This window comes from Felis catus, chromosome D3 (assembly GCF_018350175.1).
Source record: "Felis catus isolate Fca126 chromosome D3, F.catus_Fca126_mat1.0, whole genome shotgun sequence".
In the NCBI taxonomy this organism is placed as follows: domain Eukaryota; kingdom Metazoa; phylum Chordata; class Mammalia; order Carnivora; family Felidae; genus Felis; species Felis catus.
The window spans coordinates 80081068-80224338 of record NC_058379.1 but is presented as its reverse complement, the minus strand read 5'-3'; the positions used below and the strand labels follow the sequence as shown (position 1 = coordinate 80224338).

The window sequence follows — 143271 nt, the reverse complement described above, 5'->3', positions numbered from 1 at the left end:
TAGTTGGTATAAAGAGGTATCTCACTGTGGTTTTGATTGGCATTTCGATTATAACTAATGATGTTTAGCATCTTTTCAAGTACGTTTCGACCATCTGTATATGTTCTTTGGACCGATGTCTATTCAAGTCTACAGCCCATTTTTAAGTTGGGTAGTTTGTCTTTTAGTTGTTAAATTGTAAGAGTTCTTGGGGGCACCTGGGTGGCTCAGTTGGTTGAGTGTCCGACCTTGGCTCAGGTCATGATCTTGAGGTTCATGGGTTCAAGCCCCGTGTTGGGCTTGGTGCTGACCGCTCAGAGCCTGGAGCCTAGTTCAGATTCTGTGTCTGCCTCTCTCTCTCTCTCTGCCCCTCCCCCTCTGTTTCTCTCTCTCTCTCTCTCTCTCTCTCTCTCTCTCTCTCTCTCTGTGTGTCTCAAAAATGAATAAACATTAAAAAAGTTTTTTAAAAATTATCAATTGGTGGTCTGTCTTGTTTCACCTTCTGCTCCAACACAGTTAACATTTTTTCAGAATTACAGAAAAAGGAATCTTAATGAAATTGAAAAAAAAAAAGGTCGGAATTGAATGGAAACAAAAGTATAAGATGTAGTCAAAGATGTACTTAGAAAGAAACTGATAGACTTAGATGCATGAATTAGAAAAAAGCTGAAAATCCAACGACGTAACTATCTCAAGAAGTTCAAAAAGAACAGCAAATTAAACCCTAGGAAAGTAGAAGAGAAGAAAAAAATAAAGAGTATGAATTAACAAAATGCAAAACAAATGTACAATACAGAAAACCAACAAAGCCAAAAGTTGGCTCTTTGGCAAGACTAATAAATGGGATAGATCTCTACCAAAACTGAAAAAGAAAAAAAGAATAGGCACAAATTATTTATATTAGGACTGAAAAGGGGACGTTGCTAAAGATCTTACAGACTTGGAAAAGGTAACATAAAAGATCATGAATACCTTTATAACAATAACTAAGAAAATTTAGATCAAGTGGATAAATTTCTAGGCAAATATACCTTACCCAAACTGATACAAGATGAAAGAGGAAATCTAAATCTAATATCTACCCAGGAAACTGAATTTAAACTTTGGTTCAAAGAAAAATCTAGGGTTACCTGGCATCACTGGTGAAGTCTTTCATATATTTAAGAAAGAAGTAATTAAATACACCTAATTGAAAAAGGACAATAAGGAGTGAATGAATATAAAAGGTAAAATAACAAAATTTCTAGAGGATAATATAGTAGAAAACCTGATGACCTTGGAGTAGACAAAAATTTCTTAAAAAAATTTTTTTTTTAATTTTACACACCCCACGCGGGGTTTGAACTCACAACGCTGAGGTCAAGAGTCGTATGCCCTACCAACCGAGCCAGCCAGGCACCCCAAGAGTAGACAAAGATTTCTTAAGTAGGAAACAAAAGGCACTAATACTAAAGAAAAGACCATATCATAGTTAAGAGCTTGTTCATCAGACAAGAAACCATGGAAAGAATGAAAAGGCAAACTTCGTGGCAAGAAACGATATTTGCAATACATATATTTTACAAAGTACATACTCTTTCCCAGAATATATAAAGAACTACAGATCAATTTTTTTTAAAGTACAGAAAACAATTTAAAAATGAGCAGGGCGCCTGGGTGGCGCAGTCGGTTAAGCGTCCGACTTCAGCCAGGTCACGATCTCGCGGTCCGGGAGTTCGAGCCCCGCGTTGGGCTCTGGGCTGATGGCTCAGAGCCTGGAGCCTGCTTCCGATTCTGTGTCTCCCTCTCTCTCTGCCCCTCCCCCGTTCATGCTCTGTCTCTCTCTGTCTCAAAAATAAAACAAAACAAAACAAAAAAAACGTTAAAAAAAATGAGCAAAGGATTGATAAGTATATGAATAATTGATTAACTTCATTAGCCATCATGGTAACACTATCAAAGCCACGACGTGATACCTCATCGTACCTATCAGAATGGCTAAATAGAAACAAAACTGAGTAACTGATGAGACTACAGATTGGTAAAGATGTCAAGCAACTGGAACTCTCATATGCTCTAAGAGTACAAATCAGTAAAACTACTTTGGAAAACCATTTGGTAATTTCTGCTAAAATTGAAAATATGCAGGGCACCTGGGTGGCTTGGTCGGTTAAGTGTCCAACTTCAGCTCAGGTCATGATCTCACCATTCGGGAATTCAAGCCGCACGTGGGGCCCAGCGCTCACAGCTCAGAGCCTGGAGCCTGCTTGGGATTCTGTGTCTCCCTCTCTCTCTGCCCCTCCCCCACTTGCACTCTGTCTTTCTCTCTCTCAAAAATAAACATTTAAAAAAATTAAGAAGGGGCGCCTGGGTGGCACAGTCAGTTAAGCGTCCGGCTTCAGCCAGGTCACGATCTCGCGGTCCGTGAGTTCGAGCCCCGCGTCGGGCTCTGGGCTGATGGCTCAGAGCCTGGAGCCTGTTTCCGATTCTGTGTCTCCCTCTCTCTCTGCCCCTCCCCCGTTCATGCTCTGTCTCTCTCTGTCGCAAAAATAAATAAACGTTGAAAAAAAAAATTAAGAAAAGGGGCTCCTGGGTGACTCAGTCGGTTAAGCTGCCGACTTCGGCTCAGGTCATGATCTCACAGCTTGTGGGTTTGAGCCCTGCATCAGGCTCTGTGCTTAGAGCCTACAGCCTGCTTCAGATTCTGTGTCTTCCTCTCTCTCTGCACCTCCCCCGCTCACACTGTATCTCTCTCTCAACAAATAAACACTAAAAAAAATTTTTTTTTAATTAAGAAAATATGCACACCGCACAATGCAGCATTTTCACATCTAGGTATGTTCCCAACAGAAATGCATAAGTGTGTGTACGAAAAAAGACATGTTTCAGAATGGTCATAGCAGCGTTCCTCATGATTGCCATAAATTGGAAACAACCCTAAATATCCACCAACAGTAAGAGTGACATACTCATGCAAAGGAAAATTGTGATAGCAATGAAAATGAACTATTGTTAACGAATGTCACAAGCATAATACTGAGCAAAAGAAGCCAGATCATCAAGAGTATATATGGTAAAATCTCATTTAATTTGCAAATATATATATATATAAAGGTCAGAACACATGGGCAAAACTAATCCATGATGTAGAAGTCAGGATAGTGGTTACCTGTGGAGAAGTCGTTCCTGGGAGGACAGGGAATGCACTGGAAGATTTTGGGGTGCTCAGAATGTCCTACTTCCTGCTCTGGGTAGTGGTTCCCTTAGTGGGTTTACTTTGGGGATTCAACAAGTTGTGCATTTGTAAGTTCTATACTTTTCCATATATTGTGTTTCCATTAAAAATATTTAAAAACATAAAAATAGAACTACCCCATGATCCAGCAATTGCACTATTGGGTATTTACTGAAAGGATACAAAAATACAGACTTGAAGGGTATTTATGGTAGCCCAATGTTTATATAAGCACCATTATCAACAATAGCCAAACTATGGAAAGAGTCCAAATGTCCATCAACTGATGAATGGGCAAAAAAGATGTAATACACACACACACACACACACACACACACACACACACACACACAGAGGAATATTACTCAGCCATCAAAAAGAATGAAATCTTGCCATTTGCCACTATATGGATGGAGCTAGAATGTATTATCCTAAGCGAAATAAGTCAATCAGAGAAAGACAAATACCATATGATTTCACTCATATAAGGAATTTAAGAAACAAAACAGACGAAATATGGGAAGGGGGATAGGAAGAGGAGAGAGGGGGATAAAGACTGGAAAAGACTTGTAATGACAGAGAACAAACTGAGGGTTGATGGAGAGAGGTGGGTGATGGGTACTAAGGAGGACACTTGTGATGAACACTGGGTATTGTATGAAAGTGATGAATCACTGAATTCTACTCCAGAAACCAATACTGCCCTGTATGTTGCTAACTAAAATTTAAATTAAAAAATATTTATGGGGCACGTGGGTAGCTCAACTGGTCGAGTGTCCTACTTCGGCTCAGGTCAGGATCTCACGGTTTGTGGGTTCAAGCCCCACGTAACTCTGCTGACGGCTCAGAGCCAGGAGCCTGCTTGCGATTCTGTGTCTCCCTCTCTGTCTGCCCCTCCCCTGCTCACACTCTGTCTCTCTCTCAAAAAATGTATAAATGTTGAAATTTTTTTTTCAAATATTTAAATACAAACAAACAAACACACAAACAAAACTTCCTTTTGGCCCTCTGTACCTTGGCTCCCAGGACTTGAGTTTGGCAAAGTTGCTGTTAGCAAATGTGAGTCTCTCTTCGTCTGTGGCCGTGTTGCTTTCCTTTCGCCCCAAGGCAGATTACAGACAAATAATCAAGCCCTCCCTTGAGAATGTATTCGAAGCTTCTCCTTCATCGTGTTTCTCCCCTGCTTATATTTTCTCCAATCCCTTTTTTTAAAAAAAATTTGGATGTTTATTTTTGAGAGAGAGACAGAGTATGAGTGGGGGAGGGGCAGAGAGAGAGGGAGACGCAGAATCCAAAGCAGGCTCCAGGCTCTGAGCTGTCAGCACAGACCCCCAGGCAGGGCTCGAACTCACAAACTGCGAGATCATGACCTGAGCCGAAGTGAGACTCCTAACTGACTGAGCCACCCCAGGTGCCCTTGTCCAAACTCTTGATGTACTTGCGCCTCCCTTCTGTGTCTTAGTCTTTTGGTCCCGCGCTACTCTCCCCTTCCTTTTTCTCTCCCTCTCCACCCCTGTCCCCCTTCCTCCTCTTCTCCTCTGTCATTGCTTCCCATTTCTTATTTTTACTCCCTTCCTGAAGGAAGTATGTACAGGGCAGGGGCGGGAAGTGTGTTGCTTTCATTGCATAAGATTTTACATTCTTCATTTTCCTGTTGAAAAGCAGGTAAATTGAAAATACTTACTTTCCATAAGAAGCATTGTCACGTTCAGGTTTTTCCCATTTTAGCTTTCCAAGTGGAAGGCTGCTAAAATACAAATAATTGGAAAATATTCCATTTTCCAATAAATGATTGCCTCTGGGTGTGGCAAGATAATAGGTGATTTTTATTTTCATGGGTCTTTTTTATAAGTAGTCTTTTTTAATTTTTTTCATGTTTATTTATTTTGAGAAAGAGAGAGAAAGCAAGCAGGGGAAGGACAGAGAGAGAGAGAGAGAGAGAGAAAAGGAGACAGAGAAGCCCAAGCAGGCCCCGCACAGTCAGCATCGACCGTGAGATCGTGACCTGAGCCCAAATTAAGAATTGTACACTTAACCAACAGCGCCACCCAGGTGCCTCTATTTTCGTTTTTTTTTAAATATGTATATTTTTAAAAATATGTATATTTAAATATATTTCTGTATTCCGTTACTAAAATGTTAGTAACAAATTCCCACATCAACTCTGTCAGGCTTCACATTTCGTGAGTTTTGGAGATTAAATGTAGAAACAACAGAAACTTGAACCCATTCTATTTCTCCTCTGGTGTTATGGAACATAATCGTGTTCTTTTGACTTTTTCTTGAGTTGTTGATCAGGGTTGCCAGGTGAAAAACAGGAGGCCCAGTTATACTTGAAGTTCAGATAAGCAATAAGTTTGGGGCATCCATGAAAAAAATACACATGTTTTGTATTTTTATTTGCTAAACCTAGCCGTCTTAACATTGATGGATCTCTTCCTGTGAGTCCCCATCCTCACTAGAAAAAGAGGTTCACTACCCCTGCTAAGTAGGAAATTGGTAGGTAGGCAGCGTGAGGTCATGTCAAGCTTTAGGAAGAATTGTTCTTTAGGTTTTTTTTTTTTTTTACATTTATTTATTTTTGAATTTTTTAAATTTTTTTTTTTTTTACATTTTATTTATTTTTGAGAGAGAGAGAGAGAGAGAGACAGAGCACAAGTGGGGGAGGGGCCGAGAGAGGGGGAGACACAGAATCCGAAGCAGGCTCCAGGCTCCAAGCTGTCAGCACAGAACCCGATGCAGGGCTTGAACCCACGAACCGTGAGGTCATGACCTGAGCCGAAGTCAGTTGCTTAACTGACTGAGCCACCCAGGCGCCCCACATTTATTTATTTTTGAGAGACAGAGGGAGACAGAGTGTGAGCGGGGGAGAGGCAGAAAGAGGGAGACACAGAATCCGAAGCAGGCTCCGGGTTCCGAGCTGTCAGCACAGAGCCCGATGCGGGGCTGGAACTCACGAACCGTGAGATCATGACCTGAGCTGAAGTCGGATGCTTAACCAACCGAGCCACCCTGGCAGCCCTTGTTCTTTAGGTGTTTCTAATGATTCTTTCTCTTATCGTGCTGCTCACCAACCAGAACTTACTGTAAGCGCTAAGCAGTGATGGAAACATCTACAGAGAGGAGAGGTCTTGGGAGTCAGGTACACTTGCGTTCAAATCATAGCGTCATCTTTTATTTGCTGGATAACATTGGGCAAGCAACTCAGTGTTCGTGTGTAAAATAGTAATGTGATTATCACAAGCCTTCCATGTTATTGTAAACACGAAAGAAAATAATATATGCAAATTACTTAGCACAGTGCCTGCCATCAAGTTCTCCACAGTTCTTGTTAATTAAAAAAAAAAATTTTTTTTTATGTTTAATCTTTTGAGAGAGAGACAGAGCATGGGTGGGGAAGGAGCAGAGAGAGAGAGGGAGACACAGAATCCGAAGCAGGCTCCAGGCTCTGAGCTGTCAGCACAGAGCCCGACGCGGGGCTCGAACCTCAAGATCATGACCTGAGCCGAAGTCGGACGCTTAACTGACGGAGCCACCCAGGCGCCCCAGTTCTTGTTAATTGTTAAAGAGACAATGTTTCTTTCCTTTGTACCATCAAGGAAAGGACAGAAGACAAGTGCACAAGGACTCCAATACAAGACGTACGTGATGTGGGTAGAAAGAGGGAAGGCACGGTGTTATGAAGTTGGAGGAGAGAGGGCTGCCTCTGTTCTTGACATCAGGAGCTCACCCAACACCTGAACACGCACTAGGATGTGGGGGGGCTACAGACGGAGTGGGCCTGGATTACAGAATTCACAGGAAGGCCATTCTAGATGGGGAAAACGGATTGAACCAAAGCATGAGGATTGGATAGAGGGTGTATACAGGGAATAGCAAATGACTTAGTCTGAAGAGAAGGAAGAGGAAGGAAAAATGTCAAGAGGTCTGGTGGCTCTAAAACAGGACCCAGGGGTCGGATCTTCATTACACATCCACGGCGGTGCTGGTAGAGGTGCCTGGGCAGAGACAGGATAAGACACTCAAAAGATCATTCTGCAACAGTGCATAGAAAGGATTGAAAGGGAGACTTCCTAGCTGCTGGGGGAAAGGGTGCTGAGTTCAGGAGCCATTGAAATAACGCTAATTTCATGATTCCCCTGTTTAAAACCCTTTAGTGGCTCCTCATGCAGGAACAAGTCCAAAATGCTTCAGGTGGAGTTTTAGGGGGTGCTTTGGGTAGCGCAAAAGCCCTGAACTTTCTGCCCTCTGCCTACGCCTCTTGCTGGTTTTGTGGTATCTCTGTGCTCGGGCCACGTGGATCCCCCCACAGCTCCACCGGGTGTCCGGGCTATCCTGTTTCAGCCATCACGTTGGCCGTTCCCTCTTCCTGACACTCTTCTCCCAGCACGTGGCCCAGGCATCCCCCGCTAGGCATTCAGACCTCAGTTTGGCTGGCCCTCCCGCCAAAGCTGTCCCTGAGCCTCCAGTCCAGTTAGGCCCACCAGGTACATGTTCCCCGAGCACCTACAGTTCTCCTGGGCACACCTGTCATCATTTACGTATTTATAATCTTACTGCGCCTAACCTTAGGAGGGCAGGGACGGAGGGCAGGGACGCGGTGGGCTCACAAACCACTCACCAGGTTCAAATGCATAGCAATAGACTTTCAGCAACTACTTGTTGACTGCTGAACACAGTGAACAGTAATGAGATCCTTCCACTAGGGTGATGGCAATGGACATGATGGAGAGGAGAGGGGAAACATGAATTTGTAAGTCCTTGCCTGTCCCTCTCCAAATTGAATGCTCTAGAATAGGCGGTCAGTAGAGTATGGATGAGACCCATTCAGGCCTGATGCCTATTTTCATAAATGCGGTTTTACGCTCATTCGTGTAGGTGTTGTGTGTGGCTGCTCCCTTGTTATGCCAGAGGTGGGTACTTGCAACAGATAAAGCCTACAAAGCTGAAAATATTTACTGCCTGGCCCTATGCCAACAAAGTTTGCCAGCCTCCGCCCTGGAAGAAAGACTGCATAGAGCTTCGCCGTATTAACAACAGTGGTTATCGTCACGTGGCAGGATTAAAGATGAGTTTTATATTCTTCTTAATATCCCGCATTATTTATACTTTCTACAAAGAACATATATTTTTATAATCAGAGAAACAATAAAGGTTATTAAAAATCAGAGTGCCCTGCTCATTCTTTTTGGTTTTTTATTTGTAAGGGTTTTATACTTTTTTTTTCTTTTCAGGAAAAAAATCTGTTTATCAGAGCAATTTGCTTTGCTAGCTTTGGGAAAACATAGTCAGACAGCCCTACAAGCTAGAGGAAATTCCTGTTCCCCCCATTTCCTACACCACCGGGACTATGCCTTTCTGCTCTTCTAGGAGTCTGGCCTTTGATTCAGAGGATCAAGCTGAACGTTTGCACAAAACTTGGCTTTTCCAACAAACATGCACCTGTCACACACTTCAAAGGTCTCTGCTCAGCATCTTTATGAGGGTACCAGTTAAGAGCTAACAGTATTCTGATTGAGAAACGTTTTCTATATTAATAACAATTATTAATATTAATGAAAACTGTAAGATATAGACACAACTCTGAAGACTTACTTTAAAGTCTTAGCAGATGACTTTAATTAAAACAGAAAAGGAGGGCGCCTGGGTGGCTCAGTCAGGTAAGCATCCAGCTTCGGCTCAGGTCATGATCTCACGGGTTGTGAGTTTGAGCCTCACATCCGGCTCTGGGCTATCAGTGCAGATCCTGCTTCGGATCCTCTGTCCTCTTTTCTCTCTGCCCCTCCCCGCTCTTTTGCTCTTTTTCTCAAAAATAAACAAACATTAAAAAAATTTTTTAAACAGAAAATGTATAGCCCAGATCTTTAAACATCTCATAAAGAAAAACGAGGTCAAATTTCCCATTTATTTATCTACCTATTTATGTTTTCTTTTTTTTTTTTTGAGAGAGAGAGAGAGAGAGAGAGAGAGAGAGAGAAAGCACACACATGTGCACACACCCGAGCCGGGGAGGGGCAGAGAGAGAGGAGAGAGAATCCCAAGCAGGCCAGCACTGTCAGCTCAGAGCTGGATGCGGGGCTCGATCTCAGGAACCATGAGGTCATGACATGAGCTGAAATCAAGAATTGGACGTTTAACCAACTGAGCCACCCAGGAGCCCCTCAACTTTCCCATTTAGACACCCCTCTCCTTCCTTTCCTTCCAAAAAGTCTCAAAGTGATTTAAATAGATAATTACTACAGAAATTTTCTGCTTCTAATTTTCCATTAGAATGAAAGCTCTGAGAACAAGAACATCATCCGCACCATTCGTGACTGCTTGTTGGCACATAGAACCATAAGATGCACACAGGAGATGCCTGATAATAAATATTTGTTGAATCTATGAGTATAAGAGAAATAGGTAAGAAAACACTGGTTCCTGGGCAGAGTGGCCTTTTGCAAAACATAAGATGAATGCATACTTTTAAAAACACTTAGAAAACTAAGAAAAGGAGAAAGAAGGAGAAAAAACTCCGCTTGACCTGAAAGCTGTCATGGTTATTTGGTTGCATTGTTTCCTCCTTGTTTCCATGTACATCATTTTTCAATGTCACGTTCACCGTGTGTATACACAGTTGTCTTCCTTTTAAGGTGAATCTTACCGTGTGAGGATTTTCCACGTAATTTCAAAGTCTTTAGAGACACTAATTGTAACGATTATATGATACAGTGATGGAACTGCATTGCTTTCTCAGTAATTCCCGGTTTCTCTTCCTTTGCAATTATAAATACTGCTGCAATAAATACCTTTGTGCATTTGGCCATTTTTGAAAGAAAGCACTTGACAAGTGATATGTCAGCTCAGAGAGCCTAGGTTATGCTACAGTAACGGCTAACCCCCAAATCTCTGTGCTTTCAACAACAATGGTTTATTTATTGCTCACGCTGGATGTCCACTACAGAAATGGAGAATCGGAATGAGGTCTTACAAAACTTAAGTTCCCCTCCATTCGGTTCAAGACGTGGTTGTTGAGTGCGTGTTATCAGGCTCATGGCTAGCCCTGAATGTGTTGAAAAGATTTTCTGATGAGTCACAGACAAATGAAAACTGGGAGCTACTTTTCATAACACACTGTACAAGCGGCAGGAAAAAAAAATCAATGAGGGCAAAAGATCATTTTTCTAGTCTAGTCATTTGTATGCCGTGTCTGTGTTGTTTTACTTGTAAGTCTCTTTTCCCTGTCTGCTCTTAAAAACCCTCCTTCGTGTATAAAGGTCAGCCTGGCACGTCTCTGTGCCAGGGATACTGCCCGGGCAGACTCAGTGCCGGGCACCGGGATCACCAGCCTTGGTTTTGCAACACCCTGGTGCTCCTATGACCTCAAAAGCTGTTGTGAAATTTTCCAAACAAAACACATTTCAATTTACCAAAAACAATAAGATAAAACAAAAATGCCCTTTCGACAAATCATCGTAACGCTAGGAATTTTCCTAGGGAAATATTCCACCTGAGGAAAAAATGATAGACACATGCAGATCTTTAGTGTAGATATTTGTAACAGCAAATGGTAGGCAAATTGTAGGATATTTATGAGACTGAATATCACGAAGGAGTAAACCTTAGTATGAAAGTTTCATAGATGCTGATGAGAATTTAAGGTCAAAGTGGGGCATTTATGGTTTCTGCTTATGACTTAAGGTAAACATGGGGGGGAGGGACAGTAAGTTTCCACCTATGTTGTGCAACTAAGTATAAAATGTGAATATACTTAAAAAAAAAAAACACCAGCAGGAAATGCAGCAAATGAAATGGTGATTTGTGAATGCATGGGAATTCTGCACTAGTTTTAAAGATTTAATACCTGTTCTTTTTGTTTTAATATTTGAAACAATAAACCATTTTTTAAAAGTACTGTAAAACCCATTCCTGAGAGGGACTCTATGTCAAACTCATGTTTTTTAAAGTTGGAAATAAAGCCTCAGGTAGATAACGAGTACTGTCCTGGGAAGCCAGCTCGTTAGCTCTCTTGGAAGCATCAATTCCTCCTTTGTCTGCTCTGTTCTTAGTCTCCGTTACTCAGGAACTGAATTATTTAGATAAAATGTTTTGAAAAAGGGCAGTTTGGAGAAAGAGCACCCCTTACCATCTGATCTCTGGTTGCCACTTGGCAAAACTTAGGACGTGAATGGATTCGAATACCGAGGCCCGCTTCTATACAAAAGATGTGCGTCTAGGTAACACAAGACATTTTCCAGAACTGACTGCACCCATCTTGCATTTGGCTACGGACTGGGCACAGAACAGACACCCAATACATTGCCGACAAACTGCAAAGGAGAAGAAATCATATATTGCTCACCGGAAACCCGAGGGAGGGAGGGGCTGTGTCCTCCGGAGCCACAGGCGTCACGCAGAGGGGGGCAGGAAGGACAAGGGGACCAGAGTCAGGAGCCCCTGCAGAGAGCATACCTCATCGCGGCCATCCCCGGGGAGATCTTCAGGATCCTTGAGCAAGGGCGGCCCCAGCGTGGATGGAGGCCAAGAGCTCTGCTCTGGGGTCTTCCTGCCGATTTTCACAGCCCTGTTGACGAAAGAGGGCAGGAGGTGGCTCACAAAGGCCACCGGCCGCTGGACTCAAGCAACTCATGTCAGTGTATCACATTCTTAATTGGAAGCTCTCTCCGGCCCCGCTGCCGAAGGCACAGACTCTTGGAACCGCTATTTATCCTCGCGTCAAAAACTCTTTGGAAACGTTCCTGTGCTTTGCCATTTGAATCCATGATCCGCCAACAAGGCCAGAGACTTTTTTTTTTTTTTTTTTTTGAGTTGTTTTAACAACTCCTCCTTTTGTTGGTGGTTTGTTCATTTTTGGTGTTTTCGGCTTGCCTGGAGCAGATCCAATGTCCTCGCTCAGTAGGCTGGACAGCCGGCACATCATGGCAACTGGAGCCTTCTAAATAATACTGATGGCTTCGGTCTGGGCAGCCAATGGCCGCATGTCACGATGTCACCCTGGCTGTGCTCCTGCAGGCAGGGCGGTGGCTGTCGATGGCGGCATCTGGTCGTCTGCTTCTCTGGGCTGAGCCGGAACAGCGAAAGGACCAGCGTGGGTTTGTCAGGGACCTGGACGAGCCTTACAGAGACAATTAGCATGTTCTCGGGCCAGGAAGACTTGATGTACATGCCTTGAGCGACTGCTGTGTGATTGCTCGGGTCGAGCGGGCTCGAGAAGGCTCTGGATCAGGAACCTGGCCAATCTGGGTGGCCCAGCTGTCTCCACTGGCCTTGTCTCCATGTGTTTTTTTACCTCAGTTTGTTGCAAATTGAGCTGAAATATGTCTATCCCTTGGGTGATTATACAGTTTCAACTCCCTTTGCAAAATATCTTGAAGTCCTCAGTAGAGATGAGCAAGCAATTGGTAATATGAGTAATGAGTTAGACTCGGCCTTTCCCTTTGGGTGGCCAGCAGGAAGCTTCTTCCCTTGTCACTCTGCGGTGACCTCCCCGAGTGCTGACGTCTTCAGAATGACAGCTTCACCTGCATGCCCAGGTTTCGCTTTGCCTCTTAGAATCTTCTTTAACAAAGAAGCTTTCAAAACCAGCAACAGCAACAACAACAACAAAACCCTTTATTTAAATTATCTGAGGTCTCCTTTGCCAAAGACTTAAAAGATGCCAAGATTTCAGAAAACTGTGGGAAATGGACCCTCCACTGCCAAGTTTCAGGCAGGAGAGAACACTCTTTTCTGAGTGGTTTTCATCATCTGCTGTAATAAATGATTAATTTCCCCATTATATTACATTAAAGGGATTAAAAATGATACTACCCTCCTTTTATATCCAATTTTATGACTCACTTGTGTGGTGGTGTATTGTAATAAAAATGGACCAGACAGTTAAATAAACTGCACCAGCAGAAGGCTTCTGTGTGATGGGCATTTCTTTTCACCCTTCCTGTTCACTGGTGGGGGTGGGGGGTTGGTGGCACGGGGTGGGGGTGGGGGGCGGGGAGGGAGGTTTTATTCTGAAACAGGGGCCCCCAGAGCTATGATGGGATCAGAAGCCAGTGCCTCTGGGGCCTCAGGCAGCTGGAGAAGCAATTCTACACCCCCCTAGGGCGTAGGGCTTGATATACCTTCCTCTGTCCTACAAGCTCACCATACTGGTTCCTTAGGGCTGCCTTAAGAAATCCCATAAACGAGGAGGTTCAGAACAACAGAATGTATTCCCTCACAGTTCTGGGGGCCAGAAGTCTGAAATCAAGATGTCTGCAGGGTCATGCTTCCTCTGAAGGTTCTAGGGAAGGAACTACTCAGCTCTCTCTTCTCGTTTCTGGTAGTTCCATGGTTTATGGTAGCATGACTCCTATCTTCACACGGTGTTCTCCCTCTGTGTCTGTCCCCCAATGTCCCCTTTCTATAAGGACATTAATCAGATTAGATTAGGGGTGCACCCTAATGCAGGACCCTATCATAACTAGTTGTATCCTCAATGACTCTATTTCCAAATAAGGGTACCGTTGTGAGGTTCCAGGGGCGAGGACTTTAACATAGGAGTTGGGAGAGACGAAATTCGATCCATGGCCCTCTCCCACGTGGGCTCTTCCCTGACACTTCTCTTGTAGCTTCAGATTCTCCCCCCCAAAGCTGCAGGTCAATCGGCATTTCAGTCAGGCTTTTCGATTCACATCCTGAGATCGATTCCCCTCCCCTGGCCCCACGCCCTTTGAAGAGGAGAAAAGTTAGCTTGTAGGAAAGCCCAGGTATAGCTGAGGAACCCCAAACTTCGTCTGTGTCCTCCCTGTTATTCCTACCTCCTCAGATTACAACTGTCTATCCAAATCCCCTTCAAGTACCAAGCTGGGATGTATTCACCCTGAAGGAACGAAGCGCAGGATTGTGGAATCTTAGTGTTAGATCTCACAGCTCACCTGGCCCAAATCCCCTCCCACAAATGACCTTGACATTTCTGCTACCAGAGCCTCAAGCCCAGTGAATGATGTTCACTGTGGAATTCTGGACCCTGGTGACCAAGAAGGACAGGCTTTGTGCAGGGGCAGGAAGGGCTGATTATGAGATTTCTGATGTTACACCCACGAGGCCAAAACCATGTGGGTTTTCATGCCTGACATTCAAACAGCATCTTCGTTGGAGGCCGAGATTCTGAAGAAGAGCGGTGGGTAGGTGGGGAATGGGTGAGAATCCCAGAATTACCTGAAGGCTGACAGAGGATGACCCCTGTACCACCATCACACTCTGATACGCTCTGCCTTAGAGGTCACAAGTATGTTTGAGCCCTCAGTCCTGTTGGAGGGGGGCGTACATTGAAATCCTGCTCCGGGAGCTCACGATGCTTTGATGTTTAGCCCCTCCTCCGCCTCGATCAGGAAAAGCTATTCAAAGTGATTACTGATATACTTAAATTCATATCTGCCATATCTGTGACTGTTTCCCATTGGTTACCCTTGTCCTTTGCTCCAATTTTTGTCTCCCGCTTTTTTTCTTCCTTTTGTGGTTTTCAACGTTTTTTATTTATTTTTGGGACAGAGAGAGACAGAGCATGAACGGGGGAGGGGCAGAGAGAGAGGGAGACACAGAATCGGAAACAGGCTCCAGGCTCTGAGCCATCAGCCCAGAGCCCGACGCGGGGCTCGAACTCACGGACCATGAGATCGTGACCTGGCTGAAGTCGGATGCTTAACCGACTGCGCCACCCAGGCACCCCCCTTTTGTGGTTTTAATTGAACATTCCATACGATCTCATTTTCTCTCTTTAGCAAATCAGTTGTTTCTTTTTTGAACTTTGTAGTGGTTGCCCTAGAATTTGCAATATATTTTTACACGAATCCAAGTTCACGTTCAAATAATACTATACCAATTCACAGGCAGTGTGAGTGCCTTGTAATAACAAAATAATCCTAATTCCTTCTGCCTGTCCCTTGCCTTCATTCGTTTCACTTATATGTAAGTATATATAGTTGAATACATTGTTGCCATCATTATCTTGAACAAAATGTTGTCTGTTTGATGGTTAAAAATAAAAAAATAGGGGCACCTGGGTGGCTCAGTCATTTAAGCAGTTGACTTCTGCTCAGGTCATGATCTCACGGTTTGTGAGTCCCAGCCCTGCATTGGGCTCTGTGCTGACCGCTCAGAGCCTGGAGCCTGCTTCGGATTCTGTGTCTCCCTCTCTCTCTGCCCCTCCCCCACTCGCTCACCCTCTCAAAATAAATAAACTTTTTTTTTTAATCTTAAAAAAAAAAAGTATGTTATCTTTGCTTGTTCCTTCTTCGATGTCCTTTCCTTATGTAGAACCAGTCCCAAGCAGGCTCCGCACTGTCAGCACAGAGCCCGACGCGGGGCTCCAACTCATGAACTGCGAGATCATTGACCTGAGCTGAGATCAAGAGTCAGATGCTTACCTGACTGAGCCACCCAGGCGCCCCCCCCGGTTAACAATGTTTTTTATTTCTAGCATTTCTTTTGGTTCTTTCTTAGGATGTCTGTCTTTCTGTGAACATTGCCCATTTTGTCTTACATTCTGTTAACTTTATCCATTAGCACACTTAGCACATTTCACCATAGTTATTTAAAATTCTCAGTCTGAGGGGCGCCTAGGTGGCTCAGTCGGTTAAGCGTCCGACTTCGGCTCAGGTCATGATCTTGTGCTTTGTGAGTTCAAGCCCTGCAGTGGGCTCTGTGCTGACAGCTCAGAGCCTGGAGCCTACTTAGGATTCTGTGTCTCCTTCTCTCTCTGTCCCTCCCCTGCTTGCGATCTGTTTCTGTCTCTTAAAAATAAATAAACATTGAAAAATTTTTTTAATTCTCAGTCTGATAATTCCAACATCCCTGCCGTGTCTGGTTCGGATACTTGTTCTGTCTCTTCTCACCTTGTGATACGCCTTATAATTTTTTCTAGGTAGCAGGTATGCATGGTGTCCTGGGTAAGAGGAACGGATATAAACAGGCCTTTAGCAATGTGGCGGGGTGGCGGGGAAAGGGAGGTATCCCGCAGTTCGGGGACAGATGTCAGTCTTCCAGGGAGCCTGTGCCTCTGGACTGTGAACTACACAAGTGTTTCCCCGCTTTTCTCTCCCCTTAGGTGGATCAGGCTGGTGTGAACAAGCCAGAGCCGGGTATTCCCTTCCCCAGGTCAGACAGGCCCTGATGAGACCCCAGCAGGTGAGGCTCTGGTTAACCAGTCTTCCCCTGGGGCAGGCCTTGTTAAGACCAGATTGCTCTGCTGTATTTCAAAATGGTTCCTCACTTCCCCCGCCTGCCTAAAGCAGGGGGGCATTTTCTCCGGTATTTAAGTTGGGAACCCGGTGGAGGTAAATCTCACTATGTTGTCCACAATCAGCCTACAACAATTGCTCAATTACATCTCGGGTTTTCCCAACCCCCAGGAGGGGACATTAACGTCTCTGCTCACACCCAAGCGACAAGGAGACCCAGGGGAGGATTGTGGAAGAACATTCTCTGTTCCATGTAGTGTACCTATTTCTCAACGCTGTGTGATTTTCTTTTAATAACCTTTCCCCTCATTCTTAAAGGAATACATAGTCATTGTAGAAAACTTCGGAAAACTCAGAAAAGTCTGTTTTTTAATTGCTATATATATAATCCCCCCCCTTTTTTTAACCCAGAGAGCATTACTGCTAATATTCCTATATATTTTATTTCTGATTAGACAGATAGATGGTGGTCAGTTCATAGAATAGAGTTGATATTGTAGATTACATTTTCATATTCTACTTCTTCCAATTAAAGTGCTATTATGATTGTCTCTTATACACATCACATTCAGTGGCTTCTTCATTGTACATTGTTAGGATTTTCTACAATTTTGTTAACTGTCCCTTGTTTGGGAACTTTAGGTTTGGTAATTTGGGGGCATAAATACTTGATAACATTTGATGATTTCCTTTGTGTAGTATTCAAAAAATGGGATTTTTTTTTTAAATCTTTGGCATTTGAGAGAGGGTCAATCTGCTCTTTTTTTTAAGTTTGTTTGTTTGTTTAAAGAGAGAGAGAGAGAGAGAGACCATGTGCACACAGGGGAGGGGTAGAGAGAGAACCCCAAGCAGGCTCTGTGTTGTATGCTGTGAGCTTGGAGCCTGACAGGGGGCTGGAACTCATGAATTGTGAGATCATGACCTGAGCTGAAACCAAGAGTCAGACGCTTAACTGACTGAGCCACCCAGGCGCCCCCCAAAAAATGGGATTTCTGAGTTAAAGGGCATGAGCATTTGAAAGGAACTTGATAAACACTGCCAATTTATTTCCAGGGCATTTGTACCCGTGTCCCTTGCACATCCTAGTGTTGTTTTCCATGATATTACAACTGCCCAACGTATTGGTGGACAGTTCTTTGTGGAGTAAAAGGCCGTTGTCCTGCTGTGGAGGGGATATGGAGAGGACATTCCTATCATTGTTGTTATGACACAAGGACGTTGATAAGCCCACAGTGGCAGCACCCTCCTCTTTTACTCAAATGCTTTGGTTATTTTTTTCCCCCACTGCTTCTGTAGAAGGCTAGTCAGCACAAGACCAAGAGGTCAGAGAGAAGAAAGCATTGGCAGAAATCAGTTACCTGTTGGTTTTCTCCCTAAATAAACCCATTCATAACAAGGAGATGGGAAAGGAGGAGATGAAGTGAACCAAGATGATTGTTAGTGGCTCACATTTCCCCTCAACAGATCATGTGACAAATGCTGCAAGAGGCAGATATTTAACATCAACAGAACCATTATTTCATGAACCAGGAAACCGGGTGATGCTGGAGGAAATGCTGGCCAAATCAGTGCTTAGATGGATCCCGACGCCACTTCTAGAAAAAAACCAGTGTTTGCAGGACCCACAGCTGTCCTCAAGGGACCTGGGAAAACCTCTCTGGCAAACCCTCTTTCCTAATCCCTCTGTTTCACGAAGCGTTTACTATGAAAGAGTTTAGCTACTTTAAGAAGGTACAACCACAACCCAGCTTATTACCTAAAACATAATGAACAGAGTGAGACTTTTGCTCATTACATTCTCCTCTTTCCACCTTTGTGCCCCTACACCCAGAAACAGCAATGATTCATGATTTAGTGTTTATCATTCCCATGCATTGCCTTAAACTTTGCTACACAGGCATGTATCCCTAAGCAAAATATAGCCTCCCTTCTCACATTGCTTTGAACTTTTATAAGGATACTGAATGCTTCTTGCTGCAATTTGCTTTTGTTCCACAAACTGTCCATGAAACTTACTCATGTTGAACATGAGTTCGGGTTCATTCATTTCTGTTGTTTAATACTCCTTCGTATGTAAATGCCACTTATTCATCCGATCTCTAATGGTGAAGGTTTAGGCGGTTTCTGGTTTTCCATTATTAAAAACGACGTTGCCGCATATAATCTTGTACACAACCTTGGGCATCTTCCTCTGGCTTTCTCTATAGCTGTGGCCAAAAGGTCTGCACAGCATTCACTTTTGTAGATATTGTTCATTTGCTCTTCAAGACAGCCGTGTCTTCAAGCGCCCGCTGTCTACAATCTCATCAGTTCAGTAGTACTGGTTTAAAGTCTTATTATTCTGGGGCGCCTGGGTGGCGAAGTCGGTTAAGCATCCGACTTCAGCCAGGTCACGATCTCGCGGTCCGTGAGTTCGAGCCCCGCGTCGGGCTCTGGGCTGATGGCTCAGAGCCTGGAGCCTGTTTCCGATTCTGTGTCTCCCTCTCTCTGCCCCTCCCCCGTTCATGCTCTGTCTCTCTCTGTCCCAAAAATAAATAAACGTTGAAAAAAAAAATTTAAAAAAAATAAAGTCTTGTTATTCTGATAGACTGTAACTCGCATGTCCTCAATTACTACTTTTAGCATTTTCGGTTGTGTTTATTGGCTGTTGGTGCTGCCTCTGTGAAGCCCTGCGTGTTCATATTGTTTGCTTATTTTGCTTTTTAGGTTGTTCACCTCATTTTTGAATGGACAAATTTGAACAGAATGACTATCAGGATGAACCCTGAAAGAGGGAAAGCCATGACCCAGGGGCAGCATTGGGAGAAGTGGCCGATGCATCTGGGTGGTGGTGATAGGCCATTGTTTAGCCATCAGCAGGTGGAATCACAACAACTCCCCCCGCCCGCGCACCCCCCAGCCTTCTCCCCTGGGTGAGGAGCCCAGGCAAACCTCCCAGATTGCTGTACTTTAGGAATGACTCTGGAGAACCGAATCAGTCTAGCTCCTCTGACGAACTGGTTCAGCAGTCTTTACTACAGGCATCAAAATCCAGCTCTTAGCTAATTTAAATTGAAGCGGAATTTATTGAAAGAGTGCCGTCAATGCTGAAAGAGTCAGAGAACCAGGCTTGGACAAGGGTTTCGGAAGCAGGGAGGCTATCCCCAAGCATTCCACAGAACTGGGCTGACGGGGACACCTTCCCCAACCCAGACACTGGACAGCACCACTGACTCTAACACTGGAAACCATGGTGGTGACTTGTGACTTGTCCAAAGACATTTCACTGTTGTAGTGAGAACAAAAGGCCAACCTGAGTGCATTCTGGAGAAAATGGAAGGAAAGGTGGTGGAAATAGCCCCATATAGAGAAGCTCCTGTAAAGGAAGGCAGAGTAATGAGGATATAGCTACAGGGCATGTGGGGTCCATGGTTTTTTGTTTTTTGTTTTTAAAGATGGGGAATATGACAGCAAATCCGTGTGCTCACAGGAGGGACCCAGGGCCAAAAAGAGAGCAAATAGTCATAGGAGCAGTTTTGAATAGTGGGAGGGGAGGGGATACTTTGTATTGGGATGAAGGACAGAATCCAGAGAAGATGAAGTAAATGGGACAGATGTAGGGAGACGAGAGATGGAGGGATGTGGTACCTTAGGAGTTCTTTGCTGAAGTCTTCTATTTTTTGGGTGAAATGAGATCAATTGTCATTAATTAAGAGGGGGGCAGGGTGTTGAAGGTTTGGGAACAGGAGAGAAACAGATACAACAATCAAATTTCAAAGGTTTTTGTTTTTATTCCTGATATTTTTATATCCCACGATAAAAATCAAATGAAAAAAAAATCTCTTAAAATGTTCACAAATGGGGCGCCTGGGTTGCTCAGTTGGTTAAGCATCTGACTTCGGTTCAGGTCACGATCTTGCAGTGCGTGAGTTCGAGCCCCGCGTCGGGCTCTGTGCTGACAGCTCAGAGCCCGGAGCCTGCTTTGGATTCTGTGTCTCCCTCTCTCTCTGCCCCTCCCCTGCTCACACTCGCTCTCTCAAAAATGAACAAACATTAAAAAATATTTTTAAATGTTCACAAATGAACAAAAGGGGGTAATGTTAATTACGTATATCGTTTTCTCTTTGGAATCGACTGCTAACCCCTAAGAACAGCTTCTCTATCAAACACCGTCAAACTTTGCAGAATTTCTACAAACCACAATCTGTTTGCCTTTCTCCAGAAACAAAAGTGACAGAACAGTTAATATCTGCTTGTCCTAAGCTTAAAGTCCAAATTGTAATATTTATTCTGACTAACCTTCAGAGAATGACAAAGGAATCTTTCAGCGCAAAGGGAAAAATTTAACCAATGACAACAGTCTGTGACAACAGGCTACATTTAAGAGAAAAAGAGATGAATCCAGAAACAGCTGGTTTTGCTCTTCTGGAACTGGAAATGGTCTTTTTATCCTAGTAGAATCAGAATAACCTTCCGTGGATGTGTAAACAGCACCAGTGTGACTCTGCCTACCACAGAACCCAGGATGCCAAGCACCGTGGGTGTTTCAAAACTGTTTTGAAACTTACCACCCACACTAGGCCACCTCCCTGCGCCCAGTCAATTTCAACAGAGGCCTGGTGGTGCAATGTTGATATTCCCCTGGCAGAAACTCCTTTCCAGAAGCTATAGGATGGGGCAGGCTTCTTAGGCGCAGATTCCCCACACCGCGATTTGATAGCGCGTGGCACACTTGTAAATAAATACATTCCATTCGAAAATTCACTTTCAGCACAACATTTTGCCAGGCCATACGTTTTCTCACGGGCTCCTTCCCCCCACATCATGCCTCTGATACTGCTTGCTACAAACGCCCATGGAAGTGTGGATTTGGCGGACCGGTGCTTTGTTCTGTTTCATTTAAAATGATCATTGGACCGTTTCCACCCCCAGCCTGATTTCTTTCAGGGCTGATCAGATGTCTGTAGAGATCTGCGCCTGTGGACTCATGTTAATCTGTTAATTGAGTTAGACCTTCACTTGGCTCTATCCTGTGTCTCACAGTGAAACGCTGGCTGCAGTGAGGTTTGTGCTGGTTGAAAACATGAGAGCTGATGAATTACAGCTAGAATGTGACATTGACCACAGTTAGTCATCAAAGGGGGAGGCACCGCTCACTCTCAGACCTGCAGAGCTCACAGAACAGGCCCCCGGGGGGCTTGGGAGCATTGGTGACCTGCAGCCAGCGTCCCCTTCTTCTGGAAGCCTTGACACACAGCATGTAATGCGGGGCTGAGGGGCATGACTCAGCACCCTGGCTCCACTCCTGGGAGGCACTCTCCATCCCCCAGGACTGCAGTTTCAATGCTATCCTCTGTGACTCAGCTGTCACCACCTCTTTGGGCAAGTTCCACTGCAGGTTTTGTGGGCCAGCGCTCTTGACCGAGATGCAAAGGCCTTATCAGCCAAGCAGATGGCTGGACCAGCTGCCACTTCCCAGGGAGACCAGGAGTTTCCCCCTGGGTCAGCAGGGAGGGGTTTCCTGCGAGGATCCCACGTGCCAAGTCCTCGGGGATGCAAGACATTCTGAGGATGTGACTTACACGGGGAAGCTCACCAGGACTTCTCCGATTCGATATAAATAACTCTGCACTGGCAGATGGGGCGCGAGCCAAGTAGTAATGAATACTAGGACAAACAAACAGGCCTCCGGGATGCCGGCCCAGCCGCTCCAAACCACAGTTGGCAACAGGTTTGGAGGTGGCAGTGGGCGAAAATCGTACCAGCAACACTGCAGTAATCCTCGGGAGCGAACGCAGGGAAGCTCTCTCCAGAACGTGAGTGTGGATCATTAGGAACGGCCTTACTGCGCGGAACTAGAGCATGCGCTTAAAGGGGGGTAGCTGTGAAGCATGTTAATTTGCCTGATTGGGTGCTTACCTATTTTTTTTTTAATTTTTTTTTTCAACGTTTATTTATTTTTGGGACAGAGAGAGACAGAGCATGAACGGGGGAGGGGCAGAGAGAGAGGGAGACACAGAATCGGAAACAGGCTCCAGGCTTTGAGCCATCAGCCCAGAGCCCGACGCGGGGCTCGAACTCGCGGACCGCGAGATCGTGACCTGGCTGAAGTCGGACGCTTAACCGACTGCACCACCCAGGCCCCCTGGGTGCTTACCTATTAACCGGCAAATCAGGACTTACAGAGGGGTCACTGTTTCCCAGGTGCCCTGCTTGAGAGACAGCAAGAGTCATGAGACCGCTCCGGCCCGCCTTTGGCAAACAAGAGTCTATAATTATGCAGACGTGCATGGGAGCAGAAGGAAATCCTGGATTGCGTCTAGCAGTATCGTATGCTGCACAACGAATCCTGTGTAAAACGGGCTCTTTATGGCATTGTTGGGATCCTGTTAAGTGAGGGGGGGAGGGGAAGCGAGAGGGATCTAGAGTAGGAACATTGGGGAACAAGGGAGTGCGGGAGGCGGGACTGCCTTGAGCTCCAAGGCCAGGGGTGGCGGTAATGATGGTAATGACGCAATGACGAGGGGAGGAACAGGCCAGCAGCCAAAGGTGATGGGGAGGAGAAATGGAGACTCCTGCATTACACTCAGACGGGGTCCCCGCCCTCAGTAGAAGCAGACTCACATCCTCTCGGGATCAAAGCAGCCCCATCTTGGGCCCTCAGGATTTCCCCCACGTTAGGATCAACCAATCAAAGATCCTGAAACCTACAAGCAAACAGGCCACCAGGAGTGAGAATCAGTAGAAATTATGAGTCACGGAACGCAACCTCCTTCCTTTAGGTAACGAAATGAGCAGATGCAAAAATATATAAAGTGACAATGTGTCCAGTATGTAAAGACTGAAAGAAAGAAAAACCATAAAGATAGGCAAGCCATAAGAAACTATAAAAAAAAAAAAAAAATGACCGGGGCACCTGGGTGGCTCAGTCGGTTAAGCGGACGACTTCGGCTCAGGTCATGATCTCGCGCTCCGTGAGTTCGAGCCCTGCGTCGGGCTCTGTGCTGACAGCTCAGAGCCTGGAGCCTGCTTCGGATTCTGTGTCTCCCTCTCTCTCTGCCCCTCCCCTGTTCATGCTCTGTCTCTCTCGGTCTCAAAAATAAATAAACGTTAAAAAAAAAAATTTTAAAAAAAATGACCAGGAGGATTGGGGGGGGAGAATTTTTTTTTTAAGTCAATGTGAAAAAATGAAAAATAGAAATGTGAAAGTTAAAAAAAAATGCACTGTGTTGAGTGGGTGAAACAGCAAATTAGAATATAGCTGAGGAGGTCACTTTATTCCTTGAACAAATATGTATTTAATATCTGCCACAAGTCAGCTACCATTCGAGGCTGGGGGACCACAGCAGCGGACAAAACAGACGAGAGTCGCTGCGCACACATAGGTTACAGAATAGATTATAACAAGTCAGTAAAATACAGAGCATGATATTTTGAGAACATAACTCAGGGAAGGAGAATAGAGAATACTGGGTGTGAGCAGAGCCGTATTTTAGACAGGAAGGACAGAAAAACACCTCGCCGAGACATGTGGGTAAAGATTTGAAAAGGAGGAAGGAGCAACCCATGAGAATATTGAAGGGGAAGACCACTGCGGACAAAGAGAACAGCAAATACCGCGGCTCAGAGGTAGGGTGCACCGGCTGTGTTTGACTTCCTTAGCAGAGGTCAGTGTGGGTGGAAAAGTGGGGGGCCGGCGGGGGGGCGTCTAAGAGGTAATGGGAGGCAGGTCCTGGGAAGTTTGCAGAATAAGAGCGCATATACCAGGCAGCAATCACACTTCAAAGGCCCATATGAAGTTAATGGTTATGAATTTATATTTGAATTTAGCTGTAAAATGTGGCTTGAGAGCAATCCCTAAAGCTCCTTCCGTGCTGGCTTATCTGACGGGTCTTCTCTCGTGTCCGGAGTCTGTTCCTCCCTTTGGCCCACCTTTGATCTTTTCCCTGATCCCTTCCACCAGATTTATTTGTACCCCCATCCTTGTTCCTACCTCTCACTCTGCCCTACATAGAACTGACATTGCATCATGGTAACTGTTTTCTGCCTTCAACCGGGAACCCCTCAAGCACAACGAGGCGCCGTCATCATTGAAGGCAATGCTCAATAAATTGAACTGCACCCTATACAATCCCACCAGATTATTGTAGGAAAGGGCTAAGTGGCAACCGTTTGCAAGAAGATTCTTTCGCTGCTGTCGCCAGATTTGGTTCGTCTTTAATTTCAGCACCCTGCCGAATGTGCAACCAATATTTCAGTAATTATGTACAAATAGTTCTCATTATAAATCAAAGTTGTTATTACTGCCTTAAGCTTTGGCCTTGGTCTCTTTTCTGGGAGACCGGGCTGTTTTCCCGGAGTCGGCGGCCTCAGCTGGCTCCCATGCCGTTCCCCTACAAAGCTGCACGCCGGGGTTAGCTAGTTAAGGGGGACAGAAACCAGTCTCCGGACACAGCTGGAGTAAATCTTAAGCACCACACTCACCAGCGAGAGGAGCGGGCCTCTGCTCCTAAATGCAGGATTGTGGCTAGAAGGCCCCCATGACCCCTAAGAGCACAAAACTCTCTGGGGAATTATTGAGACCTAAGGTCACTCGACCTGAAGAAAGCTCTGGAACACGAACTGCAAGGCAGAGTTGTCCCATGTTGATGTCCTCCTGTCATTGGCCCCTAGGGGCTCGTCAGTCACAGGGTGCTTCCTGCATGGGGCAGGGTGCTTGCGGGCGTAGGGGATACCCCCCAAGCAAGGCAGGCTCCGTGTGCCAGGCCAGCTCTCCAGAGAAACAGCTCCAGGCAGTTGGGGGACAGGTGCGCTGGCCAGGGAAGGGGCACCTAGAGTAGCACCCAGGCCAATCAGCACACACTCCCTGGAGACTCAAACTAGAACCAGATGGCTTAGCCAACAAAGATGAAGGGAAGCACAAACTCTGTAACTTTTTCTTCTTTCCCCGCAAGGAATTAGGCTTAGTTGCAAACCAAAAGGGTTCTTCAGGGAGTGGTGTCCTTAAGATGAGGAAATCCACAGGTAGCCCAACCTTTTCATGAAAGTTCTTGTCCCGTCACTAGCAAATGGCTCAGCTGTATCTGAACCTGTTCAAAGCACGAGCATACATAGTGTTCCATCTCGCCAGGGGGTCCTACCTCTGAATTCTCTGGCACCTCCCTCCAGTCTCCACAGCCCCCACCCCGCACTGGGTCAGGACAGAGCTCTACTGTTTAGCCCCAAGTCACCATAACCGCCCGCATTTCTGGCCATGGCAATTTCAACTCCCTAAATGTGCCCCGGGTGGGAAGAGAATCCAGATGTAACCGTGACCAAGAGTAGGAAACCTTACCTCAGAGGCCAGGGCCCCAGATGATGACCCATTCCTTCATTTCTCAGTCAGAGAGAGCCGTCCTCTGAATCGACGGCAGAGTCAATCAACACCAGCCATGCACATAAGCCTTGATTTGACTTCTTACGATCAAAAGGAAAAAGATTCCCATCTCTCCATTTTATCACAACACTGAATCTGCCATTATTGTCCATGGAGCCTTTGTTTCGAGCCCAGCACAGTTATTATAAGAGGGCTCACTAACTACTCTTTTTAAAAGACCAATCAGCGTGTCCAAACCTCTGCTGTATACCTCCCTTCTTGTTCGAAGCGACATTCACGCACCTCTCTGGGTCCTTGTGCACTGGACCCGTGGAGAACCCACCTGACTTGCCCTACCCACCCCCCACACCTGGTTCTCACATGGGTCACCTCAAGACACCTGCATATTCTATTCTCTTCTTGCCTTTGGTTCAAAATAAATTACAAACCCTAAAGATTCTAAGAAGAGATGAAAACAAAAACCCAATTTATCCGAAGAACTAGTCATTTACCCCCTGGAGGTTTGATTAGCTCATGTCTTACGCTGAACCAGGGTGCTGAATTAAAACAACAACCACCACCACCAAAACCCAAAAAACAAACCAAAAAAACACGTGTTAAATATATAGTTAAGCCTTGACCTCTAACAGATGACTAATGGGTGTTATGCTGTGTTTTGTTTCTTGTTAAATTCCCAGAGATAATTATTTACTCAATAAAGTTTAAACAGTTACCGTAGCATAATTGGAAGCTGACCGTACTAGTTTTCTCTCCCCGCCCCTTCCCAGCTGCAGTTGATGCAGTCAACGTAGTGGACAACACGATCATTAGTCTGCGTCTACAACTTTGTGACAACTTATGGGGAGGAAATCCACAGGCCTCATTTTCTCTAACAGCCCTCCTGAAGATGCCCCTGAGCTGTCGCCCTCTTATTTCTAACGGATTCATTTTCCCCACTCCTCAGGAAGGGGGGCTGTTCTGCAAGCTTGCTAGCTGGGAAGGGGAGACCAGCGAGCTACAAGTTCTCCGCTTTTTCATTTGCAAGCTTTTCAGGGCTGGGAGGAGTCCGAGCCATCCAAGAGGACCACTGGGCATCTGAGGGTAACCTGAGTGCTAAATGGGTTTCAAGATTAGGAAATATTAGGAAGAGATGGGACCTGGGTGATCACAGAGGACTCCCTGCCCATCCTGCCGGTGAGCTAACTAGAGCCCCAGGGAGGGATGACTTTGCAGCTGAGAGCCACTTAGGAATTAATAGTTTGTAGAAGATCTGGGTGTAGGTCAAGAGCAGGTCAGGATCACTTCGCCCATACACCCCAGAGGCTACTGACCCCTCTTCCCCACCCTGCAGTATGGCAGTTTTCCTGGGCCTCTTCCGACCTTTAAAAGGTACCATGCTTCTGCATCACTGAATTTCTACAGCATCCTGGGAAACGTGATGCCCGGGATGGGGTGTGGGGGTGGGGAGGAACTAACCTCTATTTGGAATACATCCCCCCAGATCACTCTAATTTATCAAGATATGGTTCAGGAATGGTGAAAACAAAGCATAGGTTTGGTGCACATCTAGAGAATACAAAATGGCCCTTCCTAGAACCCGTCTGAAGGCAGTAATGTTTCAGCCGTGTTCTGTGCTTCTGGGTAGCTCCTTCTGTCACGGGGCTAGGCAGGGGAGGCTACCAGGAAGGAGATGTGCGCAGTCCCAAGGTTTCTATCTATCTGGGCCAGCCAGCCCTTTGTGCGGCATGAAATAGCCGCTGCCTTTCTTGGAAACCCACAGCCAAAGGTCTCACTGCCTTTTCTCCTGGTGCACAAAGGCCTTCCTCTAGCTGCGTGTTATTGCTACAGACGTCCAATGGCTACCACGCCAGTCCGCAGAACTTCCCTGGCCCAGCAGTGCCTCCGAGTCATCCTTAGCGAGATAAGAGGAGTCAAGAGGCAGATGAGCAGGGCACAAGTGAGCTTTGTCCCGGGGAAGAAGGTAGAGGGAAAGGGCAACACACCGAAGGCCCAAGGGATGCAAAGACACTGCTGGCAGATGCTCTGTCCTCCTTTTCATTTGCTTCTGTTGATCCCTCCCTTCCTCAAGTTTTCAGGGATCAGCCCCCGCCAGCTGGGAGCCCGAGCTTAGAATCGAGCGGTTCTCGGGGGAGCCTGGGGGGCTCAGTCGGTTAAAGCATCCGACCTCAGCTCAGGTCATGATCTCACGGTTCATGGGTTCGAGCCCCGCGTCGGGCTCTGTGCTGACAGCTCGGAGCCTGGAGCCTGCTTCGGGTTCTCTATCTTCCTCTCTCTCTCTGCCCCTCCCCCCACTCATGCTCTGTCTCTCTCTGCCTCTCAAAAATACAGAAACGTAATAAAAAAAAAAAAGAAGAGCTGCATCTAGGAGCTCTCAAAGAACAGTGAATTGAAAAACATCAAACAAGAGAAAGAGAAATACTTTCGTATTCTCTTCTGAGCAGCTGATTGTTAAAGCCGTTTTCTCAGGCAGGGCGGCCCGATGGACGGTGTCTCCACAACCAGGGATCACGCGAGGAGGTCAGGTGTCTGGTGATAGAACCCGTTACAGACCTGTCCGGCCGAGGTCCCCACCCCCGCTCTTCCCACGGTCTGCAGCCATCGCTCACAGAGGGTCTCACGTTTTGCATTTTTAAGACCCTGTTTCTGACACCCAGTAGCCCACAGGGTTACCTCCGTTTGCTGGGCCGCTGAGCCCACGGGGCCGCTGTGGCCTCTCGGCTCGCGCACAACCACTGACCTCCTGCCAGCCACAAAGCCCATCGCTGCTTTGGGGGCAAGACTGTGCCTCAGGTTCCCCATTTGCGGTACAGGGAGATTTACACCCAAGGTGTGATATCTTGGCCTGTGTTTCCTTTCTCCTCAGAGCAGAGCCTAAGTAAAGAATTGGGAGCTGGGCACGTGGGTGGCTCCATCAGTTAAGCAGCTGACTTTGCCTCCGGTCACCGTCACGCAATTCCTGAGTTCGAGCCCCACCTCGGGCTCTGTGCTGACACCTCAGAGCCTGGAGCCTGCTTCGGATTCTGTGCCTCCCCCGCCCCTCCCCTGCTTGCTCTCTCTCTCTCAAAAATAAATAAACATTAAAAAATGTTTTTAAAGAATTGGGAGATTTATCATTTGGAAGGTGTATTCGTTTCCTAGGGCTGCCGTAACAAATTACCACAAACTGGCGCCTTAAAATAACAGAAATGGCGGGGGCACCCGGGTGGCTCAGTCAGTTAAGTGTCCGACTTTGGCTCAGGTTGTGATCTCACGGTTTGTGAGTTCGAGCCCCGCATCGGGCTCTCTGCTGTCAGCACATGAGCCTGCTTCAGATCCCCTGTCTCTGTCTCTCTAAATAAATAAACATTTTTTAAAAAGAAGTAACAGGAATGCATTTTCTCACAGTTTTAGAGGCCAGAAGTCCAAATCAAGCCGCTGGCAGGTCCACACTCCCTCTGAAGGTTCTAGGGGAGAATCCTTCCGTGCCTGTGCCTGGCTGCTGGTGGTTGCTCACTATCCGTGCCTTTTCCTGGCTTGTAACGCATTACCGCAATCGCCTTCTGTAGTCACATGGTCTTCTTCTGCGTGTCTCTCTTTTAAGGACACGCTCGTTGAATTCAGGGTCCATCCGAATCTTGTATGTTCTCACCTCAACCCTACCCTTCACGACATCCTGAAGTTCCGAGTGGACGTGAAATTTGGGGGAAACGTTATTCAACCCAGCACAGGGGTTGAGGCTCCTTATACGTTCCTAGTCCTGGAAGTCACTAATGTTGACAGTGGGGGAGTGGATGCCAGGCAAGGGGATAAAGAACACAGCTGGTGCTCAACATACCTCCCTCACCACGTATTCCTACGGCTGAGTTTCCCGGCAAACAATTTCCAAGCAATTTGACTCACTCTTCAATGAGACTCAATCCTCTGAGACATGGCAAATATCTCTGAAGGACAATTTCTCAAGCTCCAGTTCTTAGGGGGGTGGGGAACATTAGAATCATCTGGCTGGTGGGTGGGTGGGTGGGTGGGGGGTGGGGTCTTTTACAAAGAACACCTGTTCCAGGAAGTCTGCAAGGGGTGGGTGGGAAGGTGTGCCTTGCAAAGGAATCATTTACGTTGTAAACCGATGTCACTCGACAAACGTTTTACGTGTCTCAGGTGTGGAACTTCTTCTGTTTCGAACCATGGTTACCCAGCGCCTGGCCATCGGCTGCCCTGAGCACTTTGTCTGGGGGCTGGGGAAAGGTGTGGGGGGAGGGGTAGAAAAAAGAAAACATACCAAGCAGCAGCCCACTGGAAGGGCAGACCACCCAAATTTCACTCTTTTTACGTTTTCTAGAATAATGAGCCTCAGATGTGTAACAGGACAACAAATCCCAGGTTGGCCCACTGTTCGAAATCGTGTGTCAATTATGTAAGCAGCAGGCTGTGTTAGGAAGGATTCTGAGGCCGCATCTGTGCTAAGTGGGAAGAGAGCCATGATGGGGGGGGGGACCATCTACCACAAAGGTCCCCAGGGACTACGAGGGCACATGTCACACATTTGTCATCCCTGGTCTACAGCTTTCGGGGGGACCGTTTCCTAAATATGTTGTTGCCGGATAGAGGTAAGAGATTTTTATGCCCTGATAGAAAAACATATGAAGGCATAAAAATAAGCGATTGCTATATTCTCACTCCTCTTTTCTATTTCTACAGACATCTTCATGCTCACTGAGCAAATCTTGTGATTTTTGAAACATAAATTCTTAGAGGCAAGGCACGGGATCTGTTCATACTCTGCAGCCGAGTGCATGCTGGGTAGCGGTTGTATCGCTGGGATGACTGGGCGTGGGCCAAGCCTGAGCTCAGCTCTTTGGAGTGGGTTTGGAGGAGTAACGAAGACATCGGGGGTGGGAGTGTTTTAGTCCTCGTTCTGCTGCGTGCGCCACCATGGCGGTGCATTTCAAGCCTCAAGAACTCAAGGGCCCCATCTGTAAAATGGGAATAACCATTCCCTCCCTATCTTCCACCGCTGGTTGGTGCGTGGCATGTACAGGCTGGGTTGTCTTTTATTTTTTATTGTTTTTAAGTTTATTTATTTTGAGAGGGAGAGAGAGAGGAGGAGGAAGAGGAAGAGGAGGGGGAGGAGGGGGAGGAGGAAGAGGAGGAGGCGGAGAGGGAAGGGGAGGAGGGGGAGGGGAGGAGGAGGGGAAAAGAGAGGGGAGGAGGAGGAGGAGGGGGGAGGAGGGGGGAGAGGGAGGGGAGGAGGGGGAGAGAGAGGGGGAGGAGGAGGAGGAGGGGGGAGGAGGGGGGAGAGGGAGGGGGAGGAGGGGGAGGAGGGGGGGGGAGGAGGAGGGGGAGAGAGAGGGGGAGGAGGAGGAGGAGGGGGGAGGAGGGGGGAGAGGGAGGGGGAAGAGGGGGAGAGGGAGGGGGAAGAGGGGGAGGAGGAGGGGGAGGGGGGGAGGAGGAGGGGGAGGGGGAGGAGGAAGAAGAGGAAGAGGAGGGGGAGGAGGAGGAGGAGGAGGGGAGGAGGAAGAAGAGGAGGAGGAGGGGGAGGAGGAAGAGGAGGAGGGGAGAGGGAGGGGGAGGAGGGGAGGAGGGACAGGGGAGGAGGAGGGGGAGAGAGAGGGGGAGGAGGAGGAGGAGGGGAGGAGGAGGAAGGGGAGGAGGGGGAGAGGGAGAGGGAGGAGGGGAGGAGGGGGAGGGGAGGAGGAGGGGGAGAGAGAGGGGAGGAGGAGGAGGAGGGGAGGAGGAGGAGGGGGAGGAGGAAGAAGAGGAAGAGGAGGGGGAGGGGGAGGAGGAGGAGGAGGAGGGGAGGAGGAGGAAGGGGAGGGGGAGGGGGAGGGGGAGGAGGGGAGGAGGGGGAGGGGGAGGGGGAGGAGGGGGAGGAGGAGAGAATGAATCCCAAGCAGACTCTCCATTGTCAGCACAGAACTAGATGTGAGGCTTGAACTCACCGATCACGAGATCATGAGCTGAGCCAAAGCCAAGAGTCAGATGCTTAACTGACTGAGCCACCCAGGCGTCCCTGGAGTTGTCCTTTAGAAATCCTTCCTGCACATTCTGAGGGCAGTGCCACGACAAACAAGAATGTTTGCAGAGGAAACATTTTGCCCAGGAAATCCCGCTCTGACCGTTACAGAAAGACATCAGGAAGTCTCCAGAGCCCAACGGTTCAGAAAATGCCAAACAAGGAAACGTGACAGTCTGAAGGGTCCGCGGTGCCCCGGGGATGGGGCACAGGGAACAGTGTGAGAGAGGGGGCGCCAGGAGCTGACCTTTCACTGCACTGGCATCATGTGCAGGAGCCCTGGATGGGCGGCCAAAGTCAGCTGACCTCACAGCCAGCGCCTGGGGACATTAGAAGGAGGCTTACAAATGACTCAGTTGAAAGTCTGCTTGTGAGGAAGCAGGAAGAAAAGTCATTGTTCCAGGATCCCAAAGGTAATTCGTGGTTGGAAAGAGACAAGAACCCCACTTTGCAGATGCCAGGAAGAGGAGGATGTACAGGGAGCGGGAGGGAAGGCCCAGAAGGAACCCCGTATTCCCTGCGAACAGCTGGCCTTGACCCTAGAGGAGTGGGGGCTGGACTCTGATATCCTTGGGTCCCTTCCCAGGCAAGGGGTTGCAGCTTGAACGGGAGAAAAATCAACCTGTGGGATTTCGGTTTTTACATCTGTTTAGGGGCGCCTGGGTGGCTCAGTCAGTTAAGCATCCAGCTCTCGATTTCAGCTCAGGTTCCTGAATTCAAGCCCCGCATCGGGCTCCACGTTGACTGTGGAGCACCTGCTTGGGATTCCTTCTCTCCCTCCTTCTCTGCCCCTCCCGCACTCTCTGTCTCTCAAAATAAATAAACTGTATTTAAAAAAATAAGTACATCTGTTTAATCCTCTATAAGGAAACCAGTGTGACAGCAAGAAGTTGTGGGGTTGTGACAGCAGAAGGGGATGTGCCTGAGATCCGAACCCCAGCGCGGAGGCGGTGACTCTTCTACATAAAGGTTGTGGGTTAAAAGGTGGGCAGTGGGAGGGCTCTGCCTGGTGCAGGAATAAGACGAAGGGGTCATTGTCTGCAGAGAATTTAAAGCCGTTAGCAAAGCCATCTGAAAGTTGGTCTGTTTTTCACTATAACCTTGCACTGGCAAATCTTAAGTAACGTTACCGATCCAACATTCTGCCCTGAATAATCTTTCGTTGGTCCAGGTTCTAGACAACCGTGCTTACTGTTGAGTTTAGCACTATGTCCTTAAGCCTAAATTAGCACATTCTTATTCTTTATCCTTTTAAAAAACGCTGTATTCCACTTGGAAGTTCACTTGCCACGCCTTTGTTGCCAAATAGCTTTTGAGAAGGAAACAATGGGAGCCTTGAAGACCCAGACAAGAAGTTGATACAAAAATATTTGCAAACTGGCAGAATCCACCTTGAACAAGGCACACAACACTTTAAAATGATTCCTTGAGGTCAGTGCAAACAAACTGTGGCGAGGACAATTACTTCTGCAAAGCAACAACAACAACAAAGTGAGGAAATAGATAAAAGAATCAAATTTAGGGAAGAAACGTTAGGAGAAATGACCAAAGGTGCCAGTCTTAGATTGCCTGATGAAATTCAAAGGGCAGTGTTTGAAGCCCGAATCACTTTCTCTAGGAACTGGACAAGAACACAACGGCTCAGGCAAGTCCCTATTTGCCGTCTTTTGGATGCTTTCTCTGGGTTTTGCACGTGTAAAACTTGAGACCCAAATACAATAGAAATTTGTGATACATTTGCCGGCGTTTGGTGAAAGTTTGTCCACGGTGAAGACACTTGAGAGCTGCTAGAACTGGTCCTGAAGAAACGAAGAAACAAAGATGTGAACTGTATTGCCCTTTCTGGAATTTGCTGTGACATGGGATGGGTATCTGCCAAATTTATCTTTATGTTTAAGGCTTTCCTTCTCGACTTAGATGCCTCTTGTTATAGGGAAAACTTCAGCGTATGTCAGCTACACTTCAATTTTTAAAAGGAGAGAAAACTTTAGCAATTAAAAGGAGCGAAACATATTCCCCGATGAACTATGTGACACATTGGCAAATCTGGCTATGTGCCTATTGAAGGGGACAATTCAGGATCGATTTTGATGAAATCATTGTCAAATGCGTAGACACGTCTCAAAGACAAAAACTGTAATGTTCTATTTGTTACCGACATGTAGGCAAGAGATCTCCCTTTCCTTAAAAAAAAAAAAAAAGACGTCTTTACTCCCCTCCCCTTTTTTGGTAATGTCCTATTATTTATTTACTGATTATTCATTAATTTATTTAACTTCCATGATTATGTATGTGAAGTGCGATAAAAGAAAAATTTCGTTCCCTGCCGAATTTCTTTAAATTCGTGATATTATTCAACTTACTGTGTGAATGGTACAGGAGTTGTTAAAAAGAATCCACTCTAGGTTTGAAATACGGGAGGCCCAGTGCCGGAGCAGGCATAGCATTCTGGGAGTTTCTGTCCTGTAAAGGTAACACTCACTCTTTCAGAGGGAGTAACAATATATAGTTTTGTAATAACAAGGAGAAAACAACAATATGTAATTTTGTAACAACAGCACCAGCACAGATACTTAACATTTTTCCAGTGGCTTGATCACACAGCAGATATTTGCACCTGCTTCTGTTCGGCCCAAAGGGAGAGTTGCCCGAATCCTGTTGGATACGGGCATTGGATGATTCTGGGGGGAAATGTCAGCTTCTACTCACGTTCTCTTGTGTTAACCGAAGGCCAGCCCGAGGTAGGACAGGGAGGGAAATCTTTAGCCCTGCAGCCTTCCTTCTGTTCTCTTCTCCCTCAGGGATTAAATCCTCTGCCTCCCATGCTCCCCCTGGCTCCTTCTCAAACCCTACCCACCTGAGGCTGTGTGATACGTGCAGAAAGCAAAGGTCTTGCTTCCTGTAAACATAGCGCTTAGCACAGGGTCTGCCCTGTAGGCATTAAGGTTAAGGACTCTAGGGATGGATGGTCTAGTGACAGAATTTTAGGCATCACCCAACAGTGGAGTCGGGAGGAATTTTAGGGGCAACCCGTTGCCTCTTTTGAAACACCTACCCTGCAGTTGGTAGGTGGCTTAAAGGACTTCACAACTGGTAGATGGCTCTGACCTTCCCACGGGGCGCCCACGTTAAACTCTAACGAGACTTTTCAGCTCAGCGCCCACTCTCAAGCACTCGCATTGGGAAGGATTGTGAGGCTTTGTCCCTGCCCCATGGGAACAAAGGCTGAGATTGATTAACAGCTCCTTCTGCGGAAGAGGGAGCCCAGAATGCTGGCTAAGGGAGTTCCACGCTGGCCACCCCTGTTTTGGCCTCCCGGCTGTCAAAGCCAGGCATCTATCCCACATCCTAAGGCCACCCTTTCCTTACGCGTTTGACAAAGGAGTAGAACAAAATCAGGATGTTTTGGCAAACGCAAGTATACATTTGGCTTGCTTGAACTCACATCATGTTTTCCTTGAGCCAAGGTCACAATTTGAGAGGAGGGGGCCAGGCCAAGTTTTGCAGAGATACTTGGCAACTTTGACAATTGGCAAAGAGGCAAGACATTGGTAAACGCTGTTTTAAAAATATTGCCAAATGCCAAGCGTTTTGTATCTCATCTCTGATGTTTGTTTATGGATGTTTGCTGCCATTTTTCAGGAACTCCAGTAGCTGGTACCCAACGATTACAAACCTCCACCTGCTACCGAGGACGCCTTTGCAAATGCACCGTGCCTCCAGCAGCCTGGAGAGAGGGACGAGCAGAGGTGCCCTGGGGGGTGATCTCAGGGACCCCAGAAGATCCCTGCCTTCCAAAACATTTGCACCACCTTCTCGGTGGTGAATAAATGAGGAAAACTCCTGTCTAGGGAGAGAGAGAGAGCAGTCCACGAATGTCTGTTGACTTAAAGTTGCTGGTAATCAATTTTTTCCCTGAGGTGAAGTTTTGACGGAGGACAAAAAGGCAGAAAGACGGGGGACTGTAACTCTGATGGGCGAGGAAAGAAAGGCATATGGGAGAAGAAAGGGAAGGCACCCTAAATCCGATTCGTCTGTTGCACAATGTCCCGGGGACAGCTCAGAATGTGCAGCTGCTGCTGAGGCACCTGTGCCGATTATCTGGGGGAGGTCAGCACACCTGGCTTTGACTTTTTGGGTCCGTCCTTAGATCCGTTCAGCTGGCAAACTGGGAGACAGCAGGGAGCCCCGCCCTCGCCTCCCCACTGTCATAACCCAATAATCAGCACCGACGCTGGCGAGGTAGAGTGGAACTTGCTGTAGCTGCGCCTATGGTAAAAATCTGTGCCAAGGTATTCCGCAGCTTTGCTTTGGTGATTCATCCGTAATCATTACATCAACCTCTTGTGTTTCTAGGGCCCCTCTGCTCCTAAGTTCTGAGAAGTGCAGCAGGAAGAGAAGAGAAAGTTATTTATTGAGGACGCGCTATATGCCAGCCCCTTTGCTAGAAAGTTCCAGGTTTTATTTCCAAACCTTATCACGATACCACAAGGAAAGAACTATTCTTGCCAACTCACAGTGGGGGAAATTGAGGATGAGGAGGATGTCATGAAGCTGGTATTCAAAGGACGCTTTGTCACTTTGAAAAAGCAAAGTCTTACATGAAAAGATACTCAACATCTCTCATCATCAGGGAAATGCAAATCAAAACCACAATGAGGGACCACCTCCCACCTGTCAGAAGGGCTGACATGAACAACTCAGGCAACAACAGATGTTGGTGAGGATGCGGAGAAAGAGGGTCTCTTTTGCATTGTTGGTGGGAATGCAAGCTGGTTCAGCCACTCTGGAAGACGGTATGGAGGTTCCTCGAAAAACTAAAAATAGAACTACCCTAGGACCCAGCAATTGTACTACTAGGTACTAATCCAAAGGATAAAAAAATGCTGATTCAAAGGGGCACATGTACCCCAATGTTTATAGCAGCGCTATCAACAATAGTCAAATTATGAAAAGAGCCCAAATACCCATTGACTGATGAGTGGATAAAGAAGATGTGGTGTGTGTGTGTGTGTGTGTGTGTGTGTGTGTGTGTAATGAAATATTACTTGGTGATGAAAAAGAATGAAATCTTGCCATTTGCAACAGTGTGGATGGAAGTAGAAGGTATTATGCTAAGTGAAATAAGTCAGTCAGAGAAAGATAAACATATGATTTCGCTCACATGTGGAATTTTAAGAAAAAGAACAAATGAACATAAGGGAAGGGAAGGAAAAATAAGATAAAAAACAGAGAGGGAGGCAAACCATAAGAGACTCTTAAATCCAGAGAACAAACTGAGGGTTGCTATAGGAGGAGGTGGGTGGGGGGAATGGGTTAAATGGGTGACGGGCATTAAGGAGGGCACTTGTTGGTATGAGCCCTGGGTGTTGAATGTAAGTGATGAATCACTGATTCATTTTATATATATATATATATATATATATATATATATATATATATATATATATATATATGGAAGAAAAGTCTTCCATGGCTAATGCAAAGGGGAGGCCCCTTTCAAGGTACATGGTGGTGGCATCCAGAGAGCTCTTCTCAGAGCTTTACTACTCTTTATTTAGTCCCCTTTGTTTTTACCTGATGCCCAGCAGAACTGCCAATGTTAAAATACTTACAATGATCTTTATGGGAGAAGCCCGTTCAGGTCCTTTATCTTGTCCAACTAGAAATGCACTCAACCCTGTCCTGTCAATCCATCCCATCACTTAGAGTGTCCTGGAAGGTTGTTAACAGGCCCAGAGCGTCCCTTCAGTCCAGCAAGGGCCAGATGGCATCCACTGATGAGATGCTGGCGAAGCCTTCTCTGTCCACCCCACCCCTCCATGCCAGGCACCAGGCTAACCTGGCTGGGAGTTGCCTCCTGTATTAAGCCCCTGGGCCCCGAGAACCTCCTTTGACTTATTTCCATCTGACCTTGTGGTTTGCTTGTGTGTGGATCCTGAGCCCTTCCAGGGTGGGGAGGTAGAAGGAACCTGCTCACAGGTGAGACTATTAATGAGGGAAGCAGCCAGAATTCTGCCTAATCTGAAGGTTACGTCAAACGTTAAGGATGAGTAAAATCCTCTTCTAAGTTTGTCCCAGGTCGCAGGTAGTCCTGCTTGAGATCCTCTCATTCATTCTGGCATTGCTCCCATAACCGCCGATACTGAACACGAGGTCAAGGCTCAACCTTCGGTAGAGCTCCATCTAGCGGACTTGTTTTCCATTACAAGCTTTATGGTGCCAGGGGAGTCCCTTTTGCGTAAGGAGTCTGGCATTTGCTTCTTATTTTAGGCTCTGTGTCAATGGGATGATTGGGCATTTCCTCAGTCCAAATAAGCCGAGTTCACATATCATGGAGGTAAGCAGGGTGTATGTTAATCGAGCAAGGCTAGTTCAAAGCCTACCAACTTGAGTTCCATTTCCTCTTGACTGGGAGGGGGCAGAGTGGATCTCTTACACTGGGATGGAGTCCCTGGCTGCTGGAAAGTGGTGGGGAAGGAGAAGAGAGGACAACGCAAATGTCCTGGAAATTTCCGTGTAAGATCAGGCACGGGCAGATTAAATCAATGTTGTCCTCACGAAAACAGGCAGACCAGCTGGCATCCCAGGCTTCAGAAGCTGGCTCCCAGCCCTGGAGAGAGGAAGATCCCCGTCTGCCCCCCACCCCTCCAGTGGCTGACATTGTACGAGGTTCTGCATGTTCAATTTCTTTCTGCATCACCTGTTGCCCAATGTGTTCTGAACACAAACGATTTTAGTCCCCTCTTGCCCCCCTCCTTTAAAGGCAGCCTGCTATAATTTTATAGGGTTAGAATTTCAGGGAATTAAAAACTGCTCAGATAAACTCCCACCACCCAGCCACCCTAGACCTTCTGGGAGGAATAGTCTATTTGTGTCCTGGGGCTGCCTTAATGAAGTACCACAAACTGATAACTTAAAGCAACAGAAATGTATCCTCTCCCGGTCCTGGAGGCTGAAAGTCCAGGATCCAGGTGTCAGCAGGGCGATCCTCTCTCTGAAGGTACGAGGGAAGGCTCTGTGCCTCCCTTCCAGCTTCTGGTGTTTCCGGCCATCCCTGGCCTTCCTTAGCTTGTAGGCAAGACGCGTGAGCCTCTCCCTCCAGCATTACATGGTGTCCTCCCACCCTGTCCTCCCTGAGCGTGCCGGGGTCCTCACCTGCTACTCTGTGTGTGTTTCTTCTCTCTTCTTATAAAGACACCAGTCAATTGGATTAGGGGCTCAGCCTCCTTCGGAGTCAACTCCCATCTTGATTCTATCTTGCAAAGATGCTATTTCCTGAGAAGGTCACATTCACAGGTACTGGCGGTTAGGACTTTGACATATCTTTCTGGGGACACATTCAACCCATGAGAAATAGGAAGGGACAACAGCAGGCGGAAACCACAAGACCAACCCTGGCTTCAAGGGTGGGGAGGGAGCACGGAGGCAGGGAGTCCTCAGAGCGGCTGGGGGTTGTTTTCTCGAGTTCCCACGTTCCCACGCATCCAGACCTGTTACCGGAGGCTATGAATGCAACACCAGACAAGACCCTGACATCACATACTGTTAATTTGATAAGATTAGAAATCTATTTCATAAAAAGTTTTCATGTTTAGTCATTTTTGAGAGAGGGAGAGAGAGAGAGAGAGAGAGAGAGAGAGAGAGAGAGAGAGAGAGAGTGTATAGGCAGGGGAAGGGCAGAGAGAGAGGGAGACAGAGGATCTGAAGCGGGCTCTGTGCCGACAGCAGAGAGTCCGATGTGGGGCTCCAACTCACGAGCCGGGAGATCATGACCTGAGCCGAAGTCGGATGCTTAACCGATCGAGACACCCAGTCACCCTGGAAATATATTTTAAACATGTGCCATTTCCTTGAAAAGGCAGTAAGGGCCCATTATTTATTTGGAACATCTTCTATTTACATTTGTCATTAACTTACTGCCCTTTATTTTTGGTGGATGGATAGGAAAGAAATATGACCCATTTAACATTATTTGTGCATTTCCACTGAAATAGAGTCAAGCAGAAATATACAGAAAGTTTCAGTCATTTTATCTAGGATTCTCTCTTATTTACATTATGCATTTAAAAAAATTTTTTTAATGTTTATTTTTGAGAGAGAACGAGTGGGGGAGGGGCAGAGAGGAAAGGAAACACAGAATCCCAAACAGGCTCCAGGCTCTGAGCTGTCAGCACAGAGCCTGACGTGGGCCTGGAACTCAAGGACCATGAGATCATGAGTCATGACCTGAGCCGAAGTCGGATGCTTAATCCCTGAGCCACCCAGGCGCCCCCTATGTTATCTATTTGATAGATAATTCAATAGATCCTACTGCACCAAAGCATAGAACATTCTTATTCCTTACAATTTTTAGAATCCTGTTGGTTTGTTACTGGTAATGCATGCGTGTTTGCAACACATAAGTGCTGTCATCCCTCCTTTCAAACAGACATAACAATGCCTGTCACTTACTGACTGCTTCTATGTGCCAGGCTCTGTGCTAATTGATTCCTTTTTTTTTAATTTTTTTTTAACGTTTATTTATTTTTGAGAGACAGAGCATGAGTGGGGAAGGAGCAGAGAGAGAGGGAGACACAGACTCCGAAGCAGGCTCCAGGCTCTGAGCTGTCAGCACAGAGCCTGATGCGGGGCTCGAACTCACAAACCGCAAGATCATGCCCTGAGCCGAAGTCGGCGCTTAACCGATGGAGCCACCCACCCCGGCGCCCCCGTGCTAATTGATTTCTATGCATTTTATTTAATTCTTAAAATAGGCTTATGCTGTATCATTTCCACTTTACAGGTGAGAAAGCTGAGACTGGACAGCGGAGTGTCTTGTCCCAAATCACCTCGCTCTTTAGTGGTGAAGCTGGAATTCAGTTTCGAGTTTCTGAAAGCTTCTATTGGACTGCCTTCATATAATATCTTCCACAGCCATCCTGACAGATTTCCCTTGACCCATCTAGTTCCTTTTCCTCACCCCAACCTTTGCCTCACAAGAAGACCAGCTCACGTTTAGGTATAGAGACAAATACCTAACGGTCCAGACCCGTTTCAACGTTACCACATGTTGTTTTTGGCCACTAGGTGGAAATACGCCTATTTTCTCTCCTCCAAAAGATCTTGAGCTTTTTAACAAACACATTTTCAAATTCATTTCCCCTCTTTGGGCCCCCCAGGTCCAAATGCCTATAGGAGCCAGAACCACATTAATAGTGAGTTAACACACACAGAACTGGGCCAGTGGGCTACCCTGTTCATTACTTTATTAAAAGTGGGGGGGGGGGGGGAAGTCCCACAGTGATTCCAGATGGTGGTCGAATCAACAAGCTACTTATATACAATAGACACTCTCGGCTTGGAAACTACATGAATGTGTGCTTTTGATCCATAAAGAGCTGCCTCGGTGGGCCAATCATAATAAAAGTTATGTATCTAAAGTAGGTGAAGACGTGATGAGCAACTTTAAAACGGCCTGGCAGCTTTTATAAAATCACATCTAATCGTTGTGGGCTATGTCTCTGGAGTAGATGGTGGAGGGAGCGTAGAGTCTCTGTGAGTGTGGGCTTGACCTTACTGGACAATGTGCCAGGCGCTGCGTAAAGTATGGTGTGCACAGCGCTGAGCCGGACGTGATCCCTGGCTCCCATCATGCCTTGCCCTGGTAGTTACAACAGAGACAGATGAGATCTGCCTGGGAGTCATGTATGTGGATGTGTGTGTGTGTGTGTGTGTGTGTGTGTGTGTATGAGTGGATGTGTGTGCTTGTGTGTATATAGCTGATCTTCATCACTCATAGATTTCATATTTATGAACTCGCCTACTCGCTAAAATTTACTTATAGCCCCCAAATCGACACTTGTGCTTTTGTGGTCAGTTGCTGAGATGTGCAGAGCGGTCAAAACTTTGAACCACTTGATGTGACGCGTTCCCAGCTGAGGGTGAATGAGGCAATGCTGTATCTCCTTCTTTTAGCCACCACGCTGCAGACATGTGTCCTTTTCACCATCTATTTAGTGTCGTGTTTCTTGCATTTTGTGCTTTTTGTTGATTTCACCATTTAAAATGCCCCTACATACAAAGCTAAAGCACTGCCTGGTGAGTGCAGGAAGGCTGGGGTGTGCCTCCCGGGGAAAATACTTGTGCCGGAAAAGCCTCCTTTGGGCCTGAGTTATAATGCTACTGTTGGGACTTCAATGTAATTAATTAACAATCTATGTTAAATAAGGTGTCTTTAAAAAGAAACGCACACAGGGGCGCTTGGGTGGCTCAGTCGGTTAAACATCCGACTCTTGGTTTTGGCTCAGGTCGTGAGCTTGCAGTTTGTGGGATCGAGCCCCGCATCAGGATCTGTGCTGACAGCATGGAGCCCGCTCGGGATTCTCTCTCTGCTCCTCCCCCTGCTCGTGCTTGCTCTCTCTCCCTCAAAATAAACTGACTTTAAAAAAAAGAAAGAAACACACATAAAGCCAATTTATGTACTGACCAGTTGATGAAAGAAATGTGATCAAAACTGGAAGAAAACTAACCGTGTATTGTCCCTTGGAGCGGTGGTTCCTAATTCACCGATTCAGTGCTTGTGGTGACCTTATGGATCATAACCACTGTGAATAAGGGTTGGCCGTATACTTTATACACACACTGAGAGTTATATTGAGTATTAAGAGAGTTCCACGTGATCCCGATGAGGGGTCGTGTCTCTAAAAATCAGTACAGCTGCCCAGCAAGCTTTCAGATGCGTCCCATGCACAGAGATGGGAGGAGGAACGTGGATTCAGGTAACTACACTACGTGAAAAGAAAAGTTATTAGATTAAAAGTTATTAGATTTAGAGAGGACTCCCGATTTACGGATCAAATAGTCTAACCTTTGCATCTTTCATTTAAGGCAGGAAGGTAGAGAGAAGAAAAGGGAAGGGAGGGAAACCCAGGAGTGTCCCACACATGAACGAGGGGATAGAAGGGATGGGAAGGGCCAACGTCTGATCCCATGAGGGACTGAGAAGGAGCAAGACTAATCACGTCATGGTAGCCTCCAGGGATGACAATCACAGATGTCAAATTTTTCTTACCATTTTTCTGTTATTTTTAATCCTCTCCCCTGACTTTTCCTGCCTTTGTCAGCACTAAATTGCCTTGGATGATTTCAAAAATATTCCTCACCGTATTTAGAGTTGGAGGGGAGCAAGAAAGATGTCCAGAGGGGCCCTCCCTGCAATGCCTGAGTGAGAGAAGGAAGCCTGGCACAGAGCAGATGGGGCGGCTAGAAGAGCAGCCAGTCAATACGGGGACCCGTTGAAAATAGAAACAAGGGGTTGTCCCCAGCACAGAGAAATTGTTCTAAGACAGTGCCTACGGGCAAATGGTCCTTGGGTGACTTCCCTATGGCCATCCATCCAAGAGGAACCTGGCCCTTTCAAGAACCACGTCGGGAAGTTTCAGAGACTACAGCGATTGGGGCTTGTGAAAAATGCGTGGTCAACTCAGAGGGCTTTGTTGATCTATCTGAGCCACGGAACCAGGAAGACGACTCACGGCCTGAGGGAGCGGGTAGTGTAAATGCCTGCTGGAAGGACTACAGCGCTACTCAGAACTAGTCAATAACGCTTTTGTTTCCGTATCACAGAAAATGATCTTGCTGCTGGGAAGCGGAAAATAAAAATAAGCCCAGAGATGCGCAACCCAGAGAGGAAGGAGCCGACAGCCTCGCTGTCCTGAGAGCACGAGGGCAACAGCCAGCCGGCCTCCGAGCTCAGAAGAACAAGTTCCAGGGGACTGGGGGCCTTTGCAGGGGTGGACTGAAGAGCCAGATCCACGAGAGAGAAGTGACAACTCTCAGTGACAAACCTGATGTCATGACTTAAGAGAAAGGAGGAAAGTGGAATGTGAGATGGAGACAGCTGAATATTACTTCCTGACTTAAGATTGCAATCTGCCGTTACCGTTTTAGCCCTGAACGTGAACGCTAACAATCGGGGGTGACAAACTCACCACATTTCCCCATTTTACAGGATCACTATTATACTAGCCAATCACGGGCAATCCAGAGAGCTCACGTACGTGGATTTTGGCAAAGGCTCTCATGGCTGGAGAGAGGCTGGCGAAGCATGAATTGGAAATCATCACATCACGACCATCGCCCGGAAGTTCACCTGATCAAGGGCACAGGCCGGCCGGTGGCAAAGCTCCCACCCAATTTCAAAATGCAGGAAAAGTGGTGGGATGCCGACTTTTTTTGAGCGAGAAGTTGCTAACTTACTACATTGCTACTACGGCGTTTGATACCGGGAATACAAAGACGTGTTCTTTCCTTGAGTGAACTCGTGTCTCAAAAAATGAAAGCCAGTCATTCCACTAAGTTTTCACTCAAAAACTTCCAAAACGTGGAAAGAAGGTTCACCTGGTACAGGTAAGACAGCCTCCAGCATTTATGCTGGTTAGGTTCCATGTGAGCCTGCTTCAGCCATACAGAAATTGTTAGGTTCGCACAAGGTGTGACGTAGCTCAATTCTCTCAGACCAAACGTGCACACCTCTCCCCTATGAGGACTTTATGAATTAACTCTGGGCTGTGGCTGCTTACATTTAAATTATTTGGTGACAGATGGTGACTACACTGAGTAATGAATAGGATCGTTGAATCGTTATGTTGTACACCTGAAACTAAGATAGCACTGTATGTTCATTACATGTCAACTTAAAAACTGAAATTGTTGGGGCGCCTGGGTGGCGCAGTCGGTTAAGCGTCCGACTTCAGCCAGGTCACGATCTCGCGGTCCGTGAGTTCGAGCCCCGCATCAGGCTCTGGGCTGATGGCTCAGAGCCTGGAGCCTGTTTCCGTATCTGTGTCTCCCTCTCTCTCTGCCCCTCCCCCGTTCATGCTGTGTCTCTCTCTGTCCCAAAAATAAATAAATGTTGAAAAAAAAATTTTTTTAAAAAACTGAAATTGTTAGGGGCACCAGAGTGGCTCAGTTGGCCGACCGTCCAACTTCAGCTCAGGTCACGATCAGGTTCATGAGTTCGAGTCCCAGATCAGGCTTGCGGCTGTCCGCTTCCCTCTCTGTCCCCCCTCCGCTCACACTCTCTCTCAAAAATGAATAAATGTGTATTTAAAACATAAATATTCAAATTATTTACAATTAAAGAAAATTTAAAAATCGTTTGCTCAGTGGAACTAGCCACATTTCAAGTGCTCCATAGCCATAGGTGGCTGGGGGCTACCATATTGGACAGCACAGATTCAGAACATTGTCCATCATCTCAGAAAGTTCCGTAGGGACAGTTCTAATCTAGAAGGTTGTGCCTCCACCTTTGAAAGCACTGCCGATTTTTCACAGGTACCCCAGCTACGTTTACCTCCTGCTTGATCCTTTAGAACTGAAATCCTGTGATGTCCTACAGACCGTCTCTGCCTCTTGGCCCCGTCAGAAGTTGGAGCCTATGTTAACATTTGTCAGCACAAAGCAGAACCCCATGCTTCATTTCTTAAGTGGTGACTTCTCTGACGTTTTTGCCAATTTTATATTTTATGCATCACATTTCCTTTCGTAAGTCATAGTGATGAATGGAAAACTGTCAGAGTTTGGAGACAAATGTAGGAAAACTAACGAGAACAGTAAGAGAGACGCATGAGCTGGAGGAGTGGGTGCTGACTGGGCTGACTTCAGCAGGCTGGCCATTAGCAGACCTGGATCTGGGTTTGGTTACTAATGAGGGTGTCATTCGTGATCAAGGGGTTGTGACAGCAAGCGTTACAAGTAGTCATTACACCAGAGCTGACTTCACACGCCTTAATCGCCACAGCCGATATGATTGATTTCAAAGTCTTCATAGCTTGATATTCAAATAAATTGGGACTTTATGGAGCCACACCCACTTATGGTCTCAGTCTAGACTAGAAAATCCACGGTCCTAGCAGAGATTTTTTTTCTTGTTTCCACCTATGCCCGAGGACCTCTAGTAAAACATCACAGACTAGAAATCACCTTCCCCAAGTGATTTTCAGGAGAGTGAACCCTGCTCTCCTAAAAGTCTCAGGACTTTTTTTTTTTTAACGTTTTATTTATTTTGAGAGAGGGTGGGAGAGGGAGGAGCTGAGAGAGAGGGACAGAGAGCATCCTAACCAGGCTCCACACTCAGCCCGATGCGGGACTGGATCCCATGACTGTGAGATCGTGACCTGAACTGAAATCAAGAGTTGGACGCTTAACCGACTGAGCCACCCAGGCGCCCCTCCTAAGACAGAACTTTTGACTGTTTTGGTCAGTCAAACAGAGGCACTGTTACTGCCCAGGCAATTCCCAGAGGAGCCTCACTGAGGCTGTTTCTGGGAGATTTTTTCCTCAAAGAGGGGACTCTGTTTTGCTCAGACACTTAGAATCACCCTGAAAGATCACAGGAGAATATTCCTGGCACAGGTTTGACATCACAGCACGTGCTAGCCGGGGCTGAGAGTAACGTGTAACAACACACCATTTTGGCAGGAAGGTGCTAGCATGCTTTATGCATTTAAATTAATATCCAGAAACGTGACTGGTGGGGTAATGAACAGATTTTGGTGGAAGCAGTTGTGGGGCCCTTGACAATTACAGTTGAGAAAATAATACTGAGATGGCTGGAGCATAAATTAGGAAGTAACCTTCTAACTTGACATTTTTGGAATTTCATGGTTGCCAGCATACCAAAAGGGAAGACAGACTGCTCTTGTAGTCAAGCTCGTCTCTCACTATATTGAGAGGCCAAAGTCACGGCAGAAAGTTGGTACGTACCGGATGCAGGAGACATAAGCAAGCAGATGTGGGTGCTGGTTGATCTCTGCAGTAAAGGCAAATTCGTCAGACCAAAGTTTCCGGTGTTTTATGAGGTATGAGATAGGAGTGGGGGTGGGGGGTGGGGGGCTCCTGAGTGTCTCAGTTGGTTAAGTGTCCACTTCAACTCAGGTCATGATCTCGTGGTTGGTTGGTTCAAAACCCCCAACCAAGGGGGCCTGGAGCCTGCTTTGGATTCTGTGTCTCCCTCTCTCTCCCTGCCCCTCCCCAGCTCGCACTCTTGTCTCTCTGTATTAAAAATGAATAAACGTTAACAAAAAAAAGATAGGAGGGGGTTAAAGACATGGGATCAATCACTCATTCATGCATTCATTCATTCAATTATTTATTCAATTGTTTATTTGTTTGTGGGAGAATGAAACTGCCCCCCCTTAAAGCCTTCCTTCCTCTGCCCTACCCCTGTGGAGAGAGAGTCTTGGCAAGACAGATGAGCTAGGCAGACATATTCAATATGATAATACACATTAGTGGTCAATGTGAGAGCCCTGGTGAGAAGGGCTTGTCTTGTTCACGTCCTGCTCTGAGGAACCCGTAAGTTTTGTGACTTGTGCTGAGGAGGGCAGGAGGAGGGACCTAGCTCTGCCTTCCTGGATGGTGCAGGATGAATGTTCCTCATGATCCTGTACATTGCTGCCAGGATGGAGCCAGGATCCTGGGGAAGGGGTGGGGAAGGAAGGAAGGAAGGAAGGAAGGAAGGAAGGAAGGAAGGAAGGAAGAGAGGGAGGGAGGAAGGGAGAGAAAGCAGAGATCCTCTTAGGAGCACATGGAAGAAAGCTCTGAATGGGGTGGGGGGGGACACTGAGGGAGAAGTAAGGCAATGTCTGGCCCCATCTTCTGGAAGCATGTGTGTTTCTGATCAGCTAGAAATAAGAATGTTTTCTTTCTGGTAATGGGCCAATCAGCTGGCCCTCAGACCCTGGGGGAGGGAAGCTAGAGGCTAATCAAGAACTTGTTCATCCATAGGTCCTTGGAGGCCCTTTGTGAAGAGCCTTAGAAATTTCACAATGGGATCATCTCCAACAGCTGCTTCTAAGGACTGACTGTCTATTGGAAAGGAAGGACTCATGAGTGAACAAATGGACACAGACAGCTAGGAGAGAAAGAAGCAAATAGTCACTAGTATATGCCAGGCATCTGTGGACAGCACTAGGCTCCCTCAAGAAGATTCCACGAACAGGTGTTCTACAGCTAGGTTCTAAAATATCTTCGTAAATTGGCTTGCTAAGGTAGGCAGAATAATGGCCCCCAAAGATGCCCATGTCCTAACTCCTGCAACCTATGAATATGATCCTTCTCGTGGCAAAACTGACTGTGCAGACGTAATTAAGTTAAAGATCTGGAGATGGGGAGATCATCCTAGATCATCCAAGTGGGCTCAGCGTGATCACAAAGGTCCTTAGAAGTGAGAGAGGGAAGAAGGAGACTCAGAGTTAGGGCAGATGGGGCAACAAAAGCAGAGGTAGGAGGAAAGACCGCGAGCCAAGGAACCCGGACAGCCTCTAGAAACTGAAAAAGGGAAAGAAACAGATTCTCCCCAGCTCTCCAGAAGGCACGGTCAACACCTTGATTTTAGCCCCGTGACCCGTTTCAGATTTCTGATCTCCAGAACTGGAAGATAACACATCTGTGTTTTTCTGAACCGAGTTTGTGGTCGTTTGTTACAGCAGAAATGAGACACTGATACGCTTGCCTTTAACCAGACGACCTAAAGTTTTGATGAGAAAAGTAAAAAGGATTGGTTCCTTTCATGTGCATTAGAACTATGAAATTAAAAAAAAATTTTTAACATTTGTTCATTTTTGAGAGTGAGAGACACAGAGCATAAGCAGGGGAGGGGCAGAGAGAGAGGGAGACATAGAATCCGAAGCAGGCTCCAGGCTCCGAGCCGTCAGCACAGGGCCTGACGCGGGGCTAGAACTCATGGACTGCGAGATCGTGACCTGAGCTGAAGTCGGACGCTTAACTGACTGAGCCACCCAGGCGCCCCAGAAATAGGAAATATTATCTTAGGAAGGCAAAACAAAGCACGGTTAACCCATAGGCTGTAGGTTTCCCCCCAATAAGCGGGATTCTTACCTGTTAATGCCCTGTTTTTGCAGCCGTCCTGCCCAGACACCAGCCAAGGCAACGCCCCGCATGGACGGCCTGGACCTCATCCCGCCTTCCTGCTGTGCCCGCATTCAGCTGCACTGTGCCCAGACTCACCCTGCTGGTGGGTCTCCAATGAGCCCTGCCTCTCCCCAGGGAGCCCTTCTTAGGAGGCCATCATCGGAGCTCCTCTTAGGAAGAACTGGTCGGCAGACTTTCGGTAGTCCAGATGACAGAGGCTCACCCAGCCAAGGATGAGTTATTTAAGCATTGGTTTCACTTATCTTTTTTAAACATGTTTTTTAAAGGTTATTTATTTTGAGAGAGAGAAAGCCTGTGCACACGCAGGGGAAAGGCAGAGAGAGAGACAGAGAGAGAGAGAAAGAGATTCCCAAGCAGGCTCCAGGCTGTCAGCACAGGGCCCGACGTGGGGCTCCATCCCACGAACCAGGAGATCATGACCTGAGCTGAGATCAAGAGTCAGACGCTTAACCGACTGAGTCACTCAGGCACCCCTAAGCATTGGTTTTAGACCTGCGAGGCCCCAAGCTTTATGGAGGCACTGCAGAAACCTGCCAGTTCCAGGGGTCCTGGAGGAGAGCCCCATGACTAGGGCTTCAAATGTTCCCGAGTGACAGGAGCATGTGATTGAGAAATCAGCTGTGTCTTACATCCCACTGCGAGCTCGTGTGAAGGAGATGAAGATATTTTCCCATCCCCCTTCAAGGCAGGCCCGCAGCCTCGCCTCAGGGTCCTGGGGGGGTGCTGGGTCTCTCTAACCTTGCTAAAACTTTCATTTTCAAAAGTCTGGGCCACAGAGCTCAATTGTCCCCTGACGAAAGGGTCTGCATTTGTCACAAATGACCACGCACTTGAGGCTTCAAATGACACACATTTCCCCAAAGAAAACAAAACACTAATTTGAAGAGATACCTGCACCCCCATGTTTAGTGCAGCAGTATTTACAACAGCCAAGATATGGAAGCAGCCCAGTGTTTCCCAACAGACAGATAGATAAGGAAGATGTGTGTGTATACACACACACACACACACACACACACACACACACACACACCCTCACACACAATGGAATCTTACTCAGCCATTAAAAAAAATGAGATCTTGCCATTTGCGACCACATGGATGGACCTGGAAGGTTTTATGGTAAGTGAAATAAGTCAGACTGAGAAAGACAAATACCATATGATCTCATTATATGTGGAACCCCAAAACAGAAAAAACCCCAATGAATAAACAAACAAAAAGCAGAATGATACTTATAAATACAGGGAACAAGCTGATGATTACCAGGGAAAAGGAGAGGGGGGCACGAGTGGAGGGGAAAGTTACAGGCTTCCTTCCAGTTATGGAATGAATAAGTCACGGGAATGAAAGGCACAGCAATAAGGAATATAGTCAATTCCTTGTCAATTCCTGTGTCTCCCTCTCTCTCTGCCCCTCCCCCACTCACGCTCTGCCTCTCTCTCAAAAATAAATAAACATTAAAAAAAAAAGGAATCTAGTCAATGGTTTTGAGGTAGTGTTGGACAATGACAAGTGGGCCGGTGACCAGAGAAGTCACTATGTTGTATACCCGGAACTAATGTAACATTGTATGCCAGCTATAGGCAAATGAAGAAAAGAAAAAAGAAAGAAAAGAAAAGAAAGAAAAGAAAAGAAAAGAAAAGAAAAGAAAAGAAAAGAAAAGAAAAGAAAGAAAAGAAAAGAAAAGAAAAAAGAAAAGAGAAGAAATGACACAAACTGATTTCACAGTTCTGGGGGTCAAAAATCTGAAATGGGTCTCACTGGGCTAAAACCAAGGTGTCGACCCGGCAGTGTTTCTTTTGCAGCCTCCAGGAGAATGTTTCCTCCCCTTTTCCTGGTCCGGAGGCTGCCCGAGTGCCCTTGTTCATACCACTCCTGAATCTGTTTCCATCAATCGCCTTCTCTTCTGTAGTCCAATCTCCATTTGCCCAGCCTACCAAGAGGCCAAGGGGGCTGAGAAAGTGAGGAGTGGTCTGGCCCCTGAGACAAGGGTTAGATCTTGCAGGCCTGACTGGGTGGGTTTCTCCGCCCCCGACTTCCTTTGCAGCACCCCGATGGTGGCAGGACTTCTGATAGGGTGACCAGACAACCAGACCCAAAGCTGTGAGGCTAAAGATCTCTGTGTCCAAGTTGTGCTCAGGAAGAACATGGCCGTCCACCTTCCGACAGGCCCCAGCGGCTGGCACAGCTAGCTGGGGCTGGACCCCTGGATCATTCAGGATGGCCTAAAAACCAAAGGCCTTTCCCCACATTTTCTGGACAGACTCATAGCATCCTAGGCAAGCAGGGGGGCACCCCACAACCTGACTGATAGTGCATTTCTTGGTATTCTTGTCAAGTGGAGGCACAGACTGTGTTTAATTGGATTTGGATAAAAAATACGGTAAAGGGACATATTTTGCTTCTGAATGTTGTGGATCCCACACCACACCTGTTTGGAGATGAGGCATAATTGGCTTATGTTTTTTCAATTAAAAAAATATATTTATTCTTGAGAGAGAGAGAGAGAGACAGAGCACGTGGGGGAGGGAGACAGAGGGAGCAGAGAGCGAGAGGGAGACACAGAATCCAAAGCAGGTTCCAGGCTCTGAGCTGTCCGCACAGAGCCCAACGTGGGGCTCGAACCCACAAACTGTGAGATCACGACCTGAGCCGAAGTCGGATGCTTCACCGACTGAGCCACCCAGGTGCCTGGCTTAATTGGCTTCTAAAGTAAATACGCTTTCCCATCACGTTGTGACTATCTGCTCCAAGAGTCCTGCTTTTTACAAAGTGAATTTTCTTATCTCCAAGGCTTTAGGTGTCTTTCTCTTCTACTTTACTGGAGGGGGGGAGCCCCCCAAAACAACATGCAGCCAAGCCTCCAGTGGCTCTCAAGAGGGCCAGATCAGGGCTCCCAGGCACCTGTAATAAGAACTCTTTGCCCTTCCCCCCAGCTTGAATGTCCCTTCGGAGAAAGGATCACAGGGTGCCTTCGGGGTCAGGTATGAGGATTATGCGGATAGTTGGTTCTCCAACCTGATCAACCTTGGACTCCATAGACGGTGTCCATCCAGCGGCTGGTCAGGATGACAGCCCAGACGCAGAACCAGCGGGGAACACGGTGTCCCCGCCCTCCGTTCCGCTGGGAAGACGGCCGAGGCAAATCAAACAGGAAAAACGGCCGCATTTGCTCATAAGGGACAAGGAACATTTTGCTATTGAAGACCGGAGGTGACTGTAGTGGCTTCTCCATTTGAAGGGCACTGGCATCACTCATTTCCACGGGAAAACGAATTCCCTCCTGCTCAGTGGAGCTGGGGGGACTGAAGATTTGCTGTCCCTGGCATTTGTCGTCACCTGAGGTGGGTGGCCTTGTGCTTAGGGGGCGTGTGGGAGCTTCTGGCTGAGCAGAGGCAGGAGCAGGCCTGGAACTGAGTGGGGGCCCAGGGGGCAGCTACATTGTCTGAGAAATTACAGAACGGAGTCAAAGGGTAGGGGCAAAGGAAGTTCAGAAATGGAGAAGTACGGCCTTGGGAAAGAACTGGCGGGGGGTGGGGGTGGCCACGATGGACAAGACGCAGATGCCGTGGAGAAAACCGCCCGGTGAGAAGTTTCCAACATGGGGGATTCACATCACTGATGTCATTTGTACCTTCTCCAGGTAATGATAATGAATATTTCTGAGGTACTTAGGCCGGGCCCGGTACACCAATTGGTTTGTTTCTCAGAATGACCATTATGAAGTGGGTTCTATTAATATGCTCGTTTTGGGGGTGAGAGAGGGAAGCACAAAGGGGTTAAGTAACTTGCTCAAGATCACAAAGCCTTTAAGTGATGTGAACCCCAAGTCTGAGCCCAGGGGCCCACCGTCTTGACCACAGAGCCGCATTCATTGCCCAGGCCTGCAGTTAGGCTACTGTGTACACACGCTTTGGGGGGCAGGGGGTTTGGGCAAGGGAGGCTGACTGGGCGCCTGGCTGGGGTAGCTCAGCAGAGAGATAAGAAGGCTTCTGAGGGGCAGGCCTAGGGGGTAGGCAAGCCAGGTAAGCAGGAGTTGGCCTTAAAGCAGGGCCAGATCTCCTGAGGCTGGGATGCACAGAGACCCTGGAAAGGTCCCCAGGAGGCAGCTTGGGCCACGTGAGTTTCCTCGATGGACTTTGGGATTTTGTGTCGTGCCTGACTAGACAAATAACATTATTAGAATTAACATTTTCCAGCTCTTAGATGTTTTTAAAGAGTCTACAAATGACATGTTGCATTTTTTGCGTCTTGCTTTTCAACCTTTTTTTGCGATGCATCTGTATTATTGCATGAAGTCTATATTTGTTTTCACTGTTTACAGGATCCCACAGAACCAATGCCTATGCCAGAAGTTACTTATCTATTCTATTGTCAATGGACACTTGGGTCGTTTCTACTTTGAGGCTATTTTGTGAAACGACCTGAGCCTGTTCGGTCATACGTCCTGGTGCCTGTCTGCACAGATCTCTGTAGGGTGTTGGGATATTGCGATTTATAATAAGAAATAGATGTGTAGTCTTTATCCTGTGACCAGCACAGAGCTCAAGAAACCCTTGGGATTTCCTAAGTGGTAAGAGTAATAAAGGTGTCTTTTGGTATGTTAATGAGGTGACTTGAGAAGTCCCTAGGTCACCTAAGGATGGGGGGGGGGGGGGGCTGGCGCTGGTTCCCAAGGGAACAACCAAATGCTAAGAGGGTTGGCACTTTCAGTCCCACCCTCACCACCTTCTCCCCTCTGGGGAGGGGGAGGGGGTGGAAGTTGATTCAATCACCAATGACCAATGACTTCATCAATCATGCCTTTGTAATGAGGCCTCCATAAAAACCCAAAAGGAGAGGGTTCTGAGAGCTTCTGGGTTGGTGAACACGTGAAGGTGCTCCTGGAGAGGGCATGGAAGTTCCACACCTCTTCTCCATACCTTGCCCTATGAGTTTCTTCCTTCCATCTGGCTGTTCCTGAGTGATATCCTTTTATAATAAACTGGCAATCTAGTGAGTAAAATGTTTCCCTGAGTTCTGTGGGCTGTTGTAGCAAATTAATGACTCCAAGGAGGGGGTCATGGAAACCTCTGATTTACAGCCCATTGGTCAGAAGAAGCAGGTAACATCTTGGACTTGTGGTTGGTGTTGGAAGGGAGGGGGGCAGTCTTGTGGGACTGAGCCTTTAGCCTGTGGGATCTGGTGTGGGAGATTTGCTTGGTGTGGGGGTAAAAAAAAACTCACATCAGAACTGGTGTCAGAATCACAGTTGTAGGCCTGGTAGTAAGATATCTAGGTCATAGGGGACGCATACATCACACTTGGTCATAGAATGCCAAACTGTTCTCCAAGGTCCCTACCCCTGGTTCATTCCCACCAGCAGTGTCTGTGCCTTTGTTTGTTTGTCGACAATTGGTATTATTAGAACTGCTCAAATTTTACCAATATGCCGGGTACGTAAGCATATAGCATTATGGCTTTCCTTTGCAGGTTCTTGATGAAAAATGACATTGGGTAGCTTTCCTCCTGTTTATCAACTATTTGGATTTTCTCTTTTGTGAAGAGCTTGTTGGAGTGTCTTGCTTATTTTTAAAATTTGCTCTTTTTCTTATTTTCTTACTGCCAAAAGTCCTTCATGTATTTTGAATACTATGTTGTATTTACATGCATTTCAAACATTGTCGCCCACTCTGTGGTTTTCTTTTGTCCTCTCTTTATGGTGTCTTTGGATGAGGAGAAGTCATTGAATCTACCAGTCTTTTCCTTATGGTTAGTGCCTGTTGTTTCTTCTGTATGAAATCCTTCCCGATTCCAAGGTCATGAGAATATTCTGCTTTATTATTGTTTAAAAGTGTTATCATCTCAAACATTTTTAACCAGTTATCTTGTTTTCAGCCACACCTTCCTTCTTTCAGAAGCTCCAGGTGCCTGACCTTCCTGAGATTCTGAAACACCAACAGATCTGCTTCTTGGTTTCGCCCAATACCATGAAGGTTTCAACTTTCTCTGATCTATTCTTAGTTACTGGTCATCTATCTACTTTTCAGCTTCCAAAATGTTGGTACTTTCACCTTCTTTCCCTGTTATCTTCGTCCCTATGGTTTTTTTTCTGGGTGTTTGTGCATGCATACAATTTTCCTGTCACATTAGTGGGGTCTCAGGAGAGATAGGCAATAAATGCTAGTGTTCAAATTTCCACGTTTAATCAGAAGTCACAGCAGCATTGCTAATAAAGCAGGCAAAATTGGAAACAATCTAAACATCCACCCACAGAAATAAAGTATGGTAGGTCCATGCAATGGAATAGCATGTACCATGGACAACATTGTGTTACATAGAAGCAGGCCAGTGAGGTAGTTAAGAGCATAAGACTCTGACACTCACCAGCTGTGTACCTCTCCATCCCTCAGTTTTCCCATCTGTAAAATGGGATAATTGTATGTAGAGATGTTGTGAGGATTAAGAGTTAATATATGTAAAGAAAGATGAACAACTGTAGGTATATAGTCAGAAGTACATAAAGGTGATTATTGTTTAAAAAAAAAAGGAGAGAGATTTTTTGTTACTAATAAAAGAATGAAGTGGATTTATACCCAGAAGAATGGCAATCTCTCCAAGGTATTTTATTAAGTTTAAAAAAGCATCAAGGTGAAAACCAGTATGTATAAGAGAAAAATAAAATACCTGTAAGAAAAACAGTGTGATCATATTTTAAAAAGAACTAATGTGCGTACATATATGTGCTGAACATTTCTGAAAGGATACTGTAGAACTGTTAAGAGAGGTTTTCTTGGAGTAGAAGGCAAAAGGGACCTTATTTAATGTCTTTTGGTACTCTTTGATTTTTTTTCTTTTATCATGTGTTTTACTGTTATAATTAAAAACAAGCAGATTAAAATGTAGATAATTGTTTTAGCTGGAGGTTAGTTACAGTATCTCTACTTTTATGTATGTTTGAAATTTTCCAGGGTAAAAAACTTCTTAAATAAATTAAAGCAACAAGTATCTTCATCAGACATTCTGCAAAATCCAGTGTTGAATATTTGGATGGCGTGAAATAATGCCTTGAAGAAAGCTTCCCTGTCAAGCTACATAGGGACATTCCCATGGAGGCAGACAGGAGCCATATCATAGAGAACCAGTTATTCTAGAAGAAAGCTACTGAGGTCATAGTACGATTGTAGGATAATTTTTAAAAACTATTTTGAAAAATGTCTAGGCCCTAAAATGTTTTCTAGAGATCCTGGTGTTCAATTTCAGGAGCCCATCAAAGACAGCCTTTTTAGGGAACCCCTAGCTTTGTCTATAGTTAACTATGGACACAATGACCTTCCATCTGAGTGAGAACACAGATTAACTTCTCAATTCCCACAGAAGGTTATTGACCCTACCATCTGCTTACTTGGTTTCCAAATTATACGCACCAACCCTTGTGCAGCAAAATATAGGATCAAGCAACGTATACTCTCACCAATAGGTTCAACTTAAACTATCGTTTACCCAGTTCATCGCGCTGGATGGGAAAGGTGATCAACCCAGATGATTGCCTATGTAGCATGTGCGTTCCATTTATTCCTGTAAGTATTCTGAATTTCCTTTGATCAGCTTAGAACATCAGAAGCCTTGATACTTGAACTAAATCTGATAAGCTCCACATAAGATTACCTAATGCTGCTATAAGAAACGGCCACATGAAATTTATTTCTGCTCTTGCTATAAAATGATGTTCACGATACCACCCATATAACCCCATCTGAAAACTTTATTTCGGAAATTGGAGCCCAGAAAATTTTCCTATACCACTATGGAACTGAAAAGATTTCTTCCAGTACTGAAAATCACATAATTTAAGCATTTCTCTCATTTCCTCAAGCCCTTGGGAAGCTTGGATCCATGGCTCAATCACAGCAGCTCTGTTAACCAGAATGATGCGCTTGTATTCTCCTTTGTTTTCCATTTCTAAATTTTGTGTGCATCTGTTATTGTCTCTCTGCCTTATTTAGCAGATCTCTTCAAAAGTTTAATAGATTATATCCCACACAGGTACACATTTCTTTGGGCAACTGGGAACTTGATTTCTTCTGGCAGGATAATTAGAAATGGTTTCATGAAGACACGGCACTTGAACCAAATCTTTGGGGATAGGAAGCTCTGACAAATTCTAGCAGAAGAAACAGTGTGAGTAAAGAAGTGACGGAAGGAATGCACAGCCCATATTTGGGAAATGGTAGGATTTGCTTTGGTCAAGGCATGAGGTATAAGAGATGAATGGAAACCGAACTGAAAGATGGCTACACCATCTCAGTAGAAACTCTGTAGGAACTCACGCATTAGGCATTACAGCAGAAGAGAAGGATTTTTTTTTTCCCAAAATAAGGGAAACTATTGTATATATTTCAGGCAGAGCATAGATACTATCAAGACAAAGTATAAAGACCAAAGTAAAAGAACAGGACTGCCCCAGCAAGGTCCCAGCTGATGTGGCTTTGAAATGGGACTACAAGCCCCTACGGAGGGCCTAGAAAGAACACAGAAGAAGAGAGTGGCATCGAGCCTACAGGCCAGCGGCCAGGCTCTCTCCCAAATTCTGCTGCTATGGATGTTTAAGTCATTCTTTTCTTTAGGAGTCCCTTGGTCAACATAAATCAAACAATATCACACACTTAACCATGGCATTGAAATGGACTCTTGCCTGATAATTCATGAGGGAAGGTCTTTTGTTTCTGATTTGTTTCAACAGAAGAATTCCAGCCAATAACTTCAGAAAGGATATTAAGAATTCCAGCCAATAACTTCGGAAAGTTTAATAATTACCATTTTGCCACTTTGAAATAGTGGATCTAGGCTACACTCATCGGTGAATGCTGCCAAATATCAGGCGAGACTTTGAGGGCAGGAAAGGGTAGCATGTCCCCAAGAGAAAGCACATCTAAAGATGAAAGGCTTCCTAATGGAGTGATCAGTCTGACCCGCTGGCTGATCTAGGACAGACAGGCATTGGGAAACATGGGATTGGCAGAAATAACACACCTCGTGACAAGAAACAATAGGTAGGGTGCACCACCACCTAGGAAGAATGCTTGCCTAAAATAATTGAACCTGAATCTAGTCACAACTCAAGATGTAAATATCATTTTACAGGAGAAACAGTTGGAGGAGAAACTGGTTAAATGACACCCTGAGGCAGCGACCAGCCAAATCTAAAATGTGCAAATTCTACAGGACAAATAACCCATTTTCAAACAGATCAATGGCATTATTTTAAAAAGTGTGCAACAGAATCGAATAAAAGGGGTTAAGAAACATTCAAATCGAATGCAATGTATGGATCTTCTTTGGGTCTCAACCCGAATAAACCAACCTTGAAACGACATTTTTAAGACAAAGAAGTTTGAAGAGTATGTGAAGTCAAGGAATTACGGCAAAATTTTTAGGATAGTGCCATGCTGTTTATCTTAAAAAAAAAAAAAAACAAAACATCCTTATCAGGTAGGGAGGCATACTGAAATATTCACCTACCGGTGAAATCACATGATGTTTAGGATTTACTTCAAAACACTCCAGAAAAAAAAATCAAGGGGATAGGTGAAGTAAGATTTGTAAGATATTGGTAACTATTGAAGCTGGGTGGTGAGTACATGGGGCGTTCATATATTCATCTTTTTACTTCTGTGCATGTTAGAAAATTTCTGTCTTACAGAGATGCTTATTTTAACAGACTCCTTATAGTGACTAGTTTGAAAAACCTTTCTATATTTGTTTTGTAATTGATGAGAGAAAAGGGTCGTTTTCACATATGGTATGTGAATTCGGACAGAGATGATGAAGGGACTAAGTACATTATTTTACCCACTATAAAACGGCACTTCTCTGTACTTATGGTTTGTGGAGATCAGAGATAAATACCTTTCATGACTCTGAGAAAGAAAAAAAATTTTGAACTAAATTATCTCCTGGCTTCCACTGCGCACATCCTTGTAAGCATCAAGGCCATAGTACCCTCCGTGAGCCACGGGAAGACTGGCTCCTCTCCCCAGCTCATCTGATTGACAGCATAACCCAAAAGGCCTGGACCACACACAGCAACAAGCCCCATATGCCAGCATGGATTCCTCAGGCTGAAACCCGGTCTGTTAAAAGGTTCCCGCCAGATACTGACGAGCCGACTAAAAAATGTGTTCATCTATTTAGTCTCTTGGTCAGCAAAACTGTTTTTTACGTTTATTCATTTTTGAGAGACAGAGAGAGACAAGAGCACGAGAGAGGGAGGGGCAGAGAGGGAGACACAGAATCCAAAGCAGGCTCCAGGCTCCGAGCCATCAGCACAGAGCCTGACGCGGGGCTAGAACTCACAAGCCATGAGATCATGACCTGAGCCGAAGTCGGACGCTTAACCGACTGAGCCACCCAGGCACCCCTCTTGGTCAGCAAATATAACAGAGCATTGCTTGTGTGTATTTTAAGAGTGCAAGTCTTTAAGCGAATAGCTTATCTCCTAACTCAGATCTCCTCCTCCTCCTCACCTCCATTATCATCACAATCATGCTTATTCTGAAATGGTCAAATGGGAGAACATTGTAGGAGACAGAGCCAGTTACCTACTATATAGGAAGAACAGGTGCCCAAAAAGAATGATAGGCAGAGTTCAGCACCGACAAAACGTTCCTGTTATCTTGAGGACAGATCCTGTTCATCCTCCGTGGTAGATGTGGGAATGTACCCAGATCCCATTTAGAAGTAAAGAACTAGATTGTCAGCTGCCGGAAATATTGCCAGCAGGTGGCCCTCAGCTGTCATCCCCCTTGAGGAATTACCTTGCCTGAAAACAGTTATTGTGCCCCAGAGAACCCCACTTCCTGGGAAGCCAGTGAGTGGTTGACTCAGGAGTATAAAGGCCTTGGCCCCTCAGTGTAAGACAAATCTGAAAAGCCAGGCCAGCTTCTGAGCTCCCCATGGGGTTGGCTGAAGCCCGCCTTCTCCGGTCTAGTCCCGCTTCCTTCCTTCCTCTTCCCCAGGTGCTGATCCTGAGAATACTCCCTACCAAACTTCAGTGGCTGATCTCCATCTCAGAGTGTGCTTCCCAGAGAACCCAACCTGGGACACCTCCAATGACACCACTCTCCAGAAGAGTTAGATGCCCTCAAAGGAGCCATCCTGCTGTCCCCAGCTATTGTTAGGAGATGTGGAGCCACGTCTAACTCCTGCCTCGTTCTGCCTTCTCAGGCCACTCATAAATAGGTGGCTGAGAGAAGGGAAGGAGAAATCAAGTCACTGATACTCGCTGCCCAGGAACGACCACCACGTGTCTCACAGAAAGGCGTTGGAGATGCCATTGTTGCCAACATCTCAATTAACAACATCTTCGCTGAAATTACTTTTTGGCCTAAATCACTTGGATACAAAGAATATTAAATGGTTGCCTTGCTCAAAAGTATTTATTATGGAAATAATGTTATTCCTTCTCCCCCCCCAGGTAGACCACATACGTACTGGGGCGAGAAGAGCAGGCGTCTCCTCCCAGGACAAAGACAAGCACGGGACCAGAAGTGTCTGTCTTAAATGCCACGGGCTCCATGGGTCTTGCTTCTTGTGTTCACCGCTATGCCTGGCACAGAACCTGGCACTCGATAGGAGTGCCTTATGAAGGATTCACTTAATTCAAGAGAGAAAGAAGGAGAGATCCCATCTTGGCCATGAACCTCTTATTGGCGCCCTGACCAGGATGTCGTATATTCTAACCTGGGACCTTGAGCTCTTTGCTGGAAGCTATTCTATGTTCCTCTTTGTCTCCCTGCTCCCTGTCAATGAGTCTGGTACACAGTAGGTACTCCGGAAGGTATGACTTGAGTGAATGAAAGAAAGTTCTGCAGATCAAGGGTAGTGTGTAATCACCTATTGCTGGGTAACAACCAACATCAAATCTTAACAGCTCCAATGGCCACCATTACCTGCTCACCATTCTGGGCTCAGCTGGGCAGTCCTCTGGGGGGTTACTCATGAAGCTATAGGGTCTGAGAAGGCCTCATGCAAATGTCTGGGGCTTCCAGCCAGGGAGCCTCAGTTCTCTTCCATATGACGTCTCTGGCAGACAAGGATAGACGCCCATGTAGCTGTGCTTCTGAAGCCTCTGCCTGGGTCACCTGTGCTGGTGCACATAGGCCAGTGTGAGCCACTGGGAGGAGATGACCCAGGTCCTAGATGCAGGGAGGAGAGATTTATTAGAGGCCACGAATCACGTCACCTCTCATGACCTACCATGGGCACATCATCCCAGGTTTAGCCACTTGGGGCCAGAATTCTGGAAGGATTATTCTTCCAGGGGTTCCCAGGTGACTGGATCTTGGATTTAGGTATTTCAGAAGCAGTAAAGCAACAACATAACAATTCGGGAATAGTCGGGCAAAACCCTGCAGAGGCTCTACGTGCACACGCCCACAGTGGCAGCAGGTACAGATGGCCTGGGGTGGGAGTTGCCACAATGGTGGCCTGGACAACCTCCTCCTCTGAACTTAGCTCAGGAGTTCCATCCCCTCCTGAACCTCTAGGGGTAGCGGGCCTGGCCACCTAGATTGGCGGCTGGGGGCAACTATGCCAACAACTAGGCCTGGGGGCAGGAAGCCGTGAATGAAGGGATCAGAAGAAGAGGTGCGGGGACAGGTCTGGGAGCTGGAACCAGAAAGGTCTCAGCCATACCCTTGGCTGCTGAATTGGTCAGCCGAGGACACTGGCTGCTCTCCAACCCCCATATACCCCAGTGCTTGGCCCACCGTGTACCCTGGAACCTCAGAGCTCGGCACCCAGGTCCTCTCTCCACTCATCTTTTGGAACCCCTGACTGTCATGCTCTGAGTAATTAGTAAAATCAGTTTGCCATAATTATATCATTTCTCTTCTCATCGCCTTCAACATGGCAGAAACATTTATGCGAAGTGGGAATGTTATCAATAATCAAGTATTTATATAACATCTGCTGTGAGACAAAAACCAACTGAATTAAGATTTTCCAAGGTGAACTATTTCAATTCCTGAGACTTCCAGAACTCTCAGACCCTAGCTGGGAAGTGATTTATTTAGGAGGCATGGGGAGAGAAATGTCTGTGGCTAGTGATAAACCTTTGGGGTAGAGGTGAATGCATGTTTGCATGGGTCACAAGTTAAGGATGATTTAGGATCAGGACAGAATGACCCGGGGTTAGTTATGCAGAGATCTGTTTACTCCTGTGCAGGTTTTCAGGTTCTTTGAAGCAGTGTGGTCCACAGGAGGAAGAAAAGAGGCAGGAGACACCCCCACCCACCCACCCAACGCAATCCCTCAAAGTAATTTACAGGTGCCACATTTATAGGACTCCAACATATTTTGGGGAAAGGCAATACAACCAACAACACCAGCCTCCCCCATAGGCCACATGTCTGGGAAAATCCTTTCTTCTGTAGCAATTGGGAAGAGGGACGCTGAGAGGCTCGGAGCCCCACCTAAGATTTGGCCCAGAAGTCTCTGAAATCTTGGGGGAAAAAACTGGCCCCCAATTCTAAAGCTTTAGTGGTTCTCCATTGTGCTGACTTCCAACTAGAGTCTAGAAGTCACCTTTGGGGGTGCAGTTAATTCATTTGCTTTGGGAAAAACACACTGATACCCATTATATATATGCAAACTAAGGCAAGTATCCTGTTCTGAAATAGGATGACTCAAGGTAAAGGCATTTCCTGTAATAGAAAAGTCTGTCTTCATTAATTTGCAGAGTGTTTCTGGGGGAAACTCTTTCTGGGGGAAAGTCAGGCCTGGATTCTGGGTAGGGCAAAAACGGTTTCAAGGGCCTTCCTTTGCTTGGGGTGGGGACGGGAGAGGCGGATGGCGGGTGGGAGTTGTAGGCTGTGCAACCTGGAGCCAGGCTGGAGGCTAAGGAGCAAGTTACCCTGAAGCCGCAGTGGTGTGCAGGAGCTAGCTGTGTGGACTTTGGACAAATGGTAAAATTGTCATGAATTTTGCAAGCTAGTTGGTAGGCATGGCCGTCATTAAAAAGTAAATTACGGGGCCACTTGGGTGGCTCGGTCAGTTAAGCGTCCAACTCTGGATTTTGCTCAGGTCACGATCTCATGGTTTGTGAGTTTGAGCCCCGCATGAGGCTCCGCGCTTGGGATTCTCTCTCTCTTCCTCTCTCTCTGCCCCTCCCCTGCTCCTGCTCTCTCTCTCTCAAAATAAATAAATAAACTTTAAAAATTAAATTATGTCAACTGACATTTAATAAATGATATTAAAAATAGAGTTAACAAATACTCAAGGTCATTGCTTCTTAATTATTTTACGACATTTTCTATTACCTGTACTGTTGAGGGCTACCGTGTCAGTTGGTGGAAATTCTTTGGACGTCGCACCACTGCGCATCTCTTCCCAACTCCCCTCGATGAAATCAGCCACGGCGGCGGGGTATTTACCCCACAGGAAGTACACACACTAGGAATCAAGCTCGTCTAGCTGGTTGCTAAGCACTTACCGACACACCTCGTGCAGGGGACACTGTGGAGGTCCTGGGAGTCATCCGGTTTCCAACACTGCTTGCCTCTTCCGTGCTGGAAAAATGGAATTAAGGAGCAGGCTAGTGCCAAAGCCCAGGGCAAACCAACCTGGAGGAGCCCAGCAGCCCGGGCAAGCAGGTGACAAGGTGGCCGGAGGGGACGTGTAAACGGGGTGCAGCTCAATCCAGACAGCGGCACCTCTAAGGACTTGTGCGCCGCATAAGCTCAGTGCTAGCAGCTGAGTACTGCTGGCCCAGCTCCCTTCCGAGGCCCCCAAATTAAAAAGAACATAGCAACATGGCTCATGGATTCTCAGAAACAGTCTCAGAAGGGAACCCGAGACAGGGCCGAGTTTTCCCTCATCCCACAGGCAGGGGCTCCCACTGTTGTTTTCAGGGAGCGTGACAGCTTCTCAGTTGCAGAAGGCCAACTGCAGTCTTTCCTATAGGCTTTCTCAGGACCTACAATGATCTCCTGTGCCCACAACTCTCCAAGGGGTGCCATTTGTAGCATTTCCCAAAGTTAGCTGTGCACAAAGTATCTCAGAGGCCAGGGGTCCACAAAGACAAACTTTGGAAAGCTCAAAACCAGCCACGTGGACATGATGGAAAACGACCTGGCCAGCCAGGTGTTTTCCAACCCCAGCATAGCTCAGTGATCCCCAAAAAAGGAAATGCTTATTATTTTCCCACTCATGATTGTGCTCAGGAGGAGCCCGCCCTCAGACCCCTTCCTCCTCACTCCATCCCCCAATGTATGCAACGGGAAGGAATCTTTGTGCAATGATCTAATACGGAAGAACAAACAGCAGAATACTGGCAATCCCATTGGGCGGCCAGAAAACTTCAGTGAGGGCCAGGGTGGTGAAATTTAGCAAACAAAAATATAGTTATATTTTTTTAAGTATATCTCAGTTAAATTTACATTTCAGCTAAGCAAGGAATACTTTTTAATATCTGCATGTTCCGTGCAGTATTGGGGACGTACAAATGCTAACAACATATTTGTTGTTTCCCTGAACATTTAAGTGGGCATCCCGTATTTTCCTGGGACCACAAGTGAGGGCGGGGTTTTGGGGGTCAGATCTGGTGGGACTGTGAGTTTGGCCACCTGATTGGTAACATGAGCAAGGTTAGCAACCTCTTTGATCTTCAGTTTCCCGGTGATGAGTAATTATGAGAGACAATATTTCTTTCACAGGTCGGTGGGTAGGATTTGAAAGTTCATAAATGGACTCCAGCATGAACTATTAGCACATCGTCGTTGCTTAACCACTGTTAGTTCCACTCTATCCTCACACTGTTCTCTTTTATTGGGGTTAATTGCTGAGGAAACACATAATTTTGCTGGACTCCTGAAGGTTATCATGAGTCACAGAGCCACTTTGTGAGACTTTCCCTGCCTACCTTTCAGCTTCTTTGGGGCTTTGGCAGTTCAGGGTCAGGACCTGACTGACAGTTGCCTTCTCATTATTCCCAGGATAGCCCTGTAAGTCTCAACCAACCTCAGAACCATCTAGAAGCCATTGTGAGACTAAATCGGTAGCCCCTTGTCTACCTAGTAATTGAAACATTCAACAATTCTACCAGGGACAAGTAGCTAAAATCTTCACAGAAGCCTCCACGTGTGGATTTCACAAATAATGTTCAGTTGGCTTGCGAACTACTGCTGGAAAAACAGGCCCGGGAGGAAAGAAAAGTTCTGCTCACGTGGTTCTCCTCCGTGTCTTTCCCCGTCACTCTGTGGCCGACATAGCTCCGTTTTATTCTCAATTTCCCAGGCTACTGAAGGACAGCTGCAGAATCAACGCCCCAAAGATGGTGACGACTTCAAGTTGGATTTGTCCTGACGCTGGTTTATATCATTATTTTGATCACAGAGTTAATACTCCAATTATATTCCATTTGGGCTGATGCTCATTATTTAACATTCATTTGGAGTACGTATGCCTGGGTTAACTGGGAAAAAAATCGGTTGTCTTGGGAAGGGAGGTGAATTCAAGGCAAATTTGGAGCAACTCAATGTTCTAAACTGCTTGTGTATAATTCTGGAAGTAGATAATCCATATGTAGCATATAGACAGCTAACTTAAAAAAAAAAAAAAGCCATTTCCTGCAAGAGAAATGAGAACAGTCCAAGGTTGCCATTGTTCTAATTCTGGTTTTGGTTTTCCCCAGAGCACAGGAATCTTCGCAATCTTTTCAAAACAACGTTAAGGAAGTCGAAAGCTTCCTTTTAATGAAAATACAACCTCATTTGAATGTTTAAAAATATCCGTGGAGCATGAGATCAATTGCTATTCTACCTGCTACCTGGGTATCTAGGATGTTTGCAAGAGTTTTAATTAAATAGTGACTGGGAAAAAGCCATAATTTAAGGGTGCGGTTACCCGGAACAACACTTTATTTCATCATTAACTTCTTCGGATTGATCTAAAGTGTATCGAATCCTTGCTTTTAGGTAACAAAACAAACTCTGCCCCTCATTAGCAACTATTTTTAACTGCTTTTAGAGTCAATTCGTGGGCAAGACCATATGCTAGTGAGGATCAGAGCAAGGGGGTCTCTTGTGCACGGCTGGAGTGGAAACATGTGCTTACCAGACCGTCCAGCCTGCAAACCACGTCCACATGAAAACCTGTATGTGAAGGTTTATAGCAATGTTATTCATAATTACCCCGAACTGGAAATAACCCAAATGTGGCTCAACCGGCGAACAAATAAACTACTACATAGTAATACTGCTCAGTCGTAAAAAGGAACAAACTCCTTATACATGCAGAAACCAGCATTGTACCCAGAGAAAGAGGCCAGCCTCAAATGGCTACACACCATATGATTCCATTTATTGCGGAAAAGGCAAAGCTGCAGGGACAGAGAATTGATGAGTGGTTGCCAGGGGCTGGTGTGGGGAGGAAATGACTGACAACAAAGGATCAGGAGGGAACTTTGCGAATAACAGAAGTATTCTATGTCTTGATTGTGGCGTGGTTATATGACCACATGCATTTGTTGGAATTTATAGAACTGTAGATCTTTTTGAAAGGTAAATTTTACTGCATGTAAATAATATAGTCTCAATAAAACTGATTGAAGAACCGGGCCTTTTGTGACTTCCTAGGTATCATACTGATGTTGAATAAGCCTTTGTCAACAGCCTTGATGCCCTGTGGGCAGGGTGGGTGGGTCCTTTGCCCATCCGAGGTCTAGCAGGTGCTGCATTACACCTGCTCTCTTCTGTCCGAGCAGGAGGCAATGCACTCAGTTGACAGGGCCCGTGGCTGAACTGCAGTGCTCTTGGAGAACAGTGGTCACCATCTGTCCCTTTTGGAAAAGGTTCTCTGTCCCACGGATGTTGTCTACTCATCGACCACACCATCCATGGATGCTGGGATGTGGGCGTGTCAAGTAACTGCTGGCTTTATATTTGTTTGCTTGGCATTAAAGCTGTCTTAGCCATGTCATGGTGGCTGTTTCCTTACTTATAACAAATGCTGTAACAAATATGCAGTCATCGACACAGATCTAGAGGGTCCACAGCACACACGTGGTGGGGGGTGCCGTCACGGGCAAATGCCCATCAGCCACCACGGGGGGTTGCTCATCCTTCTAACACCGTACATGAATCTACATCTGCTCTACGTGCTAAAAGAGGATAAGCAGTATCATCCTACTCACCGAATGGGATCTTTTTTGGGACGCGGGCCCACAGACTGTAGGTTTAGGATATAAAGTATCTAATGCAGAGTGTGAGGGCTCCGCTATTGAATTTGAGGAACTAAGATTATAATGAAAAGCTTTGCAGTCTTTCAAAATTATTTTCATTACTGACTTCTTTCGTTCACAGCAGTTCAACCCTATGTACATCATTTCGCTACAGCTAAAAACGGAAGAGTTTAGAGGAAGGAAAACATACCGGATATGAACATGCCCCGCTATCTGCAAAATCATTACAATAGCGGGCAGGAACACAAGCTCTGGAGCGTGGGTGCAAAATCCACACACTAGCTTTGCGAGCTTGTGGAAGTTCATTAACCTCTCTGACCCTATTTCCTGTTCTGTAAAGTTAACAATAGTCCCCTCATAGGTTTGCTGTAGTGACATAACCTGTGTGTACATTACTCAGCAGGTTGCTTCAGGCAAATGGTGGTCTTTTGCCCAAGTGCTAACTGATGTGAGGGGAGACTTGCTCTTTACTCACATTCTCTTCTTCTTCCCGCAACAGAATTGTCAGTGATTGCGGCTGTTGCCCCTTCCCTGCTGGCAGCCACAAGTGGATTTATTTACAATGGGAATTTAAGGTCAAGAACAGCGACTCAGCCTTAAATGACAGCTCGGCACTGGGAAAGGATCCTAGTCAGAGCTCAGGGCCCCGGCCGTGCTGACAGGCCTGACATTTAAACTCTTGCAGGGCTTAAGGTCTGTATCGTTTATGGTCAGGAATTATTTTCCTCCCAGATTTGTTGGGATATAATTGCTATACAACATCGTGTAAGTTTAAGGCACACAATGGCTGGTTTGATACATGTATATACTGTGAAATTATTACCACAATAAGGTTAGCACTTCCATCACCTCATAAATTACTATTTTGCATGTGTGTGTGTGTGGTAAAAACATGCAAGATCAACTCCCTTAGCAACTTGCAAATATTTAATACAGTATTGCTAACTATAGTCACCAAGCTGTATATTAAACCCCCCAGAACCTACACAACTTATAACTGGGTGTTTGTACCCTTTGACCAACATCTCCCCGTTTCCCCCACCCCCATGCCCCTGGAAAACACCATTATAGTCCCTGTCTCTGTGAGTTTGGTTTTTTAGATTCTGCATCTAAGTGAGATTGCACAGTTTTTGTCTTTGTCTGTCTGACTTATGTGACTTAGCGTGATGTCCTCAAGGTCCATCCTTGTTGCAAATGGCGGGACTTCCTTCTCTTCTACGGCTGCTTCATACATCAGGAATTGTTGCTCTATCCTTCCTTTACTCTCTGAATCATAGCCAGTTCCGGCTTAATAAAAATGCCTGTTTTAAAAAGGAAGACTCACGAGGAATGCCTATCTAAATAGCCCCACTTTCTGGGGCGCCTGGGTGGCGCAGTCGGTTGAGCGTCCGACTTCAGCCAGGTCACGATCTCGCGGTCCGTGAGTTCGAGCCCCGCGTCGGGCTCTGGGCTGATGGCTCGGAGCCTGGAGCCTGTTTCCGATTCTGTGTCTCCCTCTCTCTCTTTGCCCCGCCCCCGTTCATGCTCTGTCTCTCTCTGTCCCAAAAATAAATTAAAAAAAAAACGTTGAAAAAAAAAATAAATAGCCCCACTTTCCCCCATCTTCTCCAGAGCAGAACCTTAAACTGTTGCTGCTTCTTCTTATGGCTTCCAACTAGAAAAATACATCTCTTCTTGAGTCATAAACAATAGCAGAATTAGGAAGACAAAAAGGTCCTACAGTGACCTCATCCTGTTTGCGCTTGTCATCGGACCTAAGCAGTTTGGGGCTACGCGTAGTTTAGGGTGCACACATGGTCCACCCTCCTCCGTCCTCTGCTGGACACGTTCCTGCCACAGGTCTGACTGTCCCAGGTGGCCTTGTTTTAGGTTAGTGACCCTCCTTGGCCACAGCTGGTTGGGGTGACCCACACAGCCTATGAACGATACTCTGATTACGTTATGTTGGGCTGACCAGAGTCCATCTCTCAGAATTTGGAACTGTCATATGTAGAAACCGGGTAGCTCATATACTGTACATATACCTACACAAAGTTTATATATTACATACACACACAAACACACATATCTGGCCAGTGGGTAGTGGACACTGGGAATGAAAGCCTTTGGGACCCAAAGACTGGGTAAGAGAGCAGCCGTTACACGCACCGTGCACAGCAAAATTATGAAGGGAGACGGGGAGGAACAGGAAGGAGGAGGCACAGAGGGGCAGTGTCTGGAGCTATGTCATTCCTACCCTTCCGACATTCTGGGGTTCATTTTTCCCTGCTTTCCTGAGATTCTTCTCTGAATTGATGTGACTTCACCTGACTGGGCTCCTAGTCCCCGAAACCTTTGTACAAACCACCGAAGCGGTCGGAGGCATTGCCATGGGTTTCAACTACCACCAGGCAGGGCTTACTGGTGTAAAAACCCATTTTTTAAAGACAGTGCTACGGATCCATACACGCTGCCACTGGCTGAAATGGTGAGGCAGCGTCCAAACCCGGCCCTTTGTGTCTGAGGGGGTCCTTCCTGGGGAAGATGGGGTCTGGACTTCACCATGAATGGAAGCGATACGCCCACGGGTGCAAGAGGAACCAACAGGGTAATTTCTAGGAAGAGGCCACGTTCTAAGAGAGCAATTGGTAGAAGGTTAAGCTCTAGCAAGAAGATCTCACCATGGCACCCTCTGCAGTCAGGGGCCCTGGGGTGAGGGAGGCTCAGGAGGAAGGGGACAAGAACAGAGACGGATAGAGGAAAGGAGAAAGGGACACGGAAAGAGGAAACACAGAAAAGAGGGCAGGGAAGTTGGAGAGGAATCGTGGAAGAGGATGGGGAGGGGCAGCCAGAGAGACTCTCTGGTTCTGATACTTTCTTCTCATCAGTGACCCCTACTCCAAGTCATGGCCTCTCCTCATCTAGATTGTCCTTGTTTTCTGATTTTTTTTTTCTTTTAAAAAGAGTCACTAATACCTTCCTTGTCTATCTCACAGGAAAGAAGTCAGGTCCAGGGGAAGAACTGTGGGACAAAAGCTGAAGTCTGCGAGAACAGCATATGCAAAGGCCCTGAGGCAGGCGGTGTGTGCACTAGAGAGAAGACCAGGGCCACTGGAGTAGAAGAGAATAGTGTGAAATGAACCAGGAAGGCGTGGGGCCATGGAGTTCACGTGAAAGACTTTGTTTGGTCCTTTGGATAGGGAGGGGTAGTAGTGGTCAACTTCACAATATCCTGATTCCTCTTTTCCCATCATCTGTCCCCCTCTGGCCTGTTCCTCTTTACCACCTGCATGTGTAAATACAGCCACATCTCTTTTATTTTTCCTATTTCCTATTAATTGCTGGAACCCCATATGTCCAATTGCTCACACGTGAAGCCTCCCCCTCTAGTCCTCCAAGAAACCCAAGCTCTTACTCAGTCTAAAGGGAACAGATTATCATTCCAAACACCCCAGAGAGGAGGAGAAAGGCTAGCGAGCTCAGTTGTGCCTTGTCACAGCCTCTGGTCCCTGTCTAGCACTGTCCCAGTCATACAGACACTTGTGTACTGCTGAGGGGAGGCGAGGCCCAGGGTTAAAGGCAGACTTACCTTGCTCGCGCACGGCCGGCCGTTGTCTCCAGAGCTGGGTCGGAGGAGGCTGGGCCTGCAGGAGCCCCCGCCTGTCCGGCTCCAACCCCACCACCAGCACAAGAGTCCCTCTGGAGCCTTTGGTGTCCTTCCTGCTGGGGGACCTCACTTAGGATGATCCTGATCCTTCGAGAAGCTCCCTAGCATTGACCCTCTTGGGACGTGCTGGGCTTCCTCCCTGCAGACAAGGGCCAACTGCGGAGGCATTCATCAGGGCACAAGAGCCCCTGTCACCCTCCGGCCAACAGACATGACGTAGCCCTCCATTCATGTGACCAACAGCCTTTCCCCTGATAACAAAATCTATCTATTCCCAAGGCCACCTGCTCTCTTCATTTCCACACACAGAGGATAATGGAGTTTGTCTTTATTTTTTTCTCCTCACCCAGTAGCTCATTAATATAATATTATTAATATAAAAAGAATGAAATGGGGGGCACCTGGGTGGCTCAGTCGGTTAAGTGTCCAACTCTTTTTTTTTTTTTAACGTTTATTCATTTTTGAGAGACAGAGACAGCGTGAGCAGGGGAGAGGCAGAGAGAGAGAGGGAGACACAGAATCCGAAGCAGGCTCCAGGCTCTGAGCTGTCAGCACAGAGCCAGATGCAGGGCTTGAACTCACAGACCGCAAGATTGTGACCTGACCTGAAGTTGGATGCTTAACCCACTGAGCCAGCCAGGCGCCCCAAGAGTCAGACTCTTGGTTTCCGCTCAGGTCATGATCTCATGGTTCGTGAGACGGAGCCCCACGTCAGGCTCTGTGCTAACAGTGCAGACAGAGCCTGCTTGGGATTCTCTCTCTCCCCCTCTCTCTCTGCCCCTCCCCAGCTGGCATGCACGCACTCTCACTCTCTCTCAAAATAAATAAATAGACATTAAAAAAAATAATCAAATTGGTGACGGACATTAAGGAGGGCATGTGTTGGGATGAGCACTGGGTGTCATAGGTAAGGGATGCATCACTGGGTTTCCTCCTGAAACCAACACTACACTGTATGCTAAATACCTTGAATGCAAATAAATAAGTTAAAAAAAATCAGAAAATATCAATAGAAAAACATTCCATGTTTCTTCGGCCGATAAAAGACATTTCTAACAGCATGTTACTCACAAAATGCAGTTTCCGTGGGCAAGCGTGCTCCCTAGAAATGTGACTGCTGTGCATTCCATGAAGCCTTACAGGATATGACAGTCCCCTGAGCACATGGTGGCTCTTGGCCCTGACACTGCGAGTCCTCTTGTGAAATGCGGTTTCATTGTGGACATATTTACTTTGAATAAACATTACTGGTATACATCTCCTGAGACTTAACTTCCTTAGAAAATAAAAAAAACTTTAATATCTTTATTTTTTCTAATAGTAAATACTTCCAGAATGTTCTAAAAGCCTTAAGTATGTATTCTTCCATGGTTTCTTTGCCATTGAAGTAGAAAGGCCTTAAAAACCTATATATTCTTGTATCCAGAATATCTAAAGAACTTTCAAAACTCGGTAACAAACAACCCAATTAAAAAGTGGGCGAAAGGGGCCCCTGGCTGGCTCAGTTGGTAGAGCGTGTGATTCTTGGTCTCAGTGTTTTGAGTTCAAGCCCCACGTTGGGCATAGAGTTTACTTAAAAAAAAAAAAGTGGGCAAAAGATTGGAACACATGTCTCACCAAGTAAGAGATAAAGATAACCAAATAAGCATATAAGAAGATGCTCAGCTGTGGACTGCAGATTAAAGCCATGATGAGATACTATACATCTAGCAGAATGGCTCAGATTAAAACAAACAACTGGGGTGTCCGGGTGGCTCAGTTGGTTAAGCGTCTGACTCTTGATCTCAGCTCAGATCACAATCTCATGGTTCGTGAATCTGAGCCCCACTTCAGGCTCTGAGCTGACAGGGCAGATCCTGCTTGGGATTCTCTCTCTCTCTCTCTCTCTCTCTCTCTCAACAAACTTTTAAAAATTAAACAAAACAAACAAGTGACAATACCAAGTCCTGACGAGGATGTGGATCAACCGCGACTCTCATTCACGGCGGATGTGAATGCAAAATGGCACAGCCACTTTGGAAAACAATTTTGATTGAAAAACAATTTTGCAATTATATATACAGTCCCAAACTGGAGAGAATCCAACTGTGGGTGAATGGATAAACTGTGGAGCATCCATACCACGGAATACTACTCAGCAACAAAAAGGAACAAATTACTGAAGCCTCCAACAACTTGGATGGAGCCTCAGGGCAAGAAGCCAAACTCGAATGGTTACTTTACTATCTAATTCCATTTACACGACATACTGGAAAAGGCAAAACTATAGTGACAGAGAATAGATCATGGTTGCCAGGGTGCAGGGGTAGCACAAAGAGAGCTGATTAGAAAAAGAAACAGGAAGTTTTAGGGTGCTGAAAATAGTCTATGTCTTGATTGTGGTGGCTATACAACTATACATTTTTGTCACAATTGATAATAAAAATGTATACCTAAAAAGGGTGAATCTTACTGGAGGTAAATCACAAACTCAATAAACCTGATGTCAAAAATTATGTTTGCTTTTCCACTGATATAGTAAATATCTAAAAAAAAAAAGCTCTTTTAAGAACTTTACTTATCTGTTGTGGTTTTTTGTTTTTTGTTTTTTGAAGCAGGCTCCACAGCTAGCACAGAGCCTAAAGCAGGGCCCGAACTCACAACCCCGAGATCAAGACCGAGCTGACACCAAGAGCTGGATGCCCGACCAACTGAGCCACCCAGGCGCCCCTCTTTTAAGAACTTTAAATATGCATTTTTCCATGGTTTCTTTGCCATTGTAATAGGTCGCAAAAGTCAATAAACTGAATTTGCTTTTCTACTTTAGGGTAAGATGTTTTGCCACCTCTGCCTAAATTAAGACAACTCATAAGAGTCTCATCTTAAGAATGTAGTTTTTCTCATGACTTTATAGTCCACGTAGCTTATTTCCAGGGCTATACCTGCCCCTAAGAAATCAAGAGCCTGGGTCACAGTGAAACACTCCAGTTACCCCCCTGCCCCCCTGAAGGGGCTTGGGGCCTATAAGCTACCTCTTCCAAGCTGGTGGCCAATTTATTATCCTATCCTTCCCAAACTGGGAGAGACATCAGGGACACTGGGAGAAAAAGAAACACAGCCTTTCAACCTGCTATCCCTTGGTTTCCCCAAATGTCTGAGGCCAGGAGAGAAAGGCCCACCAGCATCCATTCTAACTGTACTGGCCAGTTAAGGCAGTATATTATGGGCTACATGGGACATAAGCCCCCTTCTCTCCAAGGGTGATGGCAAAAGATGACAAGTTTGGGTCAGCCATCACAGTCTTGTGAATTCGCTACGGAAAAGGCACAGCCCGCAGACCTAGTTTCAAACAGTGGGAAGGACATCTGGGTGGCTCAGTCGGTTAAGTGGCTGACTTTGGCTCAGGTCATGATCTCATGGTTTGTGAGTTCGAGCCCTGCATCAGGCTCTGTGCTGACAGCTCAAGCCTGGAACCTGCTTCCATTCTGTGTCTCCCTCTCTTGCTGCCCCTCCCCCCCCCAAATAAATAAACATTAAAAAATTTTTTAAAAAGAGTGGGAAGGCGTCCAAGGTGGACGGCGGGGGGAGTTTACAGGAAGTGAGCATGAGGTCTGAGACCACCGCTGAGTCCAGGGATGGAGAGCTGTAGGAGACAGAGGGAGAGTGACGTGTGACAGATGGCGCTCTGCAGCCACCATCTTCTAGGAGCTCTGCCGGTGCACAGGGACTCATCTCACTTCATTCTCACACCAACCGTGTATACGCTAATATTGTCATCTTCAATTAACATACGTGGGAGATAAGGCTAAGAAGTCAAGCCACAGGAGGAAAGTCCGTAAGCGAGCGGCAGGGCTGAGTTTTGACCTCAGGTCTGACTGCTACTCTTCTGCTCGTCCCATTACATAGGGGAACAGGGGAACCTCACCGGTGCCTTGCAGTAGAATGAAGTTACTATCAAAGTCCTGCCATTTGTCATTTTAACGTCTATGCTATTCCTAATCTTATTCTTTTTTTTTAGGTGTATTTATTTATTTTGAGAGACAGAGTGCATGCTAGCAGGGAAGGGGGGGGGAGAGAGAGAGAGAGAGAGAGAGAGAGAGTGAGTTCCAAGCAGCCTCTGTGATGTCAGCATATAGCCTGAGTGGGTGTGGGGCTTGAACTCATGAATCATGAGATCATGCCCTGAGCTGAGATAAAGAGTCGGATACTTAACCGACTGAGCCACCCAGGCGCCCCCCACCCCAGCTCCCCAGTTACCTTATTCTTAAATGAAGAGTTTGTTGTTGTTTGGAAAGTGTTCCTGCACAGTCAGCTTTACGAAGGGGAGTGGAAGAAAGAGTTAACTAAGAAGGAGGTTCAACTTTACCCTGGGGTCAAGATAACTGGGTAGTAATGAGGGAGAGGGAGGGAGGGAGAGAGAGAGAGAGACAGAGACAGAGACAGAGACTGAGTGTCAGGCTCAGAAGAGCATGAGAAATCAGGGCAAAGAAGATCTTAGAGGGTCACAATCCACTTGTGTTCCTCTCCACTTGGAAATGTATTCTGTGCTCCCCTTGTTCAAACCTTAGGGGACACTGGGTTGTTTCACCAAGGGAGGCGGTTCCTGAGTGGGGTTGCCGTGGAAATGCCCGTCCAGGATTCCCAGCATCTGTGCCCCCCTTCACTGCTGGGCTCGGCTTCAGTGCTTGCACCGGACATTCTGTGCCTGCTGCTGGCCCCACCACTGCCCGATTTTAGGTCCCCACCTCTTTCTGGCAAGGCTACGGTTGCAGCAAGGCAGTCTGTTCACCGACCAGCAGGGCCCTCCCTTGGCGTCCGGCAGGAATTCCACAGATAACCTCTTCCTAGAAGCTCCTCTGGTGAGCACAGCCATGTCCAAAGTCTTCGCTAACTCCCTAGGATGTCCCCAGATGCCTCAGGACTCTCCAGCTGGCTTCAGCCCCTTTCTCAGGGGTGCTCAGGGCCCAGGCATAAAAAGCACACTAAATAAAAACGACAACTCGTTTAGGCCTTTGAACGCTTACTCCCTCTCCTCCAAGGGGGTTATGCAACTGGTGCCCCCACAGGACCCCACGGCTCCCCAAAGCAGATGGCCAAGGGGAGTCACGGCCCCTCAGACAACGGGAAGACGTTTCAAAATGACACCTCCTCCACCAGAGACAGAACCTTCGGTCAGGCTCATCTTTTGCCCAGTACCTAACTGTAAAGAGTTGTTTGCTGACTCTGCATGAAGAGTGAACAGGACATCTCTTATCTGTCAATATAACAGGCTCCTCTGCCCAGGTGTTTCACCAGTTTTCCCGACTTTCCAAACTGTGCCATTGCCATGATCTGTGCCAATGGAATGCAGTACAGTAGACCCAGCTCCCCAAGAAAGTGCACTTGGTTTTGGAAGGAACTTCACTACTGAACCGTGGATGTGGGTGTCTCTCCATGGGCATCCACAGTCCTCTCCACTGAAGGGATGTGAGGTAGATAGATGGGAAAAGGGACTCACTCTCCCCCTCCTTGCATCCCTCCCTCTCCCTATATTGCTCTGCAACTCTTCCCATTAAAGGCCGGGGGTCTGTTTTCCCCAACTCTTAAGTCTGGGCTGCCCATGTCTCACTTTGGCCAAAAGACTGTGACAGAAGTAACAGCATGCTAGTTTAAGTCTAGGCCTCAAAGAGCCTGGCACGCGTGTGCTTGCTCTCTCAGAACTCTGCCACCACCAGAGAAGGTCTGGCTGGCTTGCTGGAAGGATGAGGGGGCATGTGGGCAGGCTCAGTCTGGCCCAGCCAACCCCAGCCAGCCAGCCGGCAGACCACACGTGGGTAAGTCAGCCTACCCGGGCTCACCCAGGCCTGAAGACCCAACCAAGCTAAGCCAGCTCATGGATCTGGGACCCCAAAAGTTAGTGGTTTATTTCACCGCAGGGATACATCCCCCTCCCCCACCAGAGGAAGGTTCCAGTACATCACATTCCAACTGCTCTTTGCGCTTACAGGTAGAGAGAGAAATGAATTCTTCCTTCTTCTGGTAGCTGAGTTAAATGTGGGTAGGAGACCCTAGAATCCATTTCAACTCTTTCACTGCACAGCCAGCCTGTATTTTAAAGAATTTTCTTATTATGAGATCAACAGCAGATATACCATCAAAGCGAAGCAATTTCTGTCCCAACTCTGTTGTTGAGGGTTCGACCAATAAGACACGATATAACCAACATCCGACACCACTGCACAACTTAGAGATCAGGAGTAAGTCACACCATTACCTTACAAAGAGCCCTGTTTAAACAAGCCATGAAAAAAAATTTTTTTTATGGTCAAATATAAGTTTAATAATCTCTTTGTCACATTCCCCAATTTGTCATTATTGTCTTCATTATATTCCGTTTACATTTGTCACAAACATCTCTGTAATACACAGATACGGACCTGTTTTGCGATACATTTCTACCATTTAATTGTGTTTGGATCAATATGGAATGTAGGGATCAGGGTAGGAAAGAATACTACCTTTTTCTGAAAGTAGATTCTTATGTATTTATTTAGCACCTTTTATTTAAGGGGCTCAAGATACTTTAACATTCACTGACTGTAGCATCCTTTTGTTATCTCTGGGCGAGGAAAGTGTCAAAAACGATCGCTAGTGCTTTTTTACAGAAAGAAAAATGAAAGCGCAGAATGCTAAAAGTAGCATCAGTGAGATGATAAGTCATAGCAGAAACTTGGGTCTTTAGCTCAGCATTCTACTCTGTGAACCACATTTTGTCTGTTTAATACATTCCATATCAAAAGGTATAATGGTTTCTTCCACTTTTATAATACCTCTTTTTTTAATTTTTAATATTGACTTTTGAGAGAGAGAGAGAGAGACAGAGCATGAGCAGGGGAGGGGCAGAGAGAGGAGGAGACACAGAATCCTAAGCAGGCTCCAGGTTCTGAGCTGTCAGCACAGAGCCCGACGTGGGGCTTGAACCCATAAACTATGAGATCATGACCTGAGCTGAAGTCAGATGCTTAGCCGACTGAGCCACCCAGGTGCCCCATAACATCTCTTTTTGGATGGATGTTAACAAAATGGGCAGAACAGATAGTAAATTCCCATAAACTAATCATCCTGGCAATGCAATTACTCCCTGCAGGGGTTTTTGTTTGTTTGTTTTTGTTTTTGTTTTTTGCCAGCAAAGGAGTCCCATAAATTATAGAGCCACCCTCTGCTTCTCCATTAAAATTCGTAACTGGCTGATAGTTTTCCAGCATTTCCAAGAGATCTGCAACCAGTAGGGAGAAATCAATGATGGCCACTCCTTCAGCTGGGCACCTGTGGCCCCTGGCACCCGAGGAGATTAAATACTCACCACAACGGATGGACCAACCCAGGTAATTCCTTTCAATCTGACTCATGCTGTGTGTTTCCTCACAAGAGGGCTGGTCTAAGAGAAAAGTGTCTCTGTGATAAGTTTTCTTAAATGCATAATATGAGGATTCTGTTTAAAGTAAGAACACCAAGCTGCAGCAACTTGGATCTTTAGAGATTCAGCTAGGACCTGACGGCCTCTACTGGAATGAGTAAATACATTCACCTCAGGGGTGAACCATTTTGGGAGTGGGGGAAAGAAGGACACACTACCACTTAGTTCTGCCTGAGGATTGACAGAGTCTTAAAAACATTCGGGGGAAGTAGGGTTTCCCTTTTTCCTCCCTCTAAAAAAACGAGAACACAGAAAAAATTTCAAAAACAAAAAGTCACTCCATCTGCTCCCTGAGCCTCCCTCCAAGCTTCACAGTCCTAGCCTTTTCCCAAAAGTGCTTAGTACAGACCTCCCTACCCCCCAAAAAAGCCGTCACCAAAACACAGGGAGCCTACTTGCAAGAAGGGGTGCAAATATATGTAAAGAAGACCAGCACCCTAAGGATAATTTTCAAGAAAATCGTTACAGAGTAAAAACAAAAGGGGGGGGGGTTCTATCAAGAAAAATGTTATGGAAGTGAAATACAAATATGGGGGGGGGAGACCCAAAAAGAACAGAACAATCACTAAAACAGATGCCATAAAGAGACAAACTACTGATGAAATGATAATGGGGAATGGGAGGGGATGGAGGAAAACCCTAAAAGGAGGTAAAAAGTGGAGCGACGCCTACCCGTGTCATCAGCTGATACGTGACTGTGGGTAACAGTGAATGGTGACCACAAATGCAGGTTTTTAAAAAGTGCCCGATTCTATAAAGAGCAAGACAGGTGGAGAATGTCAGGTAATTTGACGATGTACCGAAGAGAGGGGCGTCTGGGCGCAGATCCGGGCTGCCGCCCTGACCCGCCCAGGAGCAGGTGCGCGCAGTCCCCAGACCCCGCCCAGGAGCAGGTGCGCGCGGCCCCCAGGCCCCGTCCGGGAGCAGGTGCGCTCCGTCCCCAGGCCCCGCCCGGGCACAGGCGCGCGAGCCTCCTCCCGGCCCGCCCCTGGCCCCGGTCCCGCCCAGGCGCAGGTGCGTGCGGCTCCCCGCCTCCAAGTAGGAACGCGCGGCCCCTGTGGTGCCCGCCGAGCCCGGGCTGGATGGCCCCGAGGTCCGCCGCGAGTCACCCGCCGCTCAGCGCCGCGCCCTTGCCGCGCCCTTGTCGGCCTCCCCCTGCTCCTGCACCGGCCGCGAGGCCTTGTCGGGCCCGGGGGAGCCGCACTCCTGCAGCCCCCCGCCCGGGCGCGCCTCCAGGTCAGCGCAGGGGTCGGGGAAGCGCGGCCCGAGGCCCGCGAACGAGTCGCAGCGCGGCGGGCTCTCCTCCTGCACCGGGCGGCCCACCGGCTCCCCCGCGCCGCCGCCGCCGCCGCCGCCGCCGCCGGGCCCCGCCGGGCCCTCCTGGGAGTTCTGGCTGACGTAGACCACGATGATGTCGCCCTTGAAGTTCATCACCTGCCCGCTGGAAATAAACGTGGAGTTACTGTTTCCAGTCACATTTCCTACAAGGGGAGAGGAAGAGAGAACACGCAGAGGATGAGTCATCGGCCCTTGGTGAGAACTTGGTCTTGTGATAGGGAAGTTTCCCAAGAAAGCAGGCTGTTCTAGCGGCGGCCTCTCCTCACCGACACCGTCTCGAAAGTGCATCTGACACTCCGAGGGGCTCCATCATTTTTCATCTCAGCAGGCCTGACTGCGGCAGAAGGAGGGGCAGAGAGGAGAGCAGCGAGACCACAGGCCACCCTCCAGTCGCCGTTTGCCACGTGGGACTCAGCTTGCTGAGAGCACACCTGGGAGGAAGACTCACAGGTGCAGCTGCTACCTAGGAATGCGTGTGCATGGGCAAGATCCACCTGCAGCAAACAGCCAGTGGCCTCGTCATGTCCAGTGCATCAGGAGGGGAACGCAGGGCAGGAGGAAAGGTCATGGCCAGATAGGACCCCGGAGCCCACTTCAGCCCAGCCTCCCCTCTGACCAGTTGTCCTAGCTTTTTGTACCTTCCACGCAGGTCCCTGACAGTTCAGCCTTGGAGGGCCAGGGGGCCACCCAGGCTCAGTATTTAGCATGATTTAGTATTTAACTGGTTTAGGTTAAATCAGTTTCCTTAACACTTCGTTTTTAACTCCTGGAACAAAAGAGATTCAGAAGACGAAAATGGAAAAAAAAAAAAATCCTGTAAATCATTCTTTCCTCGGAAGCCTGAGGAGTGTTTTGTCCCTGGGGCGGGGGGGGGGGGTGCTCTATATCACTTTGTGGGTGACTGGATTTGGCCAGTCTTTAATCCATGGGCCTTTTGGAAAATAGAAAGTTCAACAAATGTTAGGAAACTTGCTACTCCTGTTATTCTTCTATTTAAAGACTGATAGCTAGAAATGTCCCAGGTGAAAAGTGCCATAAACCAAGTAGATGCAGAAATGTCCCAACACTCAGTATCAAAAACAAAATCTTTCATTCTGACAGAGAGGTGAACAGCAAAATAGCTCCTCACTGTTAACTTCCTCTTTTTTTTTTCTCCTCTACTGTGACCCAGCTTTATAACAATTTATACACATTAACCTTCTATCACCACTCCACAAGAAGAGATTTTCCTCAAATTTGGAAGGCATGTTTTGGAGGGTCTAAAATACCAACAGCTTACAGGAAATCCCTCTGGGGAGCCTTCCCTCTACCCACAAGATACCTCCAGGGAAGCTGAAATGGAGGCCCAGTGACCCATGAAACTGTAAGATTTAAAATGTGAGCAACTTAGGACGCCTGGGTGGCTCAGTCGGTTGAGTGACCAGCTCTTGATTTCTGTTTAGGTCATGATCTCACAGTTCTGGAGTTCAAGTCCTGCATTGGGCTCTATACTTGAAGCACAGGGCCTGCTTGGGATTCTCTCTCTCTCTCTCTCTCTCTCTCTCTCTCTCTCTCTGCCCCTCCCCCACTTGTGCGCGCGCTCTCTCTCTCTCTCTCTCTCAAAAATAAGTAAAAACTTAAAAAAAAAAATAAAATGTGAGCAACAAATCTGAAGATCTATGACTCATGCTATTTCTCCCACCGGCAGTTGTATGCAGTATATATTTCAAGATAGGTAGTGGTGGGGATTTATTTGCCTAATAACCCCCCAAGCAACACGGGGGCGGCCAGCTAGTATTCCCGTTCACCAGCTAGCTAGATGGCTCCACGTTCTCCATTTCCTCTGAAATATCCCAACAGGTGCTCAGAACATACATTGTACTCTAAGCTAGCAGTCTACTTTCTAGTACGTCTATGCCTTTCTGCTCCCACCAGCTACCAAGGTGGTTCTCAGTTCTGTTTTTACCAGCTGAACTCATTAGTAAATGTTATTAACTATTTTGTGAAGTGGTAAAATCTAAGTGTGATAAAAAGGGGAAAGTTTGGGGCGCCTGGATGACTCAGCTGGTGAAGCGTCCGACTTCGGCTCAGGTCATGATCTTGTGGTTCACAGGTTCGAGCCCCACGTCAGGCGCTGTGCTGACAGCTCAGAGCCTGGAGCCTGCTTTGGATTCTGTGTCTCTCCCTCCCTCTGGCCCTCCCCTACTCGCACTCTGTGTCTCTCAAAAATAAACATTAAAAATTTTTAATAAAAAAAAGGGGGAAATGTTTCTGTAAAAACCCAAGTGACTGCTTTGCAAGGACCCAAATAAGAGGACTCGAGACAAGAGACAGCTTCAACAAACTGCTGAATTGGTGCGGTGGTGTGGGAAAGAGAACTGTGGAGAAAAGAAACAAAATGAAACACACGAAACATGCAAAAGGATCTCACACTCAAATTTGCTTTGCAAATGGCTGTAATTTCTCATTCCACACTAAAGACAGAGAGAGTAGAAATTAAGATTGTGAGGTTCATGTAAAAAAAAGTCTCAGGAAACTATCAACACCCAATACATATGGCCTTTACTAAAAATAGCGTGAACGTTAAGTTCTATGTTTTAAATTTAAAAAGATATTCAAGAGGGGCACCCGGGATGGTTCAGTCAGTTGGGTGTTTGACCCTGGATTTCGGCTCAGGTCAAGATCCCAGGGTCATGGGATCGAGCGTCGCATCAGGCTCTCTGCTGAGTGTGGAGCCTGCTTGAGATTCTCTCTCTCCCTCTGTCCCTCTCCTCAGTTTGTGCTCTCCTTCTAAAAAAAAATTAAGTTTTTAAAAAGTATGATTTTCTCAGTACAGCTCCTCTAGTCTGTTGTGACAATGTCAGTGACTTGGTGATGCTCTTGTTCGTCCTTATAACGTAAAACTACACAGAGGGCATCGCTAACCGCTGTGTGATTGATTTATGGTTTTGAATTTAATCTCCCATCTTCTTCGCCGTCTTCATACTGAGATTTATCTACTTAGGTCAGGGTATATACAATTTCTCCCGCATTTTAAATTTTATTTTCCAACAAATCATCATCATGAATCCACTGTTGTTTACCTTCTTCCTTGTCAGAATCTTCATCTTGTCGGAGCTCTAGTAAAAGCCCGTGTTTTATCGTCTTGTACATCAAGATCCTGTTTAATTGTTCACACTAAGAATTTTATCCCATGCCAATTGCCTCATGGCAAACAATATCTCTGATATAGAAGCTGTATTCTTTTTTCTTTCCCTTCCTCCTTCCCTTCCCCTCTCTTTTTCCGAAATGGAACTCAAATCCTTTTGCCCAAGATACATTTGCACATTTCAGAATTCTTTGATTCATAGGCCGGATCAAGAATACTATTCTTTGAGGGGAGGTGGGGACAGAGTGGCGGAGGTGGACAAGACGTGTAAATTCCTAACAATTAGGATGTAAAGAAAAGTTATCTAGAATGAGTATGAGATTCTTAAACAATTTTATTCTTCACATGTGTTTTTTTTTTTTCTCCTTAACCCAAGGTATAATTAATGACAAAAACCACCTTCGGTTAAGTCCCAGCCCGTTTCATCCACGCTGACTTTTTTGAGAGTAGTAAACTGGTACAGACTCAACTTCCTTAAAAAGCTTTACTGATTTCTTGGGGCGCCTGGGTGGCGCAGTCGGTTAAGCGTCCGACTTCAGCCAGGTCACGATCTCGCGGTCCGTGAGTTTGAGCCCCGCGTCGGGCTCTGGGCTGATGGCTCAGAGCCTGGAGCCTGTTTCCGTATCTGTGTCTCCCTCTCTCTCTGCCCCTCCCCCGTTCATGCTCTGTCTCTCTCTGTCCCAAAAATAAATAAACGTTGAAAAAAAAAATTTTAAAAAGCTTTACTGATTTCTCAATGACAGTAAGTGGCATCACAGCCGTCTTCACGGGCATGTGACCTGTGCAGCTACGTGGGGCCCCGCACTCAGAAGGCCACGCCGGGTTTACTGCTCTACGGTCATCATCTTGAATTTCTTGTTAATTTCTGCACATGGACACCTCGTGTTTTCATTTTCCAGTGGGTTCTGGAAATTATGTAGTGGGTCCTGACCTGGCAGGCAGCCCTTGAAAGTATTGCTCTGGGGGGTGGTGCTGAGCACCTGTGTGGCTCAGTCGGTTAAGCATCTGACTCTTGATTTCGGCTCAGGTAACGATCTCATGGTTCATGAGTTTGAGCCCCACATCGGGCTCTGCGCTGATGGTGTTGAACCTGCTTGGGATTCTCTCCCTCCCTCTCTCTCTGCCCCTCCCCCATGCGTATGCGTGTGCTCTCTCTCTCTCAAAAAATAAATACACTTAAAAAAAGTATTACCCTGGGTTTTTCCCCTACACAGATGCTTTTGTTTAGCTTCACTCTTTTTGGAGGTGACATCCCGTAGGTTGGCCATCTTTCAATATTGCTGAAGTGTCTGTGAATCTAATTTTCTGTACTGATAAAGAACTAAATGTACCCTCCCCCGTTCATGCTCTGTCTCTCTCTGTCCCAAAAATAAATAAAAACGTTGAAAAAAAAAATTTAAGAACTAAATGTTTAGTCAGACACTAAGCTGCAGAGGCTATCTTCTGGTGCCACTAAAATATGGATCCCATGATATGTTTCCATGGTAACCACAGTGATGGGAACAACACCCCAAATCCAGAATTTCTGAGTGCTCCCTCCGTGCCGGGCGGGCTGCTCTGTGCCCAGCAGCCCGCAGCTGCCCTGTGTGTGAGCGTTCCAGGTTTGCTTTCCCCCTCTGCTAACACTGCCTCCAGGATGGCAACTGCCAAACGGCCTTCTTTCCTCATGGCTCCTCCTGACACAGACTCACCAGCCTGGCATCTAATTATGTCAGTGTCATCCCGGTGTCGTGGTCCCTGAAGAGCAGAAGGGGCCAACTGGTGACTAAAGTGATGAGCTGTCAGTGGCTGCCTGAGTACAAGACAGTGAGCAGTGGGGAGGGACAGAGGAGAGAGCAGGGGTCTGGAAGCTTCCGGTCTTGTTCCGCTCAGCCCTCCCTACCTGTGGGATTCGGGACAAGCCACCTAACACCTCTCCAGATTTCGGCCTGCTCAGTTTGTGAAATGAGAATCAAGTTTCAAGCCCCGCCAGCCTGGCAGGGTGCGGCCGCACGGAGCAGCACACAATACCCGTTAAACGAAAGAATGAACGCATGAATACCCGCAGGACGGCACAAGGGTCCAATGAGATGATGGGTCTGAAAATCCCTGGGAAAGGGAGAACCAGGCTCAGGTGCGCGGATGGCATCACTACCCCTGGAATGTAGTGTCTGTGCGTGTGCAACTCGCAGGGAAACGGATTGGTGCAATGTGCCAGGCGGTAATGTTATTTTCCATCCCTGTCTTGTTGGAGGATCTCAACAAGTCCTGAAGACGGAGAGGGAACTTCCCTCTAGAAATCTAACCAACTTCTGTTTTCTTCGCTGAAATAATTCATCATGACGGCTGTCACTGGTTTGAACACTCATCTGTATAGTTCTACACTAAACCCCCATGGTCTCGTTTCTCCTCACCCAAGTCCGCTATGACCTGCCTGCAGCACGAGAGTCGATCAAGGTCAATTTAGAAGGAGCTGGTAATATCCTTATCCTGTAATACACCTCAGTCCTGAACTGTTCTTCTCAATAGCAATCATTCCTTAAAATGCGTTTTCTTCCTTTCAGGTCCCAAAGGTTGTATAGGGTTATGCAAGCTGACCAGAGAGGGCAAGGCCCTGGGATGGCGAGTTAGCAGGTCGCCATGGTGGCCCCTGAAGGGGTAGCTCTTTCCAGTGAGTGCCAAGGAAAGCCCCAGATTGTTCTGCTCTTAGAGGGGGACGCAGCCCTTGTTGGTAGCTAAGGGAAATATGAAAAGGGAGGGCGCCTGTGTGGCTCAGAGTCTGACTCTTGATTTCAGCTCAGGTCACGATCTCACAGTTCACAGGATGGACCCCGCGACAGGCTCTGTGCTGACGGCATAGTGTGCAGTTAGCGGGAGTCTGCTTAGGATTCTGTCTCTCTCTCTCTCTCTCTCTCTCTCTCTCTCCTTCTCTCTCTCTCTGCCCCTTCCCCGCTTGTACTCTCGCACTCTCTCTCTCTCCCCCTCAAAATAAATAAACATTAAAAAAAAGAAAATGTAAAGGGAAGCATGGCGCAGATGAGGCTTATCCAAGATGCCTCACAAAGGCCTGAGGCTTTTCGTCTCTACTGAGCCTCCAGGAAAGCAAGCAAAGCCAGGGTCCCTCCCCACCTTCCTTCACTTTCCTCAGCTGCCTTTCCGACAGCTTTCCCCTGCTAGGCTGCCCCCGGCAGTGACTGTAACTTCATGTCACTTGAGGACAAAGATGGGGTTGGAGGCATGGGAAAGAAAGAGCTTCCCTCACCAAAGAACCGACGATTGTGAAAACAGCAGCTCCTGAGGCAACTGGCAGAAGGGAGAGGACTCCTAGGCCATGATAGGCATCACTTGCTGCGCAGACCCCACATAAAGCAGCAGTGCAGCGGTTTAAGGTCTGGGCTTCATAACAGATAATCAGGATGCCACAATAGTCTACTCACCGCACCTGGCTGGCTCAGTCGGCTAAGTGTCCTCCTTTGGCTCGGGTCATGATCTCGTGGGTCATGAGTTCCAGCCCCACGTTGGGTTCTGTGCTGACAGCTCAGAGCCTGGAGCCTGCTTCGGATTCTGTGTCTCCCTCTCTCTCTCTGACCCTCCCTCACATATGCTCGCTCTCTCAAAAATAAACATTAAAAAAAATTTTTTTTTAATAGTCTACTCGTCTCTCAACACAGGGAGACTGTATTTCAAGCTACCTGAAAGTGGGATTTGGGAGCCAGAATGACATGATGATTTTTATTAAATTAGAAATTTCAAAGAATTTCTAACATTAAAAATGCATTGGTTCAGTTAAGATGAATATTTCATGTGACTTAACTAGCACATTTTCCAGGTAACCTGAGAGCTAAAAATAGCGCTGAAGTCAACAGAAACAATGGCCAAATGAAGTGTCCCACCATGATCAGAAAGACGTCTACACTTTAATAAGTCCATGCATCACAATGGCCAACTCCATGGAATTTCTATTTCTTGGGCAGAGAAAACAAGCTTCATTTTAAGAACTCAATTTCTGGCAGAATTCACATTTTTAAGCAAGGTAATACATACTCTTCTCAAAAGCTTATTATGTTGTTTAAAATGCATGACGTATGAATACTGAATCAGAAGAACTATAGCAAATAATACCACCCAATTGTCATGTAGATTTTCTTCCAAGGAACAGAACTAAAAATATACACAAATACACTCAAACTACCCAGGCTACACGGAGTTCTTTTGGAATTTTTTAAAATCTTATTTTATACTTAACCCATATGCTTCTCATGTGATTTTCCTTTTTATGGAAATGTAAGCTCTGTTTTAGGCATTTGGAAGGAATGGAGTATATGATGATAAGGGCAGGGAACCAGTATTTAATAGTTCCATTCTGAATCATGCTCGAAAGTTAGTTAGAATGGCTTACGAATGAAACTCTTCCAGAGCGAGCCCCATCAGAACAGAGAGACAGCAAGCAGGAGTGAATTAAAGTAAACAGGGAACAAATTTTTCATATATTTTCAAATAACGCATTGACTTCTAGTACCAAGGAATATTGCCCAATAACCAAATCATAAAATGTCATTTTTAACTTACAGACTCACTGACCTAATACTTGCCCTCATAGTACTTAGCTAAAAGTGAAACCCAAGCTAGTGGACGGCATTCCAACAGGAGAGAAAAGAAAGTTAGAAACAGAGCATTGTCCACTGGGGGCCCCTGGGTGGCTAAGTCAGTTAAGCGTCCAACTTTGGCTCAGGTCACGATCTTGCAGTTCTTGGGTTTGAGCCCAGTGCCTGGCTCTGTGCTGACCACTCAGAGCCTGGAGCCTGCTTCAGATTCTGTGTCTCCCTCTCTCTCTGCCCCTTCCTCACTTATTCTCTCTCTCTCTCTTAAATAAATAAATAAATAAATAAATAAATAAATAAATAAATAAATAAATGAAAGAAAGAAATAGAGCATTGTCCATTGCCTGGGGGGAGTGGAGGGAAAGGGAAGAAAATTGAGGTAGGAAAGCCTTTATTTGTCCTTTCCGGGTGGAAATGGATGGTCAAGAATAGACATGTCAAGAGAGGGGGACCCAGGGATGGGAGAAACGGGCAAGTGCCCTTCATCTTCCAGTGCCCTTGGCTCCCAGGAATTGGCCTTGGTGTGTCTGTGCCATTTGCATGAACCAGCTCACCTTCGCCTCCTCTACCCAGGACACTGAGGTCTGTCCAGGATAGTCAATGTCAGTCCTTCCGTCCCCTGCCTGGCCTCCCGCTCCCCAGAACGGACTGAAGAAGTAGGAGGTGGAGAGTGAGTTTAGGGAACAAACAAACATGGTCTCTTGTTCTCTAGTTACTCATGACTGGCTGAATGAATGAATGAGACGGACACGCCGTGACTAAGTCACCTTGGGAGAGACTGGAAAGATCAGGTGTGGCAAAGCTCATGGAAATTCCCACTGAATGGCGCGGCTGTCTAGAGACGGCTCGTTGATAAAGGTGTGGGGGTGCCGGGCTCAGTGAGAAGGACAGAAAGCACACAGAAGGGGCCGTGCAGGCAGCACGCCTGCCCTCTCTGTCCAGAAGTGGCATCTGAGCTGGGACCTGGAAGGACAGGAGGGGTGGGCGGTCTGGAAAAAGGGCCAGTGCACGGGCGGGGTGGCTGGCACTAACAGAAGCACAGAAGAGGAGAGTGAGGGGTGTTCGTACTAAAAGGGGCTGGCTTTGGCCAGAACCGAGGTGGGTGAGCGGGGGAAGGAGAGAGCAGGCTGTGATCTCAAGTTACTGATTTCTTCAGTTGTCCACTCCTTCACCTCAATCCCTACTTGCTTGGCAAGCTTTCCCAAGTCTCTGTGGCTCAGTAGACTGTCAATAAAGATATGGCAGAAAAATCAATATGTAGCTGGTGTTCGTTAATAATCACTGTGGGCCCTGTAAATAAACAACGGTTTCCAGCTCAAAAGTGGCCGAACCAAGTAAGTGATTTCAGGGGCCAAAAACAAGTCACCAGTCACTACAGACCCATTATTCTTTCTTCCACAGGAAATAATTTTCTAGACACAGTGAGAATTCTCCAAACTCCAGGTGAAAGGATTTGTAACCAAGGTAACCACCATTACGTCATCAGGATAGTAATTTAAGATGTAAATTAAGAAGTGGTTATAGAAGACATAACCAAATGTATGCGTTCCCCTTATGGGTCTTTGCTAACAATTCTCACCGTTCTTTAAGAGTTACAACACTGAGGGGCGCCTGGGTGGCTCAGTCGGTTGAGCGTCCGACTTCGGCTCAGGTCATGACCTCATGGTTTGTGGGTTCGAGCCCCACATCGGGCTCTGTGCTGCCGGCTCGGAGCCTGGAGCCTGCTTCGGGTTCTGTGTCTCCCTCTCTCTCTGCCCCTCCCCCATCGTGCTGTGTCTCTGCCTCTCAAAATAATAAACATTAAAAAGAAAGAATTATAACACTGAGAAAATAGCCTTAACGTTGGATATTATTCTTAAAAGTTATGCTTGTAGAACTGTTTGGAGAACCATCATTCGCTTCCAAGGGATGCTGGGTGTGAAGGAGATACTCCCCCCGCCCCTATTGAGGAAGTACCCAATCATGTCACTGTTTCCAGAAACCACTTGATTTGGTTGCAAGTTTTTTTACATTATTATTTTTGAGAGAGCGAGAAAGAGACAGCGCGCAAACGGGGCAAGGGGCAGAGGAAGAGAGAGAATCTGAAGCAGGCTCCATGCTCGGCACAGAGCCCCATGCAGGTCTCAACCTCATGACCGTGAGATCGTGACCTGAGCCAAAACCAACAGTCGGAAGCTCAACCAACTGACCCACCCAGGCGCCTCCGGAAGTTTAAAACATAAAAACCCACACCTAAAAATCTAAAGCCCAAGAAAAAAAAGCCACCTCCTTCAAGTCCTCGAGAGCACAGTGGCTTTCAGGAGATCAAATACGAATAGACCTCCCTCTGCTTTTTCACTCAAGCTCCACTCTTTCACACATTATATAGGACGTACATTATGACAATCTTAAAAAAAAAAAAAAAGCAATAATGAGGAAGTGCTATTTTGACCAGAAACCAGAAGGCTTGTTCATGCAGAAGCAATTATGGAGAGAACAGCACAGCCTCAAAAATCGGTCTGGCTGCTGCTTCTCCTCGGGCTACAATGAACTTGGCCCTCTTGCTGGCATCCACACGCGGGCTCTCACGGATGTTTTGCATGGCTAAGCACCAGATGAACAGAGAGAAAGCAGTGTAAACTTTCTGCAAATTAACACCACTTAGTTGATGACACACTTTTTTTTTTTTTTTCTTTCCTCCATGCCTAGCTGTTTAGTGCTGGAGAAAAGAAATGATAATAAAAAACAGACGAGGGCATTGTTTTAACTCTTTACAGGAGACCACAGATCTAGCTTTTGGCTTTGTGACACTAAGAAAAAAAAATCTCTCTTTAAGTTTGGCCAACATGGGGCGCCTGGGTGGCGCAGTCGGTTAAGCGTCCGACTTTGGCTCAGGTCATGATCTCACGGTTCGGGAGTTCGAGCCCCGCGTCCGGCTCTGCACTGACAGAGCCTGGGAAGGCTTGGGATTCTCTCTCTCTCTCCCCTTTGCCCCTCCTCCACTTGCACCCCCACCCCAAATAAATAAACTTTAAAAAAAAATAAACAAATTCGGCCAACTCTTCTTCCAACAGTTGCTGAAGTTGTTCACACAGTGGCCGTCTTACTAAGACACGGCCACGGCCACACTCGGCTTTGGTTTCCCAGCTCCCCACAGTCCAAAACGCTAGTGTTTCGTATGTCTCTATGACCGATAGGAAGAAAATTAACCACTAAAAAAAGAAGTAGAATCATACAAACGAACAGTAGAGCCCAACTTTCAGTTATGGAAATTCCTTAAAATCTTAACGCTGAGGTCTTCTGAAGGAAGAACACATCGGTTCTTTGAAAATATCCCCAAACGCATCTCCTCCCTTCAGTCTGAGAATTGATACGATAGAATTTACACGTCAGGAAGTTTGTGTAGTTACAGCCAAACCACAAAGCTTAGAAGACAGACTAAAGTACACTCTTCTATCAAATAAGCCAGGGGCCATCGCCAGCATGAGGCAGAAGAGACTCTGTGTTTCGGGTAGGACCTAGCTACCTCAGGGTCATAAAATCATTCAAAGACCAGCTGTTGGTACTACTTGTGGTCTAAATAAAGAGGCAGGAAAGAAAAAGAAAAAGGCATCCTAGGATACAGGTGGTCCACGAATGGGCTTTTTTCCTTTTCCTTTTTGAGGGTGGGAGGAGTCTGTGAAGCCCTTTATGTGTTTTTTTTTTTTAAGTCTGTTTGTTTGTTTATTTAGAGAACCAGCTGGGGAGGGGCAGAGAGAGAAGGGGACCAAAGATCCCAAGCTGGCTCTGTGCTGACAGCAGAGAGCCCAACGCGGGGCTCGAACACACGCACCGCGAGACCGTGACCTGAGCCAAAGTCGGATGCTCAACTGACCAAGCCATCCAGGCACCCCCTGTGAAGCCCTTTAAATGGTACACGTGCACTTATTCATTTTTCTGGAGAGAGTGTCTATAGCTGTCGGAAGACTCTCAGAGAGATCCCTGACCCCCCATGTGGTAGATAAAACCCAGAGCTCACACTACCAGCGGCAAAGTTCCTTGTAACTACATGATAAAACAGACAGCGTCTTAGCCTTGGGGAAAAAGCTATTATAATTGGTGGGCCATTCGTGCTCAAGCAGTGATGCAACGATACGTCTCTATCATGATTTTAAACTGTAAAATTATCCTCCTGGTTCCATAAATACATCATATGCAGTGGCTGTAAAAGGGGCTTCTCATATAAAGCATCAAAGGACATTTATACTGCATCATGAATTTGGTATCGAACCGAGATACTCTCCATAAATATTAATTAAGAATTAACTAAACAATGTCTGTCCCCTGAAAATTATAAAAGCTTTCTCGGGAGCTTTGAGGAGTAGGTTGCTTTAAAAACACAAACAGAACCCAGAAATCTGAGGGAACGCCTTGACTTCAGCCAGTCCCGAGGTCAATGCTGCCATTGCCTTGGGAGGCTCACTGCCGGGGGAGGGCGGTGAGGCATGTATAAATGAAGACAGTCCCGGGGGCTGGAGGATACAGTCACACACCCGTCACAAACCCAACGTGCGGACGGGGTCAAAACCCACCCTGCAAAGAGGTCTATCAGGAGGAAACGTGCGAGCAAAATTTTCCCCATGTTAGCATCCTTCCTCCCCAAATGGTCTGGGACACTTGCCTTCAAACACTGCATAAAGAACAGGCCTTTTTTAAAGCTCAGAAGGAAGGGACCAGGAAAATCACTTACCAGATGCAGGTGGCTGGTCACTGGAGGGGCTCCCAGACCCCGGGCCTCCTCTCATCGAGCCGGGAAGCCTTACGTCGGCCCCGTCCGTGGGCTGGCCTGTCCCCTCGGCTGCTTCTTCAGGCGGGGGGCCCATGCCATAGGCACACTGGGGCAAAGGTCCACTTTTCGCGGTAGGCGTGAGGGGTTCCCGGTCCTCCCCGGGAGGGTTTCTGCAGCCTGCGCAGCCGTCTGCAGAGCTGGGGCTGGCGGCCCAGTGGGGGCAATTGCCACCCTCCACTTCTTTTTGCAAGTACTTTTCTGGGGCTATGGGAATCCAGTCGGTCCTGCACGGGGGCTCCGTGAAATTGCAGCTTTCAGAATCCACCAAGCCCTCTGTCCCAGTGAAGCACTGGCTTAAACTGTCATTCTCCCCCACCTCCAGGGGCTCAGGAAAAGGGGGTGTGGATTTGCTGCCAGGCCGAGGGAGGGACAGTGAAGAGTCTGGGGTCTGGGAGGGCCTGTCTACATATTCGTCTTCCGTGGGCATCTGCCTGAAGGGGTCCCCCTCAATCTCGCTGACCAAGGTGAGCACTCCAGCATCTTCTCCCTGTGCACAGGGACCACCCCCTGCGCACACACCGCCACAGAGGCCAACGCCGTCTGGACAGCACATATCTTCGGGAAACATCTTCTCTTCCAGAGTCAGCAGTAAGACACCTTCACAAATTTCACGCTGACTAGAGGCTTCCATATGAGTGCTGCTAAAATTGTTGCCTGAGGACTCCTGCAGATTTCAATTCAGAAGGCACAGGTATTAATGCCCACACTTACTAGAACGTGTTCCTGCTAAACACAGCTGAAAATGGTTTATAGTAATTATTTCCACCGTGACAAGTACAGATGGACCACTCACTATGGTACTTTGCCTGTGTTATTTAAAATTACAGAGTGGGGGAGAACCCTAAAATGGAATCCAACCAGAAACGAATGAATCAAACTGCATTTCCCACGAACAGCACGTTCACACCCAAATAAGGCAAAGGGCTAACTCAACTTTAGAACACAGTGTTTTGTCCATATACGTTCAATCTAAATTAAAAAAAAAAACAACACTGTAAACAAATAATGAATTCTAGCTGGTAGCTTTGTTTTTTGCTGTGGTACAGTTTAGTAATCGTGAAGCTACTGTCTCTGTGTTCCGTCATTGAGCCAATGAGCAAATATACTGACGGGAGCCACATTTCATCCTGTTGGGAATGGGAGAGGGGAGATTCAAATCCAGGTAAGGGAAAGACCCAATGAATCCTGTGGTGTTGGGATTGGGATTGGAATTGGGAGAATCAGGATGAGCTCCCGGTTTAAAGTTTATATTCTTCATGCCTTAAAGACAATAGATTTAAGGGACAGAATCAGGTAATTGAAGACATATTAATAATTAATAGCACATGTGGATAATAGTTCGTAATACTATTACATTTCTTGATTTTGATAAAGGTTCTAAGGTTATGTAAGAGAATGTGCTTGCTCTTAGGAAATTCACCCTGAAGCATTTAAAGGTATAGGAGCATGATGTCTGCCTTTCACTCTAAAATGCACCACGAATAAAAGCACACATAGACATATACACACAGACAGACGGCCAATGATACAGTATAAGCAATTGCTGGCTCTGAGTTTAGGGCATGTGGCAGTTTTTTGTGTGCTATTCTCACTGCTTTTCTATAATTTTGAATATATCAAAATTAAAAGTTACCAAAATAACTCTTTTCAATCACTCTGGAGTAAAGGAAAATGGCAGCCCTTTCCTACTCAGAATCTGTCCTAGGCGATCAAGACTGGCACCAGAAAGCAACATAACTGATGTATATGCACAGAGATGATGCGTGGCATGAAATGCAAAGAAAACAGCATTTAGATGAGCAGCTGTGTGGGCTTTGGCTTATCCTGTAGCGACCAATCCTGGGATCGGAGGCTCCGTCCCTCCAGGCTGTACCCCTTTCCCAGCGGGGCTCGGCATTTGACTACTAACCGCTACAGTTAGATGTACTAACATGACTACATGTTAGTAGTCAACAGCCTACTGTTAAAAGTACGTTAAGGAGACACTTAAGACTTTTAAATTTACCTTATTTCCACTTAGGCGGCCGCAAGCCTCATTGACCCAGTGCCACAAATTAGCTAGAAAAACAAAGTAAGGATAAGAACTTCATATTATTATTTCCTCTAATTCAGTATTCTTGACCACTCTGTGAGCTGCGTGTATCTCTAAACACAGTCCTCTGCAAATCTTTTCAGTGAGAGTTCCTGAGAGTGAAAACATTAAAAAAAAAAAAAAAAAATCAACCAATTCAAAGACTCTTCCTACCGAAACCAGAACTTTCTGATCTCTGCAAAGCCCAAGTATCACGCACTAACGTTCTTCCAAATTCCTCTGGGCACACTCGGAGCGGCTGTTAGGACTTCAGTGGTTCTCCTTCCCTTTGCAAGTTTTCTTTGATACGAGGGAAGAGGGACAGGCGGGTGGGGCTGGGCGCTGCGAGGGGAGTAAAGAAGACACTGGTCTGGGACACTGACTTTCCAGTACCCTAACTCCAATGTCTGTACAACACAGGGAAACTGCACACCGGAAGGCTGTGGCAGGCCCCCCTGAGCTCCAGCAGACCCCGAGTCCATAAAACCTATGAATTTATGTTCTACAAAGATAAAATTTTAGCCCACCTCCGCTGACTTTGATGGGGGGGGGGGGGTGCTGTCCATTCTCCATTAGAAGCTAATCAGGTCATGATAATAGCTAATGCTCCCTATTACATGACCTTGTTCGGTCCATTTCACTTCTCTGAGCCTCAGTTTCCTCATCACGAAACGGGAGAAATATCAGCACCCGCCTTATGGTGCCGTTGCGATTTCACGACTGCGCGTAAAACGCGTAAGCGTGCTGGCACAGGATAAATATTCAGTATGTGTCAGTTACTGCAATGACCTTTGTTATTAGTTTCGCGTCTTTTCTGTATTTTTGAAATTACACAAAAATAAAGTTACCCCAAATAAAAGGAAACCTGTAGCTCTTCCCTTGGAGGGATCGGTACTAGATAATCCCAAATGGTACTAAGAAAGGATATTTGTACACAGAGGGGATACTCATAATTACTAAGATGATCTCTCTCCCAGATGACTGCAAAAGCCCTCCTATGTCTCCATCCACTCTTACTGCACCCCCAAAGTTGTTTTCCATCTACAACCAGAGGGCTGTTTTCACTGCTCTTTGCCAAGGATAAGGAGCAAACTCCGAACCCAAGCCTGCAGCGCTCCATCATCTGGCCACCCCTCCCCATCCAGTTCCATCTCACGCTGGTGCTGACTTTCTGCTCTAGCGGCACTAACCTTAACTAATGCCAACTGGCCTTCAGATCTCAGCTCCGTATCTCTTCTGGGAGACCCCTGCTGGCCCCAAGGTCAGAGGACCCCCTGTTATCTGCTCACCTAGAGCTCCGTAATTTCCCTTTTTAGCACTCAGTCTCACTGTGGTGCTCGGTAATGAGCCCCCAGTGCCAGTCCCATCCCTGGTAGCCAAAACACGTGTGCCCCATGAACAGATGAAGGGAAGGCCAACAGCTCTAAACCTTCATTCGGTAATGGGTAGACCCATCGTCTTTCTCACTGAGAAGATATGGCAGTAAGAGATTATTACAGAGACAAAAACTAAAAAAACAAAAGATCAGAAACCTGTTTATCTCACATAAACTCCACAAGTGACCCTCACCATCTGAACATGCATTATTCAAATCCCTAGTTACTGGGTCGCTAGGGAAGTGGAGCATCGCTAAATAAAAATATTCAATAATGAGTAGACTCAAAGAGAACAGAACACTGCTCTCTGCTTAACATAAGCATCTTCAAACATCATCTTCCCTGTTTAAAAACTTTTGATTGCCCCGTGTTACATTAAGTAACGTGACGTTAATGGAAACAGCAAGATATGTGAGGTTTCATGAAGTCCATGCATGTGATATAGGAGAACTGATCGAACCACAGCCAAGCCGAGGTGGATATGACAAACACCCGAGCAACTGAAAATGGAAAAAGGATGGCGGGACAACAGGTGCTCCAAGCGAGGAAGATCTGACCTCGAAAGTATGAAGAAATCGCTCAAGGAATCCTTTCTTTTTTTTTTTTTTTTTTCAACGTTTATTTTATTTTTTGGGACAGAGAGAGACAGAGCATGAACGGGGGAGGGGCAGAGAGAGAGGGAGACACAGAATCGGAAACAGGCTCCAGGCTCTGAGCCATCAGCCCAGAGCCTGACGCGGGGCTCGAACTCACGCACCGCGAGATCGTGACCTGGCTGAAGTCGGATGCTTAACCGACTGCGCCACCCAGGCGCCCCAAGGAATCCTTTCTTAAAAACGACACTCTTTCAGCTTTGTCGTGTAGAAGCCAAACGTGATGTGAGGCTAAAAGTCACCATCAGTTGCTCTTGCTATAAGGTAACACCCGATTATTCATTCTAAGAACAAGCACCTAAATTTTACTGAATAGAAGATAATTTATTTTCATAATTTCATTTTTGTATTGCAAGGTAAGACCCCAGTCAAAACTTTATGTCTGCCATTTACTGGAACATTTGTCTCTATTTTAAGTGGGTGCATTAAAAATGTTGGTATTCTTGAGGCTCCTGGTGGCTCAGTTGGTTAAGCATCCGACTCTTGATTTTGGCTCAGGTCATGATCTCACGGTTCACGAGACTGAGCCCCACATCGGGCTCTGCGCTGATAGCAAAGAACCTGCTTGGGATTCTCACTCTCTCCCTCTCTCTCTCTGCCCCTTTCCTGCTCGCTCTGTCTCTCTCACCCTCTCTCTCAAAAAATATTCTGGGTGATTCAGTTGGTTAAGTGTCTGACTTCAGTTTAGGTCATGATCTCACGGTCCCAGGGTTCGAGCCCTGTGTAGGACTCTGTGCTGACATCTCGGAGCCTGGAGCCTGCTTCAGATTCTGTGCCTCCCTTTCTCTGCCCCTCCCCCACTCTCAACTTACCTCTCTCTCTCAACAATAAATAAATATTAAAAAATACTTTTTCAATATTTTTTAAAAACGTTGGTATTCTTGGAAAAAGGCAACTCATTCACACCTGATGATCTATCCTGCGTGAACACACAGCCTAAGAGTCATCAGTTCCTGAGCCTAGAAAGGTATCTGCTTTCTTTAAGATTACTTTTCAAAAACCAGTGTAGATACAATACCTGTTACTGCTTTCCCTTTTTTCCTATAGTAAACACCAAAGATGACAGCAGCAACTAATGCCACAGATATGAAGAGAAGGAGAATAATTAAACCGGGCAAGTATATCTTGGATTCTGTATTGGAAGAAAATAAGAAAAAGGTGTTAAAGATGATTTCATATCATTCTCTAATTATTGTAATTGTTGTTTAAAAACAAAACCCTTTGAATCAAACCCCAGAGTGGAGGATGCTGGTCTGACAGCAGAGAAGAAGGACGGTCCCCAACTCTGATGGCAGGTGTGCAGAGAACGCGGACCTCTGGAAGGGGGAAAGTGACTTTGCTGCCAGCTTCGCGCCCGGCGTCCCTCCGCAAGCCAGCCCAGGGCTGTCTTTAAACATTGCCTTTTTAGCACAACTCTAATCATGCTGACCATGCCATCTAGATCCATCTTTGCTTACCAAGAACGACACCTCATTCCCTCCAGCTGGACGGCCTCCAAGGCCAAAGGAAGCCCCTTATCCTATCTCTTTCCAAAGAACAACGTGGCACCGGGGTTCTGCCGGTCGTGAGAACAGAACCATGGCCGTCCTGCGAAGTGTTTCAGGTAGGTCATCTACAACACAATGTGACACAACCATTTCTCCCATCCCTCTTGATCACTTCATTACTAGAACCTTTATATGATGGGTTCTTGGTTTACATGCCCTGGTTTCCAGGACTCCCGCCTCTCCTTTCCTTCTCTCTTGTTAAGAGTAGCTTTTGGGTTGCCTGGGTGGCTCAGTCGGTTGAGCGTCCGACTTCGACTCAGGTCATGATCTCACGGTTCACGAGTTCAAGCCCCGGGTCGGGCTCTGTGCTGACAGCTTGGAGCCTGGAGCCTGCTTCAGATTCTGTGTCTCCCTCTCTCTCTGACCCTCCCCCATTCGTGCTCTGTCCTTCTCTCTCAAAAAAAAAAAAAAAAAAAAAAAAAACCCAAACATTTAAAAAAAATTGTAGCTTTTCATTCCCTCAGTTGTTTCCAATGTTATCTTTAAAATGGTCTTTTTTTAATGCTGCTCTGTGTTAACTCCATGTGCGGAACGCTTAGGGGTCCTCCTGTTTCCCAAAATGTCAAACCTAAACCCTTAATTAGCCCCGTTAATCTGTGGCCTGGGTTCTCTTGCCTCATTACGAGGGTCTTCCTGCTGTGTGTGCCATCTCCAGTGCTGCCATATCTGGACCCACCTCTGCCCCATGTCACTCCCCTTGGTAACCAGCATCCAGTTGACAAAAGCTGTCAACTTTTCCGTCAAGTGTTGATCACTTAAGCTACTTAAAATTAACTTGATCTACAAAACGTGCCGTATATAACAATAGCGATACTCTAACTCTAGCTGGTGACCAAAATCTCCCACAGACACCCTTACTGTGATCTCCACTATCCTGCCATATTGGGGCATTTTAATTCATGTTTATAGCTCCATTTCTTTTTTCTTTTCTTTCTTTGTTTCTTTCTTTCTATTTTTGCATATATGAATATTTTATTAGTCATCCATTCCAGCAGGAAAGTTTCAAGTAAACAACATATGTCGAGTTAGAACACCGATGGAAGTGAAGGGGGACCACAGATAAGATGGGATGAAACTGAGGTGAACCCCTTCAGGCACAGCATGTACTTTGGAAGACATCTAGAAGAGCGGACGAGACTGGGCATATCTACAACCAACCCGCTCTGTTTAAACATACCATTTGGTGGCTTTGTAGACGGCAGAGAAGAACTGCAAACCACATCTGATTTATCGGTCCCATGACGTACTTCCGTCTCTCCGAGAACGCTACAGCTATGGAGGTAGAATTGGTTAAGTACTCGGTTTCATATTCTTGTTTTTTAAAAAACAACGCTACACAAGGCTCTACTCCACTAGATTGCTAGCTCCTTCGGGAGAAAAGCTGAGGTCTTCCTGCACACGGGAATCCCCAGTGCCTGTCACACACTGTAAGGATGGACAAATGAATGAGCAAAAGTAACCACTGCCAGGGTTCTCTAAGAACTAGTCTGAGACTGTGCTCTGGAAAAGAGCATTGGTGTCTTCCGTAAAGATGCCAAATGGTTCAGTGGCCTTGGCTGAGTGATAAACTTTTGCTGAATGCTCTTTTGAAGCTGAAAACACAAAAAATCTTTTTCAACATAAAACGTGAGTAAGTGGATTAGAAAATAAATATCTAATGAGAATTACTATATTGGGAATTTTTTAGGATTCAATACATGTATTTATATTAGTATTCAATAAAAAGCACACAATGGAAGGACCCAGGGATTCCACTATATATACATATAATTTCACTGCACACACACACACACGCACACATTAAGTGCGAAACAGTATATATACATGAGATGATGCACTGAGAATTATTTATTACTGTGACAGACTGGAAACTACTTATATGACTATCAAAAGGGAAATTATTAAATAAAATGATGGTATAGCTCTATGGTGAAACACTAGCGACCAAAAGCCACAAAGATCTAAGTCAACAAACATGGAATGAGCTCCCGTTAGCATATATTATGTGAAGAAGCCCAAGATGTGTAGAGTATGCAAACATTTACATGAACAGGAGGCTTCCATATGCACACACACACACACACACACACACAAATCTCTGGGCAAATACACCGGTGGTGTGGGGAAGCTGGGAAGCGTGGGAGCGGCGAGGGAATGATAATAAACATCATAAGTCATTCTCAAGTAAATAAGGTTAGAAAAAGGAAAAAAGAAGCTGCAACTGGAAGTCAAAGATTTGATCCAACTGAGTCTAAAAAGTAGTACAGAGCTCCTGTCACACATCAAGTTGAAGACAGTGCAGGTGGAGTTTAAAATCAAACTCAGGGCACCTGGGTGGCTCAGTTGGCTAAGCCTCACACTTCGGCTCAGGTCGTGATCTCACAGTCCGTGAGTTCGAGCTCTGTGTCGGGCTCTGTGCCGACAGCTCGGAGCCTGGGGCCTGCTTCGGATTGTGTCTCCTTCTCTCTCTGCCCTTTCCCCACTCATGCTCTCTCTCTCAAAAATGAATAAATGTTAAAAAAAAATTTTTTTTAAATAAAATAAAATCAACAAACTCTCTTGGCTCCTCTGTTGTCACTTACTTGGTCCAAGGTTTGCATTTTTCTGTGGAAGAGAAGGCATCTGAGAAGGAGCCCACAAGGCAGGGCTCGCACACTGTGTCCTTGTTGAGCTGCACTGTCAACAAAATGGACAAGAGAACAAACAAAACAAACAGGCACACTTAGAGATCGGCCAGGCTGATGGCCCCGAGGACCCGAGATCAGGAGCCCCGCCAGTGCCTCCAGCCTCCCCACTCCCACTGTCACCGCCTACGGCCGATTGCTTTGGTTCGTCCTGGCTGTAGAGGGCCCAGCGTCCCAGAACCGCCCTTAGAAAGGTAACTGGCTCACTGTCAGGCTGCTGACATCAGCGTCTGAGTTAGGGACTCATGCTTTGCTGTTCAGAGCCGCTGTCCTGGTCACGTGGGGAGCCTGCTGTCTGCCTTGTTTTAACCAGGCACCTGTCCGATCTCCCCTTTCAGCCTTTTGGGTTCATAGCAGCTTTTGTCTACAAAGGATGGCAGCCTTTTCACAGCTTTTAAGGCAAACTTCCTGTCATGACTCCTGACCAGCTAAATCTTACCAGTCCGGACACTAGAATGTTTGTAACAAAGTTTTCTCTAAGAAAAACAGAAACAAAAGCAACCCTTCCCCAAAAAACCCTACGGATCTCCTTCTCTTAAACCAAGAGTTGGTAGCAAATGTTTTCTAAAAAGGGCCATACAGTAAATATATTAGGCTTTGCAGGCCTTCTGATCTCTGTAATTACTTGTAGCATGAAAATACCATAGACAATATGTTAAAAAAAAAAACGATATGGCTGTGTTCCAATAAAACTCTATTTACACAAACACAGTGGTGGGATGGAGTTTGGACCCCTGCCTTAATCCATGGCAGTGCAAGCAGCAATTGGTTGTGGTTAGGAAGCCTTCTTCAGATCTCTAACATTCCTCATCAACTATGTTACCAAAATAGGAAATATCTCCAATTTCCCAGGTCTATTATCCTTACTGTAACCGACACGTGATGCCCCTTTGGTAATTCCAATAAAGAAGAACATTGGTGGAGCGCCTGGGTGGCTCAGTTCGTTCAGCATCGACTTTTGATTTTGGCTCAGATCATGATCTCAGAGTCGTAGGTTCGAGCCACGCTCAGCCTGGAGCCTACTTGGGATTCTTTCTCCCTCTCTCTCTGCTCCTCCCCCCGCTCCCCTCCCCTCCCCCAATCAACCAATCAATGAACATTGGCTACTATGTGATATCATAATCAGGCAATCAGTGCCAAAATCACAATTTACTCTTCAAGCAGTTAATTTACGCTTGAAAGCACTTCTGTGATTTATTTTCATAAATAAAGCATTAAAATAATAAATTGCACTTTCTTTGTCCAAAGTCAAATGGGAAGTACATTCTTGACTTCTGTAATTGCAGATACAAAAATGCTGATTTGAAGGGGCACATGCATCCCAATGTTCATAGCAACACTGTCAACAATAGCCACATTAAGAAAGAGCCTGAATGTCCATCGACTGATGAATGAATAAAGAAGATGTGGTTTATATACACAGTGGAATATCACCGGGCAATCAAAAAGAATGAAATCCTGCCATTTGCAACAACGTTGTTGGAACTAGAGTGTATTATGCTAAGTGAAATAAGTCAGTCAGGGAAAGACAAGTATCATATGATTTCACTCAAATGTGAAATTTAAGAAACACAACAGATGAACATAGGAGAAGGGAAGGAAAAATAAGATAAAAACAGAGAGGGAGGCAAACATAAGAGACTCTTAAATCCAGAGAACAAACTGAGGGCTGATGGGGTGGGGGTGGGGGGTGGGGAGGATGGGTGATGGCCATTAACGAGGGCACTTATTGGAATGAGCACTAGGTGAGAAATGTAAGAGATGAATCACTGGGCTCCACTCCTGCAACCATTATTACACTATATGTTAACTAACTTTGACTGAAATTAAAAAAAAAAAAGTAATTATTAATAATTAATCTAATAATCCCCAATCTAGTAGTTTGATTCACTTTGAAACGATATTAACAGAAGCCCAGTTAACATCTAGTTGCTCACATTGATTCAGACAGCTTTGAAAAATATTAACACACTCTAGAAGAGCAACCCTTAGAAACAAAGAGACTTCCTAAGGAGCCACAAGTCACACATGGCTTTAAAGGCATTAAATCCAAGCACCGGACTCTCACATCTACTATTGAAACAACTGACCTGCCAGAGGCATCCTATAGGTTCTCCTTTCCTCTTTCCCTGGACACAATCACACTTTCCCCACTTTACAAAAGAAGGCAGGCTGCTTGCCCGCTCCAAATCCTGCTCTGTGCTAAACCTCTGAGATGCCAAAACAAAACAAAACAACATAACAAATCGAAATATCGGTAATGGCAAAACGCCTGCATTCAGAGCACCTCCATACAGTGTCTGCCTTTTCTTGTCTGTCGAGGGCAAAATGTGAGTGTGACAACAGAATGGGGTATCTGGGACCAGGGTGAGTTGTTCAGAATTCAAATACACTGCAAGGTAGGGCACGAGGGAGATTTTCATTCACCCGCTTCACCCCCTCCATCCTCCACCTATTTTCAGAGAACGCACCATTTCCAAAGGAATACGGTGGAGACAACATCCATCAAAGAAAAGGCACCTTTTCTCATGCGGGTGGCAAACTCGTGGGAAGGCTCTGGGCCTTGTCTTAGAATCAAATTCGAAAGGGAGTTGGCTGTCACAGGGAGATTTTTTTTTTTTTCAATTTGTTTAAAGAGATTAAAAAAAATTTTTTTTACATTTATTTGTTCTTGAAGGACAGAGAGAGACAGAGCACAAGTGGGGAAGGGACAGAGAGAGAAGGAGACACAGAATCCAAAGTAGGCTCCAGGCTCCGAGCTGTCCGCACAGAACCTGACGCGGGGCTCGAACTCACAAACCGTGAGATCCTGACCTAAGCCGAAGTCAGATGCTTAACCTACTGAGCCACCCAGGTTCCCCAGATTTATTTTAATAACTAAAAAAAAAATCAAGTCAGACTTTTTCCAAGAGAAAGCCCATCTGGTTCAGTTGATACATTTGGTAAAAAGGGCGGACTGGACCAGTGTGACTGATGGACATTTTCTTCCATAAAAATTGAAATGAATAGCATCTTAATTCTTCTAATCCTGTCCAAGTCTTCTGGGTTAAAACAAGTTGCCTCTAAATGAAAGATCAACAGATAGGAAGAATCATTTGTTACATCTTGAAAAAACTGCTTTGGGGTGCTTTCCAGAAGTCAGGGCAGTAAATAACTCTAAGAAATACTTTTCTGTCAAGAAGATATCTATTTCTGGGGCACCTGGGTGGCTCAGTCGGTTAAGCGTGGGCCTTCAGCTCAGGTCATGATCTCACAGTTTGTGAGTTTGAGCCCTGCGTCAGGCTCTGTGCTGACAGCTCAGAGCCTGGGGCCTGCTTCAGATTCTGCGTCTCTCTCTCTCTCTCTCTCTCTCTGCCCCTCCCTCCCTCTCTCTCTAAAATAGACATTAAACAAATTTTTTTAAAGGAGATATCTATTTCTTTATTTTTAACAAAATTGAAAACACAACTGAGTTCTTAACTGAGATATCATTAAAAACACCTTTGAGGGGCACCCTGGTGGCTCAGCCAGTTGAGCGTCTGACTTTGGCTCAGGTCATGATCTTGCTGTTGGCGAGTTCAAGCCCTACAAGGGGCTCAGTGCTGTCAGCACAGAGCCTGCTTCAGATCTGTCTCCCTCTCTCTCTGCCCCTACCCTGCTTGTGTGCACACACACTCTCTCTTAAAAATAAATAAACATTCAAAAACCTCAGACATCTTTTCATGTCACACCATTCTGAGGCCTGGACATATAACTAAGAAAGTCTTGAAAGAACGGATACTTGTCTAACAGAAGGTTTCCTTAGCCATTTAGTGATTTATGGGACCAAGTTTCTCAGCACTTGGTGGAAATAGAATTAATGTTGAATTCTGTTGCATTTTAGCAATAAATAATAGCCAACCATGAATATATGAATAAGAAAAACTCCACTCATTAAGTTCATAAAGTTTTTACAATTATATCAAAATATATTTTTGACAATCAGGTAATAACTGTAATAAAATTTAGTCCAGAAGTGTTTTTAACTCTTAGAACCTTGAGTCACGGGAAATTGTTAAAAATTACAATCTCTAGTCTGTGTACATTTGCGATGTGAAACTCTATGAAAAGGTGATTCGTAAAAGCCCTCCAAGCATAAAAATACATTAGGATAAAATTCTATGGGGAAAGTGAAATGGATACAAATCAAAGGAGGGAAAAGAACTGTATAAAACTTCCAAGAGTGAAGGACCATTAGTGCATTTTTAAAAGGATGATGATGCTATCAAATTGCTATGCTGTTTAGATGCCACTGAATTCCATTTTTAAAAGTGTTACTGCTGTTATAATTCCTTGGAAACTAATTCCTTAGCAACTCTTTACATTGGCAATAAAAAAATGTTAGCTGCCAACCTAAAAATATGCCAGGGGCGCATGGTTTTTCAAAAGCCTTCTAAGGGGTTGCACCAGATTTTTAAAAAGGGACTGAGGACCCCTGCCCGCCTAAGCGGGGTTGCACCAGATTTTTAAAAAGGGTCTGCGCTACTCCTGCCCGTCTAAGTGGGGATCCCAAGGTGTCCCGGATGGAGCCTTCGGTGGAGCGCCCCGCGCCCACATTTCCCTGGACGAGGTTAACCTGGCCCTGCTCAAGGGGGCCCCCAAGCTACTCCGTGCCACCTGCTTCCCCGGAGCGGGAATGATGCAGAGCCTGCTCCGGCCCCCGCGGGAGAGCCCGCCTGACGCATGAACCAAACCCCTACCCGGGTGCTGCGCGCCAAAGCCCGGGGCGCACTCGGCGTTGCGGCGACAGCAGTCACAGTCCGCGCTCCAGTGGTAGCCGGCCGTGCAGGCGCAGCGCCGCGGGGCCGTCCGGTTGCCGGGCTCCACGGCCACCAGGGCCTTGCCTGCGGGAGACAGAGACACAGCTGCTCACCTTCCACCTTAGGGCAACCCTGCAACGCGGGGACGTGGCACCTGCCTGGCTCCCCGCAAATGCATCACTGGGGCCTGGGTTTTCCGGAACTACCAAGCTCCCCCTTCAGCCCATCAGGGTTCTCTCTCTCTCTCAATAATTAAGTCTTGTGAGTTTTTTTTTTTTTAATGTTCATTTATTTTTGAGACAGAGAGAGAGAGGGCACGAGTGGGGGAAGGGCAGAGAGAGAGGGAGACAGGATCCCAAGCAGGCTTCCCTCTCTGAGACCATGACAGGACCCAAAGTCCGATGCTTGCTTAACTGCTTGAGCCAGCCAGGCACTCCGAGTCTTGTAATTTTTTTTTTAAAGGCAATTTTCATAGTAGTGAGAGGACTAAGAAGCGGGGAATTATGATTATTGTCTATTTTGGCTAAAGCAAAATAGATTTCACAGCTGCTTAGTTTTTAGTGATTTCAAATGCGATCAATAGTCTTAACACTAATGCTAGATTGAACCTAAGAGAACAGGGATCTGGACACCGGGGATTCATCTTGGGATCCTGCAGGACCACAAGATTATTCAGAGCTGTGAAAACAGGGGTCACAGTGTAATCAGAGAAGTGTGATGCGTAATTAGAGAATGCATTACAGAAGCTGAGCCTGATGACATACTTGGAAGTTAATCTCCCCAAATACTCAGGGCAATCTGTTTGGTACTTGTCTCTTTTCTCACAACACATTGCAAAGTGCTCCTCTTCTTTTAAAAATTTTTTTTTCAACATTTATTTATTTTTGGGACAGAGAGAGACAGAGCATGAACGGGGGAGGGGCAGAGAGAGAGGGAGACACAGAATCGGAAACAGGCTCCAGGCTCTGAGCCATCAGCCCAGAGCCCGACGCGGGGCTCGAACTCACGGACCGTGAGATCGTGACCTGGCTGAAGTCGGACGCTTAACCGACTGCGCCACCCAGGCGCCCCAAAGTGCTTCTCTTCTTAACCCAAAGTTGCCCTTTCCACTTTTTGTGGAAGAGAAGTCATGCTTATACAAGGCCATCTCCATTTGGTGATTCATATTTGCCATTTCACCCACTGGCTAAAATTTCATTGTAACCCCACCTCAGTACTCCTGGCACTTTTGCGGTCATTCTTGGACACATGCAGAACAGTGGAAATTGCAAGCCACTGGCCAGACACGCATGCTGTCAGCTGAGGTCAAGCAAAGTCCCACTCTGCCTTCTCGTGCCTACTGGAATCAAGTGTCCTTTTTGTGGTCTATTTAGTGTCCCATTTTTGGCATTTCTGTGCTTTTTGTCAGTGATGCCATTGCTTAAAATGGCCCACAGTCATTGTGCAGAAGTGCCATTTGGTATTTCCAGGCCCCTCACGAAGGCTGTGATGTGTCTCATGGAGAAGCTATATGCTAAGATAAACTTTGTCCAGGCATGAATTTCAGCACTGTTGGTTGTAAGTTCAATGTTAATGAATCAGAATATTTATTAAGGTGTCTTTAAACAGAAACACACACAAAACAAGGTTAAACACGGATCAGTTAACAAAGATGTTGTGACCAGAGGCTCCCAGGAACCTAACCCTGTATTTCCCCTAGGAGCAGTGGTTCAGTATTTGCTAGTTCATTTTTTGTGATGACTGTATAGAACATTGATGTTATTCTGTGAATAACAGGAATCAACCTGCATACACACACACACACACACGATATAATACAATATTATTTGAAACAGACTTTAGGACCCTATAGGACCCCATCTCACCTGGCCTGTCCAAATAGCCTTACTTATACTGAGTACTTATAGAAGTTTGTTTTGGACAGATTGTGGGTCCTCTCAGAATTCATGTTGTAATCCTAACCCCCAGGGTGATGGTACTAAGAAGTGCAGCCTTCGGGAGGTGGTTAGGCCATGAGGTTGGAGACACATGAGTGGATTAGTGCTTCTGTACAAAAGCAGACAGCTTCCTTCCTCTGTTCTCCACCATATGGAGACACGGCAAGAAAATCTTGAAATCCTGAAGAGGGCACTCACCAAGAACCCAACCATGCTGGCACCCCCATCTCCCACTTCCAGCCTCCAGAACTGGGAGAAATAAAGGTCTGTTGTTTGAGCCACTCAGTCTGTGCTATTCTGTTAGAGAAGCCCAAGTTCCAGCCCTCAGGGAGGGGATGTTTCCTATTCCCATTCTTTTTAGACCCGAGCATGGAGAACCTGAGAAATCTTCCTGCTGAGAAATCTTCCTGCTGAGAAATCTTCCTGCTGAGAAATCTTCCTGCCTCCCTCCTGTGTCCGCTCTGCTCCCTGGGGCCCAGGTCAGTTGTATAGCACCAAGGCCAATCTGCATAAACATGTGCCTAATGCCGCAACATACATGGACAAGGATCACTTCCTTGGAAAATTCTAATTCCACGACCCACTCAAATGTGAGTGCATGTAAGCCGGTGTGGTGATGAAAAATTTTGACGTTATTTTTAAGTATCTTAACGTACCAGGTTTGGGGCTTTAATTGACTTTGGCAGGAGACGGAATGAATCTTTATTTCCAAGAGACAGCAGTGAGTCAAGGTCACTACTAAGCAGGGGGAAAGAAAAAAAGACTTGATCAGATGCTTCTGCTCAGTGGAGTTTCCATGTTACCTTTTGCGGCCAAAATCTGCCAGCTGTCTCTAACACATTAGAAAATTATGACGTTTAAAAAAAAATACTTCTCTCCTAATTCTGTCCACTGAAAAGAACCTATGAACAAGGATCAGTCTGGTAACAACAGTGAGCCTCACTGGCACCCAGAGTGAGGTCGCTAAATAAGATGTTCCTCTGGATGCAGTCAGGAATTCTTAAAGAAATGGCTGGTTTGGGGTTCGAAGCAGGAAATGTCCAAGATGAGCCTGGAGGCAAGGGGAGCTCTTAAAGTCACCTGGGGTCATAGCAAAGACTGAGGGGCCAGCTGGAGGAGGTAAGACAATCTGAGCACCCATACAACTAGTAACTGCAATAGATTAAAATACCTCAAATATGTCTAAATGGCTGCGTTCGTAATATTCATACAAATCCTTTGGAGAAGCTTGGTGATCTAGGCATTATTTTGAAAAGTGGTAAATAAAGTTATAAGCATTCATTCTGCCTTTCCTGTATATACTGTAATTCAGGGTAACAATTAGTTGAGGAGGGAAGCTTCTCCAACTATAATGAAGAAGGAGTGATAGAAGGTCACCTTTCTACAGCTCCTAATGAGAATGGATCGAGGCCATGATGGTCGACTGCCGCTCATATCACAAGAAGAGAGGTAAGCAGCTAGCTACTATATGATCCCTGCATCATGCCAACTATGAAGCAGTTTTGCAAAACAAACAAACAAAAATATCCAGCTTTTCATGAGCCTTCTAGACCTAACAATCGCTTTGCAGGAAATAGAAGAGACAGAAAAATCTCTTAAATGACACAAAGGGAATGCAACCAGCAGAAATCAGACTGTGGAAACTTCACAGGATTACAAAGATGGTTTCTGCAACAGAGAAACTAAATGGGAAAGAAAAAAAAAAAGGCAAAGGAACCGCTAGGTCAAGACTAAAGGGACATATTTTGATCCTGATTCCTACAATTAAACTATAGTTAAAATTTTTTTTGAGTCAAAATAAAAAAAATTAGCAGTCTGATAGGGAGATCAAACTGTACAGGAAGACACTTGCGGTTCAGGAAGAAGACTTGAGAGTCAGATCTGGCTTTGAGTCCTTTGTTAACCTTAGAAAAGTCACCCAACCTCTGCTGGTCTCAATTATATTCGAACAAAAGTTTGACATGAAGGGATGCCTGGGTGGCTCAGTTGGTTAAGTGTCCAACTCTTGATTTTAACTCAGGTCACGATCCTACGGTTTGTGGGATTGAGCCCCGCGTTGGGCTCCGTGCTGAGCGTGGAGCCTGCTGGGGGTTCTCTCCCTCTCTCTTAAAAAAAAAAAAAAATGTTCTAAATGAAGAATGTTCACACAATGCTTCGGGATCTGAAGCACTTGCTTCTCGGGGTCCAAGGTCAAAGCTTCTCTCTATGCCCCCCAAAAAAGATAGCACCACCGTATCAAAAATATCACTTATTCACACTTGCTGCTGATATGCCTGACTTACCTGAGTCGCAGACTTTATGCAGTAAGCATTTATCTTCTTCATTCCAGGTGTCTAAGTACTCGTCCGGGCCACACGGCAGGCATACACTCTCCGAGGTAGTAGTGCATTTAGAAGACATGTACTTTCCTTAATTTAGGAGAGAAAAAAATACACCAATTGAAAATACCCCCCAAGAAAAATAACAACAAAAATACACCAATCTATTGGACCATTTAAAGGACTGTGATCCCAGGAAGTCCCCTAACACAGTAGGATACAAGGGATGAGGCCACATATCAGTGATGGGCTCTCAGGCATCCCAGCTGGCTAAAACAGCCTCTCCTAGGTTTGCTGTGCTCAAGGTGAGCAGCCTTTTAGCTCATCTAAGTAAAACATCATCCTTTCCACCCTACATCTCTGCTGACCAGGGAAAAGGAGGATGGTTTTCTAACAGGTAACTGTAGAACTTGAGGGGTTCCCTGGGGGCTAAACAAGAATTTCACTTTACCCCTGCCCTCCCATCTCCAAAATCCCCTCTGCTGTCAATCTGGAGACTTAACTTCTTTTGTTCTACATACACTGGGGGCTCACAGGTAACTCAGTTTGACTAAAGAGTACTACACACACACGCATGCACACACATGCATGCGTACGCACACGCACACAATGCACGCACACTTACACACATGCATGCATGCTCACGCAAATCACCAGCTCTTGCTCTGCACATCTGAAAAATATTTACATCTTGAATATCTAAAGGATCCTCTTGTAATATAACCGCGGTTTCTAGAACAATGAATGAGTGAGGACCCCACGGACTTGGGGCTTTACTGAGGCTGTAGAAACACTTGGCCACAATCTGGCAGAGCAACTATGGGGGAGAGGTAACCGGTCCGCCTTCTGCCCCTCAGCAGGTGCGTGGGGAGAAGGTTTAATAGGGTGTAGGCAATTTTCAGCAGCAACAATTCCAGTATGGTATTCCCCCCCCCCAAATTTTCTGTAAAATACTTTTAAAGAAGATTTCATTTTGTATGTTGTAAGTTTGAATTGCAAAGTGCTAAAATATGGTTTTTAAAACCATGGTTTCTCAAGAAATAGCGTTTTAGAAAACTGTGTTCCAGCATAAATTAAGTACCAGTTTCTGCAATTGCTTTTGATTTTTAAGTGATTTTATCTACTGAGAGAAAGATTTTTGTCTTCAGGGTGACACACAGTGCTACCTGCCACTGCTGTAAAAAGTCAATCCAATTTCGTTTTTTTTTTTTTTTTTTTTTTTAATCCGGCAGGATAGAAGTTATTCCTTGGATTAAGAAATAAATGAGAGCTCCACCCGCTTTTGAGGGGCAAGGAAAGGTGACTCAGACACACAAACCTGGTTCACATTTATGACAGCATCGTCCAAAACGCTCATAATGCCTCTCATGGGTACATGGAGGGGTGATCTGAAAAGTCACCTGCAAAGGAAATTGACACCAGGTAGAGATTTTGCACAAGTCCTTTCTGGACACAGCAAAAAGTGAATCACCAAATTCCATTTCTGACAAGCCTAGGAAAACACCATCAACAGTCCTGAAACTGCTCTTTGTGATACCGCCTCCCTGCAATGCCACTTCCCTATATTCCCCACTACGAATGTACGAAACCAGTCGGTACTGGCGTTAAAACCCATTTAAGCATTTAAAAATATTCAGTTCTGGGGCGCCTGGGTGGCACAGTCGGTTAAGCGTCCGACTTCAGCCAGGTCACGATCTCGCGGTCCGGGAGTTCGAGCCCCGCGTCAGGCTCTGGGCTGATGGCTCAGAGCCTGGAGCCTGTTTCCGATTCTGTGTCTCCCTCTCTCTCTGCCCCTCCCCCGTTCATGCTCTGTCTCTCTCTGTCCCAAAAATAAATAAACGTTGAAAAAAAATTAAAAAAAAAATATTCCAGTTCTGCTCATGGTAATATGATGGATTACGGTCACATGGTGGACAGATACACGCTCAGCAACTTTGGTCATAAAACCGTAGAACATAAGGAGGCCCCTTAATATACATATTGTCCACAACGGATGTCAAATTTGGTCTTACAGACTTACTCTGAGTTTTTTTAAGCTTATTTATTTTGAGAGAGAGAGAGAGAGAGAGAGAGAGCACGCGCATGTGGGGCAGAGAGAGAGGAAGAGAGAGAGAATCCCAAGCAGGCTCCATACCATCAGCATAGAGCCCGATGCGGGGCTTAAACTCATGAACCATGAGATCATGGCCTGAGCGAAAATCAAGAGTTGGATGCCTAACCGACTGAGCCACCCAGGCAGCCCAGACATTCTCTGAGCTTTAAAAGATGTTTAGGGGCACCTGGGTGGCTCAGTTGGTTAACCAACTGACTTCGGCTCAGGTCATGATCTCACAGTTCGTGGGTTCGAGCCCCGCGTCGGGCTCTGTGCTGACAGCTCGGAGCCTGGAACCTGCTTCAGATTCTGTGTCTCCCTCTCTCTGCCCCTCCCCCACGTGTGCTCTTCTAAATAAAATGTAAAAAAAATTAAAGAAAAAAGATGTTTAATACTGCTTACCTCTTAGAATCAAAACACACAGAGAATTTTTTAAAGTGGGACAACAACGTGTTACAAGAACACTGCAGGGTTGGAGCTCTGGGTCCTGCGGCCTGCTGGCTGAGAGGATCTCCCCCCCACCCCCCTGCAACTGGCCGCTTAAGCTTTTTGAGCCTCTGTTTCCTTTCTGTACAATTCTAGATACAATTTCCAGATCTGCCCATCTACGTGAAACAACACAAAAAGCCAAGTCCCCTGCAATCACTCAGAGATTCTTATCACTTTGCCACAGGAAAGCTCCTTCTGCATCAGCTTTCTCAGTGTGCAAGAAACACACCACAGTCCTGTCGACAGGCAGGCAGGTCCGACACTGAACGGTGTGGCACAACAGCTGGATTTGGCTCAAAAGTCACCAAAGGCTGCACGCCTGCTGGGGCTCAGGGATCCGAAGTTACAAACCCTGCCCTCAAGGGGCTTATACACACGGGCGTGCGTCCCCCGCAGAGGCAGATGCTGCCTCAGCCTGAGAAGGCAAGGGAGGGTGTCCTGAGGACTCTGATAAGTGAACTCAGTCTTACAAGATACGTAGAGATGGGCCAGATGAGAGAAAAGGAACTGGCAGGGGGAGGTAGGGAGAGGGAGGAAGGGAGAGAACTTAGAACAGTTCCGAGGCCTAAAATGGCGCATGGGGTCAGGGTGGCGAGGGAGGCCATCAGCAGAGTGGTGGGGGACAGCAATGACTGAGCCCCCCCGCAGAGGGTTTCATCTGCATATTAAAGAGCCTGGATGGAAGGTGTGGAAATAACAGCTTAGAAGAAGCCCAGCATTCTCAAAATACCTCAGTTATGGAAGGAAGTTTTATGAAGAAAGCACCACAGCCAGAAAACCCAAGGCTAGCTGAGTGGGGGTGTGGGGGACACAGCCAATGTGGCCCTCTCCGGCCTCCGGCGGGCCAGGCAGAGGGCTTCCGGGAGGGAGGGGGCAGGGAGGGCTACTTTGAGGTCGGTGAGAATGCTGAATGTGTTCCTGGGGTCACGTGTGCCAGGGAGGCTGTATCTGGACTAAGCCCAGACAACCCTTCCCGGGGACTTGGGACCCTTCAAGCTGGATGCTCCCCGCGAGCTGGTGTGGGATAGGGCTTAAGGGCCGAGCAGCGAGCCCAGTGGAAACCAGGAAGGGTGACATAACAGAAACCATCCCTCCATTCCGTTCTCTCTTTTTGTTGTAATAGGAATCCGTTCCCCCGGAGGCAGCCCTGGTCTGCGACTGGCAAGGCAACAGATGCACGTGGAAGACGAACAGGAGAGAACCGGCAAAGCTGAGTGTGGTCAATGCAAATTCTCCCAACTAGGACTCATCTGAGCCTAATGATTATGCGAACACTCCTGCCTTACTGATGACAAAGGCAAACAAGAGAAACATGTGGTCAGGCCTCATTTCAGATAGTAAAGGTTATCAATTGCTTCTGACCCAGACGAAAGCTGCAGCAGTCTCTGGAAGATAAGCATAGGCTTTATGTTACCCACAGAGAGGTTCTTTTTAGGGGAATTTGGTAAAAGGTCTACCCCTGAAGCAGCTGCTTAGCACACTGCCAGGCTGTGTCCTGGGTTCCAAAGCCTGGTTCCTGTTGAGCACCAGCTGACGTGAACATGTGGACAATTCGTTTGCCCATCCAGGGGTGTGGCTGTGACTCACTCCGCCCATCCATTTTCGAGCCCAGGGATTTCACACCTTCTGGCAAAAAGGGCCAAGTCACTGATTCCAGAGGTGACCAGATGTCCCAGCTCCTCAACAGACAATTCCTTCGAATTCATTTCTCTCTCCTAAGCTGACTGTGACTTTACACCCGAACGTGTCTTCTTTTTTAAAAATCAATATATAACTCACATAAAACTCACCCCTTGAGAGGGTAGAGTTCAGTGGGTTTTAGTATATTCACAAAGCGGTGCAACCACCGTGGCCATATAATTCTAGAACATTTTCATCACCCCCAAACCGACATATCTACTTGACAGAGCTATAGCATTACAGATCTTTTAAGCAGCAGCGGCAACAATTTTGCTACTGGAAGATTTGCCACGGTGAGGCAGACAATTAGGGCATTAATCTAATTCGAGGCACAGCTTACAACGCTATTTGGTTCTTTAGGCACGTTATATGCTCTGCAGGATGCCTTCAAACCTTCAAAATGGAATATATATACAACCTAAAAGGCAACCTATACGTACACGTAAGGAAATATGGCTTGCAGGTAAATAAAAAGAATCTGGAAAATTTTCTTTAGGGTGCCTGCACACTCAGGAGAAGGCAAGCCATGCCTTTGTCCTTTTTGCTCCTCCATCCTGGCTCTCTCTGCCAATCTTCTTTGCCTCCACTTGCAGAGATGCAGCTGTAGGACGAACCCTCTTGCTACAGGCCTGAGCGGCTCCCTGACCTCACACGCAGCATGCGGAGCCGGCCGTGTGTTGGCCTCGCTCGGATCCCGTGCTCCACTCCCAGGACGGGCTCCAGGGCTGTTCTCCCGGCTGCAGTACCTGGGTTGGTAACTATTAGGAAATCCACTGGCCTGTCTTGCTTCTGCTGGTCCCCTGGGGACCTGTCTCACGATGCTGCAGGCCAGGCTCGCTCCACTTGCCTGTGCCCCCAGCTTCCAAGTCCCTGAGTCCTGCCCACCTAGCTTGGTCTCCAGTTAGCCTGCGCCCCCTCTCCTTTATGCCCGGAGCTCTCTTATGCCAGTCTCCTCCTGCCTGCATGTCTTGCCAAGTACATCCTTTGAAAGCCATTTTTTGGTGTGAATGCATGGATGTCCCCAGTCTCTCTTAGTCCGATCCCTCCTTTTGCCTAAGGATTGTAGGTGTTTTGTTTTTTTTTTTTTAATCTATTTTTGAGAGAGAGAGAATCCCCACGCAGGCTCTGTGCTGACACGGGGCTCGATCCCACAAACCAGGAGATCATGACCTGAGCTGAAATCAAGATCAGATGCCCAACCAACAGAGCCACCCAGGCACCCCCTTCCTACAGATCATAGCTCTCAGGTCTACCGTCTCACCAGCACCCAGGCTGGGGTGAGCGCCCAGGCTCCTGGAGCCCCTGCTGGTCCTCAGGCCTTCCCTTCCAGCTGCTCAGAATTTGGGCCTAGCTCCATCCTCCAAGGCCAAGCTCTCGGTGGTTGTGAGGTGGCTGTTATTATTGGTAGCGATCCTACTAAGGCAGGAATTTGATAAAAAGCCATTCCCGCTCAAATGTTACAAAAGCACACTCACTTGGGGAGTAGGGGAAGTTAGCAGAAGGGGTGATGTGTTAACCCTGCAGTCTCCTTTCTTTGCTCAAGATGCAACAGCAAAAGGCCGTTGGCAACTGCATCGAGACACGCACGACCTGTTAGTCATCTAGATCTTTTTGTTCCAGAACTCCTTGATGATTGGCTTGTTTCCTGCTGAAACAATAGAGCTTTTGAGCCATAGTTGTTTTCATGAAACAAAGCAGCACCACTTTTTGACTTTCCAGTTATTAAATAAAGAATACAGTGACATGATACAAAACTCAAAAGTAACCACAGGCTTTGGGGGAAGTCTCCCTGTCACTTCTCCCGGCAGGTGCCAGCACCGCCCATCCCCTGCTGCATCCCCCTTGCAGGTGTGAAGGGAGAACTGACCTGTGATCCACTGGGGACACCCATCCACAGAACAGGTGCCCTGGAGGCCAGCTTGGGGTCAGGCCTGTCAGCAGCATTTGTGTTTTGGGGAATACGATGGTACTTACAAGTCTTATTTAAAAAAAAAAAAAAAAGCCATGTATCGACAGGGTTCTACTACAGTTCTTTTTTAAAATATATATTTTTAAATGTTTATTTATTTTTGAGAGACAGAGCGTGAGCAGGGGAGGAGCAGAGAGAAGCAGACACAGGAGCCGAAGCACCAGGAACCGAGACACCATGAGCTGAGCCGAAGTCGGACGCTGAACCCGCTGAGCCAGCCAGGCGCCCCTCTACTATAGCTCTTAATAAACTACAAAAATGATGTTTGACCCACAGGTTTATATCAACTAGCCTTTGTTTTCTAAAAGACTTTCCCCAGATTGATAAGGAACACTGGAGTCTGTTTATAGCAAATATGCTTTGCCAACCCCCCCCCCCACATAGATTCCTTGGAAAGCCCTAGAAAGAGGAGTTAAAATGGCGAGACGATACATTTAACTTACTGGCCTTCTGTTGCTTTACTCTCTTGTATGTTTTGTGTCGTGTGTATATTTTTTCCTCAGGGCACACAGGCTGTTTATTTTAACAGATGACGAACTCGCCCGGAATAAGCGTGTCCACAGCCGGAGCAAGGCTTTGCGAGGCACGAGGAAGATAATAAATTGGACATCAAGTTTCTCTTTATAAAGCTGCATGGATTTATCTCCCAATGCAAAAAGCCACGTTGGATCTAATTCTGAAAAACCCTAAGCCGAGGAAAGATAACATCTTTGCCAGTGGAGCTACAGAGACCGGTGGGGCTATATTTAGATCCCGTAGGGAAGGTTGACTTAAATATTTATTTTTTGTGCTGTTAAGCAACCCAATTGTAGTGAAAGTCATTATGGATGCTAAAATTACTTGCTGGCTCTGCTGAAAATTCATACTGACATATAACAAAGCAGAAAGAAGCTTGGCCCCTTCTGTCAAATCAAGAGGAAAAGAACCCAACCCAGAAAAACAAACGAGGGATTTTCCATAGATTTTATTTTATAAAATATCATCCGTGACTATATTTGAGAAATTTGGTTATAATTTAAGTCAAGATAGTATCAAATTTCTGACTGTTACAGTCGAATTGAAAGACGTGGTTTGTGTTAAGAGAGAAACTATGAAATGTGAAAATTACACCTCACTTAATAGTCCTGCTGTCCTTGAGAAACAATATCCTAAAAGAAAGTCACTGTTGAAATTGCTCCTACTCAGAATAGAATACAAAGAGATTACTAGTCACCTGTGTCCCCCAGAACTAGGACTGTCTCACTCCAGGAAACTGTCTCTGAAGCCTTTGTTCCGAGAAACAAATGAACAACAAACAAAAGATGAGGCTCAACGGATCAGGGATCGGGGTGACCCAGCAAATTCTGCTGAGGGTCTTTTTTTCTGGGCTGGCTGAGAACCGCAGGCCGGAGAGATCTCAAGTGTCTCCCCTCATGGACACCCCAGTTAGTGTGTCAAAACCCCTTCAAGTCGAGATGTTCTGGGGGACCTTTTCAGCTTTGCTCCCTTCTTAGCTCCTCTCCTCCAGGAGCTTCCAGATGCCGGTCTCTACTTTAGTCTTGAGTCATGTCTAGTGACAAAAAGAAAGCATCCTGCCCTCACGCTTCTTGGTTGCAAGTTCATAACCAGAAGTGGAAATGTCATGGGACTCACTGGTAGCTCAGAAGTCTGATAAGACAGGTCCCTACAGTAAAAAAGAAAAATGAACGACCAACTCAAATAAAGCCTGACATGCCATCATGCAGGAATTTAGCAGGACAGAGGGAGGGGCCAGGAGAACTTGGAAACAGGTGAAACAGGAGGAAGGGCCTGGCCAGGCGGCACACTGGTTAGGGCAGTGGACTTCAGGGCAGGATTTTTCTCCCCAGTCCTCCAAATTCAGCTTCCAGTTTGGCTGGGATAGACGAATGCCTGACGTCGCTTTAGTAAAACCGTCTCCGTTTCTACAATTGGAGGACAAGGGAGAGGGCAATTCTAAGGCCTCAGTCTTCTCACCTGTAAAATGGGGCTAATAAGTGCACTCCTCCCCCTGCAGTGAGGATCAGATGTGACCATTCACGTAAATCAGGTAGTCCTGGCAAGCAGCAATACTCATAAAAACTGAGCCTCTGCTTCCTCACTTTGAAGCTAGAAGACCTCTCTAGCAAGGCGTGGGGGAATGAAGTGAGGGAACTGCATTATTCACTCAGCACAGTGGTGGACCCCTGGCCAGCGGTCAATGGTGGGGGGCAAATGCTCACGCGCACACCTGAGGATTAGCGAGCGTACATTACTTACATCAGATCATTCCCCGAGGGGGTAAAGGAAACACTGTCACTGGAAAGGGGAAAAAGGACGGCAAAGAAAGAGTGGGGACCTGCAGTAAAGTTCTGGGGTCCTGACAGTTTCCCTGAGTGCACCTTCCCTGTTCATTTGTAACCTAGCTCTGGCCAGCTAGGGGCCAACCTAGCTCTGGGGATTGGGGGCGGGGTGGGGGGAGGAGTGTTTTTCATCAAAGAGGTTTATTTTTTTTTTTTTAAAGCATGTGTGATTTCACATAAAGAAGTGCTTTTCTCATGGGATTGAAATCGTGACAAACGGTCAGAGTCATTTCAGTGGTTTTCTGTCTGGGGGTTCAGTCCGTGACATAAGCCACTCTTGGGTGAGGGCAGAGACAGTTTACTCAGGGCGTCTGCTGATAAAGCGGCTGCTAGATCGTATCTGCCAGTGACTGTTGTTAACTAGGACATAACTGAGTTCTGACCAAATGCCCTTCTAGACGTTTTCATTGTAAATAAACTTGATAGAAATTCAAGCCTACAGGTGTGCAGAGTCATAGACTCCTTTTTCTTTTGTTCAAACCAAAGCTTCACATTTCATACTTCAGAACAGGGCACAGGCACCTCTAAAGATCGCATGTTCTAAAAGCACACAGAGAACAAAGGGGCGGCTTTTGGAGAATCCCCCATGCACCCAAGAGGTCACCTAGCATCCTCCCCTCGCTGGGGAGACCCCGAGCTATGGCACACACCAAGGACTTGGAGACACCGTTAAATCAGCCAGGTATGTGGCCCAAGTCATAATGCGAGTAGATTCAGAGAATCAGAGGGTTTAAACAGAAAACACCCTGAGTGTTTAAAATATAATCCACTGGGGCACCTGGGTGGCTCAGTTGGTTAAGCGTCCGACTCTTGGTTTCGGCTCCGGTCGTGATCTCATGCTTCGTGGGTTTGAGCCCTACGCTGGGTTCTGCACTGACAGCACAGAAGCTGCCTGGGATTCTCTCTCTGCCTCTGCCCCTCCCTGATCTTGCTCTCAAAATAAACAAGCTTAAAAAATATATATATATAATTCATTTCACAGATGTATATCTTACACACAGCTCTTGAAGAAAAAAAGATCTGTTACGGTGCCTGGGTGGCTCAGTCGGCTAAGCATCTGACTTTTTTTTTTTTTTTTTTTAAATTTTTTTTTTTTTTAATGTTTATTTATTTTTGAGACAGAGAGAGACAGAGCATGAACAGCGGAGGGTCAGAGAGAGAGGGAGACACAGAATCTGAAGCAGGCTCCAAGCTGTCAGCACAGAGCCCGACGTGGGGCTCGAACTCACAGACCGTGAGATCATGACCTGAGCCGAAGTCGGACGCTTAACCGACTGAGCCACTCAGGCGCCCCTAAGCATCTGACTTTTGATCTCGGCTCAGGTCACTACGTCTAGGTTCGTGGGTTTGAGCCCCGCAGCAGGATCTGCGCTTTTAGCACAGAACCTGCTTGGGATTCTCTTTTTCCTTCTCTCTCTGCAATCAATCAATCAATCAATCAATCAATTCTCTCCCTCCGCCCTCAATAAATGATTTCTCTCCCTCCTTCTCTCTCTGCCCCTCCCCCGCTTGCATATACTCTCTCTTTCTCAAAATAAATAAATAAATAAATGTCACAGACTACGAGTTTGGGTTCTGTCCAGCAAGAGAGTGGACGCAGAATTGAATACAAAAGACTAATGTCCAGGAGGAGACCAGAACCCCAGACAACGCTTTCGTCTCCGTATTTATCGAGCTCACAAGACATTACCCACGTGGTGAACGTGAAGAAAACAAGATCTTACACACGTGAACGTGGAGAAAACAATCAGACAAGAATCATCAACTTGTGCGTGTAAGAAGCAAAGGGTCTGGGGGCAAGTGGAGTTTGTGATCAAAGTGCAACAGATTGGCGTCAGATGTTAAGTAATTTTCTGCAGGTGATAAAACGAGTTACTCGTGATCCCATTCCACTACCTCGCTAGCTCACCTTGGGTGCTATTGCCCCACGGTGGCGGCTTTCCACCCTAAGCTTTTTTCGAACCTACTTATGTAAGTAGAACCTATTCCTCCACAAATAAACTTTAAAACATTTTTAAAAAAGAAAAAAAACACCTGCTGTAAACGAGGCTCAAGTAGTCTCTGATTAACAGGAAAAAATGTGTCTAGTTTGTTTCAGAGATTGTGAAGGAAGTCACGATGGTCACAAATACTCTGCTAACTGACCTGCTGCTGAAGGGTCTGGGGCATTCTAAAATGCATTTTATGAATATGCTTCCAGTGACAAAGAGGAGGGAAAACGCCAACTCAAAGGGCATTCATCACAGCTGGTCAACTCCTACCAGCTCACGGAAAATCACAAATATGAAATCAACCCCCTCCCCACGTGCAGACTACCTTCCATAAAGGGGTTGTGATTCATTTACTCACTGTGCAAATAAAAACTAAGGCCACTCCCTCCTTTGCCTGTCATTCATCAAGCTCATGACCAGCAGACACATTCTGCTCCAGTCTAGGGTTTAATGACAGGCAGCATCTATCTCTTTAAAAGCTCTATCATCACACTTTCAAAGCTGTCTGTACTGAGCCCTCACGTACTTGGGCAAGGGGTTGGCTTGGGGCCAGACTAAAGAAATTAGCCCATCCCTGGCCTCTCAAAGCGTTTAGCACTGGATACAGGCACAGACAGAGAGGAAAGACGACTGTAACAGAGACCCACACAGCGGTTCAGGAACTGGTGCATGTATTGGAAAAAGCCAAGTCCCATTAAGCTCCTGGATATGGCCCTCACTGGCAGGGGAAGAGCGAGAATGTGAGCCCAGCTCTTGGACTGGGAAGCAATCACAGAGGGAGGCGCACAAAGCCATGCAGGGAGAGGTGAGGGGCAGAGACTGAGCAGGGTGCAAGAAGGCAGGTGCTTGGACAGGTGGAGGGAGAGAGAAGAGCAGGGAGATCCTGGGGAGAAAGAGGTGCGTCCTTGCTTATAGTCCACACAAGACAATAAATTAACATAAAGTGAAATCTGGTTGTAATGGGTGTGACCGAAGAAATAAAACAGGGTAAGCTCTAACGGGCTCAGAAGGGGACCCTCTGGTAAGACGACATTCAGTGGAGACCTGGATAAAGTGAAGGAACAAGCCAAGTTCACAGCGAGTATCAGGAGGAGGAGTATTCCCAGGTGGACGTAAGGAGCAGGGAGCATTTGCAAAACCCGAGAGTGTGCAAGTCTTGATCAGGAAGAGCAGGAAGGTCCATGTGACTAATGCAGTGAGGGAGGATAGCACAGGAAGTCACACAACTGATTCCAGAATCATCCGGATCGTGAGTTAGTACAACCCTGCAGCACCCAGACTGTGTGGGGTGCTGACTTTAGGTTCACCTGGGACGTTGACTTAACACCATCAAAGGTTAAATAATTAGCACTTCATGCTATTTTCATTACTAGGCAGGCCTTACAACATCTGCCATAGTTTTATTTTACTTATTTTATTAAAAAAAATTTTTTTAATGTTTATATTTGAGAGAAAGCAAGCGAGCCGGGGAGGGGTAAAGAGAGAGAAAGAGAGAGAGGGAGACACAAAATTGGAAGCAGACTCCAGGCTCTGAGTGGTCAGCACACAGCCCGACGTGGGGCTCGAACCCATAAACAATGAGATCATGACCCAAGCTTAAGTCGGACACTTAACCCACTGGGCCACTGGGCGCCCCTGTTTAGATATTTTTTATTTTTTTAAGTTTATTTATTTTGAGAGCAAGCAAGCAGGGGAGGGGCAGAGAGAGAGAATCCCAAGCAGGCTCCAGACTCGGAGCTGTCAGTGCAGAGCCCGAAGTGGGGCTCGAACCCACGAACTGTGAGATCATGACCTGAGCGGAAACCAAGAGTCGAACGCTCAACCGACTGAGCCACCCAGACGCCCCATCATCTGCCCTAAGAGTTAAAAAAAAATTTTTTTTATTTTTAATTGTGATAAAATAACATCAAATTTACAATCTTAAACATTTTGCCATAAGATTTTTTTAGGAATAGATATTACGCACAGAAAAAAAATCTGACTAAAGTCAGGTTTGATTAAAAAACACCTTAAAAACATAGACTCGGGCACCTGGGTGGCACAGTCAGCTAAGCGTCCAACTCTTGATTTCGGTTCAGGTCATGACTTCAAGGGTCCTGAGTTTGAGCCCCGAAGCAGGCTCTGCGCTGACAGCGAGGAGTCTGCTTGGGATTCTCTCTCTCTCTCTCTCTCTCTGTCTCTCAAAAATAAACAAATAAAAGTAACGTCTCTCTTGACGCCATTTTGACTTAGCAAGCCTTGAACTGACCTGATGGGCGATCTTGGCAGTTGCTTTGTGTGGACCCCGCAGCACCTTCCCCTGACCACCTTGGCTCCAGGTGTGCTCCTTAAGGAAAACCAGGAGGCCGCACTTACTCACAAGGGGCCTATCAAAGGTGCATTGATTTTTGCTCCACCCTCTTTCTTACTTTCCTCACAATGCATTCATTATCTCTGCTCCTTGAAAAGAAAACATGTGGCCCTGGGGAAAATGAAGAAATAACCTTGCATTTCAAAACCTTAATTGCAAGTGTCTTTGTCTTCCAGACAGATAAAGAGGGAGACAAGTTTGCAGCTGTGGGCTACTTGAAAGGAAAGTGCCAGGACGGTTTGTTTCCTAAACACAGTAATTAGGATGGCTTTGACTCCTTATGGTATCACCCAACAGGCCCCAGTGAATGCTCCTTTATTCTCCCAGTTAAGGTCTTTCTTTCCTTCCTTCTTTCCTTTTCTTTTTGTTTCTTTTCCTTTCCTTTTCTCTTTCTTCTTTCTTTCCTTTCTTCCCTTCCTCCCTCCCTTCCTTTTGCCCTTCCTGAATCTTTTTTTTTTTTTTTAACTTGTATTCATATGAGATAACTACTTTTTCTTCTTTCCTGTACTAAAAGGCAGTGACCCCTGCAAATCCAAGAACATTTGCAGGTCTGCTGGAGGCCAAGGCTCTTTCTGGGCCCTGCCTTCACTCTGGGAATGCACCAAGCTTATAAGGTCACTAGCCCCCACAGTGGCCAGAGAAACTGCCCCTGGCCCTCGGAGTGAAGTCCACCTTTTCTCGAATGTGCACAGAATCACCTGGAGGTCTTATGAAAACACAGCTTCTGATTCAGTAGGTCTGGGGCAGGCCCCAAGAGTCTGCATTTCTAACAGGCTTCCAGGTGATCGCCGCTGGTCTTGGGGTAGCGAGGTCAGAGATTACGTTACAGACCCAGAGCCAGAACACTGTCACTTCCCCGAGCACTGCACGATCCTTCTGCCTGTATAATGGATGTTGAGAACCACTTCTCCCATTGCTGGATACAGACGCCATTTATCCTGAATGGGAGTGAAGGAAGAATTGGCCATTATAAAACACCTAGTGTGTGCCAGGTATTATGTGAGAGGCTTTACTTTCCTTAACGTCCTGCATCCTCAAGGTCTATGCAGTAGCCCGCTGGACGGTTAGTGGTGAGCAGGCTGGACCAGCGCTAGGCGTGTAGCAAATGCTCAAATTCTTGTTCAATCGATGAATACTTTACCTGAAGGACCATTGTGATCTCATAACTTCCCTTTACAGAAGATACAGTTTTCTACTAGTTCTGGATCAAATTTGAACTCCCAAGCTTGGACTTGGAAGGGTTCCACCAATTTGGCAAAAATTAGAGATAATGGGGGCGGGGGAGGGGGTTGCAAATGAGATTAGAAATCTCTTCTCCAGGGCGCCTGGGTGGCTCAGTCCGTTAAGCGTCGGACTTCAGTTTAGGTTATGATCTCATGGTTTATGAGTTTGAGTCCCACATCGGCTGAGCGGGAGTCCTGCCTTGCGTAAAACAAGAGCCCTACTTTGGGTGAGCCCAGTTTCTCTCTCTCTCTGCCCCGTAGTCACTCGTGCCCCGCCTCCCACTGACTCCCTCTCTCTCTCTCTCTCTCACACACACACACACACACAACCAACAAAACCCCAAAACCTCAGGCTCAAATTCTTTTCTTTTTTTTTTAAATTTGTTTTTAATGTTTATTTATTTTTGAGAGAGGGAGCAGGGGAGGGGCAGAGAAAAAGGGACGCACAGAACCCAAAGCAGGCTCCGGGCTCTGAGCTGTCAGCACAGAGCCCAATGTGGGGCTTGAACCCACGAACCATGAGGTCATGACCTGAGCCGAAGTTGGACGTTTAACGAGCTGAACCACCCAGGTGCCCCTCAAATTCTCTTTTCTAATAGGGACAGAACACAGATCTGCCCAACCTGCACACATACAGCTGCTCCTGCCTCCTGCCCGTCACCAACACCCGGGAACAGAGTGCCTCTCACCCCAGAAGAGCCCTCCGTGAGGTCCCTGGAGATTTGCTCCCCAGGCGGAGCAGCTGGACCTCATCACCTCTGCATTCCCAGGCCCTCGAGGACTGCTCTGCACAGTTCAGGCGACAACCGATCAGTTGTACATTCTGATGGTTTGCTCATTTGTAGTCTTACCCATAAGTATGACCTTAACGGCCTGATCATAGGGACCCCAGGTGGGCCATAGAAAACCTGAGCTCATCGGAAGGGGGCAATTTTTTTATGATTTCATTAAAGACGTTTCTAAACCTTGTAACTATTAGAAATGAATGGGTTAACATTTAAGACCGATTCCGGTTGTGTTCCCACTGAATTTAATTGCCCCTGTGTCTTACGCTCCATTGTCACAGGCTTGGGGTCTGTTTCTAGGTTTCTTGCTATTGTGCATTAGTAATATGTGTTATTACCCACCCAAACCCCACTGGAGGCTCCCTCTCTCACTCCAGGGGAAATCTCAAGCCCTGACCATGACCAGAGGCTGTGTGCGTTCTGACCCTCTTTCTTTTTGGAACTTTTCTCCCACTACTTAGTGCAGTGAGTTGTAAGGCATTGAAAAACAATTGCTGGGAATAGGAAGGATTTAGACTTGTGCCATGGTAGACACATCCAAATTTGGGGCAAGAGAGGAGTCCCCAAATTCACTGTAATCATAGTAATACTAAGACATACAGAGCCTTTAAAAATAGAACTGGGGCGCCTGCGTGGTTTAATCGGTTAAGTGTCCGACTTCGGCTCAGGTCATGATCTCACGGTCCAGTCCAGGAGTTCGAGCCCCGCGTCCGGCTGTGTGCTGACAGCTCAGAGCCTGGAGCCTGCTTCCGATTCTGTGTCTCCCTCTCTCTCTCTCTCCCTCCCTCACACTGTCTCTCTCAAAAATAAATAGACATTAAAAATTTTTGAAAAAATATAACAGAACTACATTTAACCTACCTTTAGCCCATCTTGTCTCCACCCCCACCCCAACCAGGATAGAGCCGAGCAGGTGGCAGGGAGGTGGGGGGTGGGGGACACACACAGGACCGTGGGGTGTCCTAGCGGGAGCAGGAGCAGGGCTATCGCACAGCTTATTTCTGCTGGGGGAGCACGGAGGAGGCAGAGATGCCTTTGCCTCAGGAAATGACAGAGGTGATTCAATCCATCACATTTCTTCTCCTCCTGAGTCAGGGATCATTGGCCCACAGACCCTGTGCTATGTGCTCCGGGTGCCTGTTTAAACTTTACTGGCCTTAAAGTCACAGCATTTTTCTTTTTGCATAATAACAGTAAGAGAAAGCCCACATGAGCGTGCACCCTTGATCACAACTGCAGACTGGTTACAGGATTTCTGATACACTAAAAAGCTTGCTTCTCTCCCCACCCCCCGCCCCCACTCCTAAACCGCCTTGCTCTGGTCCCCACCCTGCCATGCAGACTGTAGGAGCAGCTCCCCGGAGGGGGTAAGGCCATGCCCTTGGAGAGGACTCTTAGGAGGAGCTCCAGCACCAACACTAATGAACTGTGCCACTTGGGCCTCTCTGGGCCTCATTTTCCCCACCGTCCTGGCCAAAGTGGACTGAGGATTAGAGATAATCTAAGGGCGCCTGGGTGGCTCAGTCGGTGAAGCGTCCACTCTTGATTTCGGCTCAGGTCATGATCTCACGGTTCGTAGGCTCAATCCCCGCGTCGGGCTCTCGGCTGAGCGTGGAGTCTATTTGGGATTCTATCCTCTCTTTCTCTCTCTGTCCCTCCCCTGCTCTCTCTCACTCTCTCAAAAATAAATAAATAAACATTAAAAAAAAAAAAAAAGCAAGAGAGATAATCTATGTAAAGCACCCAGCACCTGTCTCACAAGAGGCATCCCATCCCCAGCTCACAAGAGGGATTCAACAAATGGCAGGTGTTTTTAACGTACTCGGTCACAAACTATGAATTTAGAGCCGAGCTCAAAACCTTTTTACTGGATCCCCTGGTCTGTTAACAGCGGTTCTCAACCTTACGCTGCCATCGGAATGCCCTGGGGAAGTTGTTAAACTGGATTGCTGGGCCCTACCTCCAGAATTTCCGACTCCGTAGACACCGGGTAGGGCCTGAGGATGTGCATTTCTTCTTCTTTTTTTTTTTTTTTTAACGTGCATTTACTTTTGAGACAGAGAGAGACAGAGCATGAACGGGGGAGGGTCAGAGAGAGAGGGAGACACAGAATCCGAAACAGGCTCCAGGCTCTGAGCTATCAGCACAGAGCCCGACGCGGGGCTCGAACTCACGGACCGTGAGATCATGACCTGAGCCGAAGTCGGACGGTCAACCGACTGAGCCACCCAGGCGCCCCGAGGATGTGCATTTCTAATCAAGTTCCCAGGTAGTGTGGATGCTGGGTCCAGGGGCCACACTCTCCACAGGGCAGAGTCCCAGCTCCTGACGTTTGTTCACACAGCCCTTCATGACTAACCAAAACACACACCCCCTCCCCCCCTCAAGGTGGTCTTATCCTTTCCTGGTGTCTCCGGCCAGCCCTGGACTCCAGACGTCAGGACTGGATTCAATTTTTCCAGGTTTGCTCTGCTTGTCCCCACCGCTGCCCCTTCCCCTGCTGTCTGCCCTCGGAGTCATCTCTGCCTTTCCAGGACCAGGTCGCGCAGCACCTGCTCGGCTCTCCACTCGGCTCCCTCCGCCCCGCCCTGTGCCCCTGGACATCTCGCCCTTCCTCTTTGGTAGACCTTTAGACCCTCGTGGCTCCAAGGGGTGCCAGACTGTCTTATCTTCCCTACTAGACGGGGAGCCTTCCTGGTCACAGGCGGTGTGGCAGAAGTCTGACGGGGTCTTCTGGCCTCTTGTTCGTTTGTGGTTTTTGCCAGTAAGTACAAAATCAGGATCCACTGAATTGAAAGGAAAAAAGGCTGACAGAGAGGTTAAAGGAACCAGCATGAATAACTCTGGGCAGAGGGAAGTTGCGGGTAACAATCTTCAACAATGGAAACATTAAAATAAAGAACACTGACCAACTGATCTTTACCCCTATGAAAGAACAAATTTGAGGAAATGGGGTCAAATTGTGACATATTAGATTTAGGTCTGCTACAGGGAAGTTCCTGATATTGGGAATTATTAACTGGGGTAGCAGAGGCAGACGTGAATCTCTACTGTGCTTTCCAATGGAAGAGGTTCTCCATGACCATAAAAAATTTCATACGGATCCTGCCTTTGTATCTTGGGTACAAAGTTGACAGGAGGGAAGGGCTCTTTACAGATTTCCTTTAACTGGATATGGGTCTGGCAGCTGTCTGTGCTGCTTAAGGATACACTTTTGCTTTTGTAAGGATACACGTGACAAAGAGTAACATTTTTTTTTTTTTTTAAATCAGTACCTTAGGGAAGCGGTTCGTTTTTGCATTTGGGGATGTCATGAGAACCCACACGTGCAAACACTGTGGTGTTTCCTGGGATTTATGCAATACCGCAGTCCTCTCTCCCCACTTGCCAGGTTTAACCATCGCATTCACGAAAAGTTAGAGGGTTTTTCTTCCTCATTTTTAATGGAAAGTCTTCAAATTTCTGGTAGCTGGAGGAAGTGGCTCTTGCACTCTCAACAGCGCACAGGAAATGTAATAAGTTATTATTACTCTGATAAACTGGAAGGCTAGTTTTTGCCATCGGTTCTTCCTTCCACTTGGAAACCTGGCAGCTTTTGGACCCTGCTTGTGCCAGACGGGCCTCTGCGTCACCTGCTCTGCTAGATTTTGGGGGGGAGGGTAGGAGGGAGCTGAGCAGAGAGAAAGGGAAACATTCCTCTTAGGCACTAGCAAGCCACCAGGAAACTGTTTTGTGCAAGCGAGAAGTGTTTGCTAAGCCATAGGTCCAAGGTAAACACTGCTTCTGTCTGGGGGCAGGTGACATATTTGAGGCCAGTGTGGGGAGACCGCGGGTCAGGTCGCACCTGCTTTAATGATGGACCCTCTGGGATCCCTGGCTGCTTATCTCTCTTCAGTCCTGAGGTTTAGATTTGCCTACATCCTGAACTTCTGGTTCAAAGACACCTTTAGGACAGGATATGGTTCTAAATTCCAGAGCACATAGATTTCCTGTGGATCCTGGTGCCTTGGGCGCTCTTGGCTTGTTTACCTGTATGGGGTGTGAAGAACTTTGGCTCCTCCTCACGATAAAATAATCCAGAGCAGCTGGGATTCAACAGCCTAAAATTCACCCTCTTTTATTGCTTGTTTAGGGGAAAAAAAAAAATCCTTTACTTGAACCTGAGACAGAAGTTTCCTTCATAAGCCGTGAGAAACACCATCCAAACGGTCAGCTATTCTATTCTGACATCTATCACCTTGGGTTTTGTTTTGTTTTGGTTTTGGTTTTTTTAAGTAATAGGTCCGACCACATCCTTTGCCCCTGTATTGTGGGCACCTAGCACAACTCCGCTGGCTCCGAAATCACTCCTGCACTTGGCTTCTCCTTTTTCTCGCCACTACACCGACCTGATTCAAGCCTTTGCTAGCTCTTCCTGAAACCAGGGCAGTGGCCTCCTTACTGCCCCGCCCCCCACCCAACACACACCCTTCCCCATAAGGCACACATCTGATCATGACCCTCCCAGCCCACAATACAGCAAGATAGCATCTAAACTATTTTGCAGGCCTCAAGGCCCCTGAGTGCTGGTGCTGCCCCCCCCCCCCCCCCCCCCCCCCGCCACGCGCCCTTGGAAATCCAGGAATGCCATCCTTTTACGAGTTCCCTGAAAACACTGCAGTCATGCCTCCTGGCCCCAGCCACCCGTGGGTCCCCGGCCCAGACGCTGCCCTCTTGTCCCTCGTTCTGGGCTTTGGACAAACTGGGAGGAAAGGAAGGAGAGACTCTTTCAAGCAGGTTAAAGCACTCCTCGTCCTGGGCGCCCACCACACGTGGAAAATGCTCCCAGGAAACCGGTCTCCTCCTGTACGGTATCCTAAATGTCAGTGCGCCTCCCAAAGACAGGGGCTGTGGGGGGGAGGTCTCTGTCCCCTCAGCCTGCTATGGGGTGTCCCACACGCGGTAAGCACGGGCTCACTTTGTTGAAATAAATGAGTACAGGTTGTTTTCTTGCTCACGAGTGAGTTCCCTGTCCTGAATGTGGGAGCCCACAGACATCAAAGGCTGGAAGAGGAGGGGCCCACAAAACAAACACAGGTATCAAGTCATCAGCACACATCCACAAAGAATGTGCTTCAAACTGCGGACGGGGGTGCCAGCCCTTGACTTCGGAGACGGAGGGGAAGCCCGCCAGGGGCGCTTGGGCACGTCGGTCTCTCTGGCAGGAAACAGGCTGACAGCGTCTCTCAGAATGAGGACAGAGACATGGGGCTGTGTGTAATCTCACTCACCGCCCACTCGGGGCTCAACCTCAAAAGCTCACTAAGAACTTCAGACGGACCAGGTCTTCTGCTTTGCTGAAGCCGGCCGTCTCAGTCTGGGTTTCTTTGGGCTCAGGGTTTTGGGGCAGAAAGGATGAAATGAGTGTCTAGCAGGGGATCCTATAGGAAGCCCACTCCCTGCAAGCAGAGGGAAACACAAAGAGAAAGTGGATGACTTCCGACCAACCAGGAGGAGTGCTGGGAAGGAAAATCACCTGCCGGGCAGAATGCTACCCAGGCCAGCTCGGGGCGCTCCGAGGTGAGGTCAGGCTGCTGTGTGCTCAGGCGGGGGTGCTCCCCTTGTGGGTGGGGCTCAGGATGCTGCAGGGACACAGGGCGGCCACCTGGCCGGGACGGTAGGTGCCCTTGTGGGCGAATCACCTGTAAAGCTGATGACCAGGGTGCAGACCCATCTCAGCGAAACAAAAACAAAAAACACACCAAGCCAAAAACAAACCAAAACAAGAACGGCCTAGACAAAATTCCTAGTCCGTTGCACACGTCGTGTGGGGAAAAAAACACTAATATTTTTTTTCCCATGTACTTCAAAAATAGGAAAATACAGTGAGGGAAATTTTAACACTGACATGACAGATAAAGTTCACACGGCGCCTTCTTACACACAACCCTCTCCGCAAAGGAGGCCTGGGTTTGGAAGTCCCCTTTCCATGGCCTCATAAAACACTGATTTATTGACCTTCAAAGATACACCTTTATTGTTTCAGTTTTCCTGGTGTAAGAATTGCTGGTAGATAACTGAAAAAGCAAGCTCATATTTCCTTATCAACCCAGAGAATGTGTTTATATTACAAATGTGTCACTTTGGGGGAAACAGCAGGAAGGAAACAGCAGGGGAGACATTTGAAAAGCAGGGGAGACATTTGAAACCCTTGCTATCAACAAAATGAACCACGGATCCACAAGGGTGTGCTTCTCCAAACAAAGTATTGCAATAGAGCCGAGGCCTCCCTCCAGGATGGGAGGGGGCCAGGAAGACAGCCGGGCAGGTGTATATCCTACAACACAGAGCTCCACTCGAGGGGATTTCCTCCGTGGGGTCTCCCCACAGGCTTTCCCAGGGCCCTGTGGCTTATCTGCTTCTGATCAGTCTACCTTACCACCTCACCAGGAGCCATACAAGAGTTATCTCAAAAACTATAATAAATGTTTCACGTCCTGTCTGTTGTTGGCTTTCCTGAATTACGTGCTTTGTACCATCTGTAAAGTCATTAAAAAAAAAAAGTGGTACGTTTTGTTTGTTTGTTTGTTTGTTTGTTTGTTTTTCCCTAAGATTCCTTTAGGCCTGAACCAGCCATGCCAGTCTCTCGACTAGAAAGTTCTCCTTCCCCAGCTGCCTCTTGGAATCTGACCCTTCCTTTCCTACCCATGCTGCAATGACCGTGGCAGAAACCCCTTCCTCCAAAGCCCACCCTGATTGCTCGAGTTCTACTTGTTCAGTTCTTCCCTCTGCCTCCGAAGCAGGCTCCAGGCTCTGAGCTGTCAGCACAGAGCCCCATGCGGGGCTTGACCCCACGAACAGCGAGATCAGGACCTGAGCGGAAGTTGGACACTTAGACCAACTGAGCCACCCAGGCACCCAAAACAGGGAGTTTCTGTATTTCCTTACTTGGAATAAACAGTGGAATTATCAACATAAAAACACAAAAGGATTTTATCTGTGGGCAAATACCCTTCTTATGTCTGAAAACAAATTCCCTCACAAATATAGGCAGACAGAGAGATAATCACAGAAATGTTTTAAAGGGCAAAACTGTCAGCCTTCCAGGTACATTTAAAGCTGTTTAGCAGGGACGCCTGGGTGGCTCAGTCGGCTGAGCGTCCGACTTCGGCTCAGGTCATGATCTCGCGGTCCGTGAGTTCGAGCCCCGCGTCGGGCTCTGTGCTGACAGCTCAGAGCCTGGAGCCTGTTTCAGATTCTGCGTCTCCCTCTCTCTCTGCCCCTCCCCTGCTTATGCTCTGTCTCTCTCTGTCTCAAAAATAAATAAGCGTTAAAAAAATTTTTTTTAAATAAATACATCTGTTTAGCATAATGTAAATGAAAATAAATACTTGTACAAAAAGCGCTCCCTAGAAGCTGGTCTTGCCAGTGATTTACAAAGCCAATACCCCTTGCCTCTCACTAAGGAGTTCTTCAAGCCTCGCCCAGGATGTGATAACCAACCTCCACCGATCGCCAATACAATTCCTGGCTTTGAACGAATAGAATAGGTTGGCCAAAGAAGCACTCATTACACAAAATACCACACACCACAAGTGAACATACCACATTCTCGCCTGGGGAGGACACAGCAGCACGGCAGCTACCTTCGGCTGTCAGAGTTCATGGATCTCCACTGGCGAGACTGGCACAGACCTCTCTCATTTGATTACAACTGTCTCAGTGTCATTTGTTTCCTGTTTAGACGTGATTAAAAACTGCACAGGATTCAAGTGGCCAAAAGGGAAAGGGAGGGGAAATAGCACCTGTCGAAAGCTATCTCTGAAAAATAATTTTGTTTTGACAGCATTTGTTGTTCATATTGGAACCTACTGCGTTTTACGAATATACGTACGTATACAGATTTTGCAATAGTAGTGTGAGATGCTTTTTTAATTTTTAAGTGTTTATTTAGTTTTAGGGGAGAGAGAGAGAGAGAGACAGACACAGAGTGTGAACAGGGGAGGGGCAGAGAGAGAGAGACACACAGAATCAGAAACAGGCTCCAGGCTCTGAGCTGTCAGCACAGTGGCCCAGACTCAGGGCTCGAACTCAGGAACCGGGAGATCATGATCCAGGCCAATATCAGATGCTTAACCAACTGAGCCACCCAGGCGCCCCGTGAGACGCTTTTTTGAAACTGCACAGGTTTTTCTCAGGTGGCTAACTGTTCACCGGAGCCCTGGTCCTTCAGTTCAAGTAAGGTAGCACCCCGTCCAACCTGTTGAGCACTTCATTAAGCAACGCCTGACGTGCTTAAAATGAAAAAATTCCATTAGGTTTTTCCGCCTTCTTTTCCCTCAACTGTCCTGAGACCCATACCCGTCGGAACGAAATGGAACGAACCTTCATGAGCGTCGTCTGCTCCAGCCTACAGCACACTCCTGTTATTTTTGTCAAGGCTTTCCCCCTAGGCTGGCTCCCCCGCCCCACCTTCTCTGGCCCCGAACACGGCTCTACAAGCGGCTGGCCTGTCTTCGCAGGGTTCTGGGCCATTCTGCACACCCATGTTAACAGAACAGCCTCGGCCAACTGTAACAGAGAAGGGAAATCTGAAACTGCCCAAACCAAGAAAACCACTGCCATTTACCCTTCCCTCCGAGGCACTTCCAAGTACGCAAGGTTTTTACAGAATTTGTGGTGCTGGGTTTGCCGCACCAGATAGCTCTCCACCAGGAGGACAGAAAATCAGTAACCAGCTTTATCCGCAACCGTCCTGGGTGGGGTGGGGAAGAAATCTCTGACCAAACCAGGCGGCGAGGACCCGGCACCGCGCACTCTTCACGCTGAAGCCGGGAGGCCCTCCCAGGGCAAGGGCCCAAGGCCCCCGTGGGGAGCCCCAGGTGCATCCCGGGCTGGGGAGCCCCAGGAGGGCGGGCACCAGAGAGGATGACCACCGCCATCCCAACTCCTGCGCAACAGACCTCAGCCTGGGGCTCCCCGGCAGGCTTGCGGCACCCCGTGTGCCTCGGTTCCTCCAAATGCAAAGAGTATTCTGTCCTAACATCATCAAAGCGCTTCGGAGAACAAGTGATTCTCCGGTCATTCGGAGCCAGAACCCGACCTGGTGGCCCTTAAGCTGTCAGCGGGGAGGGTCGGAGGGGAGCACGAGACGTAAAAAACAAGGGAGCATAAAAAGGAAATCTTATGTCGGCTTTTCTGCAGAAACTGCCAAATTCGGTTTCACTGCGCGCTCTAGACGTCCCCGTGAGGCGACGAGCACTGGTCTTCGGATGACCAAGGAAACCGAGGTGGGGAGAGAGTGCGAAGCCAGGCAGAGGGGATGGCCTAGCGTCCCGAGGGACTCAAAGTGGCCTGGGAGGAGAACTCGCATTCAGGAGCGGGTACCCGGCGTGGGCATGCGTGCGGCTCTGAGTTCTCCCCTCGCCCACTCCGTTCGCAGGGGGACAGGGGCCGCGTCTGCACAGAAGCTACCCTGCGCGCCAACTTGGCGCTCCGGAAACGTCTGGACAATCACTGACCTCAAAGGCTGCCCCTACGTGGACTTCTGGGAGCCCGTGCGCGGGTGGCGGGGTCCCGCAAGTCCGCGTTCTGCGCCCCAAGATCTCTGCACTCGCCCTTCCCCTCCCTCCGCCGTCCCACCCGCGGAAGCGCCTCGCCTTTCCGCCGTCTCCCGCTTCTCTCTGTCCAGGTCCCAGGACGTCTCGCAGCCCGCGCGTCCGGGTCCCTCCCCGGGCTCCCGCGGAGGCGTCGCGCGCGGGAACCGGGTGCGCGGGGAGCGGGAGCGGCCGGGCGGCTCGCTTACCTGCAGACGGCCGAGCAGCGCGCAGATCGTGAGCAGCGCGGGCAGCGGGCGGCGCCGCCGGGCGCGCGGGGCCATGGCGCGGTGGGCGGGCGGGCGCCGCGCTCTGCGGCCTCTGCGGCCCGGGCTGCGCGGCTGTCTGGGACCTCGGGCCGGCCCGCCCCGCCGCCGCGCCCCGCCCCGCCCCGCCCCGCCACCTGTCCCCGCCCGCCCGCGCTGCGCCCCCTCCGGCCGGGCCGGCGGCGCCAGCCAGGTGGTGCCCGAGCGCGGGGCGCGCGCCTTCTATTGGGCGAGCGGGCACACCGGGGGCACAGCGAGGTGAGGACTGCGAAGGCGACGGGGTTGGGGGGGGGGGGCGGGGGTTCACCGCCCCGCCTCCCGCATCTTCTGCAGCCGCGGGCGCGAGAGTTAGCCCGGAGCTTCTAACCCTGGGCTCTGCAGGTTGCACGCGGACAGGTTTGCCTGCGACCCGACCTGCTGTGTCTTTCACGTTCGCGGGCACGGACCGGTCTGCACCCAGACCTCCCGGGCCGGCTTCCAGGGGAGGGGACGGGGCGGCGGCGGCCTAGCCCGCGGGCCCACGCCCGCCTGGATCCCACGCGCTGGGCCCTAACAGGCGGGGCCTCGCAAGCAAGGGTGGATACCCCACCACCGGGAATTAACCAGAAGAGGATCTTCGCTGGGGATTTCGTGGAGTACAATGCAAAGGTCACCACAAGTATGCCATCCAGCACGCTTCATACAATCCTCCCTCAAAGTTTTCTGGCCAGCAGCCACTTCCTCTTGCCTCTCCTCTAGTACCCTTCTCTGGGGTGAGAGACACCATCCTGTCTCCGCCCCCCACCCACACTCCCCACCCCATCCAGGCACTAGCCTTGATGAGTCCTTTGGCTTCTGTAGAACCCGCCAGCTGTCAGGCGCGCTGCACCTGTTGTTCTGGTCAATTGCTATTCCTTGCTTAGGAGTGTATCTTCTCTCCCATTCTAGGTCGATGCTGCACGCACACATACACGTGCCCCTTTGTATGGATAACTTTTTGAGTGAGCATACTTGCCTGATGTCAACAGAAGGTTGAATTTCTTGAGTGCTAGAACTATATCTCCTTGCCTTACTTTCGGCCCAGTGCATGGTGTATCCTAGTGAATATTCCATAGGATCTTCTACGGTTGTTGGGCGAAGTGGGTTTTAAAGGTCAATTAGGTCAAATCGTTTGAAATATCATGTCATTTTCTGCCTGGTCGTTCTGAGGAAACTGGGAATTTACAACGAAAGCTGTGGGTTTGTTTATTTTTGCCTTTCAGGTCTCAACACCCCCGCCCCCCCACCGCCGGCCAATTTTTTGACGCTTAGATTAGAAGCATAAACATTCCAGATTATTATGTCTTCTTGATGAATTGACTTTTCATCATTATGGTAGGGCCTCCTTGATCCATGATAAAACTTTGGGTTCTGAAGTCTACTTTGGCGTTAGTTATATAGCGACTTCACCTTTCTTATGAATAGCATTTACATGGGATATCTCATTCTTTTTTTCTTGTTTTTACCTTTAAAATAGAGACATCAGCCTTTCTGTCTATGGACACTGGCAAGTATCTTTAAAGTCTCCCCTCCCACTGCTGCACGTCGAAGTCAGAGGGTCCCAAAGAGCCTGAACAGCTGCGGAAGCTCTTCGTCGGAGGTTTGTGCTTTGCAACAACCCAGGAGAGTCTGAGGAGCCATTTTGAGCAACGGGGAACACTCACAGACTGTGTGGTAACGAGGGGAGAAAACACCATGCACTCCAGAGGCTTTGGGTTTGTCACAGATGCCACTGGGGAAGAGGTGGACACAGCCATGAATGCAGGGCTGCCCAAGGTGGATGGAAGAGTTGTAGAACCAAACAGGGCTGTTTCAAGACTCTCAAAGACCTGGTACCCGCTTAACTGTGAAAAAGATTGTTGTCGGTGGCCTTAAAGGAGCCATGATCTAAGAGATTATCTTGAACAGTATGGGAAAATGGAAGTGATTGCAATCATGACTGACTGAGGCGGTGGCAAGAGGAGACGCTTTGCTCTTGTAACATTTGATGACCGTGACTCCGCACACAAGATTGTCATTCCAGACTACCTCAGCTGTGAAGTAAGGAGAGCTCTATCTCAGCAGGAGATGGCTAGTGCTTCATCCAGCCAAAGAGGTCTAAGTGGTTCTGGAAACTTCGGCGGTGGTTTTGGTGGGAATGACAACTTCGGTTGTGGAGGAAACTTCAGTGGGTGAGGTGGCTTTGGTGGCCGTGGAGATGGTTGTGGATATGGTGGCAGTGCGGATGGCCACCCTGGATTTGGTAACGAAGGAAGAAACTTTGGAGGTGGCAGAGGCTACAATGGATTCGGCAATGACAACAGTCTTCACATATTGGTCCCATGAAAGGAGGGAACTTTGGAGGCAGAAGTCTGGCCCCTATGGTGGTGGAGGCCAGCGTTTTGCCAAACCACAAAACCAAGGTGGCTGTGGCAGTTCCAGCAGCAGCAGTAGCGATGGTGGTGGCAGAAGGTTTTAATCACTGTCAGGAAACAAAGCTTAGCAGGAAAGGAGAGCCAGAGATGTGACGGGGAAGGTGACAAGGTGACCTCAGCCAAGCACAGTGGGGGCAGGGCCTAGCTGCTACAAAGAGGACGTGTTTTAGACAAGACTCATGCGTATGGTCCAAAAACTCGAGGACTGTGTTTTTTTGTGACTAATTGTATGACATGTTATTTTAGTTTCTGTTCTGTGGGAAGTGTAAAGCATTCCAAGAAAGGGTTTTAATGTAGTTTTTGGTGTTGTTTTTTTTTTTTTTTTGCATCCATGCTATTGACTGCTAAATGTAATAGTCTGATCATGATGCTGAATAAATGTGTCTTTGTAAAACTGTGCTGTGTAAAGTGAGTCTACTCTGAAGCCGTCTTGGTCAACTACCTAGGCAATGTGTGTTTGAATTCCTTCAGGGAGCTACCAGGTTCCGTTTGAAACTTACTGGCAAACTGCTTGGGCACAGAAGCCATTGTCTCCACAAACCTTGGCGTCGTTGAACCCACAGTTAATGCATTGTGCCCTGGAGCTCACCATTAAAAGGGTCACCCGAGCAAAGTCATGGAGTTTATTGGGCTAGATTGCTGGCACATCCGATGCAATATCTAAACTGAATTATGGTATCAGATAAAAGTATAGGTGGGATGAAAGCTTGTGTGTCATCCATTGTCATGTGTCATCAATAAATGACTTAATATCCTCTTGATAATCACAATAAAAAAGAAACTTCGCTTTTGTTGACACGTTAGGCCCACTATGGACACAGACGACAGGATGTCAAATTGCACCAGAGCGGTGAATGCTCCCCACCCTCATCATCTCCCTCGGCACTCTCCACTCCAACCTCCTCGTGATCCTTCTCGAGGGCAGCCACGTCCTCGTGGGCCACAGAAAAATCCCTCTGGTACAACAGGCATCAAGCCACGTGTTTCCCACGGCAAGCGGCCCATTTCGCCATCTGGTTGGCTCGCTCAGGGCGTGCCTTGGTGATCTGTGCTACAGGAAGCTGTTCATGGTAGGCTTTCTCAGTAGAGATAATGGGGGAACGTGTGGCCAGAGAAGCTCATGTGGGATTAGGGCACCAGGCTGGTCTGGCATTCTGTCGGATGAACGTTCAGGGCTGCATTAAATCTGAGTAAGCAGCAATGGAGGACACGACTGCGCCAATCCGGTGGTTAAGGGGAGTGGAGGTTGGGTGTTCAATGTTGATGTCATAGATGGCCTCGTTATCTACCATGAAGGCACAATCACAGTGTTCCAGGATGGTGTGGGTCGTGAGGATGGAGTTGAAGGGCTCAGCTACAGCTGTGGGAACCTGGGGGCCTGGTAAATGGAGAACTCCAGCTTGGATTTCTTGCCATAAGTGACAGGTTCCATCAGCAGGGAGGGGAACCCAGAACAAGTACCCCCACAAAACTGGAAAACCAAGAAGCCCTGAAAACCTGTGCCCCAGGGGGGCTACTTTCGGTCCACTGACCAAGGAGGGCAATGCTCTTGCCAATGGTATAGTGCCCACGATCATAGTTACTGGTGGCATCTTTCTTGCCCGTTGATCAGCTGCTCTGGGTAGAAGAGCTAGAGGCAGGTGCCGGTGCAAACTTCACCTGTCTCAGTGAAGGTGTTGAAGGAGTCCTCTCCTTGCCCAATGGTCTTGTCACTTGGCATCTGGTCATCAGGCTGGAAGTCTGTTCCAGGCAATAGAGCTACCAGCAGTCATTGCCCATTTGGACACCAGCCTGGCCAACATGGTTGGAGATGCCTGAGACTTATAGGGCTCTGCAGGGCTGGAGAAGGCAAGGGGACGTTGACAAGGATCCCCCACTGACAGACAAGAATTCGCGGGGTGGGGGGAGAAGCGGTGAGAGGAAGGCCAGCCCGGAGGACCCAATGTACCGCACCCTCCCTCCCTCACTCTCCGCAACAGCGCGGCAGGGCGGATCTTGGACCCTGTCCCAGCCCCCGCGACTCCGCCTCGAGGCCCCCTGCTCCCCCGCCTCCTGCCGCCCCCTCGCTGCAACACAGGCCCTGCGAGGTTGGTCGCCCCGGCCAGAGGGGGCGTGACGCTGCCTGGTGGGTTCAAAGGTTCAAAGCAGACTTCTCTGTAGGAGCCAGATCAGGGAAGGGGAGGAAATGTCCTGGGGCCACAGACGGGCCAGTGGGGCGGGGAAGAGGACGGAGCGGGCTATGGGAAGGAGAAAGGAGAAGCATCGGCCCCGTCCGGTCCTCAGCGGGTTTCGGGGGCGCGTCGGGCCGGCAGAGCCCAGGCGAGGAAAGGCACCCGGTAAAGGAAGCGTGGCCAGAGCCTCCGGGGCGCAGACCTCCCGCCTTCCGCCGTCTCTGGGGCCTGGACCCTCCCTTTAGGTTTAGATCTATTTAAAGTGACAGCGTATGATTCGCTCTTGCCTTTTCATTTAATCCATTTCACAGTCTCTATCCTTTGGAGTTTTCAGACCACTCGCATTTAATGTGATTATAGATATGGTGGCATGTGAGTCTACTGTCTTGCTATTTGTTTTGTTTGTTCCTTCTTTGTTCCTCTTTTCCCATCTTCTTTTGGATTATTTTTTAGGGTGCCATTTCTCTCCACTGTTAGCTTATTTTATATGCGTCCTTGTTTTATTTTTTATTTTTTAGCTCTAGGTTTACAAGATGCACCTGTAACTTAACCGCAGTCTACCTTCAGCTACAATTCTGCCACTTGAGGTCAAAGAGCATACTTCCATCTCCCCCTCCCGGCTTTGTGCAGCTACATGTAGCCCCCTCCTACTTGTTTTGCTCCGTAGCTCCCTACTGTGCAGCCTGCCTGCTTACTTTGTGCTTTTGGAAAGCACTCGGGTGGTGTTGATTAAACAAACAAAAAATTAAAAATGTGAATATCGTTTGACAAGTCAATTCCGTGTCTGAGAATCTAATCCATCAATACATAAAGAGAGACATGCAAGGATGTTTATTTACCTTAGCATTTTTGTAAAACCACAAAGAGAAAAATGTGAGTTTCATGGAGAAATGGCAAAAAAAAAAAAAAAAAAAAAAATTGAGTTTACCATAGTATAGACCATAATGCAGTTGTTTAAGAAAATCAAGTGGTTTTGGGAAAGACGTCTACTGCCCTCTAAGTCAAAGAAGCAAGTTACAGAGTAATATCATCCCATGTTTGTAAACAATCATAAACGTGATTTTATTGACATATGCAAAAGGAGTTTCTAGAAAGACAATAATGACAGCAAACACCAATAGCATCCTTAAACATGCAAATTCATTTAATTCCTGCAACAGCCTTGTAAGGAATATGATTAGTCCCATTTTACAGATTAGGAAACTGAGGCACAGAGTGGTTAATAAGTTGCCGTAGGGTCACTTGCCAATAGGGGCAGAGTTGGGATTCGAACCTTGGCTGTTCTGGCTCTGGAGTGTTCTCCTGCCTCACTAAGCACCAGATTTTTAATATCAAGTGAGTTGCAGAAGGGAAAGGTGACGGCTTTATTTAGGTATGTGGCCTATTGTCTGGAATGTGGAGACAGGCTTTCTAGAAAAAGTAGTGTGAAAGGCAGATGAGGGCTGGTTTTGGCCTCAAGGAGCAGACATGTGGGAGAGGGTGCTTTCAGTGTGGCACTTCGTGAGAAATACCAGCTTGCTCCTGGCACATGTCCAATGTTAGCCCCTTCTTTTCTCAAAAAAGATGAAAGGACTTAAACTTCTGCTTGGAAAGCCCCAGAGGTGAGTGTGCTGGTTTTGGAAGCACTTTGAACAATAGAATGCCCATGTTAACACATTAAATCAACTAGAGGAAAAAAAAGCTTAATTAAAAAAAAAAAACACTATAAATTACTTTTTGAGGACTGTTTCTATATTTACAGAACTACCACTCACATAATTCAAATATTTTATAAATATTAATGTAGAATGCCATTTGTTGTTAACAACAAAATCCATCACAATGGGCCTGAGGATGTCCTCTTTCCTATAGCATTCTTAGGAGGAACGTGGAAATTATTTCCAATACTATTTTTCTCTTAGGTGAAGGATGCACAATTATAGCTAAAGAGGTTGCTCAACATTTACAGAAACTATTTTAAATGTTCTTTACGATTTAAGAAATCCCACATGTATAACTAAATTTTGGTTATCTGTAATAAATGTAAAAATGCATTTTAAACAATAGATATTTTAATATTTAGTAAAGTTAAATGTTTCTGATTTTTAAAAACTAATGAGCTGAAAATGAATTGTGCTTACTTGTACTAAGGAAAAACCAAGTATATTGTGCAAATACAGGAATCATAGGCTTTTTTATAGGGATAGTGTGCATCTCACCCTGGAAATCCCCACTGTTTCCCACTTCTGCATGAACTGTTTAATTTTCAGATTCAAAAAGGTAACATAAAAGTATAGCTCTCATTTTTATTTCTAGAGGATGGCTTTTAAGTCTTACATTACATCCTAATGTAATATTTTAATCTTAATATAACACTGTAATCTTTATTTAGGCAGCAGAAAACAGGCATAATCTTGTTAATGAAATGTTTATTTTTTGACATGGTGATATAAAAATAGTTACTGTGACTGTGGTCACGTAAAGAGAATACATAAAAAAAGCAAAGCTATGAAGTAAACACAGGACTTCACAAATCTTTCTTTCAGTGAAAACCTACTAATAAATACAAACGTTTTTATTACCTACGCTGTTCTGTTCTGTTCTTCTTCTTATCTCGCCTATACAACACTTTTTAAACAGAAGTAAGGCATTGATAGATCAGTGTCCGTTCAGAGATAAATTAGGGTGCAATACTATCCGGTAACGATACCCAAACATAATATGAAAATTTGTGACACATTTGGAACTGTGTCCATGGAAACCTATCTTGCTTGCTTTGGGGGACAAGAATTTTTTTCAGTGCTACCGATTTGGTATTCAAAATAAATGAATTTCTGAACCATTAAACTAGTAGGTATCGCTACTTTTTGGATATTTTGTTACAGATAAAACGGTTTCAAGTGGAAACAGAGATAATTTATGTGTCCCCTACTTCCCTTCTTCTCAGCCCTAATGAGATGATGGAGAAAGTAGCTCCGTGTCCCTTACATATGAACACAAGGACAGGTATCATCCTACATGCTGATGGCAAAGTTCTACTTTCGAATCGGTCAGGTTCAGACTGGCCATAAAAGACAACCGATGCTGCCACCTAGATTGACACAGAACGGTTTCTTTTTAAGAGTACTTTTATTGAAGTAGAACATACATAAAGAATACAGTTTGGCGAATTGTCAAAAAATGAAGACATATATAGAGCCTGCACCCAAACCATGAAGTAGAACATTACCAGAAACCCCCAAGCCCCTTTAATCATTACTCCTCATCCTTCTTGATAGATTTCATGAGAATACCAGCGATTCACTTTGGCTGCTTCTGGACTTTATATAAATGGACCCTGCACTGTAGTATTACCTTGTGTATGGCTTTTGCTCACCATTGTGAGAGTCAGCCAGGTCATTACCGTCCAGTCCTCTGTTGTATGAGTAGATTACCCTTTGTTCGTTTCACCGATGAAGGATAGGTGCTTTATGCCACATGGCGGATTCAGAGTGCTAATATTTACTCTGAGAGTTTACACATCTAAGAGATGGGCCTTATTCTTCCTGAATTGGGTCAAGTTTTGGTGTCGGGATGTTGCTGGGCGAGACTGAAATATATGGAAGAACTTTGAAAGGGTGTGTAAGAATGCCATTATTTTTGTCTTAAGTATTTGGTAGAATTCACTGATGAAGCCATATGGCCACTGAGGTTTCTTTGTGGCGTAGTTTGAAATTACAAGTTCAACTTCTTTAACAGATTTAGAACCACCGAGATTTTGTTTCTTCTGGTGTTGGTTTTTTAAAGTTTTTTTGTTTGTTTGTTTTTTTAAAGTAGGTTCTATGTCCAACATGGGGCTCGAACTCACAACTCCAAGATCAAGAGTTGCACGCTCTACTGACTGAGCCAGCCAGGTGCTCTGCTGTGTTGATTTTGGTAAGAAGTTTCTTTTGTTTAAATAGGAATATGCCCTTCCATCTTAACTTTATTGGTACTACGTAGGATTATTTCCCTTTTGCTTGAATAATTTCTTATGATTTTTCATTTGGCGTGGATCTGCTGGTAACAATTTCTGTTTTTTGGTGGGGTGGGTGAGGGTTGTCTACAAATATCTTAAATCATCTTCATTTTAAATGTTTATTTATTTTGGGGGGGAAGGGGCACAGAGAGAGAGAGAGAGAGAGAGAGAGAGAAAATCCCAAGCAGGCTCTGCACTGTTAGCACAGAGCCTGACATGGGGCTCAATCTCATGAACCCGTGAGATCATGACCTGAGCCGAAATCAGGAGTTGGACGCTTAACCAACTGGGTCACCCAGGCACCCCAGCAATTTCATTTTATTTTTTTTAATTTATTTTTTTTTTCAACGTTTATTTATTTTTGGGACAGAGAGAGACAGAGCATGAACGGGGGAGGGGCAGAGAGAGAGGGAGACACAGAATCGGAAACAGGCTCCAGGCTCCGAGCCATCAGCCCAGAGCCTGACGCGGGGCTCGAACTCACGGACCGCGAGATCGTGACCTGGCTGAAGTCGGACGCTTAACCGACTGAGCCACCCAGGCGCCCCCCCAGCAATTTCATTTTAAAAGATACTCTTGCTGACTGTAGAATTCTAGGGCAGCAGCAATTTTTCTTTCGGCATTTTAAAGACATTATTCCTTTGTTTTCTGTTGGTGAGTAAACTATCAGTCTTATAGTTGCTGCTTTTCAGATTTTCTCTTTGTATTTGTTTTCCAGCAG

At 46.8% G+C, this 143271-nt stretch overlaps 1 protein-coding gene and 4 long non-coding RNA genes across 10 annotated transcripts; 3 read left to right on the top strand and 2 right to left on the bottom strand.

Annotated features, from left to right (window-relative positions):
• Positions 1 to 21075: 21075 nt before the first annotated feature.
• Positions 21076 to 29007, top strand: LOC109493492. 3 transcript variants are annotated; one of them, XR_002737374.2, is made up of 4 exons: positions 21076 to 22205; positions 22594 to 22742; positions 23886 to 28282; positions 28629 to 29007. It is a non-coding gene; the product is annotated as an uncharacterized LOC109493492 (long non-coding RNA). The 3 variants fall into 3 exon arrangements; XR_006587577.1 differs by having other exon boundaries at positions 21621 to 22205; positions 23890 to 24018; positions 28629 to 29000; XR_002147770.3 differs by having other exon boundaries at positions 21623 to 22205; positions 23886 to 24018; positions 28629 to 28999.
• A 2637-nt stretch (positions 29008 to 31644) lies between these two features.
• Positions 31645 to 34085, top strand: LOC111557342. Its single transcript, XR_006587578.1, has 2 exons — positions 31645 to 32167; positions 32622 to 34085. It is a non-coding gene; the product is annotated as an uncharacterized LOC111557342 (long non-coding RNA).
• Positions 33247 to 39285, bottom strand: LOC109493494. The gene is made up of 3 exons (XR_002737378.2): positions 38913 to 39285; positions 34118 to 34217; positions 33247 to 33553 (listed from the first exon to the last, which is right to left on the bottom strand). It is a non-coding gene; the product is annotated as an uncharacterized LOC109493494 (long non-coding RNA).
• A 12007-nt stretch (positions 39286 to 51292) lies between these two features.
• LOC109493495 lies at positions 51293 to 60111 on the top strand. The gene is made up of 2 exons (XR_002737373.2): positions 51293 to 52338; positions 59693 to 60111. It is a non-coding gene; the product is annotated as an uncharacterized LOC109493495 (long non-coding RNA).
• A 16938-nt stretch (positions 60112 to 77049) lies between these two features.
• TNFRSF11A (TNF receptor superfamily member 11a) lies at positions 77050 to 134038 on the bottom strand. Of its 4 annotated transcripts, none has more exons than XM_023241204.2 (10): positions 133915 to 134037; positions 110531 to 110612; positions 109177 to 109302; positions 104898 to 105041; positions 100078 to 100171; positions 98673 to 98767; positions 96967 to 97080; positions 93854 to 93906; positions 91750 to 92512; positions 77050 to 79477 (listed from the first exon to the last, which is right to left on the bottom strand). In XM_023241204.2, the coding sequence occupies exons 1-10, from the start codon at positions 133987 to 133989 to the stop codon at positions 79113 to 79115; spliced, it is 1911 nt and encodes a 636-aa protein (XP_023096972.1). In that variant the 5' UTR covers positions 133990 to 134037; the 3' UTR covers positions 77050 to 79112. The 4 variants fall into 4 exon arrangements, with proteins under 4 accessions (XP_023096972.1, XP_044897000.1, XP_044896999.1 ...); XM_045041065.1 differs by lacking the exon at positions 133915 to 134037 and adding an exon at positions 114949 to 115450 and having other exon boundaries at positions 100078 to 100166; XM_045041064.1 differs by lacking the exon at positions 133915 to 134037 and adding an exon at positions 114949 to 115448.
• Between the last annotated feature and the right edge of the window lie 9233 nt (positions 134039 to 143271).

Excerpts from the sequence above, each read along its gene's own strand:
- TNFRSF11A (XM_023241204.2), bottom strand. The coding sequence starts at position 133,989 with ATGGCCCCGCGCGCCCGGCGGCGCCGCCCGCTGCCCGCGCTGCTCACG. Across the intron at positions 100,172-104,897 it reads CTTTGGCGCGCAGCACCCGG|TGCAGCTCAACAAGGACACA; the intron begins GTAGGGGTTTGG and ends TTTTGTTGACAG. Across the intron at positions 98,768-100,077 it reads AAATGCAAACCTTGGACCAA|CTGTAGCGTTCTCGGAGAGA; the intron begins GTAAGTGACAAC and ends CTACCTCCATAG.